This window comes from Heteronotia binoei, chromosome 20 (assembly GCF_032191835.1).
Source record: "Heteronotia binoei isolate CCM8104 ecotype False Entrance Well chromosome 20, APGP_CSIRO_Hbin_v1, whole genome shotgun sequence".
NCBI classification, from domain to species: domain Eukaryota; kingdom Metazoa; phylum Chordata; class Lepidosauria; order Squamata; family Gekkonidae; genus Heteronotia; species Heteronotia binoei.
The window spans coordinates 8,640,588-8,756,851 of record NC_083242.1 but is presented as its reverse complement, the minus strand read 5'-3'; the positions used below and the strand labels follow the sequence as shown (position 1 = coordinate 8,756,851).

At 46.3% G+C, this 116,264-nt stretch overlaps 3 protein-coding genes across 3 annotated transcripts; all 3 read left to right on the top strand.

Moving 5' to 3' along the window:
- Positions 1-2,832: 2,832 nt before the first annotated feature.
- Positions 2,833-23,731, top strand: LOC132588188 (cytochrome P450 3A40-like). The gene is made up of 13 exons (XM_060260533.1): positions 2,833-3,058; positions 6,043-6,136; positions 7,438-7,490; positions 8,812-8,911; positions 9,077-9,190; positions 10,168-10,256; positions 14,183-14,331; positions 16,450-16,577; positions 16,762-16,840; positions 17,577-17,737; positions 18,904-19,130; positions 21,560-21,722; positions 22,909-23,731. Exons 1-13 carry the CDS (start codon positions 3,012-3,014, stop codon positions 23,002-23,004), a joined length of 1,500 nt encoding a protein of 499 aa, XP_060116516.1. The 5' UTR covers positions 2,833-3,011; the 3' UTR covers positions 23,005-23,731.
- A 5,702-nt stretch (positions 23,732-29,433) lies between these two features.
- On the top strand, positions 29,434-35,999 carry LOC132588587 (cytochrome P450 3A19-like). The gene is made up of 6 exons (XM_060261019.1): positions 29,434-29,532; positions 29,692-29,770; positions 30,500-30,660; positions 31,623-31,849; positions 33,467-33,629; positions 35,904-35,999. The coding sequence occupies exons 1-6, from the start codon at positions 29,434-29,436 to the stop codon at positions 35,997-35,999; spliced, it is 825 nt and encodes a 274-aa protein (XP_060117002.1).
- A 4,506-nt stretch (positions 36,000-40,505) lies between these two features.
- On the top strand, positions 40,506-70,784 carry LOC132588187 (cytochrome P450 3A24-like). The gene is made up of 13 exons (XM_060260532.1): positions 40,506-40,755; positions 41,862-41,955; positions 49,500-49,552; positions 51,177-51,276; positions 52,779-52,892; positions 54,608-54,696; positions 59,460-59,608; positions 60,978-61,105; positions 61,669-61,747; positions 62,452-62,612; positions 65,456-65,682; positions 68,341-68,503; positions 70,183-70,784. The coding sequence occupies exons 1-13, from the start codon at positions 40,685-40,687 to the stop codon at positions 70,276-70,278; spliced, it is 1,524 nt and encodes a 507-aa protein (XP_060116515.1). The 5' UTR covers positions 40,506-40,684; the 3' UTR covers positions 70,279-70,784.
- Positions 70,785-116,264: the final 45,480 nt, after the last annotated feature.

Sequence of the window (116,264 nt, the reverse complement as noted above, 5' to 3'; positions counted from 1 at the left end):
AAAGCCCAGCCAAATAGGTTTTTACTCTCATGTCTGTAGTTGGCCATCAGAATCAGCCTTGGCTTCAGTTCTGGAGAGATTTAGGCTGGTCTTCCTCCCCCCCCCGACCCTGCACCTTTCCCTTTATACCTTTTGTGGCATTTCCAGCCTCTTTGGGGGGGAAAGATGCTTTTTTTTGTCTTTGGTTTGTCCTTCAAGGTTCTTTGAATATTCATTTTACAGGTTCACAAACACCAAATAATCGCTTTTAATACCATTTGCTGTAAAGAGCGCTGTGGTGCAGAGTGGTAAGCTTTAGTCCTGCAGTCCAAGCTCTGCTCACGACCTGAGTTTGATCCCAGCAGAAGCTGGGTTCAGGTAGCCGGCTCCAGGTTGACTCAGCCTTCCATCCTTCTGAGATCGGTAAAATGAGTCCCCAGCTTGCTGGGGGGGGAAAGTGTAGATGACTGGGAGAGGCAATGGCAAACCACCCTGTAAAAAGTCTGCCAAGAAAGCATCACGATGCAACGTCACCGCAGAGTTGAAAACGACTGGTGCTTGCACAGGGGACTGCCTTTATTAGATTTTACAATGTTAAATGGAAAAATCCACTTGCAAACAGTCATAGTGTGAAGGCACCTTTAGTGGCATCAAACAAGCACCACCAGGAAGACAGGTGAACTACAACAGCTCGGCTTCCTTCACCTCACCAGTGGAATGAAGCTGCTAAGGAGGAAGGCAAAGCTCCACATGTTTAACTTCTATGCATCAGGCTGTTGTGAAAAGTCAAAAAAGATATTACAGCATTGGGAAAAGTCCAGAAAAGGGCAACTAGAAGGATTAAAGAGTTGGAACACTTTTCCTATGAAGACAGGTTAAAATGTCTGGGGCTCTTTAGCTTGGAGAAACATCGACTGAGGGGTGACATGCCAGAGGTTTACAAGATTGTTCATGGGATAGAGAAGGCAGAGAAAGAAGTACTTTTCTCCCTTTCTCACAATACAAGAACTCATGGGGCACTCCATGAAATTGCTGAGCAGGCGGGTTAGAACAGATAAAAGGAAGTCCTTCTTCACCCAAAGGGTGATTAACACGTGGAATTCACTGCCACAGGAGGTGGTGGCAGCTGCAAGCATAGACAGCTTCAAAAGGGGATTGGAGAAACATCTGGAGCAGAGGTCCATCAGTGATTGTTAGCCACAGTGTATTGTTAGAACACTCTGTCTGGGGCAATGATGTTCTGTATTCTTGGTGCTTGGGGGGGCAACAGTGGGGGGGGGCTTCTAGTGTCCTGGCCCCACTGATGGACCTCCTGATGGCACCTGGTTTTGTTTTGTTTTTATCACTGTGTGACACAGAGTGTTGGACTGGATGGGCCATTGGCCTGATCCAACATGGCTTCTCTTATGTTCTTATGTCAAGGCGGGAAGAGGCCTCCCAGAAGAGGCCAAAAATGGCCCCCTTTTGTGAGGATGTTCTCAGAGCGGGGGTGGGGGGATGGATTTTAACCAGTTGGCTCTTCCAATATAAACACATGCCAAGTCAGACCATGAGTTCAATGTCATTCTTCTTCCAGCTGTCGAGCTTTTAGCATTCACTCTTTCTTGCTCCCATGGTGAACTTTTTAAAAAGCAATCCAACAGTCCCATAAGAACCAATAATGTTCATTCAACAGGGCGAGTGGATGCAAAAAGCTCCAACATGGAGAAGAAGGGACTGTCTCTCTTTTCATTTTTGTCAAGAAGAGGAAGTGAGGATTTCTTATGGGGCTGTGTTCTAGCATTGCATGGACGTGTATAACGGTCAAATTGTTACTATATCTGTTTTGTGTAGTTTGGTGTAGTGTTTGGCGTAGTGGTTAAGTGTGCAGACTCTTGTCTGGGATAAGTGGGTTTGATTCCCCACTCCTCTGCTTGCACCTGCTGGAATGGCCTTGGGTCAGTCATAGCTTTCACAAGAGTTGTCCTTGAAAGGGCAACTTCTGGGAGAGCCTCTCAGCCCCACCCACCTCACAGGGTATCTGTTGTGGGGGGAGAAGATATAGGAGATTGTAAGCCGCTCTGAGTCTCTGATTCAGAGAGAAGGGCAGGGTATAAACAGGCCTGAAGCCAGAAAATTTTATGTGTGTGGGGGGGCCCACGGGAGAAAATTGTAGGTGGATGGCCGCAGGGGACAAAACGACATGTGTCTTAGCGGGCTATGAGCAGAACTTCACAATGCTCACTGCCTAGCTCACGAACCATATTGGGAAGGTGCCCAAGTTGTGGGGGTGGAGGTAACTCACAAAAGAAATGGCAGAGCTTGTCTCCCTCTCGAGTGTGCACTTGTTCAGTGGTGGTGAGCAAAGGGGCAGATTAGTAAGCCTCCAATGGAGGAGCCATACAGATGGAGGGGGGGTTGAATGGAGACGCCCTGGACCCCCCTATAGCTATGGGGCCTGGGTATAAATCCCATGTCTTCTACCACCTATGTTCTAGATTTAAAAGTAAGATGTTGATATAATATTTGGGGACCTGGTTGTGCTCTCGTGATTTCAGGGGTTCTTGTTTATCAGTCTCCTTTGATGCTGAAACCCTATTTTGCATCGTTTTCTCCAGGGGGAGGAGGAGGTCTTGATCGTCTGGAGGATCAGCTGTCATAGCCGGAGAACTCCAGGTGCCACGTGGAGGTTGGCAACCCCTATTTGCAAACAGAATGACGTTTTTAAAAAACAACCGAGGCGCTTCCTAGTTAACAACGGAGGCTCTCTCCAGCTACTCTCCTTCTTTTATTTGCTCTCTTCCCTCCCCTTCCTCCCCCGCCCAAGATGGACTTTCTTGTTGGCTTTAAAGGAAAGGAAACAAAAGGGCAGGCGAGAGCCGAAGGACGCGTGCGCCAAGGGCTCCCCTCCCTCTTTCCCTGTGTTATGTATCTGCTGTTGAACAAACAGCTGGGAGTGGAGCCGAAAGTAAAACTGCCGGTTTAGGAAGGCGGGGAGGGAGAGGGAGAGGGCATTTCTCGCACGCCAAGTCGGCTCCCGGCTCCGCTTGGCCATGGAAACGTGGCTCCTGGTGCTTGCCTTTCTGGCCCTCCTTCTGGTGTAAGTGGCTACGGGGAGGTCCGGCTCTGGGATCGGGACGGGGGTGGGGGCTGCAATGTTGCTTTGCAGGGAAAAGCCTCCCGGGAAAGGGGACAAGGAGAGGCATTTCGCGCAAGGAAGTTCGAGGCGCGGCGTCGCTGATCTTAAAGTGGCGCTTAGAGAATCTCCGCGCCCTGGGACAGAGGTCTCTTCCCCTGGGGGAAATGGGTTGCTTTGGAGGGCGGACTTTTTGGCATTAGACCTTGCTGAGGTGCCTCCCCCGCCCCAAACGCAGCCTTCACCCCCAAATCTCCAAGCCACAGCAGTGGCACCCCCCCTTATCTAGTTGCCAAGAAGAAGCAAGATCCTGCAAAGCTGGGCCAGTTCCACGCTAGACCTTTAATCCAGGTTCCGCCCTTGTCCCCAAACTGATTTTCTACGCTACTGTCATAGAATCCTAAATAGGCAGTGTTCCCTCCAAGCTGAGCGAGTGTGAGCTAGCTTACCGTTTTGGGGTTTTTTTTTAAGCTTTCGACTCACACCTTTTTGTCTTAGCTCAGGAAAAAAGTGCCCCGGAGCAAACTAACTTGCACAGTAGCTCACAACTTTAATGCCAATAGCTCACAAAGTAGAAGTTTTGCTCAGGAGACTCCACAGATTAGAGGGAGCGTTGGTAATAGGAGGGGGGGGGAGTTTAAGTTTTAATAATTCCACTGGGAGAGCTTTGCTAGTCTCCTGCAGCAGAATTAGACGGAAGTCCGGGGGTGCCTTGACCACAAATAACTCGGATTGCTGGCTTCCAGGTGCGATCAAACGTGGTGTTGGAAGTCCAGCAATGCAGAGAAACCACTGTGTAGTTTAAAGACAACTCTTACACAGTATTGTACTCTTTTGTGTGTGTGTGATCATAAAATCTATGTGTTTGGAAAAACAACCATGTGTGGCAATGCTTAATAGCCTGGAGGTTATAATAACAATACTAACCAGTCTGAAGATGGCTTCAAAAGAGTAATTATAAATTGATACACATCAACCACATGTTACAAGTCCAATGTACACAGAAGTCCAAGACACAATTGCTTGAATACAGGCACCCAATTGCCTCCTTCCTGTTTCGAGACAAAACTTCCTCGGATCTCAAAACAAGTGGGTGTATTGTCAGTGCCTAGGTCCTCAAAGACAACAGCCAGCCATAACAATTTGGGGAATACGTGCACAATTTTCAAGGTCAATAAATAGATCCAAATTTGAAAAGAGAATCACCGCTCTTAACAGTATAACAGCGGAACGAAGCCTGCAGCCTCTTCTAAAAGCATGGGTAAAGGAAATGTATTTTCCAAAGCAATTGATTTTATTATCACCCCAAAAAGTACAATACTGTATAAAGAGATGACTTTAAACTACAATTTCTCTGTATTGCTGAACCGACAGGTTCGGCTTGGGAATCTAGAGAGATAATTGATTTCCAGAAGGCAGAGATGAGTTCCCCTTGAGAAAATGGCTCCTTTGGAGGGGGCAGGGGGGTCTGTACTCTGCTGCGGTCCTTTCTCAAACCTCACCCTCTCTAAGCTTCATCCTGAAATCTCCAGGAATTTCCCCACCCAGAGCTGGCAACGTATGCGAATAACCAGGCGTGGAATTCTAGTAGGAGCTCCTTTGCCTATTAGGCCACACACCCCTGATGTAGCCAATCCTCCAAGAGCTTACAAAAAAGAGCCTTGAAAGCTTTTGGAGGATTGGCTACATCAGGGGTGTGTGGCCTAATATGCAAAGGAGGTCCTGCTAGAATTCCTTACAGGGCTCTTCTTACAGGGCCTACTGAGAGCTCCAGGAGGATTGGCTACATCAGGGGTGTGTGGCCTAATATGCAAAGGAGGTCCTGCTAGAATTCCTTACAGGGCTCTTCTTACAGGGCCTGCTGTCAGCTCCAGGAGGATTGGCTACATCAGGGGGGAGTGGCCTAATAGGCAAAGGAGGTCCTGTCAGAATTCCACCCCTGCTAATAACATTTATTCTGGCTTAAGCTTTCTAGAGTCCCACGGATGCCCCTCTCCGTTTTCTCTCTTCTGTGTTGCCACTGAACATCTCTCAAGATTTCAGGCAAAGGTTTTTTTGCATGACCTGCAACTGAATGCTTTTCACTGGAGATGTCAGGAACTGAAACGTCTCTGTGCCAAGCAGAGACGTGGCCCCTGAGTGATTATTATTCCGCTGTGTGCCTACTTTTATGATTTGGCAGTTGCCTTGACTCACAAAAGGGTGTCTGGCAGGCAGACGCCGAATAAGTATAGGGCTCTTTTTGTAGCAGGAGCTCCTTTGTGTATTTTGCCACACCCCCCGATGTAGCCAATCCTCCTGGAGCTTACAATAGTCCTGCACTAAGAGCCCTGTAAGCTCTTGGAGGATTGGCTACATAAAAGAGGTGCGGCCTAATTACCAAGGAGCTCCTGCTACAAAAAAAAGCCCTGGATAAGTACAATCAAATCCCCTTCCGCGTAACACCTTCCTCCTTGGAAAAGTGACTTCTGCTGAGCCGTTCCCAGCAAATATCTTTACAGCAGGGGGTTTCACCATGGGACCCATGGATGCCAGGATGCCCACAGACACGTTTCCTGACTCCCACAAAGTGGGTTTTTTTAGAAAATGGGTGTGGCTAGGTGGTGTTCTTGCCTAACAAGACTTCTGATTGGTCTTTGGAGATTTGATTGGTTGTGCAGATTTTTTTTTTTTATTGCTATGGGAGTAGCTACCACCACAGCGCAAGAATCTTCACTGTGTGGCTGAAAGTGAGCTCTGGCAGCCATTTTTGGCCTGGCCCCGCCTCCTGCAGCAGCCATTTTGGGGCTGCATGCCCATCATGCTGTATGAGAATTCCGCAGGTGCCCAGACGGAAAAAAGTCTGTTCCATTGGTCTAAATTAATAATAGTATTGAAGCTTGATGCTCTCTGCAGTCCCTCTCAAGAAACTCTCTCTTATCGATCACTTATGCATGTCACCTTCCTAGATACGGGATCTGGCCGTACCGGTTCTTTAAGAAGTTGGGGATTCCTGGGCCGCAACCTTTGCCCTTCATTGGGACGTTTCTGCATTACCGGAAAGTGAGTATGTTGGAAGCTAACTAGTGCTGACTTGCTCAATTTTTGTTAAAAGGTTTTATCTTTGCAACGAGGTAGGTGAGTCAAAGAAGCAATAGCCTGTTCCCAGTCTCTCAATAAGCTTTGTCAACCCATGCCAGACAGCCTATTTCTTGCTTGATTTTGTCATCCATGCTTATTTATAAATATTTTAAAAATAAGATACTTGACTGTAGATCTTTTAAATAAAATATATGCCCCTCTTTCTCCCAAGTAAGTATCTCGGAATATAATATAAAAACAATCCCATATAAAAACAATCTGAGAATCCAAGACACATAAAAAGTGATAGAGAAAGTCTGATTGTCCCACTAAGCAACATATTTCCATTTTTGCCCAAGTTCAGGCCACCCTCCAAAGCTCTTCAGAATATCTTACAGCCTTGCTGGATATGGGAGCTTAGTCCAGCTGTTTCTTATATTTATTCTAGTGATGATGTGGTCTTGTGCTGGGACTGTACCACATCTTTGGTCAGGGTTGCCTGGCAACCAGCAGAAAGGTCGTTGAGGTAGGCAGCATTCAAAGGGAAAAAATTAAAAAAAAAGGCCTAGACTAATTACTGGAAATTCTGACCATAGAGTTCCTGGCAATCCCTAGAGCTACGTTTGTCGCTTCCAGGTCTCTCTAGGAATCGTCAGGAACTCTATGGTCAGAATTTCTATTCAGTAGCTGAAGTCATATTTTTCTCTTTAATTTTTCTCCCCAAGATAGTCATGCTACTTCTTTGGACCCAGTTTCTACCTGTCAGTCAGCTGAGCATTAGCAGACGGGGGCTCGCGGCAACTGGGTGGAGGTCTCCCCCCTTAAGTGGGCAAATGGGGGACCCTGATGCCAGGGTGCTTGAATTGGTTTTGAAACAAAGAGGAGCCAACTGGAGAAGCTCATCATTTCTCTGAGCACAAGTTTAGATGTGTCATAAGCAATGTTCCCTCTAAGCTGTGGACTCTTGTGAGCAAAAATTCTACTTCGTGAGCTACTGGCATTACAGTTGTGAGTGAACGATTTGGCTCCTGAACAAATTTGTTTGCTACGGGGCCATTTTTCCTGAGCTAAGACAAAAATGTGTGAGCTGGAGGCTAAAAAACTATGAGCTAGCTCACACTAACTCAGCCTAGAGGTGGTATTTTCAGTACCTGGGACGTGAGGCAGGGCGGCATAAAGAATCAAAGACCGGCAATGTATTTTAAAAACAGAACATCTTTTCACTTGCTGGATCTCTCTTTCATTGCCATTTGCTGCTCTGACCTCTCTCTCTTCCTTGGCAGGGGGTTCTAAATTTCGACCAGAGGTGTTATCAAAAGTATGGCAAAATCTGGGGGTGAGTATTTCTTCATTTTTTTAGTGTTCTTTATTTGAAGCATTTCTACAGAATCACATCCTAGAGAGGGGAAGGTTGTCTGGAGGCTGCTAAAATATTTCCTAGTGGTTAATTTCTAAAATGAACCTTTTAAAAAAAGAGTTAACATTTACTTGGACATCACATGCTCTGACTACAGAGTAGGGTTACCAGCCCTGTCCCCCTGGTAGAGGCAGAATCCCCCACAGCAGGTCAGCTGACTGTTGGGGAGACTTAACAGGAGGCTCTTTAAAACAGCCTTCACATAAAACCGAGCTAAGAAAGTCTTGTTGGAGGTGTTCTATGTTTTATATTTTAATCACTGGATTTTATGAAAGATCTTGATTATAGCACCATAATCTTAAGTCTAATGTAATTTAAAATTTTAAGGATGATTTTATAACTGAAATGTATATGAATTTATAATGGATTGCACATGGTTTTATCGTATATTGTACTTACATGTTGTGAGCCGCCCTGAGCCTGCTTGCGGGGAGGGCGGGATACAAATAAAAAGATATTATTATTAAAGAGGAAGGCCCAGGCAATATTGCTGGAGATACGGTGCTGTCACTTCCAGTGGAGACAGGAAGTGATGTCATCATGCCAGAGATGTCCGGGCAAGGCAGTGGAAGTGATTTTTTTAAGCATAGAGTTTTTGCCCAGTTACCAGAGCATTGCTTCAACATCACCAGTGTGATGGCATCACTTTCGGTGAGTGCTTTGGCAATGTTACCAGGGCCTCCTTCCCACTCATGGTAAGTCCCCACCCATCCCCACTCCCGGCAACCCTACTTCAGAGACCCCATGCTGTTAAGGGATGGGCTTGGTTTGAGGACGCTTTGGGAATCTGTTGTCTTCATCTCGTTCCCTGGTGGCAGTAAGGTCCCTAGATCAACTTGTTGCCCCTCGGTTTCTTGTCTCTCAGGATGGTCAATCAATGACCCTTCTGTCTGATTTTTCTACAACTCTATGGTACTTGAATTTTCTTATTTACCGCATTCATAATTCTCCCTGGTAGGTTAAAAGGACGTTTTGGCAGGGATTTGTCCATTGTATTATTTGTGTATCTAAAGCATGAGTTCCCAACCCTTTTGATCTTGCGGGGACCTTTGGAGTCCTGACATAGCATAACGAGTGTAGCCACAAAATGGCTGCCTGAAAGAGTTGCTACCAGAGGCGGAGCCAGCCACAGAACAGCTGCCACAGCGTACCTACAGACACACTGTGACAGTCCTTGCACTGGGGTGGCAACTATTGCCAAAGATTTATCTTCTTTCTCCTCTTTATTTTGGCAACTTAGAATATACGATGGCCGACAGCCAGTGATGGTCATTCTGGATCCCAACATTATCAAAGCCATCCTGGTGAAGGAATGTTACACCTATTTCACCAACCGCCGGGTGCGTATCCTGCACGGAGCTTTTTCTAGTAAGACGCCCTAGGTTGTTAGTGCTTCTGAAGAGACTGAACAGCCAGTCTCTGGGCACGTGCAGAAAGACTGGCTTGGCAATTACGGTTGCCCCTCGCACCCAGTTTCATTTTCATTTGCGTCTCTTTCTTCTCAGAACTTCCGTTTGAATGGAGACTTGGAAAGTGCCATATCAATAGCTGCGGACGAGCAGTGGAAGAGGATCCGCACCGTCCTCTCTCCCACGTTTACCAGCGGGAGGCTAAAAGAGGTAAGAAGTGAGGCCTAGTGTTGTCATTCCTCAGGTCTGGGCAGGGAATCCCCTGATTTGGGGGGCTTCTGCCTGCTGCCAGCCAATGGGATAAACCCCACCTCAAACAGCAATGTCATGTGGTGATGCTCTGGTTTTGGGGCAAAACTCTATGGTTTGAGAGTGGCTTTACCACAGTAGTGCCCAAAAACCAAAGCATTGCCCCCAACATCACCAGGCTGTTCCTATTACATCATTATTCTTATATCTATCCGTATGAACTTTTTAATGTACTTTATTTCTAGCTCTAAAATTAAAAAGGTAAAGGTAGTCCCCTGTGCAAGCACCAGTCGTTTCCGACTCTGGGGTGACATCACATCACAACGTTTTCATGGCAAACTTTTTACGGAGTGGTTTGCCATTGCCTTCCCCAGTCATCTACGCTTTCCCTCCAGCAAGCTGGGGACTCATTTTACCGACCTCGGAAGGATGGAAGGCTGAGTCAACCTCAAGCTGGCTACCTGAACCCAGCTTCCGCTGGGATTGAACTCAGGTCGTGAGCAGAGAGTTTGAACCGCAGTACTGCAGCTTTACCACTCTGCGCCAGATTTCTCAGATCTAAAATTAGCCCTTTGTAATTACTATTCCTAAGTTTCTTAGCCCCATCGTTAAAAGCACATCTTTTCCTTCAACGTAATCACTCCCAAGAAGAATTTAGCCATGACTAAAGTAAACCTTTGATCTATCTTCGATGGTACTATCTTTGTTCTGTCAACAGATATTAAGGCTGCAAATGGACAGTTCAGGAGGTATTTGTGAATTTCCTGCTTTGTACAGGGGGATTGGACTAGATGACCCTGCAGGCACCTTCCAACTCTATGATTCTAATCCAAGATCGTATGATCCAGTCTTTCAAGCTCCCTCCATCCGCAGCCACAATATCTGCCCTGGAATGCGATCCTCATGTAAATTCCCTTGGGATTTGTTTTGTGTTACAGATGTTTCCCATCATCAGCAACAATGGGGAGAAATTGTGGAAGAACGTCCAAAAGAAAGTGGATAATGATGAACCTATTGCTATGAAAGAGTGAGTGATTCTTACAACCAAATTGCTTTTACGATGGAAAACCAAATCGCGTTCGGTTGGAATAAGATGTGCCTTCCGTTTTGCACAGTATCTACGGCATCAGAAAAAATTCTCTTTGAGTTCCGCACGGCACGTATCCTTAAAACTCTGCTCAGCTAAGTCAGAGTAATTCCATCCAGTTTAAGCAGACGAGCCACTTCAGTTCACGAAAGATTCCTTAGACTGTAGGAAGGTGTCAGGCTTTGCTTAGCGGAATGGTAGGATACGTCCATGTCAGTTTGGTGCTGGACCTGCATGGTATTTCAGACTGCTGGCTGGGAACACAGGACTGAACCCGCCCCCATTTAGGGGGGAGGGAATTCCTTTGTGTATAAAACTGAGAACCAAGAACAAAGCTACGTCAGCGACACCCACACATGTGACGTGTTTAAAGTGCTGTCAAACTGTAGCCAATTTATGGTGGTCCCAGAAAGGGGCTTTTAAGACAAGGGAAAAGGAGAGGCGTTTTGCTATTGCCTTCCTCAGCAGAGCCTTCCTTGGTGGTTTCCTAAGATTTATGGTGATCCTGGCAAGCGGCTTTCAAAGTAAGTGAGAAGCAGACATGGTTGGCCATTGTTTCCCTCTGCAAAGTCTTGCTTGGTGGTCTCCAATACAAGACTTATGGGGACCTCAGCAAAGAGCTTTCAAGGCAAGTGAGAAGCAGAGGTAGTTTGCCATTGCCTTCCTCTGCAGAGTCTTCCTTGGTGGTCTTCCTTCCACTTCCCAATCCTGCTCAGCTTCCAGAGATCTGAAAAGATGGGGCTGTGTCATGCTACCTTCCCTCCTGTGCTTCTGTGTACCATAGTTCAATGCAATTATAACTTTTTAAAGATCCTACTTTAATGGAATAATAACTTTTTAAAAGATCATTTGTTGTTGTTGCTCAGTTGCACAGTCGAGTCCGACCCTTTGCGACCCCCTGGAAAAAGTCACGCCAGGCCCTCCTGTCTTCCATCATCCTCCGAAGTCTGCTCAAATTCGTGTTAGTTACATCAGTAACACTGTCCAGTCATCTCCTCTTTTGCCGTCCCCTTCTTCTTTTGCCTTCTGTCTTTCCCAGCATCAGGGTCTTCTCCAGTGAGTGCTCCCTTCTCATTTGGTGGCCAAAGAATTTGAGCTTCAGCTTCAGCATCTGGCCTTCCAGGGAACAGTCTGGGTTGATTTCCCTTAGGACTGACTGATTTGATCTTCTTGCAGTCCAAGGGACTCTCAAGATTCTTCTCCAGCACCACAGCTTGAAAGCATCTATTCTTCTGCGCTTGACCTTCCTTATGGTCCAACTCTCACAGCCATACATCACTACTAGGAATACCATCAATTTGACTATACGGACTTTGGTTGGCAGGGTGATGTATCTCCTTTTTATTATACTGCCCAGGTTCGCCATAGCTGTCCTCCCAAGGAGCAAACATCTTTTAATTTCATGGCTACAGTCACCATCTGCAGTGATCGTGGCTCCCAGAAATGTGAAGTCTGTCACTACTTCCATGTCTTCTCCTTCTACTTGCCAAGGTGTGATGGGGCCGGATGCCATGATCTTAGTTTTTTTGATGTTGAGTTTCAAGCCTACTTTTGTGCTCCTCTCTTTCACTCTCAACAAGAGGTTCTTTAGGTCCTCCTCACTTTCTGCCATTAGAGTGGATATCTGAGGTTGTTGATGTTTTTCCCAGCAATCTTAATTCTGGCTTGTGCTTCATGCAGGCCGGCATTTCACATGATGTACTCTGCATATAAATTAAATAAGCAGGGTGACAAGATACATCCTTGTCGAACTCCTTTTCCTATTCTAAACCAATCAGTTGTTCCATATCTTGTTCTGACAGTTGCTTCTTGACCCTTATACAGGTTTCTCAGGAGACAGGTGAGGTGGTCTGGTACTCCCATCTCTTTAAGGACTTCCCACAGTTTGTTGAGATCCACACAATCGAAGGCTTTATCATAGTCAATGAAGCAGAAATAGACGTTTTTCTGACACTCCCATGCTTTCTCCATGATCCAGCGAATGTTGGCAATTTGATCTCTAGTTCCTCTACCTCTCCCAGCTTGAACTTCCGTTAGTTCCCAATCTACATACTGCTGAAGCCTAGCTTGTGGGATCTTTAACATATCCCTGCTGGCATGTGAAATGAATGCAATGGTATGATAGTTTGAACATTCCTTGGCATTACGCTTCTTTGGGTTTGGAATATAAACCAACCTTTTCCAATCCTGTGGCCACTGTTTCCAAATTTGCTGACATAATGTGTGCATCACTTTAACAGCATCTTTTAGAACTTTGAATAGCTCAACTGCGATACCGTCATCTCCGCTCGCTTTGTTGTCAGTAATACTTTCTAAGGACTATTTGATTTCACACTCCAGAATGTCAGGCTCGAGGTCAGCGATTTCACTGCCATGGTTGTCAAGGACATTGAGATCCTTCTTGTATAATTCTTCTGTGTATTCTTGCCACCTCTTCCTTATCTCTTCTGCTTCTGTTAGGTTCCTACCGTTTTTGTCCTTTATCATGGCCATCTTTACACAAAACGTTCCCTTGATTTCTCCAATTTTCTTGAAGAGATCTCTTGTCCTTCACCATCAGACACATCCACAGCTGAACGTCCTTTCGGCTTTGGCCCAGCCGCTTCACTCTTTCTGTGGCTACTTGTATTTGCCCTTCGCTCTTTCCCAGTAGCATATTGGGCACCTTCTAACCTGAGGGGCTCATCTTCCAGCGCCATATCTTTTAGACTTTTGTAACTGTCCACGGGGTTTTCTTGGCAAGGATACTGGAGTGGGTTGCCAGTTTGGTGTAGTGGTTAAGTGTGCGGACTCTTATCTGGGAGAACCGGGTTTGATTCCCCATTCCTCCACTTGCAGCTGCTGGAATGGCCTTGGGTCAGCCATAGCTCTGGCAGAGGTTGTCCTTGAAAGGGCAGCTGCTGTGAGAGCCCTCTCAGCCCCACCCACCTCACAGGGTGCCTGTTGTGGGGGAGGAAGGTAAAGGAGATTGTGAGCCGCTCTGAGACTCTTCAGAGTGGAGGGCGGGGTATAAATCCAATATCTTCTTCTTTTTCTCCTCCAGTGGATTGCATTTTGACTGCGTTCTCAGCTGCAGCCTGTCCATCTTGGGTGGCTCTGCGTGGTATAGCCTCACTGAACTGCGCAAGCCTCTCGCTACATCAAGGCAGCAATCCATGAAGTGGGGAGGGTTAAAAGATCATATCTGTGATTAATACAGATGTGTATAGATATTGTTTATTTATTGTACGGCAAATAAATAATATCTGCATGTGTATGTATTAATTGCAGGTATAATTGTTAAAAGAATTTAATTCCATTAAAGTATGGATCTTTAAAAGTTATACAGAAGTAGTACAATGAAGAACGATCATTATTTTGAGTTTTTGGGTTCTTTAATGTGGGGAGGAGGAAAAAAATAATTAGAAGAACTGGGAATCAAGAGCCATGCACATCTGAAAACAAGTCAGGTAACCATGGAGGGTTCCATCAAGGATTATTTTTATCGCACCTGTAAATGAGTCCCATCGCCTACAGTCTATAAAAGGCTCCCTCACATTATTCCACTAAATGTCTCGCTTGGTTTGGTGTTCCCAGGGCTTTTTGGGTAGCAGGAATTCCTTTGCATATTGGGCCACACACCCTTGCTGTAGCCAATCCTCCAGAGCTTACAGGGCTCTTAGTACAGGGCCTACCATTAAGCTCTTGGAGAACTGGCTACATCAGGGGTGTGTGGTCTAAAATGCAAAGGAGTTCCTGCTACAAAAAAAAAGCCCTGCGTGTTTCCGAGGGAATTGTAAAACAGTCTTGTTTTTGCTGAATGAGTTTTTCACAGATGGATTTTGTGTGTCATGTTTACGTGTCTTCCACCTCCCTCCCTTCCACAGTTTATTTGGGGCCTACAGCATGGACGTCATCACCAGCACTTCGTTTAGCATTGACGTTGATTCCATGAACAACCCCAATGATCCTTTCATCGCACAGATCAAGACATTTCTCAAGTTCAACTTCTTCAGTCCGCTCTTGCTTCTCCTTGGTATGGGACCTCTGTGTGCTTTATAATCACAGGCGTTTCAGTTTTGCTTTGCAGCTTCATTGCTGTGATTTTTCCTTTGTATTTGTTTTTGTATTCCAAGCACAAAACCTAAGGCTGCCAAGCCCCCGGGCCAGGTGGGGTTTTCCCCATCCTGGAGGTTCCCAACCTGCTGGCTCACATTGGGCCGATGGGGGGAACCTTCCCTGACGCCACCTGGAAGTGACATCATCGTGCAGGTGACCCTTTATGCTGGCCTCTCTAGGCGTTTCCAGGAAAACTCTATGGTTTTCCCAGACGCTCTAGCAATTTGGGAGGGAAAACTCTATGGTACAATAGGTACCATACCTCCCAAATTGCTAGAGCTTAATCTAGCTAGGTGTTTTGCACTCCCTTCTGCAGTTATTGAGGGTAGGTGTGATAAAATCCCCTACCTAGAAAACTTATGCTCTTGTCCCCTAGGGGAGGTTGAGTCTGTACAGCACATATTCTTTACTTGCACGCTCTACAGGAAGATCTGTCATGGAATTCATTTATTTATTTTTTCCAATTTTTAGCCCGCTCTTCACGTGGAATGGGCTCAGGGCGGGTTACATCACAAAAACAATCAACAGTAATATATATATATATATATGAAGAAGAAGAAGATGATATTGGATTTATATCTCGCCCTCCACTCCAAGGGTCTCAGAGAGGCTCACAACCTCCTTTACCTTCCCCACCCCCCCCCCACAACAGAAACCCTGTGAGGTAGATGAAGATATTGGATTTATATCCTGCCCTCCACTCCGAAGAGTCTCAGAGCAGCTCACAATCTCCCCCCCCCCACAACAGAAACCCTGTGAGGTAGATGAAGATATTGGGTTTATATCCTGCCCTCCACTCCGAAGAGTCTCAGAGCAGCTCACAATCTCCCCCCCCCCCCCACAACAGAAACCCTGTGAGGTAGATTAAGATATTGGATTTATATCCCGCCCTCCACTCCGAAGAGTCTCAGAGTGGCTCACAATCTCCTTTACCTTCCTCCCCCACAACAAACACCCTGTGAGGTAGATGAAGATATTGGATTTATATCCCGCCCTCCACTCCAAGAGTCTCAGAGCGGCTCACAATCTCCTTTCCCTTCCTCCCCCACAACAGACACCCTGTGAGGTAGATGAAGATATTGGATTTCTATCCCTTCCTCCACTCCGAAGAGTCTCAGAGCGGTTCACAATCTCCTTTCCCTTCCTCCCCCACAACAGACACCCTGTGAGGTGGGTGGGGCTGGAGAGGGCTCTCCCAGCAGCTGCCCTTTCGAGGACAACCTCTGCCAGAGCTACGGCTGACCCAAGGCCATGCTAGCAGGTGCAGGTGGAGGAGTGGGGAATCAAACCCGGATCTCCCAGATAAGAGTCCGCACACTTAACCACTACACCAAACCGGCTCTTTATATAAAAAAAATCTAAAATTGCAGAGTAACAATAGGTACTAAAATGGCAAATTCTGCCTCACAGACATGGCTGATTGTCCAGGTCCAGCAGATCTTAGAGCAGTGGAATGGAATGAAGGGGGGAGGCCAGTAACAAGTGACGTCCACTTCCTCAGCTGAAAGCCACGCAAAAGAGCTCTGTTTTACAGGCCCTGTGGAGCTGAAGCAGATCCCAGAGGGCCCGGATCTCCAGGGGGAGCTCATTCCTCCAGGCAGGGTCCAGAGTCAGATGGATGTTTCTGGGGCTGGGTATCACCAGAGGTTGTTGGGTTGCTGATTGTAAAAACCTATGGGGCTCATACAGGGAGAGGTGGTCCCGTATGTATGCTGGCCCCTAGCCATATAATAACCCCCCAAATACTTAACACGATTCCTGGTTACATAAACACAGACAAAGCAAGGCTTCGCTGGTTTTTATCAGATAATAATGCTAAGATCACATGTGAAGTTGCTATGTTTCTGTGCATTGATTATCAAATTATAGGAACTCCACCTTAAAAGTTCTTAAATTTGAATGTTTACTATCGTATTTTATGTCCGATTGAATTGTAACCTGGTCTGGAGACCGTAATAAATAAGTACTACTGCTGCTACTACTGCTTCTTGAACTGATGCATCTTCTTGAACCACCACTTGACTCTTCTCCTCAGTCATGTTCCCGTTCGTCGCCCCAGTGCTGGAGAAACTAAACTTCACCATGGCCCCTGCCTCCTTCATGAACTTCTTCGTCAGCGCAGTCAAGAAAATCAAGAGCGACCGGCAGAAGAATAATCACACGGTCAGTCTAGCCCATTTGAGCATGTGGTCAGGGAGGTATGTGTGCTTGATTCTTTTAAAAAAGGATAGTTCTCTACCAAGATAACCCGTCCTATACTCGGCATAGTTGATTCCCGGATGCCTTGTCCTGTAAGATACATAGCACTGCCTCTTGCTTGATTTTTCCTTCTCTGTTTTTCCCGTAGAACCGAGTTGACTTTCTGCAGTTAATGATAGACTCCCAAGTTTCAGGAGAGAAAGCTGAAGAGGCACATTCCTATAAAGGCAAATATTTCAGACCTTCCCCCACTATTGACTGTTCGAGGTGATACTGCGGGAGAGGGGGCGGAACTACTTTGAGCATTAGTGGGACCACGGAGAAATAGCGCAACTAGGAGAGAGGGCCCTGTTATATGGCAAAACCATTTCAAATTTTATTGCCGTGAGGGGAGGACAGCACACTCGCATATTTTCAACATGGTAACGGCACGACAAACGCACACGAAGCTGCCATTATTGATGCAGAGCCTCATTCCATCAAGGTCAGTCTTGTCTACTCAGATTGGCAGCTCAGACTACTCCAACTGTCGGGCCCGAAATAAAGGTCTTTTGCATCACTTGCTGCTGAGTTCTTTTCAACTGTAGATGCCAGGGATTGAACTGGGGATCTTCTGCATGCAAAGCAGAAACTCTTCCACTGAGCCAGAGCCTTCCTCCTTATATGCATCTTGAAAGCATTTCTTGTGGCTGCTTCTTATATTTCATAACAACTGCAGCAAAGTTATCAACAGGACCTGTCTTTGTTTCCCCTCTGTAGCTAACAGGATTCTAGCATATGCAGGGGGATTGATATTGAGAAAACAACACAGGAGGGTGGAGAATCCCCCTTCGTTCTTGGCCCAGCCTTCACCCTGCCCATGTTTATCCTATATGGGTGCTTTTCTAAAGTTCACGCAAGGGGAACCAGTGGCTATTTCACGGACATATTTTCCTTACTTGTTTCCCCCCTGTTCTTTTCTAGTTCTAACTGACAAGGAAATCATTGCACAAGCCATTATATTTATTTTTGCTGGGTATGAAACCACTAGCTCCTCCCTTACCTTCCTGTCTTACTGCCTGGCCACCCACCCAGATGTCCAGCAGAGACTCCAAGACGAAATTGATGAAGCTCTCCCTGACCAGGTAAATGTTCTCAGTGTCTCGTGTTAACTGGGATTGGCCCCCAAACGGTTTGCTCTACTGGGACGGGAATTTACCAAAGGAAACAGCTGTGTGTTTTAAGGGCCTGTCTTATTTTGAGTGGTTGAAAACAGCTTGTAGAGGTAGTTCCAATAACATTAAACTTTTCTTGCTGAGTTTGCAAGCTAACTGAGAGTTCAGCTGCCTTTAACAACTGTCAGTGGACTCTCTTTGCTTCAAGTTACTTTCATCATGAACAGTTAGTTGAAACTGTTACAGAAAAATTAGATCAATTTCTTTTTAATAGAGGTTGAGATTGGCCTTACGCTATATCAGATGTATTTCATATACACCTGCTGATTGGCTTATTAGAACTTATGTTGGCTGTTTCTTATTTAGTTATGAAGCAATCAGCTTTTAAGATATTAATCACTACGATAGAACAGATTTAGAGGAAATATAAAAGTTTTATTTTTCTGTAAATAAGCATTGTTGAGACAAGCAAATCAGATTTCTTTGGATGGAAGTCTAGGATAGGTGAGATTTCTTGTTCAGTAACTTGGTTTTTTTTTTTCAGTCTTTAAAAGCAGTGAAATAGAAAACTGAAACCTAACTTGCTTTTAAAACTATTACTTCTTATAATATGATTAGACAGTGCTTGGCACTTTGATAATTTTAATATTTATCTTCCCAGTAATCGCAGGGTTAACTTTTTCATGCCTGTAATTTTTTTCCCACTCACCCAATAAAAATTCCTCCTTACAGGCTGAATACAAATATGGTGTATACTGATGAACCTTGGGGTATCTATGGTAAGATTGTGAGAAGTATGAAGATTTTTTAGCAGGAACTCCTTTCATATTAGGCTACACCCCCAGTGTAGCCAGTCCTCTGTGAGCTCACAGTAGGCCCTGTAAGAAGAGCCCTGGAAGCTCTTGGAAGTTGGCTACATCAGGGGTGTGTAGCCTAACAGGCAAAGGAGTTCCTGCTACAAAAAAAGCCCTGATTCTAAGTATAAAATGAGGTGGCGGGATTGACATCAAATTCTTGGAGCGTTTTATTTGTTGACCCCATTTCACAACCAGCAATCCAGTGGAATGGCGTTCAGTTATTTGTACCCTGCTGTTGAATGTCTCCCCCGCACTAGAAGATATTTTCCCCCTTCACAGGCCTCGCCCACTTACGACGCCATCCTGCAGATGGAGTATCTGGACATGGTGGTGAATGAAACCCTCCGCCTGTACCCCCCCGCAGGACGGATTGAGAGGGTTTGCAAAAGCACCGTGGAGATTAATGGAGTGACTATCCCGGAAGGAACTGTGGTCATGATCCCAGCGTTCGTCTCGCACCGTGACCCAGAATATTGGCCGGAACCAGAAGAGTTCAGACCCGAGAGGTGTGTAGCCAGAGAATGTGTTCAGAAACCAACACAAAAGTAGCAGCAGCAGGAAGTAAACCGGCTAGTTGTGATTATGGCAACACTTAAATAATGCATTTATCATTGCTTGACATACGATCTCTCTGTAACGCCACACAGGACCTTTTCGAGGCGCACGTCCATAAACCGTGCATGGAATTTAATTAACTCAGTCGAAGGAAATGACAACTCAGCTGGCTTTCGCGGCTGTTAACTCTGGCCTGGTTTTATGGCCAGCTGTTAAAAAGAAAGCCACAGGGCAACCACGTAAAAGACTTGCGGATTCATAACAGAAGGGGTAAAGATGTGAGCAGAAAGTTAATGTGCCAGTTGCCGAGTTAGAAGAGAGCTCCTGTTCCAAAGTTGGTAGTGGTGTCAGAGCCCAAATAAAAACAGGGCAGAACAGATGGAGATTTGCTCTCAGTCACGAAGGTATCTCGACTCCATTGACTGTTCGGCAACATATCTGGACTCTATTTGCTATAATCCAGTAAAAGATTGTACTGCGCTTCTCCCCCATTTAAAAGGATGGGACTGTTTTCCTGGCTTGTGTCTTCCTGTTGCTTGGGGGGGGGGGAGGGTCTGTTGCACACATGGTTTGCTGCCTCTAGTGGCCAATTCAATATTACATCGCTTTACACCCAGCATAAAAACCTGTAGTTTAAATCTGCAGGGACAGGGGGATTTTTTGAGCAGGAATGCACAGGAGCGCAGTTCTGGCTGGTTTGGGGTCAAGGGTTGTGGCCTAATATACAAATGAGTTCCTGCTGGGCTTTTTGTGCAAAAAAAAGCCCTTTGCAGGGAAGATATGCCAGACATAAAGTCATGTAATATCCAATTGACCACTGGAAGGGAGCAAAGCAAAGGTGGAACTGGGGAAAAAAATCCTTGAAGCAATAGGAATGCAGAAGCAAGGAAAACAAGAATGCCAAAAAACTCATGGGGTCAGCCATCAGAAGTTGTTTTTTTCTGAGGGGAAAGAAACAGAAGTATGTTTTCATCATTAGATGAGCATCAGTGACTATTAGATACATGAGCTTCATTAGACCTCTTAGTTCAAAGGTGGTATATCTCTGGGGGAGGGGTAAAGGTAAAAGTAGTCCCCTGTGCAAGCACCAGTCGTTTCCAACTCTGGGGTAATGTTGCTTTCACAACATTTTCACGGCAGACTTTTTACGGGGTGGTTTGCCATTCCCTTCCCCAGTCATCTACCCTTTTTCCCCCAGCAAGCTGGGTACTCATTTTACCGACCTCGGAAGGATGGAAGGCTGAGTCGACCTGGAGCCGACTACCTGAACCCAGCTTCCACCGGGATCAAACTCAGGTCATGAGCAGAGAGTTTGACTGCAGTACTGCAGCTTTACCACTCTGCGCCACGAGGCTCTCTGGGATGGGTACGTGGGACAAATACAAAAGTGCTATCTAGTCGCACCAAGCACAGGAATTCCAAGACAACAGAGAAGTGGAGGCAGTTTGCCATTGCCTTCCTTTGCAGAGCCTTCCTTGGTGGTCTCCCTTCCAAGTACTGACCATGCTTCGCTTACAACTTAAGGCAACCCCAGGAATGGGCTTCCAAGGCAAGGGAGAAGCAGAGATGGTTTATTTATTTATTTAGTAGGCTTCTATTCCGCCCTTTCCCATAACGGGCTCAGGGCAGATTACAACATAACCGTTGTAATCTGTTGCTTTCTTCCGTTGCAGTTGCTTTCTTCTGGAGAGTCTTCCTTGGTGGTCTCCCATCCATGTACTGACCCTGCTTCGCTTATAACTTAAGCTGGCCCCAACTGGGAGCTTTCAAGATGAGTGAGAAACAGAGGTGGCTGGCCATTGCCTTTCTCTGCAGAGGCTTCCCCGGTGGTCTCCCATCCAAATACTTCCCTGATCTGGTGAGATCAGGCTATACTGCACCATTCCACACCCCATGAATATCAAATGGGAGATGAATAAAGCAATTCTGTTCTATCTAATTGCCTTCTCTCTGAGAGAAAAAACTGATGAGCCTTTGATCAGATCTGATGATCCAGTTCTATTATCTTTCCACCTTGTTCAGCCTCTCAGTTCAATGAGCCAAATGATCAAAAGAGCCCCTTGAAGTTACATTAATGGTTTGCATGTTTATCTTTTGCCTGCATATTTCTCAACAAAGATAAGGTACTTCAACTGGTAGAACTAACCAGAGCCTATCGCTGTGGTTTTCTTACGATAGGCCATAGACTTGCATATTCCTGCAATGAGCATATCCTTTACTTATACTTCCATGGTTGCAACAAAAAATGAATTTCCACCACAAATACTGGTTTTTCTGAAGCACCAACCTCCATCAGTGGCCTCCCCCAGAAGAAGGAACGAAGGTGGGTTTTGATGCCTCCTTACCTGTGGGACTTTCTCTCCTGTGGGTTTGGTCGCAGGTTCAGCAAAGAGAACAAGGAAGCCATCGACCCCTACATCTTCCTGCCCTTCGGAGCCGGTCCAAGGAACTGCATCGGGATGCGCTTTGCTCTGCTGCTCTTGAAAGTGGCCTTGGTTGTTCTCCTGCAAAGGTATTCCTTCCGAACCTGCAAAGAGACTCAGGTAAGCAACAGGACTTTTGAATGCAGGGTGTGTCGGAACACATGAAGCTGCCTTGCACTAAATCAAACTCTTGGTCTGTCAAAGTCAGTATTGTCCGCAGGGCCACCAAGCCCCCGGTCCGGGCAGCGGTTCCCCCACCCGGGAGGTTCCCAACCCACCGGCCCACATTGGCACAATAGGTACCATAGAGTTTTTTCCCTCCCAAATGGCTAGAGCGTCTGGGAAACCATAGAGTTCTCCCGAAAACGCCTAGAGCAGCCATGTGTGGTGTTGCTGGAGTGATGACATCATCACTCACATCAAAGTCCCCCGCTCTGGGATGAAGAGGACTTGGCAACCCTAATTGTCCGTCTGCTCAGATGAACCTGCGGACTTCTGCCAGATGAACCTGGGACTTCTGCATGCCCAGCAGATGCTCTGCTAGTGAGCCACAGCTCACCCCCTCTCTAGCAGGCATTGGTTCTCTGATAACAGGTGGCCGGGGCTATTGTGATACCTCTGTCCCTCTGCCTGAGGCCCTGGAGAGCCACTGCCAGTCTAAGTATTCAATGCTGAACTTGAGGGGCCAGCGTTCTGATTCAGTAGAAGACAGCTTTGTGTGTTCATCTGTAGGGAACCAGGTGCGTGATGCGGTAGCAGAAGCGCTTCTGAAACTTTAGCAAGACAGACCCCTGTGGGATCTGGCAGGTGTAATTTCTCTGGAATTCAGCAAGTCTCATAGCACAGACTTCACATGTTCACCCTGGATAAATGACCTCAAAGTACACAACCCTCCTGTCCGTATGCTGTACTCCAGGGTTTTTTTAATAGCAGGAACTCCTTTGCATATTAGGTCACACCTCCCTGATGTAGCCAATCCTCCTGGAGCTTACAGTAGGCCCTGCAAGAAGAGCTCTGTAAGCTCTTGGAGGATTGGCTACATCAAGAGGGTGCAGCCTAATATGCAAAGGAGTTCCTGCTACCAAAAAAGCCCTGCTGTGCTCGTGTAACTTGCTGGCACCAGGGCAAGGTGCAGGGGTGAACAGGTGCTTAGACCTCTTTTTGATGCTTTTGATAATCCGCATCCGTACATGTGAAAAGAGAGGCAGATGCAGCAAGTAAAGATAGACACAGGCATGATTCCATTCTTGATATCACTAACTGGCTTTTCTGGGTTTTCCCCCCTCCCTCCCTGTGAATGTCAAAGGTCCCCCTGGAGCTGGACACCAAAGGCTTCATGCAACCCAAAAAACCCATCATGCTGAAGATGGTCCCCAGAGTTCGTGCCGAACATGAGAAATAGATAGATCAGAGGCACCTTTGATGATGCTGACAGCTCTCCACTCCACAACTTTTTGCTTTTGCGGGGGACTCGTATCAGAGCTGAAACAGAAGCTGATGATTTCCCCTCCCCAAGACCAGCACTGCTTACTGCGACGGACTTTTTATACCTTTATTTTTGCCGGGATTGTCTCTTTCAGCACCCAGGCCAGTGCGGTGTAGTGATTAAGAGTGGCGGACTCTAATCCGGAGAACTGGGTTTGATTCCCCACTCCTCCACCTGAAGCCTGCTGGGTGACCATGGGCCAGTCACAATTTTCTCATGATTTTCTCAGCCCCACCGACCTCACAAGGGTGCCTGTTGTGGGGAGAGGAAGGGAAGCAGATTGTAAGAGCCCCGTGAGCCCTTCATTCAAAGTCGCAGAGCAGCTTACAATCTCCTTTTCCTTCCTCTCCCCTGTGAGCTAGATGGGGCTGAGAGAGCTCTTGAGAGAAGAAGCTCTGCTGAGAGCTTCCAGCAGCTGCATGTGTTGGAGCGGGGAATCAAACCCAGTTCTCCCAGATTAGAGTCTTTACTTCTAAACACTATGCCAAACTCAGGCCTCATTTTGGGCAAGAGCTCACAGGAGTGGAGCTCCAGAATCTCGAAATTTTATTGTGCTCTTTCTTTCTTTGCAACCTTCCATCAATACTTGCTTCTGACCGCCGTTGTATAAATAAATAAATAAAAAATTATTACATTGTTCAAACCCCCTGTGAGAATTTTGCTGAGCTCTTAAGATCTGACAAACTTTCTAATAGTTTTCCCCACAAAAAAAAAAAAAAAAGGAAAGTAACCAAAACATATCTAGCAGACAGATGGAATCTTCCTCATGCCCCTGCGGCCGCATAGGAGAAAGTAATTTTAAAAGTATGATGAGAGTAAGGTTTGAGTATGACCATTATAATTCAAGAAGCATTTTAAGGTAGATGCTGAGCTGATACGACTTAGTATACCTGCCGGTGATGTCGGGGGTGTGCGGTATATGCAAATGAGTTGTGCCAATGAGCTCCAGCACCTCTTTTTCTGCAAAATGACCCCTGACCAAACTGGCTCTGAAATACGTAACAGGGTGTGCTGTTTAAACAGTAGCCTGTACAGGCTTAAAAGTCACGCAGGAGAGTGCAATAATCAGGCAGAAGTCTGTTTGTACGTGCCATGTATCAAGGAAAGTCAAACCTCCCCTTTCCTCTCCCTTTTGGGAAAAAAAATGTGGCACTTTCTGCTATTAAAAAGAGACAGCGAGAACAAAGATTGTGTTGCCACCTGTTGTGTGCAATTCTCATACTTTGAAATAAACACTCCACCCTTTATTACTCTGAGGTTACATCATTCTTCATGGGTTTTTCTCCCTAACAAGGCGCCACTCAGAAGGTGCCATGGAAAAAAACCCCAGCCAGATAGGATTTCTCTCTCATGTCTGTAGCTGGCCATCAGGATGAGCCTGGGCTTCAGTTCCCCGCAGGAGCTCAAAAGGATTTAGGCTGGTCTTTCCCCCCTCCCCCCGCCTTTCCCTTTATACCTTTTGTGACATTTCCAGCCTCTTTTTCCGCTTGCAAGCAGTCGTAGTATGAACGCTCCTTGAGTGGCGTCAAACAAGGGCCGGCGGGAAGACCGGTGAACCACAATGGCTCTGCTCCTTTCACCTCACAAACGGTGAGGGCACACAGATCGTGTTCCTTCTAACCTGTCGGTGTGAGCCGGCTCACAGATTTTTAACCTCTGGCTCATGCATTTTTGTCTTCACTCAAGGGAAATGGTTCCAGAGCAACCTAATGTATGCAGTAGCTCACAAATTTAATGCCCGTAACTCACAAAGTAAAAGTTTTGCTCACAAGACGCCACAGCTTAGAGGGAACATTGCACACAGGTGAAGCTGGTAACGAGAGAGGCAAAGAAGTTCTGTGTATCATCAGGCTGTTGTGAAAAGTCAAGGTGGGAAGGGGCCTCCCAGAAGAGGCCAAAAAATGGCCCCCTCTTGTAAAAATGTTCTCTGAAGGGGGGGTTGTGTGTGGTTAACCTGTTGCCTCTTCCAATGTGAATGCATTATACTGAGTCAGACCATGAGCTCAAAGTCATTCTTCTTCCTGCTGTTGAGTTTTTAGCATACACTTTTTCTTGGTCTCACAGTGAACTTTATAAAGGAATCCAGTGGTCCCATTAAGGCTGCCAATCCCCAGGTGGGGGCAGGAGATCCCCCAGTTTGGAGGCACTCCCCCCGCTTCAGGGTCATCAGAAAGTGGGGAGGGAGGGAAATGTCTGCTGGGCACTCCATTATTCCTTATAGAAGAAGAAGAAGAAGATACTGGATTTATATCCTGCCCTCCACTCCGAAGAGTCTCAGAGCGGCTCACAGTCTCCTTTCTCTTCCTCCCCCACAACAGACACCCTGTGAGGTGGGTGGGGCTGGAGAGGGCTCTCACAGCAGCTGCCCTTTCAAGGACAACCTCTGCCAGAGCTATGGCTGACCTAAGGCCATGCTAGCAGGTGTAAGTGGAGGAGTGGGGAGTCAACCCCGGTTCTCCCAAATAAGAGTCCACACACTTAACCACTACACCAAACTGGTATAATGAAGAATTGATCTGTGGTTATCTGGGGCCCTGGGGGGGGGGGGGAGGGCTGTTTAATGCCCGTAACTCACAAAATAAAATTTTTGCTCACAAGACGCCACAGCTTAGAGGGAACATTGCACACAGGTGAAGCTGCTAACGCGAGAGGCAAATAGGGTTGCCAAGTCCAATTCAAGAAATATCTGGGGACTTTGGGGGTGGAGCCAGGAGACATTAGGGGTGGAGCCAAGATCAAGGCTGCGACAAGCATCATTGAACTCCAAAGGGAGTTCGGGCCATCACATTTAAAGGGACGGCACACCTTTTCAATTCCTTCCTTCCATAGGAAATAATGAAGCATAGGGGCACCTTATTTTGGGGCTCATAGAACTGGACCCCCTGGTCCAAACTTTTTTAAACTTGGGGGGTATTTTGGGGAGAGGGACTAGATGCTGTACTGAAAATTTGGTGCCTCTACCTCAAAAAATAGCCCCCCCCAGAGCCCCAGATACCTGCAGGTCAATTCTCCATTATTTTCCTATGGGAATAAATCTCCATAGGGAATAACAGAGTTCCCTTCCCAGAAGACATTTCCCTCCCCTCCCCCTGCTTTCTGATGACCCTGAAGCGGGAAGAGGGCCTCCAAACCGGGGGATCCCCTGCCCCCACCTGGGGATTGGCAACCCTAGAGGCAAATAAATTTAAGTTCTGCATATCAGGCTGTTGTGAAAAGCCCCTCTCCTCAAAATACACTCTTAAGTTTCAAAAAGATTGGACCAGGGTCAGATATCTTGATGCTAAAATCCAAGAGAGATTTTATTTCCCGGACATACCATTGCCTCCTGCTGGAAAGATTCAGCTAAACTTACACTTGAAACACAGTATGATTGAATTTGGGAAATTTTCATTATGTCTCATAACTTTCATTATGTCTTTCATTATGTCTCAGTGTCTCATGAGAGTCAGTTTGGTGTAGTGGTTAAGTCTGCAGACTCTTATCTGGGAGAACCGGATTTGATTCCCTACTCCTTCACTTGCACCTGTTGGAATAGCCTTGGGTCAGCCGTAGCTGTCACAGAGCTTGTCCTTGAAAGGGCAGCTTCTGGGAGAGCTCTCTCAGCCCCACCCACCTCACGGGGTGTTTGTTGTGGGGGAAGAAGATAGAGGAGATTGTGAATTGCTCTGAGACTCTTGAGTGGAGGGCGGAATATAAATCCAATGTCGTCAAATTACTCAAAATGTATTCTTTTTAGGAGACTATTATTAAAAACTAACTATATGCAATACTATTGAGATCCAGTTATTGCTTATCTTAAATCCAACAGTGTTATACCAAATCGATCAGATTATAATATATGGTTGTTTACATAAATTTGTTTATTCTATCCCTTATCAGTATTTTAAAATACTGATATTAGACTAAGGATCATTAGCTTTTCATTAACTATTCAGGAAACCTAAAATGTAAATTTGATAAAGATGGAATCATCAATATATTAATATGTAACTTCCTTTGTAACTTTGGTCGTTTTCGCACTGACCATATTCCGGTGCGACGTCCCTCTTCACCGCGCAGCGTCTGCGTGGATTTCGCACTAATTGCTCCGCAGAAGCCAGAAGAGCCGCAACTTCTGCATCGCAAATGTAAACCGCCAAAAACCAGTTTACATTTGCGAAGCAGAAGCCGCAGCTCTTCCGGCTTCTGCGGAGCAATTAGTGCGAAATCCGCGCAGATGCTGCGCGGTGAAGAGGGACGTCGCTCCGGAATAAGGTCAGTGTGAAAACGACCAGAGTTTGAATATTGGTTTACGGATACATATGTTGATCTCACACACTAATTTTTGTCATGCTTGGAATGAGGCCCCTTATGTTTGTTATGTCAGTTAAGTTTTAAAAATTCAATGAAGTTTAAATTGGGAAGAGAAAACAAAAATTGGACCAGGGGATCCAATTCTATGAGCCCCAAAAGAACATGCCCCTAGCCTTCATTATTTCCAGCGGAGGGAAGGCATTTAACAGGTGTGCTGTTATGTACTGAATTTAATGCTTCACGGCAGTTTTCACGTGCTTCCAGGCAAACACAGGAAATGCTAGAGACCCTTGTTAGATTTCAACTCAAGCAGTAACCAATCAGCAGGCTTGGCGCAAAACTTGACCGCTGTGATTTGGTATGGGATGTATGGTGGGGAGGGGTTTCGTTTGCATGTATATAAGCAGGGTTGTTGTCCCGCCCTGTTGTCTTGTGTATTTTTATTTTATCAAATTTATATCCCGCCCTCCCCTAGCCGGCTCGGCGGCTATTTAGTTACAAATGTAGTTACGAATAAAGCATGTTCCTTGGTTGAACTCCTACACGTCGAACCCAGTATTTAACGTGTGTGGTCCCTTTCAATGAACTCCCTTTGGAGTTCAGTTATGCTTGTCACAACCTTGCTACTGGCTCCACCCCAGTGTTTACTGGCTCCACTCCCAAAGGCCCCAGATATTTCTTGAATTGGACCTGGCAACCCTAGGTCCCATAGAAACCAATAATGCTCATTCAACAGGGAGAGTGGATGCTAAAAGCTCCAACAAGGAGAAGAAGGGAGGGACTGTTAATCTTTTCGCTTTTTTTCAAGAAGGGGATGTGAGGCTTTTTTTGTAATTTTTTTGGCCACTGTGTGACACAGAGAGTTGGACTGGATGGGCCATTGACCTGATCCAACATGGCTTCTCTTATGTTCTTATATAAGGTTTGTGAGTCTTTTCTAAGAGCCAAGCAATCAGAATGCTTCTGAAGACTAAAACACTAGGCTCTGGTTTCTCAACTTCTTCAGGTCAGGCAGGCAGCAGCGAATGAGTCTGGCAGATGTCATTAAAACAGGTTATTGAAACAGCCAGCCCCTCCTCTGTGGATGTCTGAATGTGTGAGGGGCATTGCTGGTGTGGTTGAAATTGTCCAAGCTTCATGATGCAGGAAAATCACCCTGTGGAGCAGTGCTGTTGCACGGCCTCATTCCAAGCAGGCAATCAAATTGTCATTTGTAAGAACGTCTGTGCTGGGCAGAGTCAAACCATCGCATTCATGGTATTTAAGGGCTGCCTAAAGATGGAAGAAGGCGTCATGCTTTTCTACATGGTGTGCTGAGATACACGCCACTCTTGGGTGATTCAGATCTTGCTGCATGAAAGCCATTATGTTAGGGTCAACTCCCGCCTGAAGATGGAGGATTTTCTTCTTGAACCGTTACTGAGTCAGCATCGTAACTGGCCCCTGAGGAAGTAAATAGTTTTAAAGGGTGCCTACTCTAACTAGGTGTTTTGCTCTCCCTTCTGCGGTTATTGAGGGTAGGTACAATAACATCCCCTACCCAGAAAGGTCAGGGTGATTTTAGCCATGCCTTCACAATTTATGGAAAAATTGTAAGGTTATGTGCGTCCTTTCTTGTCTCCTAGGGGAGGTTGAGTCTGTAAAGCACATGTTCCTTAGCTGTCCACTCTACAGGGAGGTTTGTCATGGAATTATCACCCCATTACTTAATACGATTCCTGGTGACATCAACATAGACAAAGAAAGGCTTCGCTGGTTTTTATTGGATAATAATGCTAAGATCACGTGTCAAGTTGCTAAATTTTGTGCACTGATTATCAAATTAGGGGAATTCCACCTTAAAAGTTCTGAAATTTGCATTTTTCTATTGTATTTTATGCCTGACTGAATTGTAACCTGGTCTGAAGACCGTAATAAATAAGTACTGCTACTACTACTTCTTGAACTGTTGCATCCTCTTGAACTGTCACTTGACTCTTCTCCTCAGCCATGTTCCCGTTCCTCACACCAGTGTTGGAGAAACTAAACTTCTCCATGGCCCCTGCCGCCTCCATGAATTTCTTCATCAGCGTGGCCAAGAAAATCAAGAGCGACCGGCAGAAGAATAATCACATGGTCAGTCTAGCCTATTTGAGCATGTGGTTAGGGGAGGTATGTGTGCTTGATTCTTTTAAAAAAGGATAGTTCTCTACCAAGATAACCCGTCCTATACTCGGCATAGTTGATTCCCGGATACCTTCTCCTGTAAGAAAGGCAATTGACCATAGCACTGCATCTTGCTTGATTTTTCCTTCTCTGTTTTTCCCGTAGAACCGAGTTGACTTTCTGCAGTTAATGATAGACTCCCAAGTTTCAGGAGAGAAAGCTGAAGAGGCACATTCCTATAAAGGCAAATATTTCAGATCTTCCCCTACTATTGACTGTTTGATACTATGGGAGAGGGGATGGAACTACTTTGAGCATTAGTGGGACCACGGAGAAATAGCGCAACTAAGAGAGAGGGCCCTGTTATATGGCAAAGCCATTTCAAATTTTATTGTCGTGGGGAGAGGGCAGCGCACTCGAATATTTTCAACATGGTAACGGCACAACGAACGCCCACAAATCTGCCATTACTAATGCAAAGCCTTGGTCCATCGAGGTGGGTCTTGTCTACTCAGATTGGCAGCTCAGACTACTCAAAGTGTTGGGCCTTAAACAAAAGTCTTTTGCATCACTTGCAGCTGAGTCCTTTTCGACTGGAGATGCCGGGGATTGAACTGGGGATCTTCTGCATGCAAAGCAGAAACTCTTCCACTGAGCCAGAGCCCTTCCCCTTATATGTGTCTTAAAAGCATTTCTTGTGACTGCTTCTTATATTTCATAACAACTGCAGCAAAGTTATCGACGACCTGTCTTTGTTTCCCCTCTATGGCCAATAGGATTTTTGTATGTGTAGGGGGATTTATATTAGGGAAACAACACAGGAGGGGGGAGAATCCCCCTTTGTTGTTGCCCCAGCCTTCACTCTGCCCATGTTTATCCTATATGGGTGCTTTTCTAAAGTTCACGCAAGGGGATCCAGTGGCTATTTCACGGACATATTTTCCTTACTTGTTTCCCCCCTGTTCTTTTCTAGTTCTAACTGACAAGGAAATCATTGCACAAGCCATTATATTTATTTTTGCTGGGTACGAAACCACTAGCTCCTCCCTTACCTACCTGTCTTACTGCCTGGCCACCCACCCAGATGTCCAGCAGAGACTCCAAGATGAAATTGATGAAGCTCTCCCTGACCAGGTAAACGTTCCCAGTGTCTCGTGTTAATTGGGATTGGCCCCCAAACGGTTTCCTCTACTGGGACGGGAATTTACCGAAGGAAGGAGTTGTGTGTTTTAAGAGCCTGTTTTGTTTTGAGTGGTAGAAAGCAGCTCATAGAGGTAGCTCTGATAACATTAAACTTCTCTTGCTGAGTTTGCAAGCTAACCAAGAGTTCAAGCACTTTTACAACTGTCAGTGGACTCTCTTTGCTTCAAGTTACTTTCATCTTGGACAGTTAGTTGAAATGGTTATAGAAAAGTTAGATTAATTTATTTTTATTGGTGGTTGAGATTGGCCTTATGCTATTTCATATGCACCTGCTGATTGGTTTATTTGAGCGTATGTTGGTTATTTCATATTGACTTATGAACTGATCAGTTTTCAAGATATTAATCACATGATTAGGACTGAACAGATTTAGAGGAAAGATAAGAGTGATATTCGTCTGTAAATGAGCACTGCTGTGACAAGCAAATCAGATTTATCTGGGTGAAAGTCTAGGATAGGTGTGATTTCTTGGTCAGTAACTTTAAAAGCAGTGAGGCAGAAAACTGAAACTTGGTTTGCTTTTAAAACTATTACGTCTTATAATATGATTAGACAATGCTTGGCACTTTGATAATGTTAGCATTTATCTTCCCAGTAATTGCAGAGTTAACTTTTTCATGCCTGTATTTTTCTCCCCACCTCACTCAATAAAAATCTCTCCTTACGAATACAAATATAGTGTATAGTGATGAACTACAGGGCATCTTCAGTAAGACTGTGAGAAGTATGAAGATTCTAAGTACAAAATGTGGCAGGATTGGCCTCAAATCCTTGGAGCATTTTATTTGTTGACCCCATTTCACAACCTGCAATCCAGTGGAATGGTGTTCAGTTATTCGTAGCCCTCTGTTGAATGCCTCCCCCACACTAGGAGGTATTTTCCCTCTTCACAGGCCACGCCCACCTATGATGCAGTCCTTCAGCTGGAGTATCTGGACATGGTGGTGAGTGAAACCCTCCGGTTGTACCCCCCATCAGGACGGATTGAGAGGGTTTGCAAAAGAACCGTGGAGATTAATGGAGTGACTATCCCAGAAGGAACCGTGGCCATGATCCCAGTGTACACCTTGCACCATGACCCGGAATATTGGCCGGAACCAGAAGAATTCAGACCCGAGAGGTGTGTAGCCAGGAGAATGTGTTCTGAAACCGACACATAAAAATAGCAGCAGCAAGAAGTAAACTGGCTAGTTGTGATTATGGCAACACTTAAATAATGCATTTATCATTGTTTGACATACAATCTCTCTATAATGCCACCCAGGACCTTTTCAAGGCGCACGTCCATAAACCGTGCATGGAATTTAATTAACTCAGTCGAAGGAAATGACAACTCAGCTGGCTTTTGTGGCTGTTAACACTGGCCTGGTTTCATGGCCAGCTGTTAAAAGGAAAGCCACAGGGCAACCGCATAAAAGACTAGCGGATCCATGACAGAAGAGGTGAAGATGTGAGCAGAAAGTTAATGTGCCGGTTGCCGAGTTAGAAGAGGGCTCCTGTTCCAAAGTTGATAGTATTGCCAGAGCCCAAATAAAAACAGGGCAGAACAGATGGAGATCTGCTCTTGGTCACGAAGGTATCTGGACTCCATTTGCTATAATCCAGTAAAAGATTTTACTGCACGCCAATTAAATGGATGGGACTGTTTTCCTGGTTTGTTTCTTCCTATTGCTGGAGGGGGGTGGTTGCTCCCTCTAGTGGTCAATTCAATATTACATTGCTTTACATCCAGCATAAAAACCTGCAGTTTAAATCTGCAGGGTTGGGAAGATATGCCAGACATAAAGTCACTTAATATCCAGTTGACCACCGGAAGGGAGCAAAGCATGGGTGGAACTGGGGAAAAAAATCCCTGAAGCAACAGGAACGCAGAAGCAAGGAAAACGAGAATGCAGAAAAACCCATGGGGTCTGCCATCGGCAGTTCGTTTCTGAGGGGTCTCACGGAAAGAAACAGAAGTATGTTTTCATCATTAGATGTGGATCAGATGCATGAGCTTCTTTTGACTTCTTAGTTCAGAGGTGGTATATCTCTGGGGGAGGGGTACATGGGACAAATACATAAAAGTGCCGTCCAGTTGCAGCCAGCAAGGGGCTTCCAATACAAGTGAGAAACAGAGGTGGTTTGCCACTTCCTTCCTCTAGAGAGCCTTCCCTGGTGGTTTCCCATTCAAGTACTTCCCAAATCTGGTGAGGTCAGGCTGTACTGTACCATTCCACATCCCATAAAAATCAAATGGGAGGTGGAGATGAATAAAGCCATTCTGTTCCATCTAATTGCTTTCTCTCTGAGAGGGAATCTTAATGTTGATAAGCCTTTGATCAGATCCGATAAGCCTGTTCTATTCTTATCTTTCCACTTTGTTCAGCTTCTCAGTTCAATGAACAAATGATCAAAAGCGCCCCTTGAAGTTACATTAACAGTTTGCATGTTTATCTTTTTCCTACATATTTCTCAACAAAGGTAAGGTACTTCAGCGGGTAGAACTACTCAGAACCTTTCGCTGTAGTTTTCCTACAATTGGCTGTAGACTTGCATATTCCCGCAATGAGTGAGAAACAGAGCTTTGAATTTACTTACAGATCCATGGTTGTGACAAAAATGAATTTCCACCACAAATACTGTTTTTTTCTAAAGCACCAACCTCTGTCAGTGGCCTCCCCCAGAAGAAAGAACGAAGGTGGGTTTTGATGCCTCCTTACCTGTGGGACTTTCTCACCTGTGGGTTTGGTCGCAGGTTCAGCAAAGAGAACAAGGAAGCCATCGACCCCTACATCTTCCTGCCCTTCGGAGCCGGTCCGAGGAACTGCATCGGGATGCGCTTTGCCCTGCTGACCTTGAAAGTGGCCTTGGTCATTCTCCTGCAAAGGTATTCCTTCCGAACCTGCAAAGAGACTCAGGTAAGCGACAGGACTTCATGAAGCTTGCACTGAATCAAACCCTTAGTCCATCAAAGTCAGTATTGTCTGTCTACTCAGCATGCCAAGCAGGTGCTCTGCCAGACGAACCGAGGGATTTCTGCCTGCCAAGCTGGTAGTGCCCACGGCTTCCCTGAACCACCTCCTCGCTCCCTGGAAGGAGGCCAGCCTGAGGTTAATTGCCAGGGCACATTATCTTCTTGCTGCCACCAGGCTAGGTTTATGTATAGGGCCCAGCTCACCCTAATTTTCCCCCTAAAGGGCTCAACAATTTCCAGCTCCCCAAAGCTAGCACTGATTTTTACCTTCTCTTATAGTAGGGCCGATTAGGCACTGATGCTGGGCAAGCCACTGGCCCAGAGACAAGTTACAAAAGTTAAAGAGAAGTTTATTTAACAGGGCAGGTAGACCCCAACACTGTGTAAAAGAAAATAACAAAGCTCTCACTAGCTATTGCCTCACCCTGAGGTCAATAGCAAAAGATGAAACAAACCAGAGTCTTCAGGAACTCCCTCCGGGGATGGTTCGACCACCTTCCAGGGTTTCAAGAGCTTCAGGAGCTGATAGGAGAAAAAGACTCTCCTTTTCTAACCACCAGCCTTCATTAGCATCAGGGTCTAATCACCTGCAAGAGCCCCGTGGTGCAGAGTGTTAAAGCTGCAGTACTGCAGTCCTAAGCTCTGCTCACGACCTGAGTTCGATCCCTGGTTCAGGTAGCCAGCTCCAGGTTGACTCAGCCTTCCATCCTTTCAAGGTTGGTAAAAGGAGTACCCAGCTTGCTGTGGGGGTGGAGTGAAGATGACTGGGGAAGGCAATGGCAAACCACCCCGTAAAAAGTCTGCCGTGAAGACATTGTGAAAGCAACGTCACCGCAGAGTCAGAAACGACTGGTGCATGCACAGGTGACCTTTCCTTTTTCCTTTCCTAATCACCTGCAGCTGGCGGCTCCACCCTGTGGCTATAACGGCAAGGGAGGCATCCTGAAAGACTTAAATCCATTTTAAAACGTGCCCTTGGCACTACACACGCAGATGCTCTGCCAGTAAACCACGACTCCTCCCTTCCCTAGCAGGCATTGGTTCTCTGATAACAGGTGGCTGGGGCTATTGTGATACCTCTGTCCCTCTGCCTGAGGCCCTGGAGAGCCACTGTCAAGCATGGTTGAATACTATTGATAATTGATTGTTTTAAGGTCCTGCCTAAACCTGTTCTGTGAATTGTCACGGAGGATCCATTCCTGTTAGTTTGTTATTCTTTCCCTTTCCCCTGTCCCACTTTATGGCTGTTAATTAAGAATAGTGAGAAGGGAACCAAGTAATCAGCACCTTCACATATATCCTCCTAAGGGAGGAGGAGACATCTGGAAAAGGCAAGGACAAAGTCCTGATAATGCCCTGGGAACGTAGACAGTTTTGATAGTTTATGTGTGAATGCTACCCCGCAGCCCCATCCCTTGGAATCCTTTTGAAGTAAGCCTTAAAAGTATTGTATCAATGTATCAGTTTCATTACTCTCAAGAAATGGCTTTGCCTAAAGTATCGGTCTATCAATAAACGTAGTCTTTGTATCAACTTCGACTCGTCATTGAACCCGCATGCTTGACAGCCACTGCCAGTCTAAATAGACAATGTTGAACTTGAGGGACCAGAGTTCTGATTCAGTAGAAGGAAGATGTACGTGTTCATCTGTAGGGAACCAGGTACGTAATGCAGTAGCAGAAGTGCTTCTGAAACTTTAGCAGGATAGACCCCTGTGGGATCTGGCAGGTGTAATTTCTCTGGAATTCAGCAAGTCTCATAGGACAGACTTCACATGTTCACCCTGGATAAATGACCTCAAAGTACACAGCCCTCCTGTCCGTATGCTGTGCTCCAGAGCTTTTTTTGTAGCAGGAACTCCTTTGTGTATTAGGCCACACACCCCTGATGTAGCCAGTTCTCCTGGAGCTTACAGTAGGCCCTGTACAAAGAGCCCTGTAAGCTCTTGCAGGATTGGCTATACCAGGAGTGTGTGGCCTAATATGCAAAGGAGTTCCTGCTACAAAAGTGTGCTCACATAACTTGCTGGCATCAGGGCAAGGTGCAGGGGTGAACAGATGCTTAGGCCCCTTTTTGGTGCTTTTGATAATCCGCATCCGTACATGTGAAAAGAGAGGCAGATGTAGCAAGTAAAGATATACACAGGCATGATTCCATTCTTCATATCACTAACTGGTTTTTCCGGGTTTTTCCCCCTCCCTCCCTGTGAATGTCAAAGGTCCCCCTGGAACTGGACACCAAAGGCTTCATGCAACCCAAAAAACCCAAGATGGTCCCCAGAGTCTGTGCCGAACATGAGAAACAGATGAATTAGAAGCACCTTCGATGATGCTGACAGCTCTCCACAACTTTTTGCCGTTGTGTGGGACTAGTATCAGAGTTGAAGCAGACGTTGATGATTTCTCCCCTCAAGACCAGCACTGCTTACTGCGACATAAATTTTTTTGCCTGGATTGTCTCTTTCAGCACCCAAGAGCCAGCGTGGCGAAGTGGTTAAGAGCGGCAGACTTTAATCCAGAGAACCGGGTTTGATTCTCCCACTTCTCTGCCACATGAAGCCTGCTAGGTGACCTTGGGCCAGTCACAATTTTCTCATGACTTTCTCAGCCCCATCGACCTCACAAGGGTGCCTGTTGTGGGGAGAGGAAGGGAAGGGGATTGTAAACCACTTTGAGACACTCTTGAGGATAGAGAAAAGCGGGGTATAAAAACCAACTCTCCTCCTCCCCCCTTTCCAGATATGACACAATTCTATGAGTCCCAAAAGAAGGTGCCCCTATCCATTATTTGTCAAGTCCCCAACAGTTCAATGATCAATGACAGTCCATTGAAAGAACAGCTGTTCATTGATACATAACAGGTCAGAGTAAGATGGTCCTTGCGAAAACTGGCTATGGCAGGCAAATGCCCTCTACTTATAGTTCAGGATCAGACCATTACACATTCAAATTTTAAGGCACAAAGTGGGCAACCCCTCCCCCAATAATCCTTTTCTAGGCCCTTTGCAGGTGCGAACATAATCTGACAGAGATGACCTTGGCCATCCCCAAGACCAGGCAGAAAGAATGCTTCACTTGTTACACAGAGGTAGGAGCGGCGCAAAGCAGAGACAGTGGAAAGTGAAAGTACTCCCAGACTAATGGCAAGAGTCTCCGCTGACATTATTTCTAGTGGAGGGAAGGCATTTAAAAGGTCTGTGGTCCCTTTAAATGTGATGGCCAGAACTCCCTTTGGAGTTCAATTATGCTTGTCACAACCTTGCTCCTGGCTCCACCCCCAATGCCTTCTGGCTCCACCCCCAAAGTCCCCAGATATTTCTGAACTGGACCTGGCAACTGTAGTCTGATTACCCCACATGGTGATCCCCCCAATGAAATCCACTATCCCTTTTCCCCCATCCACCTTCTGTCTTCCATCCCTTGAATGGAAATTCCACACACCTTAAAAGGTATGGCTACTGGCAAATTTTAAATAAATTAGAAAAACACTCTTGCTCTATATATCTTTTAAATTTCTTCCACTCATTTTTAAACACGTCTAAATCATAGTCTCTTAAAGTTCTTGTTAATTTGTCCATCTCACTCCACAATAAAACTTTCACAATCCAGTCCTATTTCTCTGGTATTTTTTTCTTGCTTCCACAACTGCGCATACAATGTCCTAGCAGCTGAGAGCAAATACCAAATTAAAGTCCTGTCTTCTTTTGGAAATTTTTCTAATTGTAATCCTAGCAGAAAAGTCTCTGCAACTTTCTTGAAGTCATAACCCAAAATTTTAGAGATTTCTTGTTGTATCATCCACCAAAACTTTTTCGCTTTTTCACAAGTCCACCACATATGGAAAAAAGAACCCTCATGATTCTTACATTTCCAACATCTATCCGACATCTTTTTACTCATCTTTGCCAATTTTTTCGGAGTCATATACCACCTATACATCATCTTAAAACAATTCTCCTTAATATTCTGACATGTTGATATCTTCATCGAGTTCTTCCAAGTATCCATTTGGATTTCTCTGTTCACATTGATTGCCCATTTAACCATTTGAGATTTCACTACTTCCTCTTCTGTAGACCATTTCAATAATAGTTTATATACTTTCGATATTAATTTTTCATTGTTTCCAAGCAGAACCCTTTCCAATTCTGTTTGCTCACGTCTAATTCCATCAGACTTAATATCGTTTTCCATCAAACTTTTTATTTGTTGCATTTGAAACCAGTCATATTTGTTACTTAGCTCTTCTGCAGACTTTAATTCAACTTTCTCACCTTGAATCTTTAGCAATTGATTGTATGACATCACTCTTTCTTCATCAGATTCAGCTGTTATTTTTATTACTTCTGCTGGCACTATCCAAAGTGGCTTCCTCTCATCACCATATTTATTATATTTAATCCAAGTATTTAATAAACTGTTTCTAATGTAGTGGTGAGAGAAAAAACCATCCATCTTATTTTTCCCATAATACAGATATGCGTGCCAGCCGAATTTATTCCCATGAGCTTCTAACCATAAAGGTTTTTTATCTAACAGCATTATCCAATCTTTAATCCATGTCAGGCAAACTGCATCATGATACAATCTTAAGTCTGGAAGCTGAAAACCACCTCTTTCTTTGGCATCTGTTAGAATCTTCATCTTAATCCTTGGTTTCTTTCCGGCCCATACAAAATCAGAGATCTTCCTTTGCCATTTATTAAATTGTTTGCTATCTTTCACAATCGGGATAGTTTGGAACAAGTACATTATTCTTGGCAAGATATTCATCTTAATTGCAGCAATCCTACCCAGCAAAGACAAGTTAAGTCTATTCCATTTCATCAAATCTTTGTCCATCTTGCACCATAGCTTTTCATAATTATTTTTAAACAAGTCAATATTCTTGATTTTTTTTCTATTATTGACTGCCCCCCCCTATTTTTCTTTCCGCCTTTTAACTTTTTTTCTTTTTAATGTATGGAAAGCTTTCAATAAAATAATATTTTAAGAAATGAAATGTTGCTTAGCACAGAAGGGTTTAGGAAAGGCATTTGCTTCTACTCAACACAATCTTTCAGTTCAGTGTAGTGGTTAAGTGCATGGACTCTTATCTGGGAGAACCGGGTTTGATTCCCCCCTCATCCACTTACACCTGCTAGCATGGCCTTGTCTCCAGCCCCACCCACCTCACAGGGTGTCTGTTGTGGGGGGAGAAGATAAAGGAGATTGTAAGCCACTCTGAGTCTCTGATTCAGAGAGAAGGGCAGGGTATAAATCTGCAATTCTTCTTCCCAGTTTCAAAACCAGCTCAACATTAGGAAGACCTTCCTGACTGTTAGGGCAGTTACTCAGTGGAATAGGCTTCCTCAGGAGGTGGCGGGTTCCCCTTCCTTGGAGTTTTTTAAACAGAGGCTAGATGGCCATCTGACAGCAATGAGGATCCTGTGAATTTAGGGGAAGGTATTTGTGAGTTTCCTGCATCGTGCAGGGGGTTGGACTAGATGACCTTGGAAATCCCTTCCAACTCTTATGATTCTATAAAACCAATAGATTCTATGGCCATATTGGAAGTTTAAATGGATGCCCACATCCATAGAAAAAAATGTGTTCTGTTAACACTACCAGTACAGAAAAAGGATGCTTCCTGGTTAAAAGATTTTCGTAAAACTCATGAATGTTCTTCTAAAGTACTGTAACTCTCTGTTGTGACAGTATACAAAGAACTGATGATCCTTTTTCTTAACACCCGAAAAGTCTGACTCAACTGTATTGACAAATGTATCCAATTGCATCTATCAAAATGATGGCGTTTTGGCACTTGGAGAGCTGCAGATTTTTTGAGATCTAAAGGCATATTTTGTGTTGCAGGAATGCTCTCTGAGATATTACTTATTTCTAGATTTTTTTGTTTCTGGTTGTTGAACATGCACCTTGTAGTGAGATAAGACGGCGGAGGGAGGGGGAGGAGAAAGATAAAAGATGCCTTGACAGTTATAGTGATGGAAAGACGTTCATACATCTTCATGGCAAGGAAGAAGAGGAAAAGATGCTGTTTGCCGGAACAAGGAATCTTTTCCCGATGGGAAAGATAACAAGACAGCCCTTTGATGTTTGAGCACCTCTTGATTGAAGGGTGAAGAAGAAGAAGAGTTGCAGATTTATACCCCGCCCTTCTCTCTGAATCAGAGACTCAGAGCGGCTTACAATCTCCTATATCTTCTCCCCCCACAACAGACACCCTGTGAGGTGGGTGGGGCTGAGAGGGCTCTCACAGCAGCTGCCTTTTCAAGGACAACTCCTGCGAGAGCTATGGCTGACCCAAGGCCATTCCAGCAGGTGCAAGTGGAGGAGAGGGGAATCAAACCCAGTTCTCCCAGATAAGAGTCTGCACACTTAACCACTACTCCAAACTGGCTCTCAAGAGAGTCAAGTTGCACCTTTAAGACCAACAAAGTTTTATTCAGAATGTAAGCTTTTGTGTGCTAGAAGAATACTTCATCAGACAATAGTATGGAACGGCAAGCAGTTCTAAATACAGAGAAAGTGGGCAGTGGGTTATTATGCAGAGTCTAGGAAATGTTTTTTTAGCAGATTAAAAGAGTCACGTTTGGGCCTGGTGTTTTTTTTAATGTTCTTACATTCTGAATAAAATTTTGTTGGTCTTAAAGGTGAAACTTGACTCTTGCTTTGTTCTTCCTCTTCCTTGTTGTTCTCTCTTCTTCAGAGTCTTTAAGGACGGCAGAACCGCTAAGCTTCCTCCGCCTTTTATGGCAAATTCACCTCCCACAGACCGATGTTGTGAAACTAAAGTTCCCGGAACTAACTTGGCTGAACTTAAGCAAAGGGTGAAGCCAGCAAAAGAGTGGTGAAATGTAAAGAGGAGGGGTGGATTGTCAAGAGAAGGAGGGGTGGATTGTCAAGAGTGCCTGCCTGGGTGACGTGATATGCCTTGAAGGAACACAGCTTTCTCTCCAGTCACGGGAGACCCAAGAATTTGCAAAAGACACGATAGAAAATGGGATTCTTTCCCAGCTTTTCGCTAGAAACATGGGTGTTGAGCCTTGTCTTTCTGGGCGTGTTTCTCCTGTAAGTATAATTCTGTAAGCTGCATTCTAGGACTTGTGGAAACTTCTGCGTTGAGGAAAAAAGGCAGGATTGGGGAAATGGGTTTGCCTGGGAAATGATCACTGGTAGGCAGATAGATAGGGGGGGTTTTGCCTGAGCTAACTACCACTGAAAGGATCCTAGATGGCATAACCAGATACAAAGAGGCGAAAGAGGCTGTACTTTTACTCGGGTTTGGTTGGCTGCACTGGTTGATCTTCCCTTTTCCCACAGTTACTGAAAGCTGCTGGGTTCCGCTCTGTGTTTGCATCCACTCCCTTACCTTAGTTACAGCAACGCAGCAAAACAGTGCCTTTGCAAAGGGCTTTTTGATGGCATAAAAGGCAGAAATCCCTTAGGCATAGCTTTCCTCAGCTTGATACCTTCATGCCTGGGGGGAAAAGAACAAGCCTCATATTCAATTTCTACTTGCTATGTAGCCAGTAAAGACACAGGTCTTTGGATTTAAATGCTATTCCAGGGCTAGTCTTAGCCACTGTTATTCCATGTCCAGTTTGCAAATCCAGAACTGATAACAGATTGATTTGTCATCTTCTGGGTGTGCAGCAGGTGCCACTGGGTGTGTGGGGGAGGTATTTGTGAGTTCCCTGCATTGTGCAGGGGGCTGGACTAGATGACCCTGGAGGTCCCTTCCAATTCTATGATTCTATGCCCTGCTTTTGCCAACTTCCACTTTCTATAGGCATCATTGTGACGTTCTTAAAAATTAGCAGTATGCCCATTTTTGAACTTTCCATTCCCCCCCCCTTTTTTTATATGAGCCATGAACAGCTGTTGGCAACTAAGGCCAGTATGCTAAAACAGCATCTGCTTTGGACTTGGGAGGCTCCGTGGCTGATATATGAAGAAGAGATTGGATTTATACCCTGCCCTTCACTACCCAAAAGAGTCTCAGAGGGCTTACAATCTCCTTTCCCTTCCCCTCCCCACCACAGTCACCCTGGGAGGTAGTCGGGGCTGAAAGAGCCCTGACAGAAACTGCTCTGGAGAGGAACAGCTCTGTGAGAACTTGTGACTGACTCAAGGTCACATCAGCAGCTTATCTCTTGCACTGGATGTCTTCCTAGATACGGGATCTGGCCATACAATTTCTTTAAGAAGCTGGGGATTCCTGGGCCGCAGCCTCTGCCTTTCTTTGGGACGTTTCACAAATACCGGAAAGTGAGTGTCAGTCGGCTTTCGGACAGCCAGTTTGTGTAACCTTGTGCAAATAGCACTGTTGCATGTACTTCAATGAATGTCGTATTAAGACAGAAGCCTGGACTACCATGTTGCTGGATTTCACAAAAGTGCAAAGATTAAAGGGCTGGTTGAATTGGCTTTAGTACAAAGGAGCGGAGGTATTTTATTATGCTGGAGGGGGGGGGGGGAGCTGATGAACTGTAGACTTTCAAGGTATGAAAGTCATGTGCACATTACCCTCATAGATAGTGAAAATGTGCTGTATTTATACATTCATTTTCTGCTTGTACTTGGGGGGGGCGGGGTTTGCCTCCCATCTACCAACCCAGGCAGTAAGCATTTCAAGGCAGGAGAGGAAAGCACATAGCATTGATAGACCTACAGGTAGGGTTGCCAATCCCCAGGTGAAGGCAGGGGATCCCCCAGTTTGGAGGCCCTCCCCCCGCTTCAGGGTCATCAGAAAGCGGGGGGAGGGGAGGGAAATGTCTGCTGGGAACTCTGTTATTCCCTATGGAGATTTATTCCCATAGAAAATCATGGAGAATTGATCTGCGAGTATCTGGGGCTCTGGGGGGGGGCTATTTTTTGGGATAGAGGCACCAGATTTTCAGTATAGCATCTAGTGCCTCTCCCCAAAATATTTGCCAAGTTTAAAAAAGATTGGACCAGAGGGTCCAATTCTATGAGCCCCAAAAGAAGGTGCCCCTATCCTTCATTATTTCCTATGGAAGGAAGGAATTGAAAAGGTGTGCCGTCCCTTTAAATGTGATGGCCAGAACTCCCTTTGGAGTTCAATTATGCTTGTCACAGCCTTGATCTTGGCTCCGCCCCTAATGTCTCCTGGCTCCACCCCGAAAGTGCCCAGATATTTCTTGAATTGGATTTGGCAACCCTACCTACAGGCCTTCACAATCTCATCCAGTTGTGCTGCTGGGCTCTCTGTTCCATTCCTTAGTCCAGTGCAGGGGTGGCCAAACTTGCTTAAACTAAGAGCCAAATAGAATAAATGTCAGCTATCCGAGAGCCGCAAGACATAAATGTCAGATGTCTGAGAGCCACAAGATATGAACGTCAGAAGTTCGAGAACCGCAAGACAGGAAGGAAGGAAGGAAAACAGATGGAAGGAGGGAGAGAGAGGTGAAAAGAAAGCAACTTTAAATGCAAGCTGCCAGCTGATGGCTTGGAGAAGCGATTTAAAGAGAGAAATGCCTTCTTCAAGCTGGCTGATGGGGCAGTGGGGGCTTCAAGAGCCACACAACATGTGTGAAAGAGCAACATGTGGCTCTTGAGCCACAGTTTGGCCACCCCTGGTCGTGTGGTTCTCAGCCAGTGGTACATGTACTGCCTGTAGGATGTGGAAGTAGTTCAGGTGAGATGCAGCCAGGGTTTCCAGAGCAACTACTAAGCACTGCAAAGAGAGAATAACTGTGCATTCCCACACACTGAATAGATTCGGGTGGGCAGCCATGTTGGTCTGGAGAAGCAGAATGAAGTCTGAGTTCAGGGGCATCTTTTGGACCAACCAAGTTTTATACTGGAGATAAGCTTTTTTGTGCACGCACACTTCCTCAGATACAGATACAGTGAAACTAGACTTCCTCAACCATTACATATAGGCAGAGAGAGGGTGGAGAGTTAGTTGCCAAGAAGGGCTATTTATTTGGATCATTATTATTATTTATTACACTTATATCCCACCCTCCCCTATCGGGCTCAGGGCGGCTAACAATAGTTAAAACAATTAAAGAACAAGTTTAAATAATTACAATAAAACATTATTAAAATGTCAAAATATATTAAATACAGTTTTTGATTCCCAGACGGCATTCTGTCTGGTTCAAGTTAATTATTAATGCTGTGGGATGGTGGGTACTAAGCGCCGCCATTGATGTTAAAAGCACCTCCAGTTAGATATTAAAAGCCTGCCTAAACAGGCAGTCTTACAGGCCCTGCGGAATTATATCGCACCTTCCCCACCAAAGCAGGCTCAGGGCGGCTTAGAGTCCATTAAAAAAACATCTAAAACCCAGTATCAATATAAACCTTAATTATAAAATATAAAGATGTAGAATATATCAAAACAAAACATAAACAACATTGGGTGCTATTCGATCTCAGAAAATAGTATGTTGGTATGTCAATGTCCCAGGTCCCAGGGCAGATCCTTGAGACACTCCACTTGTCACTCCAAGAGGATGAGGAACCATTCACAAGCACTTTTTGGGTGCAATCTGTCAACCAGTTACAGATCCACCTATTGGTAATAGGATCCAAACCACATTTTACCAACAAGGATAGTATGTGGAACCCTATCAAAAGCCTTACTGAAATCAAGATAAACGATGTCTACAGCACATTCCCCTGATCCAGCAAGGTAGTCACTTTCTCAAAAATGGAGATCAGGTTAGTTTGACATGACTTGTTCTTGAGAAACCCATGCTGGCTCTTAGTAATCACAGCCATCCTTTCTAAATGTTGCAGGACTGACTGTTTGATTATTTGTTCTAAAACTTTTCCAGGTATAGATGTCACGTTGACAGATCGGTAGTTACCTGGATCTTCCTTTTTCCCCTTCTTGAAGATGGGGACAACATTAGCCTGCCTCCAATCTTCCAGCACCTCTCCTGTTCTCCAAGAATTCTCAAAAATAATAGCCAGAGACTCAGAAATTACATCCGCAAGCTCTTTTAGAACCCTTGGATGCAGTTCATCTGACCCTGAGGACTTAGTTTCATTAAATGAAACTAGTGTTTATGTACTACCCCTATGCTGATCCTAGGGGGGTAAGGGGGGGTGTGGGCTCCCTCTGGGTATCCTACCCCCCCAGGGAAAGTGTATGCGCAATACACAGCCTCTCCTCTCCCGGTGTAGTGAACGCCGCGTGGTCACTGTCTGACTATGCCTGGCAGATAGTCACTGCAATGGCCTCTCCTGCATTACTGCATCCGTAGCAACACCTTCTCGCCGGTCCCCCCCGTTTTTCACAGAGTTTGCTACGTCATGGTGCGACCGAATTGTCCGGCGGTATAACCGGATGGGCAGGCTGGGCCCACCAACCTCGCCAGCCTAAGAGAAGGAAAACTCTAACATCAAACCCGGGCAGATAGAGCTCGTTAACGTAACACCTACCACCTGGAGGACTCGCTGCCGGCGTCCCGGCTTACTGGGCCATGGCAGATGACCCCCAGGTGAAAGGGTGGAGCCAGTACCGCGCACACTGGGCTTCACCTAAAAAATTCCTCTGCGCAGGCCTGAAGGGCATATCCACATACCTAACCCACAACACATCAAGTCCTGCAGCGATGGGCTAGGGGCGAAACGGCAGGTGGAAGGTGCCACTGGAAGCCGCAGTCCCGATCCTGCATGTAGGCGGTTCAGGGTATTGGTCGCCTGATGCTAACCCGGAGACGAAAGCATTTTTCGGCAGCACCCTGAACGACCAAGCAGCCTTATCTAGGGACAGCACTGCTTGCTCCACACGGAGAGGGGCCTAGAAAAGGTGGCCTAAACAAAGCTCGTCTCCCCCACCCCAGTTGGCTAGCCGCGGTCAACGGGCATCCTTACCTGCGGTCAAAAAATAACAACAAAGAAAAGGCATGCACCTGCCTCACAAAGTGTGCAAAGACTAAAGCTTGCGTGTTGGAACATCAGAACCATGCTTGACACAGTAGACAGTGGTCGCCCTGAACGACGCTCTGCTCTAGTTGCCCACGAACTTCTCAGGTTGAATATTGACATAGCAGCTCTCAGTGAGGTCCGTTTCCCTGAGGAAGGTAGTCTTCAAGAACACGGTGCTGGCTATACCCTCTACTGGTCGGGTAAGTCAAAGGCTGAGAGCCGCCTTTCTGGCGTTGGCTTCATGGTCAGGAACTCCATTGCCTCCAAACTCGAAAACCTGCCAACAGGTCACTCAGATCGCATCATGTCCATGCGCCTCCCACTTCAAAACAAGCAGCATGCAACACTCTTCAGTGTGTATGCCCCAACCCTTCAAGCAGATCCTGCAGAAAAGAACAAGTTCTATGCTGATCTACGCAACCTTGTACGGAAGACCCCTACAGAGGACAAGGTGATCATCCTTGGCGACTTCAATGCCAGAGTAGGTAAAGACTCGGAAGCCTGGAAAGGAGTACTTGGCAAACACGGCATTGGCAACTGCAATGACAACGGGCGCCTCCTGCTAGAATTCTGCATGGAGCACCAGCTCACCATCACCAACACTATCTTCCAGCAGAAGAACAGTCTGAAGACAACCTGGATGCACCCACGGTCCAAGCACTGGCACCTTATCGACTACATTCTGGTGCGCCAGAGAGACCTTCGAGATGTCTTACACACCCGAGTAATGCCCAGTGCAGAATGTCATACGGATCATCGTCTTGTACGCTGCAATCTCCGTCTTCACTTTAAACCCACACCCAGGAGAGGAGGTATCCCTCGGAGGAAGTTTCAGGTTGGCAGTCTCCAGTCAGCCGAAGTTAAAGCTGCCTTCCAGGCAAAACTCCAGTCAAGAATTGAGGACCCCAGTTGCCCCACAGACCCTTCTCCAGAAGCACTCTGGGAACACCTAAAAACTACCGTCCTGCAGATCTCTGAAGAAGTCCTCGGGTTCTCCACAAGGAAGAACAAGGACTGGTTTGATGAGAACAATCAAGAGATCCAAGGTTTACTGGCGAAAAAGAGATCTGCCTACCAAGCACATCTTGCTCAGCCCTCCTGTCCTGGGAAAAAAGCAACCTTTCGCGCTGCATGTAGCAACCTCCAGCGCAAGCTTCGAGACATTCAGAATGATTGGTGGACCAAGCTTGCAGAGAGAACCCAGCTGTGTGCAGACACTGGTGATTTAAGAGGGTTCTACGAAGCCCTGAAGGCAGTATATGGTCCATCATATCAGGTTCAGAGTCCCTTGCGTAGTGCAGACGGCCAAGTGCTCCTCACAGACAAGGCATCCATACTGAACCGGTGGTCGGAGTATTTTCAGGTTCTCTTCAGTGCCAACCGCGTAGTTCAAGATTCAGCAATCCACCTCACCCCACTTCAACCAGTGAAAACAGAGTTGGATGAGATCCCCACCCTAGAAGAGACTGTTAAAGCCATTAAGCAACTGAAAAGTGGCAAGGCAGCAGGAGTTGATGGAATTCCACCAGAGATCTGGAAGCATGGGGGCACAGTACTACATAGCTCACTTCACAAAGTACTTGTCACCTGCTGGGAACAAGGCAAATTACCACAGGACTTTCGCGATGCAATCATCATCACCCTATACAAGAACAAAGGGGAAAAGTCAGACTGCTCCAACTACCGGGGGATAACCCTGCTCTCCATCGCAGGCAAAATCCTTGCCAGAATACTCCTGAACAGACTGGTGCCCACCATTGCAGAAGAACTCCTCCCAGAGAGCCAGTGCGGCTTCAGAGCTAACAGGAGCACCACTGACATGGTATTTGTTCTCAGGCAGCTCCAAGAGAAATGCAGGGAACAGAACAAGGCTCTGTATGTGACTTTTGTCGACCTTACCAAAGCTTTCGATACCGTTAGCAGGAAAGGCCTGTGGCAAATCTTGGAACGTTTAGGATGTCCCCCAAGGTTCCTCAGCATGATCATCCAGCTACACGAAGACCAGCAAGGCCAAGTCAGACACTGCAACGACCTCTCGGAGCCCTTCCCAATAGGCACAGGCGTAAAGCAAGGCTGCGTTCTCGCGCCAACTCTCTTTATGATCTTCTTTAGCATGATGCTTCAAAGAGCCGCAGTAGATCTAGATGATGACGATGGTGTCTACATCCGCTATCGCACCGATGGCAGCCTGTTCAACCTGAGGCGACTAAAGGCCCACTCCAAGACAATGGAAAAACTCATCCGAGAGCTACTGTTTGCTGATGATGCTGCACTCATCTCCCACTCGGTATCAGCTCTGCAGCATATGACGTCCTGCTTTTCAGAGGCTGCCAAACTATTCGGCCTAGAAGTTAGTCTGAAGAAGACAGAAGTTCTCCACCAGCCTGCGCCCCAGGAAGATTATTACCCTCCCTGCATCACTGTGGGTGAATCAGTTCTGAAGACAGTCCAGCAGTTCAGCTACCTGGGGTGCATCATCTCCTCAGATGCCAAGATCGACAAGGAGATTGACAACAGGCTGGCAAAGGCAAACCGTGCATTTGGCCGACTGCACAAAAGAGTGTGGAGCAACAAGCATCTGAAAAAAGGCACAAAGATCAATGTTTACAAAGCGGTTGTGATGACAACCCTCATCTACGGCTCCGAATCGTGGGTTTTATACCGCCATCACCTGCGACTCCTCGAGCGCTTTCATCAGCGCTGCCTTCGCACCATCCTCAACATCCACTGGAGTGACTTTGTGACCAACACTGAAGTCCTCAAGCGGGCGGAGGTTACCAGCATCGAGGCACTGCTGCTGAAGACGCAGCTGCGCTGGGCAGGGCATATTTCTAGGATGGAAAACCACCGCCTTCCCAAGATTGCCCTGTATGGCGAACTCTCCACCGGCCATCGAAATAGAGGGGCACCAAAGAAGAGGTACAAGGACTCCTTGAAGAAATCCCTTGGCACCTGTCGCATCAACCATCACCAGTGGTCTGACCTAGCCTCAGATCGCAAAGCATGGAGGCACACCATCCACCAGGCTGTCTCTTCCTTTGAGAACGCACGCATAGCTGGTCTTGAGGACAAAAGGAGATTGAGGAAGAATCGCACTGCTACAGCACCAACCCTAAATCAGACTTTTCCCTGCAGCCACTGTGGCCGGACCTGCCTGTCCCGCATTGGTCTTGTCAGCCACCAGCGAGCCTGCAGCAGACGTGGACTATTTCACCCTTCTTAAATCTTCGTTCGCGAAGCCAAGCCGAGAGAGAGAGAGAGATGTCAATGTCAATTAGGCAGATAGGTCCTAAGGATGCGATTAAGATGCGTGCCAGATAGTTCTATGGTTATGGGCTGGATGGTTCAATTGTCCGTTGTCATTGATCTTCGATGTCAAAGGTGTGGTGGAAGGGCACTGTTTTAGAGTCGAGATGCGTAAGTAACTGGGCGATTATAGCTGAGATTGTATTAAAACCGCTTCGTTCCAATCTCAGCTATAATTATCCAGTTAACTTAGACCTTCTTGGCAACTAACCCCACCCCCCTCACCCCACCCTCTCTCTACCTATATGTGATGGTTGAGAGGTTGTCTTGTTTCGCTGTGTCCGAGGAAATGGGTGTGCACACAAAAGTGTTACCTTGAATAAAACCTTGTGAGTCTAAAAGGTGCCCCTGGACAAGTTAAATCGCACAACTTCAATCCACTTTCAATGCATTTTGCAAGTGGGTTTCACAGTGTAAAATCCACTTGCAAATGGTCACTGAAGTGGATTATTATTTAGGAATTATTGTGCTCACTTTGGCAGCACGTATACTAAAATGCTAAATCTAGGCATTATTTAGCAGGTGTGAAAGAGCCCTGAAAGCCTTGCCAGCTATTCCCTTTGCTTGCTGTACCTCTGATATCTCTTTTACCTTGGCAGGGGGTGTTTCAGTTTGATCAGGAATGCTATCTGAAGTATGGTAAGATTTGGGGGTAAGTATCTCACCAAATTATACTCTGGTGGGGCGGTGGGGAGCTGGACATTAAAGGGAAAAGGTAGTTAATAATAATAGGCGGTCTTTTAAGGTATAGATGACTGTGTTTTTAATTTCTAAAAACAAACACACAAACCCATGTCATACTTAACTTATAAAACCATATTCTCTGTCTTCAGATTGCCGCACCATTAGTGGCTTGGTTTGTGAATTAGTGGGTGGGTTTGGATTGTGCTGTGAGTCTGGGGATTCTTTGCTATCAAGTGGATGAGCAATACTAGACTTGCCAATTCTGAACTGGAAAATCCCTGGAGATTTGGAGATAGAACCTGGGACAGGTGGATTTTGGGCAGAGGATATACCTCAGTGAAGAAGAAGAAGAAGATATTGGATTTATATCCCGCCCTCCACTCCGAAGAGTCTCAGAGCGGCTCACATTCTCCTTTACCTTCCTCCCCCACAACAGACACCCTGTGAGGTAGATGAAGATATTGGATTTATATCCCGCCCTCCACTCCGAAGAGTCTCAGAGTGGCTCACAATCTCCTTTACCTTCCTCCCCCACAACAGACACCCTGTGAGGTGGGTGGGGCTGGAGAGGGCTCTCACAGCAGCTGCCCTTTCAAGGACAACCTCTGCCAGAGCTATGGCTGACCCAAGGCCATGCTAGCAGGTGCAAGTGGAGGAGTGGGGAAGGAGGAGGAGTGGGGAATCAAACCCGGTTCTCCCAGATAAGAGTCCGCACACTTAACCACTACACCAAACCGGCTCTCCGGTTTGAAGTATAATGCCGTAGAGCCCACCAACTTTAAGTGGATTTTAAAGCAACAATTTCCTCGAGGGGAACTTGATCTCTGTGGTCTGGAGATTAGTAGTAATTCCAGGAATCTCCAGTTCACACCTGGAGGATGGCAACTCTACAGTGCCCCTGTTTGCCTGACCTGGCTGCAATTAATTGTCATCTAGCCTTTTCCACCTGGTCATTGCATGTACCTCAGTCTACTGAGTTTCTCCTCTTGCCGTTCTTCCTTTTTTTGTGGTTTTTGTTGTTATAAGGCGTTCTGCTGGCGAACTCTCTGTCTTTCTGTTTCTTCCACATTCAGTAGCACTCTAATCACTAAAAAAAGAGAAAAAAAATAAGTCCAAATAAATATCCAATCTATCAGTTCTCTTCTCTGGTCATCCTAAGTCTCCAAGGTTTGTATATCCCCTTCTGGAAAAACATAAAAATAAAAAAAGACATTCCATCCAATTGATCAAATTCTGCGCCGAGCAAAGCTTCATTCTGCAACGCTCATATTTATGCCTGCTTTCACTTTGTTTTGCAAACCTTTTGGTGTCCCTGGCTTTTGAAAATCTCAGTGGATGTTGCCCACACACTCCTAAGCATATTTATGCAAATCTAAGGGAACATTAAATTCTCCCCTTCCCACCCCCCTGCTGTGTCTGTGTGGCATCCACATGGTCTTAGCAATTCCTGTATGTCTTTGGGCAGCGAAGCCTACCTGAGCCAACTTGTCATCATTTGCAACTGAGAGGAGAAAACCTCAACATTATAGTTCCATGTCAGGCAAAAAAATCCCAGTTTAACTTCTTCCTTTCTCCTCCTTCTTGGCAACAAGGATATTTGATGGGCGGCAGCCGGTGATGGCCATTTTGGATCCCACCATCATCAAAATCATCCTGGTCAAAGAATGCTACACCTATTTCACCAACCGCCGGGTAGGTATCCTTTCAGCAGGGGTGGGATTCTAATAGGAGCTCCTTTGCATATTAAGCCACACCACCTCATGTAGCCAATCCTCCAAGAGCTTACAAGGCTCTTTTTCGTGAGCTCTTGGAGGATTGGCTACATCAGGGTTGTGTGGTCTAATATGCAAAGGAGCTCCTGCTAAAATTCCACCCCTGCCTTTCAGGAACTTTCTTTGTATGTTTTTTTAAAGTATATTTCCTAATTATGTATTATCTTTTTATTCTATCTTTTGTATGAAATAACATGAATAACTTCATAGAAATTGTATATAATTTTCACACAACAATTGGCTATAAAAGAAATCACATAATAACAATACCTTTGTTATTTCATATTAAAACTGTCATATAGTATTATCACATAATATTAAACCATTCAAATGTATGGCTACAAAGATTGATTATAATAGTCATAGAAAACTCACGAGTTTTCAAATTCATCTTTCATTCTTTGATGAATATATTTATTTATATAAATTTATATATATATATATATATATATATATATATACACACACACACACACACATATATATATACACACACACACACGCACACACACACAGAGAGCTTTTTAAAAAAAGCTCAGCAGGAACTCATTTGCATATTAGGCCACACCCCTGACATCACCATTGTTCCACATAGGGTTTTTGTAGAAAAAGCTCAGCAGGAACTCATTTGCATATTAAGCCACACCCCCTGACACCAAGCCAGCCGAAACTGCGTTCCTGTGCATTCCTGCTCAAAAAAGCCCTATTTATAGATAATAATAAATAAATAGCTTGTCAATTTTGCCATAATTGCATATTCTTTGCCATAATCGCATGATTGCAACTTTTGTCTATCCAATTGGACAACCCTCAGCTTTTCAGTTAGCTGCAAATACTACTCTTGCTGTAGTTAACATGTATCAGCACAGTTCATACATCATAGTTGTTCTTTCCATATTCACTGGTAGGATTCCTAATACCATTGTTTCTGGTGGGATAGCAAATTTAATATTCAAGTTTTAAAATTTCAGTATGTATTTCCTTCCAATATTTGCTAATTTTTTTTTTTTGCAAGACCACCACATATGGTAGAAGGTACACTCTGTACACTTCCAACACAATTCTTTATAGTTTTCTATCCATCCTCAATGTCTTTTGGGTTAATGTACCAGCGGTAAAACATTTTGTACCATTTTCCCCTAGGTGCTTGACTCACCGAAAATTGCGTAATTTTTGCCCATAACTTTCCCCAGTGCTGAAATGAAATCTCCTTCCTTAAATGTTGCAACCGTTTCACCACGTATGTCTTGACTTGTTTTGTTTCTGTGTCGTATTGCAGCAGAAGTTTGTAGATTTGTATGTTGAAGGGTAATGGTTGAAGAAGAGAGGCTGCTTAGACTGTAGCTACACCTGGATAAAAAGACTGGACTGAGACTGAAACCATGTGTGAATCCAGCTGTGTTTGTATCTCGGACTCCTTAGGACTTTGGTTTGAATGGAGACCTGGATAGTTCCATAGTCATAGCCGCTGATGAGAAATGGAAGAGGATTCGTTCTGTCCTCTCTCCCGCCTTTACTAGTGGAAGGCTAAAGGAGGTAAGACACGAGGGCTGTCTATCAATCACATTTTTATTCTGTCCATCTCTTCCAAACAGCTACATGATTCTCCCATCTTTGCCTTATCCTGGCAGCAATCAGCTACGTTAGGCCGACCGAGAATGGCAGACATGGGGCTAACCCAGTGAAATCCATGACCGACCTGGTCCTAACCTGATGTTCTTGACTTATTCATTATTTCTGTATATTCCAGTCCTTTGCAGCTTAGTGGGGTTTTATCCCAGGCTAACTTAACTGGGCTGTGTTTGCCTCATGGAAATCAGACTGAGTTTTGCCACTTTGTCCTTGTGAATTTTAGCCTAGTCTATCTCAGCCATCATAGCCTGCAGTTTGATGTAGTGGTTCAGTGCACGGACTCTAATCTGGAGAACCAGGTTTGATTTCCCCACTCCTCCACATGCAGCTGTTGGTGTGACGTTGGACCAGTCACAAGTTCTCTCAGAGCTGTTGTCTCAAGAGTGGTTCTTGAAAGAGCTCTCTCAGCCCCATGTACCTCACAGAGTGTCTGTTGTGGGGAAGGGAAGGAGATTGTAAGCTGCTCTAGGACTCTGAGTGAAAGGTGGGGTATAAATCCAGTCTCCTCCTCTTCTTCCTCCTGCTCCTCCTCCTCGGCATAGTTTAGGTAAAATTTGAGGGTAAACAAATTCATTTTAACTGAGCTTGGGAAGGCTCCCGTGGAAAAAGTCACTCTTGTCACATATGGCTGAAGTGATGTGGTTGGGCTCTCTTCATGAAAGATCATCAAACTTTTTAAAAAGATGCCTTGCAGATGGTCATTCTCAGGGGTGAAATTCTAGCAGGAGCTCCTTTAATAATAATAATAATAATAGATTTTATTTATATCTCGCCCTCCCCACCTAGGCAGGCTCAGGGCGGCTAACAACATGTCCATACAACAATTATACAAACTTTTAAAATCGACATTAGTCTTAAAATCATTCAAGTTTAAAATTGACAATAAATTAACAATAGGCATATCTGGTGCTATTCTGTCAGTTGGTATGATGGCGAAAGTCACTGAGGCGAATCCATCAATCATTCAATCAGCAATCCGCAAAGGCCATCCTGAAAAGGATGGTCTTGCAGGCCCTGCGGAATTGGTCAAGACTCTGCAGGGCCCGCACCTCTTCCGGGAGCTGGTTCCATAGGTGTGGAGCTACGATAGAGAAGGCCCGTGTGCGGGTGTTCTGCAGTTTTGCCTCCTTTGGCCCGGGGATAGCCAGCTTGTTCTTCCCCGCTGACCTCAGTGCTGTCTGGGGCTCCTATGGGGAAAGACGGTCCCTCAGGTAGGCAGGTCCTCGACCATATAGGGCTTTAAAGGTAATAGCCAGCACTTTGTAATGGACCCGGTATGTAACTGGCAGCCAGTGCAGTCCGCGCAGCCCCAGCTGTATGTGCTCCCACTTCGGGAGCCCTAATAACAGCCTAGCCGACGCGTTCTGCACGAGTTGCAGCTTCCGGGTTCGGCACAGAGGCAGCCCCATGTAGAGGGCATTACAGTAATCCAATGCATATTAAGGCCACACCCCCTGATGTAGCCAATCCTCCAAGAGCTTACAAGGTTCTTTTTTGTAAGCTCTTGGAGGACTGGCTACATCGGGGGGGAGTGGCCTAATATGCAAAGTAGCTCCTGCTAGAATTTCACCCCTGGTCATTCCAAACGCTTGCGACTCATGGTTTGGTTTGTATTTCAGATGTTTCCCATCATGAACCATTATGGAGAGGTGCTGGTGAAAAATGTTGAAAAGAAGGTGGACAGTGAAGAATCCATAGACATGAAAGAGTAAGTCATTCCCGCAGGGCTGATGGGCCACTAATCCATTTTGCAATGGAAATGGCAGAAGATGTGCCGCCATTTTGTATTTCTAGAGCATGGCATCAGGATTGGAGGGTCCATCTTTTGAATAAACCAGATTATGTGCTGGATTCTTTTCTGAAGAATACCATTTAGGATTACAAGACAAGACAACAAGACAACTGTAGATTTATACCCCGCCCTTCTCTCTGAATCAGAGACTCAGAGCGGCTTACAATCTCCTATATCTTCTCCCCCCACAATTATCTTCTTCCCCCACAACAGACACCCTGTGAGGTGGGTGGGACTGAGAGGGCTCTCACAGCAACTGCCCTTTCAAGGACAACCTCTGCCAGAGCTATGGCTGACCCAAGGCCATTCCAGCAGGTGCAAGTGGAGGAGTGGGGAATCAAACCTGGTTCTCCCAGATAAGAGCCCACGCACTTAACCAGTACACCAAACTGGCTCGCCAAACTTACAGACTAGATGCCCTTCACCCTGCCATTGAAAAATTCAGCTATCTGGGAAACTAGAGAACACAGGTTTAAAATTGTTATCCCACTGCACAATATATATTTTGTAATGTGTCGTCTCCACACGAGAGTGCGATCCCATTAAAAACAATAAGAGCAGCAACTAAACAACACTGCCACAGATAACAAAACCTACAATTTTCTCCGGTAAGTACAATTACGCATAAACAAATAAAACAAAGAACTGCAATCAGGGGCCCATGGGTCTCCTACAGTCTTAAAAAAGCTCAGCTAGATGAGATTCAGCTGACAAAGTAGTGAGAGAGAGAGAGAGAGAAAGCTTTCTTTTCTGTAGAGCTGCAAACGGGTTCTGCAGCATGTTCTAGCTCAAGGTAGCCAAACTGGGGCTCGGGAGCCACATGTGGTTCTTTCCAGGGGTTGCTTTGTAGAAAAATAGGTGGTGGAGCTCATCCAGGGATTGTTATGCAGCTGCACTACTATTCAGTGGACAAGGTGGGGAGGAGGAGGGGGAACCCTCAGAAAGGTTCGGGAGCTGCGCTCCTGTGAGCTCCTGTTGAATCTGAGGCCTGGCTCTTTCACACATATTGTGTGGCTCTCAAAGCCCCCACTGCCCTGTCAGCCAGCTTGGAGAAGGCATTTTTCTCTTTAAATTGCTTCTCCAAGCCAAGGCAGCGGGCGGCTTGGAGAACGCATTTGAAGTAAAAGTTGTTTCCTTTCCCCCTCTCCCTCCAGCTATTTACTTTCCTTCCTTCCTGGCTTGCGGCTCTCAAACATCTGACATTCCTGTCTTCCGGCTCTCAAACCTCTGATGTTTATTCTACGTGGCTCTTAAGTTAAACAAATTTGGCCATCCCCGAACTAGCTGATTGAACCTTTCATCGGGATGCCCTAGCTGTCTCCCAGATGGATAACCCAACATCTTGGTGAACCAGGAGTCCAGAGATCTATGAAACCCAGAGAGAAGGTACTAGAGAGTGATTCTCTGTACTTCCTCGTACAGTCCAGCATTCTTTGCTGTTACTTGGGTTACGACTGAGTTACCACTGAGAATGTCCCCAAATCCCCAATCAGTTGGGGGGGGGGGTGGAACTTTCCAACTGATCCATCATTCTCATAGAACAGGAAAGCTAACACCAAATAAGTGTTAGGCTGATATGATGATGGTCTTAATTCTATCTCCGAATCATCAGTTTTAAGATCAGCATTGTGTGCATTATAGAAACAGTATAAGCAAGGATATCAGCATTTTTGAGCTTTCCCTTTTGGTTTTTGTTGTTGTTGTTGAATTTTTGATTCACTGAAGTATTCTGTGGAGGTGATCAGAAGTGCTATAATATTATAATAATAATAATAATAATAATAATAATAATAATAATAATAATAATAATAATAAATTTTATTTCTATCCCGCCCTCCCCACCTCAGCAGGCTCAGGGCGGCTAACAACATTTTATAAAAACATACAATAATAATAATAAAACCTTTAAGTTTAACAATATAAAACATCAACAATAAACTTAATAACATTAAAAACCAGTTCAATAAATACAGTTATTCTGCGGTATAGTTCTTCAACCGCGTTGGCGGCTCCTTAATTTCTGATCTTCCTAACAGTCCGGGTGTGCAAATTTGAAAAGGACGGTCTTGCAGGCCCTGCGGAACTGCTCAAGGTTCCGCAGGGCCCGCACCTCCTCGGGGAGTCGGTTCCACAGAGTAGGAGCCGCAATCGAGAATGCCCGTGCTCTGGTGCTCTGATATTTTATCTCCTTCGGCCCGGGGATGGTCATTAGATTTTTCCCGACTGACCTCAGTGCTCTCTGGGGTTCGTATGGGGAAAGACGGTCCCTCAGGTAGGCAGGTCCTCGGCCATATAAGGCTTTAAAGGTAACGACCAACACTTTGTACTGGACTCGGTATACAATCGGCAGCCAGTGCAGTTCACGCACTATGATGGTGTGGAGTTGTTTTCTGTTACCCCAGAAGGTAGGACCAGAACCAATGGGTTGACCCCTTGCCAATTGTGCTGTTATGCCAATAAAGGTTGTTGTTGTTGTTGGGTTAAAATTAAATCAAAAGAGTTTCTGGCTCAGCCTTAGGAAGAACTTCCTGACAGAGCAGTTCCTCAATGGAACAGGCTTCTTCAGGAGGTGGTGGGCTCTCTTTCCATGGAGGATCTTAAACAGAGGCTAGATGGCTATCTGACAGCAATGAAGATCCTGTGAATTTGTTGTTGTTCAGTCTTTGCGACCCCCATGGACAAAGTCACGCCTGTCTTCCACCATCCTCCAAAGACTGCTCAAATTCGTGTTAGTTACATCAGTAACGCTGTCCAGTCATCTCATCTTTTGCCATCCCCTTCTTCTTTTGCCTTCTGTCTTTCCCTTTCTTCTCCAGGGAGTGCTCCCTTCTCATTTGATGGCCAAAGTATTTGAGCTTCAGCTTCTGACCTTCTAGGGAACAGTCTGGGTTGATGTCCCTTAGGACTGACTGATTGGATCTTCTTGCAGTTTAAGGGATTCTCAAGATTTTTCTCCAGCACCACAGCTCAAAAGCATCTATTCTTAGGTATTTGTGAGTTTCCTGCATTGTGCAGAGGGCTGGACTTGAAGACCCTGGAGATCCCTTCCAACTCTGTGATTCCATGAAGTCACAGAAGTTATGGTGACTTCATATGGTTTCGAGGCAAGAGAGGTTCAGTGGTAGTTTTCCATCGCCTTCCTCTGCGCAGCATTTCTTGGCGGCCTCCCGTCCAAATACTAATCCAGGGCTGACCCTGCTTAGCTTTTGAGATCTGACAAGGTCAGGGTGTGAGATCTGAAACTGGCTTGAAACACACATTGGGTAACTGTGGTGGATCCACTAATGACATCTGCAGACCTTCGGGCAAGTAGTGCCTTTTTTTCAGGGCTGGACCCAGGGGGGGGGCAGAGGGGGGTGCTTTCCCCGGGCGCACCAAATTGGGTATGGAGTCCATTGTATTCTATGAAACCATAAGACAGAATGGCCCATAAAGGGACATCATTCTTTAATTTTGCCCCTCCCCTCAAAAATCATGTCGATCCGGTCCTGCTTTTTGTTCTCTACAATCTAGGGAGGTCTCTGCCACATGATTTCACTGAACGTGTTGCTCAGTTTGCAGGCGATGTGAATCACAACACGCACTTGTTTGAGGGGATTCTCTGGGAAGGACGCCGCGTATTAAAGGACCTGTCAAAGGCGGCAATAGAAAACCCTCCTCCAGAGTAGCTGGATCCAACACCATCTTGAAAGCTCCCTCCTGGCTACTGCCTGCTGGATTTGCATTTATTAACTTATTCACATTCCGCTTTTCTCCCCCCGTTAGGATTCGAAGCGGCTCAAAACATTGTTCTCTCTTTCATTTCCTAACAATGACCGCCCCATGAAAGACCGTGATGGTTAGAGTTTGGTTAGAGTTGGTTAGAGTTTGTGATGGACCCAAGGTCACCCAGGAAGCTCCCATGGTTGAAGTAAAGATTCGAACCCAGGTCTCCCTGGATCCTAGGCCGCAATTTTATCCACTACATCACATCCAGCTCTCTTTGAGAGCCAGCTTGGTGTAGTGGTTAAATGTGCGGACTCTTATCTGGGAGAACCAGGTTTGATTCCCCACTCCTCCACTTGCACCTGCTAGCATGGCCTTGGGTCAGCCATAGCTCTGGCAGAGGTTGTCCTTGAAAGGGCAGCTGCTGTGAGAGCCCTCTCCAGCTCCTCCCACCTCACAGGGTGTCTGTTGTGGGGGAGGAAGGTAAAGGAGATTGTGAGCCGCTCTGAGACTCTTCAGAGTGGAGGGTGGGATATAAATCCAATATCTTCATCTACCTCACAGGGTGTCTGTTGTGGGGGAGGAAGGTAAAGGAGATTGTGAGCCTCTCTGAGACTCTTCGGGGTGGAGGGCAGGATATAAATCCAATATCTTCATCTACCTCACAGGGTGTCTGTTGTGGGGGAGGAAGATAAAGGAGATTGTGAGCCGCTCTGAGTCTCTTTGGAGTGGAGGGCGGGATATAAATCCAATATCTTCTTCTTCATCATCATCTTTGATGCCTGATGGAGGGAGAATTTTCGACTCCCAGTTGTGCCAGGAGGGAAGAATCCCCTTCCTGGAGATTTTGAAATAATATTTTAATGTTACTATCATTTTAATTGCCTTAAGCCTCTTTATAAAACAAGATGGGTCAACCACATGACAAGCAACTGTGTGTTCTTTGTCTTTCCCTCCCCTCCACCACACCCCAGCATCTTCGGGGCCTACAGTCTGGACGTCATCACCAGCACTTCCTTCAGCATCAATGTAGATTCCATGAACAACCCCAACGATCCTTTCATCATGCACATCAAGAAGCTGCTCAAATTTAGCTTCTTAAGTCCGCTGATCATCCTGATAGGTACAGGGTCTTTATGGATGTATATATATATATTATTTTGACAAACATATAAACAATACCAACATGGAAGAAAAATGAGACAGAAATACTGCATTACTGCATTGCCTGCTTCTGCGTCACAACCCTGGTATTCCTTGGAAGTTGCCCTTCCAAATACAACCCAATACTGCCCCTGCTCAGCTTCCAAGATCTGATGAGATCGGGCTAGCCTGGGCTATCCAGATCAGGGTTCAATAAGCTATACATACTAGGACCAATTTTCCACTAGCCTTATGCCAGTTTGGTGTAGTGGTGAAGTGTGCGGACTCTTATCTGGGAGAACCGGGTTTGATTCCCCACTCCTCCACTTGCACCTGCTGGCATGGCCTTGGGTCAGCCATAGCTCTGGCAGAGGTTGTCCTTGAAAGGGCAGCTGCTGTGAGAGCCCTCTCCAGCCCCACCCACCTCACAGGGTGTCTGTTGTGGGGGAGGGAGATAAAGGAGATTGTGAGCAGCTCTGAGACTCTTCGGAGTGGAGGGCGGGATACAAATCCAATATCTTCACTACAGTCTCCCTGCCCTATTGAATGTCTGTTTGGGTAGTTGATGTTAATTCGAATGAAGGTGCAGTTATTATGGGGCAAAACATCAACTACCCAAACACACATTCAATCTGTCCTTCTTAAAGAGCTATTTCGGTCTTCCTGGTTAGCTGTAACTACTACCAAACGGAGAGCCAATTTGGTGTAGTGGTTAAGTGTGCGGACTCTTATCTGGGAGAACCGGGTTTGATTCCCCACTCCTCCACTTGCACCTGCTGGAATGGCCTTAGGTCAGCCATAGCTCTCACAGAGTTGTCCTTGAAAGGGAAGCTGCTGTGAGAGCCCTCTCAGCCCCACCCACCTCACAGGGTGTCTGTTGTGGAGGAGGAAGGTAAAGGAGATTGTGAGCCGCTCTGAGACTCTTCGGAGTGGAGGGCGGGATATAAATCCAATATCTTCATCTACCTCATAGGGTGTCTGTTGTGGGGGGGGGGAGGGAAAGGAGATTGTGAGCCGCTCTGAGACTCTTCAGAGTGGAGGGCGGGATATAAATTCAATATCTTCATCTACCTCACAGGGTGTCTGTTGTTGGGGAGGAAGGGAAAGGAGATTGTGAGCCGCTCTGAGACTCTTCGGAGTGGAGGGCGGGATATAAATCCAATATCTTCATCTACCTCACAGGGTGTCTGTTGTGGGGGAGGAAGGGAAAGGAGATTGTGAGCCACTCTGAGACTCTTCGGAGTGGAGGGCAGGATATAAATCCAATATCTTCATCTTCTATATCTTCTACTGGACTGTTCCTTTAACCAAATCTTCAAAAATACCACTTTGCCTTTTCTTTTTGGCAGTTCTCTTTCCGTTCCTTACACCATTGCTGGAAAAGATAAGAGTCACTCTGATGCCAGAATCCTTCATAAACTTCTTCAGAGATGTTGTCAAGAAAATCAAGAAGGACCGGCAGAAGAATGATCACAAGGTTAGTCTGTGTGGCTCTTTCACACAGATTGTGTGGCTCTCAAACCCCCCACCCCCATCAGCCAGTTTGGAGAAGGCATGTATCTCTTTAAATCATTTCTCCAAGCAAAAGCCAGCCAACGGCTTGGAAAATGCATTTAAAGTTGCTTTATTTCCACCTCCTCCTCTCCTCTCCTCTCCTCTCCTCTCCTCTCCTCTCCTCTCCTCTCCCTTCCTTCCTTCCTTCCTTCCTTCCTTCCTTCCTTCCTTCCTTCCTTCCTTCCTTCCTTCCTTCCTTCCTTCCTTCCTTCCTTCCCTTTTGGCTCTCAAACATCTGAGGTTTATTCTATGTGGCTCTTACATTAAGCAAGTTTGGCCACCACTGGTCTAGCTGATGGGGTCTCCTTGCTTCCATTTTGGAAATTTTATGGTCAGTGCTCCCCGCTTTTGCTAAAAAAATAATAAGGTTCTTCACCAAGATTAATTCTGCAAGAGTTATCTTGCGATCCTTGGGTCACCTCCTGGCATTGCTGGGCATACAACGGACTTGTGAGCTACAGCTTCTCCGTCTCTGTTTTTCCACAGAACAGGGTTGACTTTCTGCAGTTAATGATGGACTCCCAGGTTTCCAATGATGCCTCTGAAGAGGCCCCGGCCTATAAAGGTAAGACTGCAGAACTGAGAGGGGCTGTGTTTTCTGTAAAGATGCCCCTTCACTATGTGAGAAGTTCTTAGTAAACCATAAGCCTCACTCTTGGTTCAATTAATGATATCAAGTTCAAAAAAGGCACATTTTGGGAGCATATGCTGGTGCAAATCTCATAACTATAGCAATATAATTCTGTATGTAAGTGCCATTATGTTGCAATCAATTTATGGCGACCCCAGCAAGGGGCTTCCAAGGAAAGTGAGAAGCAGAGAAGGCTGGCCACTGCCTTCCTCTGCAGAGTTCTTTGGAGGTCTGCCTTCCAAGTACCGAACCTGCTTAGCTTACAACTCAAGGCAACCCCTTGCAAGAGCCACATAGAATAAACGCCAGACGTTTGAGAGCCACAAGACATGAATGTCAGATGTCTGAGAGCCATAAGACAGGGAGGGAGGGAAGAAGGCAAATATATGGGGGAAGGAGGGAGAGGTGGAAAGAAAGCAACTTTAACTTTGAATGCATTTTCTAAGCTGCAGGCTGGCTTGGCTTGGAGAAGTGATTTAAAGAGATACATGCCTTATCCAAGCTGGCTTTAACTTCGAATGCATTGGGGGCTTTGAGAACCACACAATAGGTGTGAAAGAGCCACATGTGGCTCCCAAACTGCAGTTTGGCTACCTTTGGTATAGATTATCAAGTATGTTTTCCTTGTCCTTTTCCAGCCCTGACGGACAAGGAGATAATAACGCAGGCCACTGTCTTCATTTTTGCTGGTTATGAGACCACCAGCTCCTCCCTTAACTTCCTATCGTACTGCCTGGCTACCCACCCAGATGTTCAGCAGAGGCTGCAAGAAGAGATCGATGAAGCTCTCCCAGGCCAGGTAAGCGTATCCTGGGGATGCCAGCCTCCAGGTGAGACCTGGGAATCCCCTGGAATTACTGCTCATCTCCAGACTACAGAGATCAGTTCCCCTGGAGAAAGTAGATGTTTTGGAGGGTGAGCATTGTGGCATTGTACCCCACGGAGGTCCCTGTCCTCCCCAGACTCCATCTCCAAATCTCCAGGAGTTTCCCAACTTGGATTTGAAACCCTCCCGCCAACACTGCTGGCTGGGCCCAGCAATCTTAGTGTATCAATTTATAGTCTCAGTTTCAGTTTATTTCAATTTATATCCCGCCCTTCCCGCCGAAGGGCTCAGGGCGGCTCACAACATTTATTTTATTTATTTAAGATTTATATCCCGCCCTTCCCACGAGTGGCTCAGGGCGGCTTCCAGTAGTAGATCCAGCAAAATTACAATATTTAAACATATAAAGGGATCAGCATTTAAACAGATAAAAACAGATAAAACCATAGTTATCAATAAACATTAATAAATATTTCAACTGTATATAAAAGAAATCCGGCAACATATAAAGTCTAACATAAAGTATGGCTTTAAAATACATCAATTTACAACAATGGCTTTAAAAATACATCAATTTAGGCAATTTAAAACAGTGAAATAATAAAACATATAGAACAAGCAATCTGCCAAAATGATACACTACAACCTTCCATAAAGTTTCCAATGTCAGTTAGTTATAGGCCAGCCGGAAGAGGGCTGTCTTGCAGGCCCTGCGGAACTGCCCAAGGTCCCGCAGGGCCCTCACCTCTTCCGGCAGCTGGTTCCACCAGCAAGGCGCCATTACCGAAAAGGCCCTGTCCCTGGTGGATTTCAGACGGGCCTCCTTTGGCCCGGGGATTACAAGCAGGTTTTGAGAGCACGATCTCAGTACTCTCAGTAGTCTCAGGCTGTGATCACACATACTAAATAATGCATTTTCAATCCACTTTCAATGCACTTTCCAACTGGATTTTACTGTGCGAACTGGCAAAATCCCGTGGAAAATTGCATTGGAAGTGGATTGAAAGTGCATTATTTAGTGTGTGTCCTCAGTGTCTCAGATGAATTAATGATTGAATAAATGGGTATGTACCACTAAGGAAGAAACAGGAAGAGGAAGTCATATGCTTTTAAGAATTGCAGTTGCAGGAAACTGTGGGGACTGTGGACATATCATGGTGAGAAAGTATGGGATGTCAGTTCTAAGGGCTTGAGAAATAACTCAATGACACATAGAGCAATCACAGAGTCTCGTGTGAGCTCTGACGTCCATAACAGCTATTCTTAATTATGTATGTTGAACAACGACAGCGACAAAAAAAGATGCAAGTTGCAAAGAGGCTGTCTGGTTGCACCCAAAAACTATAGGTGGAAATCCAACAGTTCTACCTTTTAGTGAACGTGAAAACCAGCAGTTACCAGCAGTTTGTAACACTGATCAAAACAGACAATTGCTTTTTTTAAAAAAGCTGAGAATCCTAGGATCCTGACAGGCGCCCCCATTTCATGTTTCACGATTGAGCCACATGTGGCTCTTTCACACGTATTGTGTGGCTCTCAAATCCCCACGGTCCCATCGGCCAGCTTGGAGAAGGCATTTTCTCTCTTTAAATCACTTATCCAAGCCAAGCCAGCTGGCAGCTTGGAAAATGCATTTAAAGTTGAAGTTACTTTCTTTCCACCTCTTCCTCCCCATCTATTTCCTTCATTCCTCCCTCCCTCCCTTCCTGTCTTGTGGCTCTCAAACGTCTGACGTTCATATCTTGCAGCTCTCAAACATGTGACATTTAATTCTGTGTGGCTCTTCCATTAAGCAAGTTTGGCCTCTCCTGGTCAAAAGGAATGTGTTCACTGCATTCTTGCTCTGCCCTCCCTGCCAGGAATGTGGTTTGGCAAACCTAGTTCTTCTCCCCTACATTTTATCTCCACAACAACCCTTTGAGGTAGGATAGGCTAAGAGGGGAAATTCCCCAACGAGCTTCATGGCTACATGATGCTTTGAGTCGAAGTCTCTCTGGTTCTAACATCCTCACCTCTATGCCACATTGGCTATCAATATTATTCAGTAATTCATAGCCCAATTGTGAAACCTACGTATCTTGGCTGTCCCGCCCAGCCCGGGCGAGGACTACGCAAGGGGGACCCCCCCGGTGCCTGCCAGCCGCTCCCGGCCCCCGCCGCCGCCCCAAGAGCCTCCCACACCTTCCCAAGCCCCCGCGGCGGCCCCACCCCTCACCTGGGCTGACAGGGTGCCAACAGCCGCCCGAACAACGCCTCTCAGCCAACGAGCCCATCTCCGGGTCCGAGGAGCCTGGCCAGAGCGAGACGTTGGGGAGCAGGAGGGAAAAGCTGAGCCCAGTGCTGGGCAGAGAGGAGGAGAGCCGCTTGACCCGTGGCGGCGAGAGACGCCACACCCCAGCACGCTGTAGAGGTCCAGGACACCCGAGGCACGCCTGGGCAGCCCAGCCCCGGCTCGCCTCTCCCGGGCGTCTGGGGCTTTGAAGGGGGGGAGGAGCCAGAGAGGGGCAGAACCCAGGAAGGGGGAGGACTGGGACAGGGGGATAAAGGAAGGGAAGGAGGAGGCCGGGGAGGAAGCTGGCCGGTGCTTATTGAGGCTGCCTCGTGAGAGAGAGGGACAGGAGCCGCAGCACAGCCAGGAGGGGAACGGGGGCCTGTGGTGAAGTAACCCGGCTCCCACCCCTGTTTCTGAGACCTCCGGGGAACGCCCCAGAGTGCCCAGGAGGGGCGCCGGCGGCGCCGGGAGACCGGGAGGGGTGCCCAGGGCGCGACATTGGCATTGTCTGTCACACACTTTGAAATATTTTATCCCTTCACAGGCTACTCCCACCTACGACGCGGTTCTCCAGATGGAGTATCTGGACATGGTGGTGAACGAAACCCTCCGGCTGTACCCGCCAGGTGGACGGATTGAGAGGGTTTGCAAAAAAACTGTAGAGATTAATGGAGTGACTATCCCAGAAGGAACCGTGATCGTGATCCCAGCGTATGTCTTGCACCGTGACCCGGAATATTGGCTGGAACCAGATGAGTTCCGACCGGAGAGGTATGAATGGGATCATCAGGACAACGAAATAATGAGTTTAGGGTTGTTCACCATCTCCTCTCTAGGACACTAGGCAGAGCCTTTTTTTTATGGCATGCATCCATAAACGGCTCATGGAATTTAATTAACTGTACTGAAGAAAGTGACACCTAAACTCCATTTTGCTGTTTGTCACGCTGGCCTGGTTTTATGGTCAGTTTTAAGAGGAGAGCCGCAGGGCAACAGGTGCTGAGACATAAGAATCCGCAGTGGAAGGATAAAGATGCATGTAAGGAGATAAATTTAATGGTCAAGGTTTTTAGTTAGAAAATAACCCTTGCTGGGTTAGAGGCTGAAGAAGTGGGGAAAGAATTGATGGTGCAGAGAACTGATGGTGTGAATTCCAATGGAATATATCTTTTTAATAAATGATGCTCATGCACAAATATTTTAAGCGAGAGCCAGTTTGGTGTAGTGGTTAAGTGCACGGACTCTTATCTGGGAGAACCGGGTTTGATTCCCCACTCCTCCACTTGCACCTGCTGGAATGGCCTTGGGTCAGCCATAGCCCTGGCAGAGGTTGGCCTTGAAAGGGCAGCAGCTGTGAGAACCCCCTCAGCCCCACCCACCTCACAGGGTGTCCGTTGTCGGGGGAGGAAGATAGAGGAGATTGTGAGCCACTCTGAATTCGGAGTGGGGGGCGGGATATAAATCGAATATCTTCTTCATCTTCTTTAACCCACCTGGAAAGGCAGTATATAAAGATTTGAATAAATAAGTAAACATGGCTTGTGGTTATGTTGAGGGCATTTAAGATGGTTCTGACCAGTGTTCCTTCTAGGCTGAGTTAGTGTGAGCTAGCTCACAGTTTTTTAGCCTCCAGCTCACACATTTTTGTCTTAGCTCGGGAAAAATGGCTCACAAAGTAGAACTTTTTGCTCACAAGACTCCACTGCTTAGAGGGAGCATTGGTTCTGACCCTGAGAAGTAGATGCAAAGGAAACAAGATAAATTACATGAAGAAAGGTTGAAACGCTTGGGGCTCTTTAGCTTGGAGAAACGTCGACTGCGGGGTGACATGATAGAGGTTTACAAGATTATGCATGGGATGGAGAAAGTAGAGAAAGAAGTACTTTTCTCCTTTTCTCACAATACAAGAACTCATGGGCATTCGATGAAATTTCTGAGCAGTCGGATTAGAACGGATAAAAGGAAGTCCTTCTTCACCCAAAGGGTGATTAACACATGGAATTCACTGCCACAGGAGGTGGTGGCGGCTACAAGCATAGACAGCTTCAAGAGGGGAATGGATAAGCCTATGGAGCAAATGTTCATCAGTGGCTATTAGCCACAGCGTATTGTCAGAACTCTCTGTCTGGGGCAGTGATGCTCTGTATTCTTGGTGCTTGGGGAGTGGCAAAATGGAAGGGCTTCTAGCCACACTTGTGAACCTCCTGATGGCACTTGGGTTTTGTTTTGTTTTTGGCCACTGTGTGACACAGAGTGTTGGACTGGATGGGCCAATGCCTGATCCAACATGGGTTCTCTTATGTTCTTAAGTTCTTTAAATGTTCAAAGGTCTTGTTTTGAACACTGAGTATTATAATAAGCTTATTGTGAAATGTTATTTACAATTAGCTTTACCTGTTTTGGACCTGCCCGTATAAAAGACCATCTTCTTCTATATGAACCTGCCTGTCCCTTAAGCTCCCCACCGTCAGAAGTTAGATGCATAGTTATTACCAGAGACATGGCCTTCTCAGCAGTGGCACCACATCCTTGGAATGGTGGTGTCTATTGCTGATAGCTAGCATCATTGATTTTGCTATTTTGATTGCTTTTTTTTAACTTTTCAAAGATTTTATTGATCAACTATATTGACAATACGGAATAATATATGAAGAAGCATTTTAGCAACCTCCAATAGAAATTACTGAGCATATAAGCACAACAAATCCTGTACAATACGGCTAGGATATTCAACATAATGACATCATCAAGAGTAAAAGACTACTTTGTATAAACAAAATAATACACAAAACATTTTCCAAAAACTGATTCTGAGGTACTTTCTGACTACGCCCCATATCGGATGATAATATGAAATAAGTAAGAAAGTGAACTAAGAATAACATAAAAATCATTAAAAAGTAAGATATAAATAAAATTAATAATAAATCCTATTCAAGGATTCAGAGAGACAGAATTGTGTATAAATTGAGTTCCCTGGTAGGATATCATGAGTTGAAATATACTCCATAAATGGAAACAATTGTTCTTCAAAAGAAGTAGATTTAGGATAAATGTCCGACTGGGCTATTTGGTCTGTGATTTTTTTCCATAATTAATTGGTCCCATATTTTTGTGATTTTGATTGCTTTTAGCCCCAAGCACTTGGCTTTTTCAATGATGGTTTTTAAAACCAGGTCTGGCACCTATTTTTCCAGAAAAAAAGCCCTGTTTAAAACTGATTCTTTTCATTACTACTGATTCATTCTTATGTAAACCACGTCAGAAACTTAGAGCAAGGAATACATAACCTGGTTTTTTTAAAAAAAGTAAAGAATTATTATCTTCCCAGAATGACAGGGAAATGGTATCTGTTAGTCCTAAATCCCAGGACATGCTTTTTGGAACAAAACCTACATTTGACATCTCTCTTTTCTGATTTGGAAACAGGTTCAGCAAAGAAAACAAGGAATTTATGGATCCCTACACTTTCCTGCCTTTTGGTGCAGGTCCCAGAAACTGCATTGGGATGCGGTTTGCCCTCCTGTCTTTGAAAGTAGCTGTGGTTGTTCTATTACAAAAATTTTCCTTCAGAACCTGCAAAGAGACACCGGTAAGCAACGGGGTGGGCTTTCAACATGAAGCAAATGTTTTAGCTAGCTTGGGTCATGCTGACAAACCAGCCTAAGAATGAAAAAGTGGATGACCAGCAGCCAATCGTGTCATAACCCAAAACCAACGCTGCCGAAAGCCATCCCACACAAGTAGATAGATTCAGCCAGTTTCTCTTCATCTAGTTGTGCTTCATGGTAGAAGCACAACAAAGCAAATTTCCACTTCTGTAGTCTCTAGGAAGTACAGAAGAAACAAAACTTGAATACTCTGAGGCGTCAAGAAAGGATGGAGTTTGAGGGGCTTCATGATTCTGTCGGGCATCCTGACCACCAGTGTGCCCTCTAAGCTGAGTTAGAGCGAGTAAGCTCTCCATTTTTTAGCCTCTGACTCACACATTTTTGTTTCAGCTTAGGAAAAATGGCTCCAGAGCAAAGTAATCTATGCAGTAGCTCACAACGTTAATATAGGGTTGCCAATCCCCAGGTGGGGGCAGGAGATCCCCCGGTTTGGAGGCCCTCCTCCTGCTTCAGGGTCATCAGAAAGTGGGGGGGAGGGAAATGTCTACTGGGCACTCCATTATTCCCTATGGCGAATGATTCTCATAGGGTATAATGGAGAATTGATCCGGGGTTATCTGGGGCTCTGGGGTGTGCGTGTTTTTTGAGATAGAGGCACCAAATTTGCAGCATAGCATTTGATGCCTTTCCTCAAAACTCCCTCCAAGTTTCAAAAGCATTTAAAAGGCATGCTGTCCCTTTCAACGTGATGGCCAGAACTCCCCTTGGAGTTCAATTATGCTTGTCCCAGCCTTGCTCTTGGCCCCATCCCCTAAGTCTCCTGGCTCTACCCCCAAAGTCCTCAGATATTTCTTGGCAACCCAACTTTAATGCCAGTAGCTCACAAAGTAGAACTTTTGCTCACAAGATTCCACAGCTTAGAGGGAGACTTGCTGGCCCCCATAAATATAGAATAATGTTGGTCAGAGGAGGCAGGAGAGGATGGTGGGTGAATAGAACAACAGAGGGAATGTGGTCCTATGACCATTTAAGAATACAGTAGTAGACCATTCCAGCCCTGGGATCATCACAAACAGCAAAACACACAAATACTGGTAGGTAAGATTCTGCTGCCTGCCAATAGGGAAACCATCAATTTTTGTGGAAAATCTAACAGTATAATGGTTACAACATTGGTGCCATTGGAGTAAAAAGAAGCTGGAGCATGATCGGAGCATGAAAAATGAAATTGTGAGTCATGAATCCACAAATGGCGAGTGTCAAGTTCTGTCTAAGCACTGTGAGACTGGCAACTCTGGCTTCCATGAAACTCAGCAAGAGTTGATAACAAAGGCTCCTGTGTGTCCCCTTGTTAAATGACTCCAGCCGTCACCTCAGTATGGTGTTGTGCTAACATTTCCTATGACAGTAATTTGCTGGCTCTGTGGTAAAGCACACATGTAGAATAAGCACATAGATGTGTTTTGGTGCTTCTGATAATGCACAACTGGTTGTGAGGGGGGATAGCCACTGTCGAATGAAATACAGAGATAAGGGATGAACATGGGCATACTCTCCTGTTGTTTCCAATGCTGCTTCTATCTGCTGAATATCCTCCCTGCTTCATTCAGGTCATAAGTTTGTTTTTCTTAATTTTTCTCCCCTCCTGCTTATGTCAAAGATTCCCCTGGAAATAGACAGCGTGGGCTTCTTACAACCCAAAAAGCCCAACAAGCTGAAGATGGTCCCCAGAGCCTGCACTGAACTTGATGGATAAAGGAATCAGCAGCTACAAAAAGAGGGCCGCCAACTCTTTCCTGCCGCACCATTTGCAAAAACGCATTTATTCCACATCCAGGTGGAATTTATAAATTGGCTCCCACGGACGCAAAAGAAACTGCACTGATACACAGTGCTGAATGTTCTGTAGGAGATGCTGTGAACGAAGGGTGCACGAACCACTTAAGAGATTTGGTGAAGTTCTCAGATGCTCTACTCCAAGCATAATGTGTTTTGCTGAGGCAATGCGTTACTAGCCGTTACTTCTCTCACTCCTGAAACATTCAACTGAATATAAATGACACATGTGGGACAAGATTTATTCTATTAAACCGACAATGTGCTTGGTATAGGGCCTTGGAAAGGCCTAATGAGCGCTTCAGTGATACTCTCCAAAATATGTCACAGTCTTGCTTTGGTACTCTATTTTTCCTGTTTCTGGTAAACACATATTTCTTTTTTTTTGTTGCTCCCTTTTCCACAATAAATTTGGTTCTATGTGTACTTTGGTTTTAAAATCTGTGCACGCATACATAATACCCCTTCTTCTTTGCCATTAGCATTTTCCCGCCTTTTTCATAGTTCTGCTTGCTAATATCTGGAACCCCAAATACCTCAGTTAGCTATCTATTATATTCCTGTATGATTATCTGTCACAACAGTGCTTGCCAGTTAAGAGGTTTTGTAAAAGTCTTGGATATTTTACACAGTTTCAGTGTTGTTCTTAATCTACGTTTTTAAAATGCCCTCTACTCCTACCAAGTTTTTTATTTTCCACACCTTCTCCTATCACCCTGCCAGGGATTGTGTCTTGAAGAGTATCCAAAGGTTTTTGTACCCTTCTGTTTTGGATTATGAAAGCAACTATATTTATAGATTTTTTCCTGCCTTTTTGTGGTATATTTTTATAATACTTCCCTCTGTTTCCTTTTACTTACATTATATGAACCTTCTGTGTTACTCTTGGCCCTTTTGAGACATATTCCCAAATATCTCTCTCAAACTCAGACACATTTATGAAGAGATTCCTCCCCCCCTTTCCATACCCATTTTTATATCAAGAGCCAGTGTGGTGTGGTAGTTAAGAGTATTGGACTAATACCTGGGAAACATGGTTTTGAATCCCTACTCATGCCATAGAAGCTGAGTGGTGACCTTGGGCCTGCCACTCTCTCTCAACCTGACTCAACTCACAGTAGGGTTGCCAAGTCCAATTCAAGAAATAATGGCAGACTTTAGGGGTGGAGCCAGGAGACTTTGGGGGTGGAGCCAGGAGCAAAGTTGTGACAAGCATAATTGAACTCCAAAGGGAGTTCTGACCATCACTTTTAAATGGGACCACTCTCCTTTTAAATGCCTTCCCTCCACTGGAAATAATGAAGGACAGGGGCACCTTCTTTGGGGGCTCATAGCATTTTACCTCCTGGTCCAATCCTTTTGAAACGTGGAGGGTATTTTGAGGAGAGGCACTGGATGCTATACTGAAAATTTGGTGCCTCTACCTCAAAAAACAGCCCCCTCAGAGCCCCAGATACCCATAGATCAATTTTCCATTATGCCCTATGGGAACTGATCTACATAGGGAATAACTGAGTACCCAGTAGGTATTTCCCTCCCCTCCCCCTGCTTTCTGATGACCCTGAAGTGAGGGGAGGACCTCCAAGCCAGGGGATCCCCTGCCCCCACCTGGGGATTAGCAACCCTACCTCTCAGGGTTGTTGTGAGGATAAAATGGGTGAGAGGAGAATGATGTAAACTGCTTTGGGACTCCATTGGGGACAACAGCAGGATATAGAAATGAATTAAATGTTCTAAAAAGTCTTTCTTTGACTTTCAGTATCTGGTACTCAGCTTCAATTGAACAATTCCCCTTCCCCTCCTGGGTTTGTTTTATGTTATTCTGGGGAAGAAATGCAAAAAAAAAAAATCCCTTCCCCTTTCACTGAATTTGTGCTATGAATTTTCTGTTTCACTTTTTCAACATGAGCACTGCCGCCCACAATCTGTCCTCTCACAGAATTAATATTCTTGCACTCTAATTCGTATCTTTCATAGGACATCTTATCTGTGGCTTTCTCCACCGTCTTATTTTTCATTTTTTATCCTAATTGTGCTTCCTTGCCACCCTTTTTCTTTTGCGATAGCTCATATCACTTTGGGGGAATGATTTTTCTCCTCAGAAATTGGCCTCTGGTTCAGTCTGTATCCTCCGTTCTCTCACACCATCGACAAACAGGTTGGAAGAAGTTGCTGTTTTGCAGACCAGCTGTCAACGTTCAAATGTTAACTAAAGACTCTTTCCCAACTGCCAATTTCTTCCCTCTTAGCTCTTGAGAGGCTGAAATCACACAGACTAAATAATGCACTTTCAATCCACTTTCAGTGAACTTTCCAGCTGGATTTGACTGTGTGAGCTGGCAAAATCCAGTTGAAAAGTGCATTTGCAGCGGGTTGAAAGTACATTATTTAGTGTGTGTGACCGCAGAGGTTTTAACTGTTTGTGACAGTCTGCTTCTACACAATTGCTTTGTTCTTATGCAGTATGCTATCAAGAGCTGTAGTAGAAACAAAAAAAAAGGAATCCTTCCTCACCTCTTTTGTGTTCAGGTTTGGTGGGTTTTAAATAGGGTTGCCAAGTCCAATTTAAGAAATAGATAGATAGATAGATAGATAGATAGATAGATAGATAGATAGATAGATAGATAGATAGATAGATAGATAGATAGATAGATAGATAGATAGATAGATGAATTTATTGTCATTGTTCTCAACAAAAAGAGAGCAACGAAATGAGGTGCTCTTCCACAAACATACCAACACATCAAACACACATATTCATAAACCATTTAAATACATCTGAAACCATTAAACCATTTAAACCATTAAAACCATTTAAATACATCTAAAACGGATAAACATTCATAAAACCATTAAAACCATTTAAACCATTAAATAAACATTCATAAAACCATTAAACATTCATAAAACCATTAAAACCATTTAAACCATTAAATACATCTAAAACAGATAATCCTTCATAACCCTGCATTTAACCTAACCACAGCACTTGGATAGAAACTGTCCTTAAATCTGTTTGTCCTAGCCTTCAACACTCTATATCGTCTACCTGACGGTAAGATCTCAAAAAGCAAAATATCTGGGGACTTTGGGGGTGGAGCCAGGAGACATTGGGGCGGAGCCAAGAGCAAGGGTGTGACAAGCATAATTGAACTTCAAGGAAGTTCTGGCCATCACATTTAAAGGGACTGCACAAATTTTTAAATGCATTCCTTCCATAGGAAATAAAGGATAGGGGCACCTTCTTTTGGGCTCATAGGATTGGACCCCCTGGTCCAATCTTTTTGAAACTTGGTAGGTATTTTGGGGAGAGGCACTAGATGCTATACTGAAAATTTGGTGCCTCTATCTCAAAAAACAGCCCCCCCAGGGCCCCCGATACCCGTGGTTCAATTCCCCATAATTCTCTACGGGAATCATTCATGGAGGTGCAAGATGGCTCTGGGGGCGGGGCTTCCCCCGCCGGCCAGCTGGCTGGGGGCGGGGGGAAGCCTGTAAAACCGGGGGATTCCCCTCTGGGACCTGGGGATTGGGAAGCCTAGTTTTAAATAGGGCTTTTTTTTGAGCAGGAATGCACAGGAACACAGTTCTGGCTGGCTTGGTGTCGGGGGTGTGGCCTAATATGCAAATGAGTCCCTGCTGAGCTTTTTGTACAAAAAAACCTCCTGGTTTTAACTGTCCTGAAGGTCGTGTCATTCGACTCACTACGACCTGGTGAGAAGAAAGTTGACACTGGAGGGGTGAGATGGATCACAATTTCTGACGTGCAATAAACTGAGATGGCTGGCTGAGTCAATTGCACACATTTGGTTTCAGCAGATCCTCCGGGGCTCAAATAGGTCTACAAAATGTCCTGTTCCCAAGGGCTCTATCAGTAGTGGCACATGGGGCTTTTTGGAGACACGCTGAAGAAATGAGAAAGTTTCATTTGTAAGGCTAGGTTTGGATTAGGGTTGCCAACTTCCAGGCGATGACTAGAGATCTCCTGGGGTTACAACTGATCTCCAGGTGACAGAGATCAATCAATTCACCTGGAGAAAATGGCCACGTTGGAGACTGGACTCTATGATATTGTACCCTATTGAAGTCCCTCCCCCAACCCTGGCATCCTCAGGATCTTCCCCTTCCCCAATCTCCAGGTATTTCCAACCTAGACTGCTAAAATATATCATTTACTCTGGTGCTTGTCTTTTTTCTTGCTTTTAAAAAATCTTTAAATCTTAATACTGCAGCACAGAGAGAGAGAGAGTAGTAAATTAGTAAACTAACATTAACATGCAGTTCTATTATTGCCCAATTGTTGCAACATTTATAGCGCAACAATTTTAATTATAATGTGCATTAGACATGCATAAAATGTTAATGCTTACAAAATAGTTGGAAGGTATCGAAGATGCACATAAAACACAAGTATTAATCTGTGAACCGTTCTACAATCTCAAGGGTTTAATTTTTAAAGCAGGCAAGCAACAGAATGCAAATTTCCCAGGAAGTACCACTTCCTGACTTGAAGTTCCCTTCTCTTAATCTGTGGGCATAATTAGTGGGTTACCTGGCAGTTCATTGACACCAGATGGACAGACATGTCCCCTCCATCAGTCTCTCCTGGCTTGAAACAGGTGCAAGTTGGCTCTAACCCTTCTAGAATTTTCTTCTGCCTGACCATTGCATAACTTTGAAAGGATCTGAGTTTTGCTTGTTGGTTTCCCTCTCTGTCTCTTGTTTATTTCGTTTGATAGAAATTTGTAAAATTATGTCTGGGGTAAGGAGAGTAGAGAATTTTTTCTCCCTTTCCCAAAATACTAGAACATAAGAACATAAGAGAAGCCATGTTAGATCAGGCCAATGGCCCATCCAGTCCAACACTCTGTGTCACACAGTGGCAAAATTTATATATATATATATATATATATATATATATATATATATATATATATATATATATATATATATATACACACACACACACACTGTGGCTAATAGCCACTGATGGACCTCTGCTCCATATTTTTATCTAAACCCCTCTTGAAGGTGGCTATGCTTGTGGCCGCCACCACCTCCTGTGGCAGTGAATTCCACATGTTAATCACCCTTTGGGTGAAGAAGTACCTCCTTTTATCCGTTTTAACCTGTCTGCTCAGCAATTTCATCGAATGCCCACGAGTTCTTGTGAGAAAGGGAGAAAAGTACTTCTTTCTCTACTTTCTCCATCCCATGCATTATCTTGTAAACCTCTATCACATCACCCCAATGAAGCTAATGGGTGGTAGAATTCAGGACAGGCAAAAGGAAGTACCTCTTTACACAGAGAGTGCTTAAAATGTGGAATTTGCTGCCAGAGGATGCAATGGTGACCACAGGCATAGACAGCTTTAAAAGGGGATTGGTTAGATTCATGAAGGAGAGGTCTATCAGCGACTACGAGCCATGGTGACTGAGGGGAACCTCCATGTTCAGAAGCAGCCAGCCCCTGAATCCCAGTGCCAGGAGGTAACATCTCTGTACCACAAGAAAATATTGCATTAAAGACTAGGGCACCCCATTATTCCCTATGGAGATCAATTCCCACAGGGTATAATGAAGAATTGATCCATAGTTTTTTGAGATAGAGGCACCAGATTTGCAGCATAGCATCTGGTGCCTCCCCCTAAAATACCCTCCGTTTCAAAAGGATTCCAATTGTATGAGCCCCAACGGAAGCTGCCCTTATCCCTCATTATTTCCAATGAAGGGAAGGCATTTAAAAGGTGTGCTGCCCCTTTAAATGTGATGGCCAGAACTCCCTTTGGAGTTCAGTTATGCTTGTCACACTTTGCTCCTGGCTCCACCCCAAAGTCCCCAGATATTTCTTGAATTAGACTTGGCAACCCTATCTGAATCCAAAATCTCTTATCTCTGTGAGACCCCCTTTATGTCCTCTGGTTCGGGGAAAATAAACAACACGTTTGGTATTGGGAAATGGTGTAGAATGTCTAAACTATGCAAAGCTGGCTTTTAATAACTCTCTCCATTTGCATGGATTTGTTTTGCAGAGCTTGCCCTTTTGCTAGGCTTCCCAACCCCCCCGCCCTGGCGGGGGACTCCAGAATTTATAGCCTCCTCCCCCGCTCTTCAAAAGTCCAGAAGCGGGAGGGGGGGAGGGGAACGGCTCCAATTTCATGCCACTCTCCTGGAGAGACCCTGCCTGATTCCCTGCACCCACCGAAGGCTCGGCACTGGAGTCCAGTCATCACCCAGGCATGCTAAGAAAGAGCCTAAAAAGAAGGGAAGGGAGGGGGGGGTGTCTGTCCTGTCCTGTTAGTAAGGAAGATTTGTAGAGCCTGCGTGATTTGTAGATCTCATTGCTCAAACGGTGGTTGGTGTGTAAATAAACATTCCTTCCAGGCACCGAGAGAGGGGAGATCTAGCAAACATTTTCTCCTCACACAAACCTGCCCTGTGCCTTCACTACAGAACAGAAAGGCATGAGGTGTTCTTGATGAGATTTTGAATGATGCATGAACTGATAAACTGCCTTGCCCTCAACCTGTCAGCAGCAACTTCTGCAGAACTTTGCAGTAGAATACTTATTGAGAACTTTTGGGGTTGCTTTGCTTTTAAGACGAAAAGCCTCTCTTCCAGAACAGGAATTGCAGTGGGTGGGTGTACAGGCAAGGAGTAATCTTCTGACGCTGTTTTGCTCTGCTACTAAGGTGCTTTCTACAATGATTTAAGGTATTGGTTTAGAGTGCTTAAGTTTTCGTTTTATGTGCTTTTCAGCCGGGCTGGGCTAAGCGCAGTCCCAGCCTTGTGTTCTTGTGGAGACTGTTTATTTTTTCATTGTCTTATCTGATTTATTGCCTCCTCTGCTTTTATTGCCTTTGGCTACCCCATGTTCAGCTTAACTTTAGTATATGCTGGCCCGGGTGTCTGGAACATTCTGAAGAAATTTGTCTTAATTTTTAAAACCTTGCTAAAACTTTAAACCCAGTGGCACCTTTAAGACCAACAACGTTTAATTCAAGGTATATTTTTTCATGTGCAAGCATACTTATTCAACTCATTTCCAGATTACAGAAGTCATTTTCACTTGAGAAAATGGGTGTTAAACTAACCTATTTTTATTTGCTAGCATTGTTTAGCTGAGTTAATTATCTTGCTCTCCTTCCCCCCCCCCTTAAGATATAGCAGGTTTTTTTTTTTATCACAACAAACACACCAAACAAACCAATCCTATAACAACTGGGGGGAGGGATTTTCCAGGTAAAGATCAGATAGTTTGACAGGAATTGTATTTTTTGTGAAAAAGAAGCAATATAGTTTATTGCATTATGAATATGTTGGTTCTAGATGACATTTAAACATATTTTTGAGCAATGTTTCCTCTAAGCTGAGTTAGTGTGAGCTAGTTCAGTTTTTAGTCTCCAGCTCACACATTTTTGTCTTAGCTCAGGAAAAATGGCCCCACATGAAACTAATTTATGCAGGAGCTCATGACTTCAATGCCAGTAGCTCACAAAGTAGATTTTTTGCTCACATGACCCCACAGCTTAGAGGGAACATTGCTTCTGAGTCTCAGGTGTTCTAAATGCAGTACTGCAGATATTGCTTTGATATTGTGTTCTTTTCTAATCCCACTAAATGGAAAGACGAATAACTGATACTTGAAAGTATTTCCTGGAATTATGGCATATCTCCAGATTACAAAGTCAATTTCTACTGGAGAAAATGGATGCTTTGGAGGGTGGCCTTTGGGAGCATTGTAATCCCCTGAGTTCTGTGTCCTCCCCAGGCTCCACCTCCAAGTCTCCAGGAATACCCCAACCTGGAGCTGGCAACCCTACTCCTGCCTCTGGTCAGTGACAGGTCCTGGCAACCCTAGAGCTATTCTATTACATGATGGTAACCAGAGCTGCTTATTAGGATTTTTGGTAGGGGTGATATATGCAAACCTCCACTCCCAATTGCTAGACATAGAGGAGGACATAATATGCTCTAGTGTGCATATAAGAATTTTCTCTGGTGTGAATTATCTTAAGCTTCCAAATTGCCAAGTTCCTGAAGCATAAAGAGCTACAAATTCTTTTTTGTGGCAAAGGGAATGCAACTGAGAAATACCTGACCACAGAATTACCAGAGGTATGATAGAGCTACTTAGGCTTGTAATTGTGTTTGACCTGAGAAGACAGCAGTAACTAAGTCTTACTAGGTTGGGAATGGCTTCCACTGTTTAAGAGGGAAGCCCATATCTGTTTTGAATTAAGTGACATTATTTAGCAAGCTTTCATCCAAATTTGTCAATTAGAATCTTATCATTTGAACTGAGTCTAGCACTAAAGTCTCTCCCCCCCCCCCTTTAGAATCAGGTGTGCTGGAGTATCTAATAAAAGTTCTTCAATAAAAAATTCAGATTAATTACAGCACCTTGCTATATCTGATCATTTTTGCTGGGGAGGGATATATACATTTAGTATTAGAAGAGACCCCATTTTGAAGTGTAGGAGGATAGCCATTGCCCATGGGTTTGAATTTTTTAGATGGACACATTCAATTTAAGTGATGTAGAAATTAGGATTCCTAAACCCCCGTGAAGGGTTTTAGAGGTGGGGTTTGATGCAGTGTGCTGGAAGTGATATAGAGGAGTGAAGCTCAGGAAGTGACATCACTTGACCTTTGACTTGGAAGTGATGTCACTTCCTTGCTCCTGGCTCCACCCCCAAAGTCTCCTGGCTCCACCCCCAAAGTCCCCAGATATTTCTTAAATTGGACTTGGCAACCCTACCTTTTGCGTAACATATTCTGGTTCTGCTAGTTGCAGGGAGAGCCAAGAGCACAGAAACCCCACCCTGGGGTGTTAAAGGTCTTATTAAACCATCTCTCTGGCTTCTGCGGATTTGGCAGGCATGCTTCGAAGACTAATTTTGCAGCCGTAAAGGATCTCCTGGAAATTACAACTGTTTTTCTTCTATTTTTCATGCACCCATTCAGAGCTGAAGTACAGACACCAGCTGTAAGTTCTTGGCCCCTGTTCTTCCTCTCTACAGGCTATCTGGTAAACAGCAGGAAAAGCCCCAGGGTTACAAAAGACTTAAATACTTAACAACACTCTAAAGCGTGTGACATCTGTAATTGAGAACAATATGTAAAATAACAAAGCCCACTCAAACAAGGAAAAGTGCATCTTTGCTTCTTTAAGATGGTCAAGTCTGAGAGAAGAATACTGTTGGCGGAGCCACACTTTTGGACTGGCTTGATATTTATCTATTTGTTAAGAGCAACCTGCTTTTGTACTGATTACTGCGCTGTGTTACATTGTTTGTAGTATTACTTGTTAGTAGAATTTTTCCTTGTTTGAGTGGGCTTTGTCATTTTACATATTGTTCTCAATTACAGATGTCATATTCCTGATCCCCTAGTCTGATGAAGTGTGCTCAGAGAGCACACGAAAGCTTATGTTCTAAATAAAACTCGGTCGATCTTAAAAGTGAAACTTGTCTCCTGCTTTGTTCAGATGTCATATACTTTAGAGTATTGTTAAGTATTTAAGTCTTTTGTTACCCTGGGGCTTTTTTTTTGTATTTTACCATCACATAATTACCCCAGGTCTCCTTTGTTTGTTGATTATCTGGTAAACAGGGCTGCCAACCTCCAGGGGAGGACTGAAGAACTGCTATTACAATTAATCTCCGGACAACAGAGATCCGTTTCCCTGGAGAAAACGGCTGCTTTGGAGGATTGACTCTACAGCATTATACCCTGCTGAAGTCCCTCCCCTCCCCAAACCTTGCCCTCCCAGGCTTTGCCCCCCCACTGCAAATCTCCAGGAATTTCCCTACCCAGAGTTAGTAATTCTGCTGGGAGCTGCAAACTTGGAGCAGAAAACTCTAGCCGTACCTCTTTTCACAAAACGCTATTGCAGTCAGTGGATGCACAGCTACGATTTATCGCCCACCCTTTCTTTCTCAATTTTTTTACGGCTAGCAGCCGGTGGCGGTTATTCTGGATCCCACTATCATCAAAACCATCCTGGTGAAAGAATGCCAGTTCTCATTTTGGGCAGGAGTTCACAGCAGTGGAGCTTTGGAATCTCTAGATTTTTATTGTGCTTTCTTTCTTTCTTTACACACGTATAACTTACTAGCCTTTTTCCTACTTGAGATCCCATGAACCCAAGGAAGTACAAAATGTTTTCAGCAAAATGTATTTGGACTGTCTGTCCTTGATTTATAATTAATAGAAGTCCTGATTCAAGACTGCAGCTCTGCTATATTGGTAATTGGCTGTCCTGTAGGCATTCCAGACTTCCAGTATTCTGTCTCCTATAAACAGCTGCTTCCCGAGTACATTTTCTTAATGGGTGCAATTTTTGCTGAATCTTTCCAAAAAGCCAATTGATTTTTTTTCTTCCCCATTTGCAGTCAGCATCTCGTTTCTCACGCCAGCGCTCGGAGAAGCTAAAATCTGGCGTGATGATGTGATCCCTGCATCCCTTCGTAAACTAATTCACTGATGATGTCCAAGAATCAAGAAGAGCCGGCGAAAGAATAATCACACAGTCAGAGCCAGTTTGGTGTAGTGGTTAAGTGCGTGGACTTGTGTCTGGAAGAACCGAGTTTGATTCCCCCACTACTCCACATGCAATTGCTGGAGTGACCTTGGGCCAGTCATAACTCTCAGAGTTGTTCTGCTCAAGAGCGGTTCTGGGAGAGCTCTCTCAGCCCCACCTGCCTCACAGGGTGTCTGTTGTGGGGAGAGGAAGGAAAAGGAGATTGTAAGCTGCTCTGCGACTTTGAATGAAGGGCTCACAGGGCTCTTACAATCTCCTTCCCTTCCTCTCCCCACAACAGGCACCCTTGTGAGGTCGGTGGGGCTGAGAAAGTCGTGAGAAAATTGTGCCTGGCCCAAGGGAAGGAGATTGTAAGCCACTCTGACACTGTGGGATATAAAGTGAAGGGTGGGGTATAAATCCAGTCTTCTCCTCTGCCTCCTCTTCCTCCTCCATCTCCTCCTTTTTAATCTCCTGCTGCTGTCTGGTTCCTTTCCTGTATTCACACAACAAAGTTGTGGTTTTGGCTCTGGGTGCATCAAGATAATCGTTGTGTCCTAGGTTCAAATGGAGAACTGTTACTTTTGGAGGGAACTGTTACTTTTGGAGGGAAGCTGAACAAGCCAAGCTTGTACTCCACACCAGGGTTCCAGAGAAGGCCTAAGCGTGCCCAATCAGGGGAAGGATTGAAACATAAGTAGCCAATCAACATCTAGGCTCATACTGTACCCTGATAGGCCCTTAGGCCTCTGTAAATAGCCAACCCATGTACATAGTTAAGGTCCAATCAGAAGGGGGCAAGAATTGTATAAAGGAGCGGGAGGTTTGAATAGAGCTCAGTCTGTGTTGTGTTCCTGAAGTAAAGCTTGCTGAAATCACTCTCCGACTCTGTTCTCTTACTGCACCAACCCCAGTACTTTACAATAATCCAACCGACCAGAGATGTTTCTTGATTCTTGGGCACCGTATTAGACTGGCAAAGCAGTTTGAGTTTACTGTTGTCTGTTCTGTCAAGATAACCACACATTTCTGTCCTTCCCCAGATCTGGGTTGACTTTCTGCAGTTAATTGTGGATGTCCAGAGTTCAGGAGAAACCTCCAAAGAGGCATGGTCACATAAAGGTAAACAGGCAGAGGCCTCACCTTCAGTGTCAGCTATCATCGGTGCTACGGTGGTGGTGGAAACAGGGTGGAAATTTGGGAGGCGGCCATGGTTCAGTGGTAGAGCATCGGCAGAAGGTCCTAGGTTCAATCCCCGGTGACTCCAATTTGAAGGACCAGGCAGTATGTGATGTGACAGACCTCTACCTGAGACCCTGGAGAGCAGCTGCCGGTCTGAGTAGACAAGATTGACCTTGATGAACTGGGGGTCTGATTCAGTAGAAGGCAGCTTCGTGTGTTTGTGTGGAAGTGCTATCAAGTGGCAGCCAAATTATGGGGACCCCATAGGGTTTTCAATGCAAGAGACATTCAGAGGTAGTTTGCCATTGCCTGATATTGTAGTTGCTTGGCAGGACTTCAGTAGTGTCTCTACGTGTGACTGATTGCCTTCAGCCTCTTCCCCCCAAGGCAGGGCCAGCCCTAGGCAAACCAGGTGATTGCCAAGGGCGCTGGTCTTCTGGGGGCACCAAGTTGGGCGCCCCCATGTGACTTGGTGACATTATCAGTGCAAAGGTGGAGGTGACAGAAGTTAGCCTTGCTGAGGGTGTCAGACAGTCTAGGTCCGGGCCCGGGAGGATGGATTGAAAGAGTCTGCAAAAGCACCTTAGAAATTAACACAGTGACTATCCCAGAAGCAATTGTAACCATGATTTCAGCTGCACCGGGATCCAGGATACTGGCCGGCCCAGAACCAAGAGTACTGACCCAAGAGGTGCGTTGCAAGTTAGAAGGTTTCTTTGTCCCAATGCCAATGAATAAAAATCACAGCAACAGAAAGGAGAAACAGGGAGTGGATGTGATTCTTACAATGCCATAGTAATATATTTATCATTGTTTGGCATCTCTGTAACGCCACTCGGGGACTTTTTAATGATCCACCATAAACTTTGCATGGAATTTAATTCACTGTATTGAAGAGAGCGATACCTCCTTTGGCTTTGTCGTAGTGGCCTGGTTTTATGGTTGGCTATTAAAAGAAGAGCTGTAGGGCAACTGGCACTGAAATACACAAATCCGCAGCAAAAGGGTAGAGATGCATGCAAGGAATTTGATAAAATGACCCAGGTTGTTTGTGGGTTTTTTTGCGGGGGGGTGGGGGGATGCCACATTTGAAAGGCATTTGTTTCTGACTTCAGGTGGGAACCTGCAACACAGAATGGTTGCGCCAGTTTGGCGTAGTGGCTAAGTTGCGGACTCTTATCTGGGAGAACCATGTTTGATTCCCCACTCCTCCACTTGCAGCTGCTGGAATAGCCTTGGGTCAGCCATAGCTCTCACGGAGTTGTCCTTGAAAGGACAGCTTCTGGGAGAGCTCTCTCAGCACCACCCACCTCACAGGGTGTCTGTTGTGGGGGGGAAAGATAAAAGGAGGTTGTGAGCCGTTCTGAGACTCTGATTCAGAGAGAAGGGTGGGGTATAAATCTGCCTCCTCCTCCTCCTTCTATGTTGTAGAAGGGTCGAGAATAACTGGGAACGAGCCAGCAGAAATTTCTTTGGCATAAGCCCTTCTCAAGATGGATGCAACCTGAGCAAGCTTATTGCTCTTGTCCACAGCTGAAAGCACTTGAGACGGCCCTAGCTGCACGTTTTGTCACTATCCAAGCTCTACAGCAACTGGCCACAGATGGAATTTTCATGTTCACAGATGGCATTCCTCAGAGTACCGGTTTCTTAGTACAAACCATGTTTGTCCACTACTGTTGAATTTTGCCTATGAGGTATCTGGTTTGGTGCTGCTAGGGAAAGAACAATAAGGCCATTCAAGGGCCATATGAATTTGCAGTTAGCGATTTATCTCATCTCTGCATATGTCTCAGTCTGATAAAACCACCCTGAGCTGCGACAGCGTTTCCTTATAATTTCAAACTGCATTTCCCCCCTCTCTGGATCTGCCCTGAGACCAATAATTTGAGCAATATGAATTCCTGCCGCAAATATTGATTTCTCGAGCCCCTTGTCTGTTTGCACTGAAAGGCTGAAAGCAGTTTTTTGCCTCTGGTGTGTTCAGGGACAGAGGATTCATCTCTTCCCTCTCTCTTTGTGATTTTGATCATGGGTGCAGTAAAGAGAACACGGAAGCTCTGGATCTTCCAGCCCTTTCAAGCTGGTCCAAGGGACTGCATCAAGATGCCATGAAAGTGGTTTTCCTGTTACAAATATTATTCTTTCCAAGCATGTGAAGAGACACCAGTAAGTGACAGGACATTGAATTAAGGCAATGATGCTCTGTATTTTTGGTACTTGGGAGGTAAGAGTGGGAGGGCTTTTGGAGTTCTGGCCCTGCTGGTGGACCTCCTGATGGCACCTGGGTTTTGGCCACAGTGTGACACAGAGTATTGGACTAGATGGGCCACTGGCCTGATCCAACATGGCTTCTCTTATGTTCTTATGTCTGGGGCAGTGATGCTCTGTATTCTTGGTGCTTGGGGGGGCCACAGTGGGAGGGCTTCTGAAGTTCTGGCCCTGCTGGTGGACCTCCTGATGGCCCCTCAGTTTTGGCCCCTGTGTGACACAGAATGTTGGACTGGATGGGTCATTGGCTTGATCCAAGATGGCTTCTCTTATGTTCAGTAAAAGGCTGGGGGCCTTTTACTGATTAGTTGCTTGCTATAGACACCACTGCCTATCCAACTTGGCCTCTGGCAATTGACTGTGAGAGCAGGGCTATGACCTAATGAGCTAATGATTTAATTATCTGAGAGTGCCTCTTGTGAAAAAGTCTACTGTGCTTCTAATGTTGAGTTCCTTTAACATTAAAGAGTTCAGCTTTTCCCTTGTTGTTTGATTCATCTCAGAGAATTGCCAGGAAGATGAAATCCTTCTGTCCCCCAGCGGCTTTGAGTTCCTTAGAGAAAGGATGGGATTAGGGTTGCTAAGGCCCCGGGTCGGGCAGGGATTCTCCCACCTGAACAACAACAACAAATTCACAGGATCTTCATTGCAGTCAGATAGCCATCTAGCCTCTGTTTAAGATCCTCCATGGAAAGAGAGCCCACCACCTCCTGAAGAAGCCTGTTCCATTGAGGAACCGCTCTGTCAGGAAGTTCTTCCTAAGGTTGAGCCAGAAACTCTTTTGATTTAATTTCAACCCAACATAGGGTTGCCAAGTCCATTCCCCGAAATATCTGGGGACTTTGGGGGTGGAGCCAGGAGACTTTGGGGGTGGAACCAGGAGACACTGGGGTGGAGCTAGGGGGAGGGGGGGAAACAGCTCCAAGGAGCGCGGCGAGCCGCCCCGTCCACCGCCGCCCCCCCTCCACTGCCGTCCCCCCAGCCGTTCCTCCAAGATGGGCCCAGCCTGAGCCCATCTCAGAGGAGCAGCCACGGTGAGCCGAGAAGAGGCGGCAGCGGCGGCGCCCGCCCCGAGATGGGGCGGCCGGCGCCGCCTCCCCCTCTTCCCCCGCTTCCGTTTTGTTGAGGAGCGGGGGAAGAGGGTGGAAATCCTGGGGGCCCCTGCCAGGGCAGGAGGGTTGGGAAGCCTAACCCAACAACAACAACCTTTATTGGCATAACAGCACAATTAGCAAGGGATCAACCCATTGGTTCTGGTCCTACCTTCTGGGGTAACAGAAAACAACTCCACCCCATCATAGCACTTCTGATCACCACCACAGAATACTTCAGTGAATCAAAGAGAGACATGTGTCAAGTGCAGAGACGTGTGTCTCCACGGAAGGCCATGTGCAGTGAGAGAGAGGACAAAAGGAGAGCGGAGGGGTCAGAGGGCAGCTCCCAGGTGAAGACAAAGAGAGGCATCCCATTCAAGGAAATAACATCTATACACACTTAGAGCAATGTAGCACACACACATGCACCCTCCCCCCCCCCCCCAATGTCTAGGCATACCGAGTAGCTCTATTCCAAAACCTGGAGCCTTCCATAAAGCTTATTAACAGCATAGTCACGTCGTGGTAGTAACAGTTCAAGTTGGATCTATGCATTGCCAAAGACACAAAGCTGCCCCTGAAAACAGCCTGTGCCAAGGTCATCCTTCTCTTTTGTAATAACACTTCACACAAATTGTCAAGAGTTTGTTCCTTTGTGTATTTGTTTGTCGTCATTACTGACTGTGGCTTGGCGGGGACAAGAGCATCAATGTGAGAGTTTGCAAGGTGAATGTCAATGCGAGTTATAAAGAGGGTGGCGAAAACTTGGCCAGGCCCTCTTCAGCACAATCCCTGAGTCTTTCATAACAGGCAGTTCTGCTCTTGGTTTCAAATGATATCTGTCGTATGCGGATGAACTTTTAAACCTTGGGAACGTGAAAACCTCAGAGGCGAGAGAGAAACAAAAGAAAAATGCAGAAACTTCAAGGTGATTCAGCTAGAATTGTTTGGTGTAGTGGTGCACGGACTCTTATCTGGGAGAGCCAGGTTTGATTCCCCACTCCTCCGCTTGCAGCTGCTGGAATGGCCTTGGGTCAGCCATAGCTCTCACAGAGCTGCCATTGAAAGGGCAGCTTCTGGGAGTACTCTCTCAGCCCCACTTACCTCACAGGGTGTTTGTTGTGGGGGAGGAAAGTAAAAGAGATTATGAGCCGCTCTGAGATTTTGAGATTCAGAGTGGAGGGCAGGATATAAATCCAATATCATCATCATCACCATCTTCTTCTTCTGTGCAGTTTTGTGGATACATCCAAACAAGAAAACAATGGTTGGCGTTCCTTCATGAGTCCCTGAGATGCATTTGCATTGTAGTGTGGATGAAGCAGCCACTGAAGAAATGTTTCTAGCAAAGGGTGGACCTTCAAGGATGGTATTAGCATCAATGTTTTCCATGGGATATGCCCCCCAAAAAATCTGGTGCAAGTTTACAGTAATTTTGGAATTGCTGGTTGGATACTCTAGGGTTTGGCTGTGGGACAGTGAGGTCATCTGGTTCCTTGCTAGACCATGGCTTGGTGTTTGTGCATCAGTTTTGCACATAGAAGGCCGCAGATTCAACCCCTGGCATCTCTAGTTTAAAAGAATTGGGTAGAAGGTAGTAGCTATGAAATTAAAACACATTTGCTCCTTGGGAGGACAGCTATGACAAGCCCAGGTAGTATCATAAAAAGCAGAGACATCACCCTGCCAACGAAAGTCCCTATAGTCAAAGCAATGGTATTCCCAGTAGTAATCTAAGGCTGTGAGAGTTGGATCATGAGGAAGGCCGAGCACAGAAGAAGAGATGCTTTCGAACTGTGGTGCTGGAGAAGACTCTTGAGAGTCCCTTGGACTGCAAGAAGATCAAATCAGTCAGTCCTGAGGGAAATCAACCCAGACTGTTCCCTGGAAGGCCACATACTGAAGCTGAAGCTCAAATACTTTGACCACCAAATTAGAAGGGAGCACTCACTGTACAAAGACCCTGATGCTGGGAAAAACAGAAGGCAAAAGAAGAAGGGGATGGCAAAAGATGCGATGGCTGGACAGCATTACTGATATAGCCAACATGCATTTGAGCGGACTTCGGATGATGATGAAAGACAGAAGGGCCTGGCATGAATTGGTCCATGGGGTCGCAAAGAGTCAGGCTCGACTGGGCGGCTGAACAACAAAAAGTAGATGTGAAAGATCTCTGCTAGGAGCCTAGAGAGCCACCGATGGTCAATATTGTCCTTGACAGACCTGTGGTCTGCATTTCTAGAAGGCAGCTTCAGGTGTACTTGGGAGCTGAGGCTCAGTCGCACAGGAGCTGTTTCATGCTCAGAAGATCCCAGGTTCAATTTGGCACCGTCAGTTCAAGGATCTCACGTTTGTAGATGAGCGCCTCAGAGAAGACAGCACTGGATCTAGCTAGCTCAACGGTCTGGTATTATGTCACCTTCATATGTTCTGCTGTATGACACAGAAGGGAAAATCAGCTCCTCTGCTCATAAAGAATCCCTGCTGCCTGCCATATCACTGTATGAAGCATTCTCCAAATTGAATGCCAGGTAAAGTTATTTTATTGTCCAGGAGAGGGTCTTGTTTTCTTTATATTTGCAAGGGATTAGTCCTAGGTAAATTTCAGAGCTCTTGGTTAAAGACAGCTTTATTACTTCAAGCTATTTTATCTGGCACCTGTCTCTGCCATTGACTTCATATAAAAGATTACAGTGTTATAAAGAAAAGATTCCATAGACCCAATTATCTGACGGGGAAGGCAAGGGACAAACAACCCGCTAGATAAGGTCAGCAATAACTTGAGCTAGCAGTTCTTGGCGTTGAAATGCAGAAGTTTCTGTTTATGATGAATGTGGAGTTTTATCTTAGGTTTGAGGGGGCAGGGGGGGTTGGGGGGGAGGGGAACAAGTAGGGCGTATTTGTGCTAGGGCTTTTTTTTGTAGCAGGAACTCCTTTGCCTATTAGGCCACACATCCCTGATGTAGCCAATCTTTCTGGAGCTTACAGTAGGCCCTGTACGAAGAGCCCAGTCCTCAGAGATAAAGAGCTACAAATAATTATCTATTTATTACGTGGAAGTTCCAGGGGAGCTCCTTTGCATATTAGGCCACACACCCCAGATGTAGCCAGTCCTCCAAGAGCTTACAGTAGGCCCTGCAAGAAGAGCCCTGTAAGGAATTCTATCAGGACCTCCTTTGCATATTAGGCCACACACCCCTGATGTAGCCAATCCTCCAAGAGCTTACAGAAAGAAGAGCCCTGTAAGGAATTCTATCAGGACCTCCTTTGCATATTAGGCCACACACCCCTGATGTAGCCAATCCTCCTGGAGCTTACAGTAGGCCCTGTACTGAGAGCCCTGGAAGGAATTCTAGCAGGACCTCCTTTGCTTATTAGGCCACACACCCCTGATGTAGCCAGTCCTCCTGGAGCTTACAGTAGGCCCTGCAAGAAGAGCCCTGTAAGGAATTCTATCAGGACCTCCTTTGCATATTAGGCCACACACCCCTGATGTAGCCAATCCTCCAAGAGCTTACAGTAGGCCCTGCAAGAAGAGCCCTGTAAGGAATTCTATCAGGACCTCCTTTGCATATTAGGCCACACACCCCTGATGTAGCCAATCCTCCAAGAGCTTACAGAAAGAAGAGCCCTGTAAGGAATTCTATCAGGACCTCCTTTGCATATTAGGCCACACACCCCTGATGTAGCCAATCCTCCTGGAGCTTACAGTAGGCCCTGTACTGAGAGCCCTGGAAGGAATTCTAGCAGGACCTCCTTTGCTTATTAGGCCACACACCCCTGATGTAGCCAGTCCTCCTGGAGCTTACAGTAGGCCCTGCAAGAAGAGCCCTGTAAGGAATTCTATCAGGACCTCCTTTGCATATTAGGCCACACACCCCTGATGTAGCCAATCCTCCAAGAGCTTACAGTAGGCCCTGCAAGAAGAGCCCTGTAAGGAATTCTATCAGGACCTCCTTTGCATATTAGGCCACACACCCCTGATGTAGCCAATCCTCCAAGAGCTTACAGAAAGAAGAGCCCTGTAAGGAATTCTATCAGGACCTCCTTTGCATATTAGGCCACACACCCCTGATGTAGCCAATCCTCCTGGAGCTTACAGTAGGCCCTGCAAGAAGAGCCCTGTAAGGAATTCTATCAGGACCTCCTTTGCTTATTAGGCCACACACCCCTGATGTAGCCAGTCCTCCTGGAGCTTACAGTAGGCCCTGCAATAAGAGCCCTGTAAGTTCTTTGAGGATTGGCTATATCAGGGGTGTGTGGCCTAATAGGCAAAGGAGTTCCTGCTACAAAAAAAAAAAAAAAGCCCTGGTTTGTGCAAAGTCACAAGGGATCTGAAACCTTTGGGTAGTGGTCCTACGTCAAGAACAAACAAGAAATTAATTCATTGCTACCTTTCTGAAGCAAGAAGCAAATTTTCTGGACCTGATCTATACGACTGGGGAGGAACAAATTGGAGAAGGCACTCCAACTATCCAAGGCCAAAGCTATAATGAACTTTCAACATAACCAGAAATTTGACTTTATCTCAGGCAAACTTCCCGCAGAACATGTATAAGAGCAGGCAAATGATGACCCCTGCGGATAACACCGGAAATCGAACTGAATGCTACATTCTGCACTGACAATCTTTAAGTGGCAGTCTGATGTCCCCATTATAGCAAGAAGTGCACCGTGGCACGCATCACAGTCAGGGTGAGAAATTTGGTAGAAAAAGAGGTGCCGGAGCACATGAGCACAACCCATTTGTATCTGCCACACACCCCTGACAGCACCAGAAGGTGTACTAAATTATACCAGCTCAGCATCTGCCTTAAAACGCTTCTTGAATTATAATGGTCAGAATAAAACCTTACTCCCATTATACATTTTAAATAACTTTCTCCTATGTGGCCTCAGTGGCATGATGAAGATTGCTATCTGTCTGCTTTATATGTTTTGGTTATTTCCCCATTTTTTTTGCGGGGGGGGGGGGCGGAAATATTAGAAAGTTTGTCAAATTTTAGAGTTCAGCAAAATTCCCACAGGGTGCTTGAAGAATGGAGCCCAGAAGCAAGTATTTGGGGAGCGGGATAAGAAAGAAAGAGCACAATGAAATTTAGAGGTTCCGGAGCTCCATTCCTTTGAGCTCCTGCCCAAAATGAGGCCTGAGTGGACATTTCCAAACCCCATGATGATCATCACACAAATCTGATTACTCAGATTAATTAGTATTTAATGACTTTACTAAGGTTCAGGCATCGGTAAGAAAAAACAATTTTTTTTAGCAGAACAGCTCTGCAAGAACTGTGGTGAGCCCAAGGTCACCCAGCTGGCTGCATGTGGAGGCGGAGTGGGGAATCAAGCCCAATTCTGCCAGATTAGAGTTCTCACACTTAACCACTATACCAAACTGGCTCTCATTATGTGGCCTGGCTAGAGAACTGGCACCAAGTAAGCTTGTAACAATCTCCAGGGCTTTTTTGGTAGGAAAAAGTCCAGCAGGAACTAATTTACATCTTATGCCACACCTCTGATGCTACCATTGTTCCACACAAGGTTTTTTGTGGGAAAAGCCCTGCAGGAATGCATTTGCATATTAGGCCACACCCCCTGATGCCAAGCCAGCCAGAACTGCATTCCCGTGCGTTCCTGCTCAAAAAAAACCCCTGACAATCTCTAAATAAGGAACCAGGCAAGGACAATGAACATTTGCTTTCGTGGAGAGGGTGTTACCTGGAACATAGGGACATCAGTGAGCACACATTCTCTCCTGCAAGGCTTCCTTTTCTTGACTTGAATGTTATCTTGGGCACCCAGCAACTGAAATATTGCTGTTTGCCTACCCTTATCCACCCGCATGCCTGACCGAAGTCCAAACACAATACCAATTTCAATCCACAACTTATGAATACCACAGGCAAACAAAAACAACCGTGTCAAGCAACAGGCCAAGGCCTGCACTTTCCTCTGATTGTACCGACGTCATGCACTATATCAGAGGTGGGGAACCTTTTTTCTGCCAAGGGTTATTTATAACATCATTCACGGGCCATAAAAAAGTATCAACTTAAAAAACACTGCTCCACAGAGAGAGAATGATTCAGGCCAGCAAAATTAATGCAAATAATTGTTTTTCTATTTGAAGTCATGTGGGGAGAGCCTAATCCGGTGCGCACACACACACCGGGCCCATCGCCCTAGGCAAATACATAGGTCCAGGACTTTTTTTGTAGAAAAAGCCCAGCAGGAACTCAGTAGCATACTAGACCACATCCCCTAATATTAGCATATTAGGTCACACACTCATTAGCATATTAGGCCATACCATCTGGGATAATCAAGTGCAAACTGAACTGTGACAGTAATAGGGTTGCCAAGTCCCCCGCTTCCCACAGTGGGGGACTCTCACACGTGGAGCACGTGTGTGATGCAATGATGTCACCATCAAAATGGTGGCGCCCATGTGGGGCTGCTCTAGGCATGGTACCTATGCACCATAGAGTTTTTACCTCCCAAATAGCTAGAGCATCCAGGAAAACCATAGAGTTTTCTTGGAAACGCCTAGAGCGGCGCCGCCATTTTCATGATGTCACTTCCGGGTGACGTCATTGCGCCAGCGACATTGGGGGAGGTTCCTCCCGGGCAGGAGAACCCCCGTCTAGACCTGGGGATTGGCATCCCTAGACAGTAACTTTTCCAGGCCCTGCAGTAATTCTGGCCAGCCAGTCAGGCCCCAGGGAAGCTGCCACACAGTACATCTGGGCCCTGTGATCTCTGCCTGGCCCTGGGGAGGCTGCTTCACAGCATGGCTGGGCCCACGATTCTCACTGGCCAGCCAGCCCCCGGGGAGGCTGCCACATGGCTCGGTTCGACCCAGCAATCCCCGAGGGCCACACCAAATGACTTCGAGGGCTGCATACGGCCCTTGGGACGGAGGTTCCCCACCCCTGCACTAAATCCTGTGCATGGCGTCAACTGGCCATACTTTCAAAGGACCTCCTCCTACACTTACATGGGTTCCTACTTCCAACCTGGATATAGGTTTCATAAAATGCCTTCCTGCTGGAACAGACCAGTCACTAGTCCCACTGCTTACATAAGCAATGTCAATGAACTTCTTAGGCAAGTCTTTTGAAGAGGACAGCTGTCTCGTATTGATGGTCCCTTGGGTTACACTGTTACTAAATGTGGAGTTTTCAGTTGGGAAACCTAGCCCCAGCATAGCTTTTTTTTGTAATCAAAATTTGTACTGATTGGCTTTTACCAGGGCTTCTTTTTTTTTTTTAAACAGGAACGCACAGGAACACAGTTCCGGCTGCCTTGGCACGAGGGGGTGTGGCCTAATATGCAAATGATTTTCAGGACCAGATCGACATGTTTTTTTGAGGGGGGGTGTCAAAATTAAAAAATGACGCCCCCTTATGGGCCATTCTATCTTACGGTCCCATAGAATACAATGGACCCAATTTGGCGCACCCCCCCCTCTGCCCCCCTCCCAGATCCAACCCTTATGATTCATGCTGGGCTTTTTTACAAAAAAAAAAAAGCGCCCTGGCTTTAACTGCCTACAGGACAGAAGCTGGAAATATCTGGACGTAATGTCTGTAATTTGCGGTGCAATCCTATGAAGGTTTATTCAGATGAAAATGCCATTTTATTTTGTGGTGTTTATCCCCCAGAAAGTGGCTTTAAAAAAAAAGGTTGGGGGGGGTCTGCAGAAAATAGACCCTCTAGCCACCTCCCAGCTCCCTGTGAGCAGGTCAGTCTAGGAACTTATTACCAGAGCCCTTTAAGTCTAATAGCAAGAGGGAGGTAAAGCTCTTCCAATAAAGGGATCCACCAATATGGTTCTGTTTAAGGACCCTCGTTATCATGTAAACTGACAGAAATAGCGCCAGGAACACCATTTTTACTGTCAGATTAAGTTAAGCTAATTGTGCACTGACTGGCTTTTAAATAATGCTAATTTTAAAGTTTGTATACTTATTTTATTGTATATTTATGAATGTTGTTAGCCGCCCTGAGCCTGCTCCGGCGGGGAGGACAGGACATAAATAAAATTTTATTATTTTTATTATTATTCCACCTCCCCCCAAGGTTGCTGCCACCAGACTGGTATTTTAGCAGGGCCCAATCCCCGTCCCCCCAAGGATTGCCAATCCCCAGGTGGGGGCAGGGGATCCGCCGGTTTTGAGGCCCTTTCCCAGCTTCAGGGTCATCAGAAAGCAAGGGGAGAGGAGGGAAATGTCTGCTGGGCACTCCATTATTCCCTATGGAGACTTATTCCCATAGAAAATAATAGAGAATTGATCCGCGGGTATCTGGGGCTCAGGGAGGGCTGTTTTTTGAGGTAGAGGCACCAGATTTTTAGAATAGCATCTAGTACCTCTCCCCAAAGTACACCCCCCCCCAAGTTTAAAAAAAATTCGACCAGGGAGTCCAATTCTATGAGTTCCAAAAGAAAGTGCCCCTGTCCTTCATTATTTCCAATGGAGGGAAGGCATTGAAAAGGTGTGCGGTCCCATTAAATGTGATGGCCAGAACTCCCTTGGGAGTTCTATCCTGCTTGTCACACCCTTGCTCCTGGCTCCACCCCCAATGTCTCCTGGCTCCACCCCACTTATGGCATTCGCATCTTCTTCTGAGGAGGGCCGAAAGGCACTGGTCCCTTTGCAAGCCACTGACACCAAACAAAAGGTCAAACAAAATTTATTCAAATAGTACAGGTATGTCCTCAACACCATGTAACAAAATAACAAAAAGCTTTAAAAAGCTGTCTAATTACCTTGACCCTCAAGCCGATTGTAGAGAGCAAAAAGGTTCAGAGTTCCACAGGCACGCCCTTCTGGGACGGTCCGGCCAAATCCACAAGGGAGGGACGGTGGCTCAGTGGTAGAGCATCTGCTTGGTAAGCAGAAGGTCCCAGGTTCAATCCCCGGCAGGTTCAATCTCCAACTAAAAGGGTCCCAGGTTCAATCTCCAACTAAAAGGGTCCAGGCAAATAGGTGTGAAAAACCTCAGCTTGAGACCCTGGAGAGCCGCTGCCAGTCTGAGTAGACAATACTGACTTTGATGGACCGAGGGTCTGATTCAGTATAAGGCAGCTTCATATGTTCATATGTTCACAAGGATTCCCAAGAATATCTTACTGGCCTTCAGGTCACCACAGCTCCTTACTTAAGCAAGCAGCCCAGAAGACTCAAACTAGGAGGAGAAATCTCCGCTTTTACTAGCCCAGCAGCCTCTCATTGGCAATCAAAACCTGATGCCTTGCAGCTGGGTGGCTCCAGCCTGGGACTTACAACAGAAGGTGAGAAATCCTGTAGAACTTGAAAAAGAAAAAGAAAAGGTAGAGGCAGCCCCCCTGTACAAGCACCAGTCGTTTTCGACTCTGGGGTGACGTTGCTTTCACGTTTTCATGGCAGACTTTTTACGGGGTGCATGTCACGACTCAGGGGGGTCTTACCAATTGCTGCCATCACTCTGGGTTAAGGGTCTCCCTTGAGAAGGCCCAGAATACCCTCCCAAGCCTTTCTAAGCCTCCCTTAGCTTAGGCCAAATAATGGGCGTGAGGACCAGGCAGAGTTAACAACAAGGGGGGGGGAGGCTTATTTTAGAAGGTCAGTGCAATGTTTATTTATTTGTTTGTTTATTTCTATTTCGATTTATATCCCGCCCTTCCCACCGAAGTGGCTCAGGGCGGCTCACAACACGTAAAAATTTAACATAGGGTTTAGCTTTTAAAACATCAATTAACATCATTTTAAAACAATAAGTTAATAAAACATAAACATAAAACCAGCAGTCTATCAGAATGCCCCTACCACCATCCGAAATTCCCAGTGTCGGTTAGTTGTAAGCCAGCCGGAAGAGGGCCGTCTTGCAGGCCCTGCGGAACTGCCCAAGGTCCCGCAGGGCCCTCACCTCCTCCGGCAGCTGGTTCCACCAGTAAGGTTCCGTTACTGAGAAGGCTCGATCCCTGGTAGATTTCAACCAGGCCTCCTTTGGCCCGGGGATTACGAGCAGGTTTTGAGAGCCCGATCTCAGTACTCTCTGGGGAACATGTGGGGAGAGACGGTCCCTAAGGTAGGCAGGTCCTAGGCCATATAGGGCTTTAAAGGTAATAACCAGCACCTTGTACCGGACTCGGTATATTATCGGCAGCCAGTGCAGACCCTGAAGCCCCGGGCGAATGTGCTCCCATCTTGGAAGCCCCAATAACAACCGGGCAGCGGCATTCTGCACTAACTGCAACTTCCGGGTTCGGCACAAGGGCAGCCCCGTGTAGAGGGCATTACAGTAGTCCAGCCTCGAGGTGACCGTGGCATGAATCACCGTTGCTAGATCGTCGTGCTCCAGAAAAGGAGCCAACTGCCTCGCCCACCTAAGATGAAAAAATGCAGACTATATAGCAAACAAGGTGCATAAAACAGTAAAAGGGTGAAGGGGAAATAAACAAATGCCCTAACACATCTATCTCTGCAGTCCCTACTCTAATACTACACTTACCCCCCTTGGGTAAGGGTCTTCCCCTGCTTCAAGCTCTTTAGGCACAGCCTGCCTCCAGCTCAGCCTTCCAGGGAAAGAAATAATTTTGCAGGGTGGTTTGCCATTGCCTTCCCCAATCGTCTACACTTCCCCCCCCAGCAAGCTGGGTACTCATTTTACCGACCTCGGAAGGATGGAAGGCTGAGTCAACCTGGAGCCGGCTACCTGAACCAGCTTCCGCTGGGATCGAACTCAGGTCGTGAGCAGAGGGCTCCAACTGCAGAACTGCAGCTTTACCACTCTGCGAAATGGGGCTCTTCCTGTAGAACTTAGGTCAACTTAAAACTTAGCCCTGGCACTACAATAGGGGTAGTGGTTTAAAACACCCCTGAAAGATGAAGACCGACCTCTGCGTCTCTGCAACAAAAGTTGCAGAATGTGGCTATCATTTTGTGCATCGCGGTGGCTGATGTCACTGGACCCCAGGCCTCATTTTTGGGCAGGAATTCACTGGACTGGACCTCTGGGAACTCTAAACTTTCTTACCCTCCTCAAAGAGAAAATACTTGCTTCTGGGCTCCATTGTTCAACGCCCCTGTGAGAATTTTGCAGAACTCTTAAGATCTGACAAACTTTCTAATATTTTTCCCCACAAAAAATGGGGAAATAACCAAAACATAGAAAGCAAACAGATGGAAATCTTCCTCAAGCCACTGTGGCCACACTTGAGAAAGTAATTTTAAAAGTATGATGGGAGTAAGGTTTTATTAGGACAATTAGAATTCAAGAAGGGTTTTAATTTAGATGCTGAACTGAACTGTAATGGGCACATCCACAAACCTATTGCCCTTTCACCACACCCCCTCCAGCCTAGAAATAGCAGCTCTCCAGCAGCCCTGGCCTCACTCAATGCACAGCAGCCAAGAAGGTCAGAGCGCCTGCTCTGGCTGTAACGCCACTGAGGATGTTCTCCGCAGCTGAGAACGAAACGTCTGGAAGAAAAACTTTCTCCAGTAGAACACGGCACTTGAGCCAGAAAGATTCTACAAACCCTAATGAACTGATATAATTTAGTACAACTTCTGGTGATGTCCGAGGTATGTGGCATATGCAAATGAGTTGTGTTAATGAGCTCTGGCACCTCTTTTTTCTATTAAATGACCCCTGCTGGACACCTTTTAAAATTTTGCTTCAACAAAATTCGCCCACCATGATTCTTTAATGGCCATTAGCAGTGATGGAACCTCCATGTTTAGGGGCAATGTACCTCTAGAAGTGTAACATTTTAAATATTTCCCCTCCAAGCTGTTCCTCCACTGAATAATTTGCAGGCTGTGTTCTAAGGCTACCTGTACCCAGTTGCTGAAACTGAGAAATTAATTACTTACAAAATGTGTTCATTCTTACCGTATTGTATCACAAAATTTCTTAGAATTTGTATTTCCAGATCTTGCATGTGCAGAAATTAAGAGTGTGAGAGCACAAAATTCACAGGCCAGAATATCAGGGGATTCCCCCCCCCTCCCCAAAAAATAACAGCTTATCTCCAGATTGCAGAGATCAGTTCCCCTGGAGAAAATGGATACTTTGCCAGCAATGTTTCTTCTAAGCTGCAGAGTCTTGTGAGCAAAAATTCTACTTTGTGAGCTACTGGCCTTAAAGTTGTGAGCTACTGGCATTAAAGTTGTGAGGTACTGCTTAGATGACTGTGCTCTGGGGTCATCCTTCCTGAGCTAAGACAAAAATGTGTGAGCTGGAGGCCAAAGATCTGTGAGCTAGCTCACACTAACTCAGCTTGGAGGAAACACTCTTTGCAGGGTGGATTCTGGCATTGTACCCAGTGAAAGTTCCTGTCCTCCCCGGGCTCTATCCCCAGATCTCTGGGAATATCCCAGGCTGGATTTGGCAGCGCTACCCTCCCATCCCCTTCTGGTAGCAGGGGTGGGGTGGGGTGGAGGGTTGACATCTCTAGTTGTCAGGTCTTTTTGTAGCAGGAACTCCTTTGAAGAAGAAGATTTTGGATTTATATCCTGCTCTACACTCTGAATCTCAGAGCGGTCACAATCTCCTCTACCTTCCCCCCCACAACAAACATCCTGTGAGGTAGGTGGGGCTGAGAGTGCTTTTTATAGCAGCTGCCCTTTCAAGGACAGCTTCTATGAAAGCTCTGGCTGACCCAAGGCCATCTCAGCTGGTGCAAATGGAGGAGTGGGGAATCAAACCCGGTTCTCCCAGATAAGAGTCCACGTACTTAACCACTACGCCAAACTGGCTCTTTGCATATTAGGCCACACATCCCTATTGTAGCCAATCCTCCTCCTATTATTATTATTATTATTATTATTATTATTATTATTATTATTATTATTATTATTATTATTATTATCATCATCATCATCATCATCATCATCATCATCATCTGTTTACTTATATTCCGCCCGTTCCCCATAGGGGCTCAGGGCGGAGTACAACATGAATAGTAAAATCACAATAAAATCAACATAACAATAAAACAGCATTACAGTAAAACCAGTTTCAATATACCGTCCAGCAGAATAGTTCAGCAGGACCAGACGGCATAACAACACGATGCAGCAAAACAGCGCAGTAGGACAGTACAGCAGGGGAGGCCAACTGGTCTAATGAATAAATTCCCGCCGGCTCACCCCAAAACAGCTCCGTTTTGCAGGCCCTACAAAAGGCTAGCAAGCCAGGTAGGGCCCGGATCTCCATAGGGAGATGATTCCACCAGGTTGGGGCCAGGACTGAGAAAGACTTGAGGCAAGATGGGCATCTCTTGGGCCGGGGACAGTCAGAAGACCTTGGGAGGCCGAACGAAGTGACCTCCGGGGGATATACGGGAAGAGACGGTCCCGCAGGTATGTTGGTTCCAGGCTGCATAAGGCTTTAAAAGTCAGGACTAATATCTTGAAGCAAATCCGGCACTCTATAGGCAGCCAGTGCAGGCTGCAGAGCACCAGCCGCATGCCCACCTGTACAAGTAATGCAGTCAGCAGGTGAGCAGCCGCATTCTGTACTCGCTGTAGTTTCCGGATCAGCTTCAAGGGCAAGCCAGCGTAGAGCGAGTTACAGTAATCTCGTCTGGAAGTGACCATTGCATGGGTCACTGTAGCCAGGTCTTGGGGGGGTGGAGATATGGTACTCGCTGTACAGCTTCAAGGGCAAGCCAGCGTAGAGCGAGTTACAGTAATCTAGTCTGGAAGTGACCATTGCATGGGTCACTGTAGCCAGGTCTTGGGGGGGGGGGGAGATATGGTGCTAGCTGCCTGATCTGTCGTAGATGGAAAAAGGCAGACCCAGCAGTCATCAGGATACTGATGACAACCCAGTCCAAAACCTCGGGCAATCTGGGCAAGGGGGCACATATAGATGTTGAATAATATCGGCAAGAGAATAGCTCCCTGCGGCACCCCACATATAAGTGGGTGTCGCAGGGAGGTCTGCTCGCCCAACATCACCCGTTGTCCCCGTCCCTGGAGGAAGGAGGAAAACCATTGCAAGGCTCTCTCCACCCCACCCCCACCCCCGGTATTCCAGGCGGCGAGGCGGTGAGTCAATAGATCATAGTTGACCATATCAAATGCTGCTGACAGGTCGAGAAGAATCAGCAGCGCCGACCTGCCTTGGTTCAGATGTCTTCTTAGGTCGTCTGTGAGGGCAACTAGTACCGTCTCCGACCCATGGCCCGGGCAGAAACCAGATTGGAAAGAGTCCAGAGCGGATGTTTCATCCAGGAAAACCTGTAGCTGCTCTGCCACAATTTCCTATATTTATACTTCTTAATCCTAGAATCATAGAGTTGGAAGGGACCTCTAGGGTCATCTAGTCCAACCCCCTGCACAATGCAGGAAACTCACAAATGCCTCCCCCTAAATTCACAGGATCTTCATTGCTGTCAGATGGCCATCTAGCCTCTGTTTAAAAACCTCCAAGGAAGGAGAGCCCACCACCTCCCGAGGAAGCCTGTTCCACTGAGGAACCGCTCTAATGGTCAGGAAGTTCTTCCTGATGTTGAGCCGGAAACTCTTTTGATTTAATTTCAACCCCTTGGTTCTGGTCCTACCTCCCGGGGCCACAGAAAAGAATAAAATGCCTGCCTCTAACTTGTCCTACTTCTAGCCTAATCTAAAGAAAGAAAAAATAAATAAAAAATAGAAATAGAAATCTAATTTGGTCCCTACTACCAATTAATTAATAGTTAGTCAATTTGGATGCTCAGATCTCCCCCCCCCCCACAGCCTGTTCTGCCCTTCCAATTAAGTTCTTTCAATTTAATAAGCAGCTATTACAAGGTCCCAGTTGATATTTATAATACAGTTTAGGCTCCAATACATTAGTCCAGTTCTCCCAGCTAAAAAGATAACCCCCCCACCCTTCACCTTCAATTTATTAATTATATCGTTTAGTAATTATCAATTTAGCAAAGTTAATTAATCTAATTAGAAGCAGTTCATATAAGTGGAAAACTAAGGAGGAGGAGAGTTCCATCAGCAGAATGGCAGAATTACCAAACAAACAACAAACAGAAAAAAACACCCAAATACTGATGAAGATTACAAAGGGCAGCTTGCAGTTTTGAAAGTGAGAGCAGCGGCAATAGCTGCCTTGGCTCTCAGCTGGAAGCTTCAAGCCCAGATGATCCTCTGGTGAAGCCTCGGAGACCCACTCAGTCCAGTCTTTGTCTATTGTGGACAATGGTGCTTTATGCTCCCAGCGGCTTAGCTGCATTCTCCCGGGGCTTCTTACAGTAGGCCCTGTAAGATCTTGGAGGATTGGCTACATCATGGGGTGTGGCCTCATATGCAAAGGAGTTCCTGCTACAAAAAAACCTCCCTGCTAGTTGTGATGCAAAGTATGACAAACCACCTCTCAAGGTCTCTCGCCTTGAAAACCCGTAAGTCAGTTATGACTTGATGGCCGGAAAAAAAAAAGGCATTTGTAGGTTTTGGCAGGAGGTGCTGGACAAGAACAGGAAAGGAGGGTCACACCACGGCACGACCGTGACTTTAATGTGTTAATTAAACCTTGTTGCAATGAAACATGCACCTCAGCTACCTGGCACTGCAGTAGATAAATTCTGATGTCTTCCTAATTGCTTCTAAATTGATGGTGTGGTAATAAGAATGGAAACCCGGAGCAGCGTTGATTTGATGTTATTGGCCTGGATCCCACGGTTCTGTTCAGAAAGGGCCGAAGCCTTCCTCTAGTCCGGGGGTGGCCAAACTGCGGCTTGGGAGACACATGCGGCTCTTTCACACATATTGTGTGGCTCTGGAAGCCCCCACCGCCCCATCAGCCAGCTTGGAAAAGGTATCCCTCTCCTTAAATCACTTCTCCAAGCCAAGTAAGTAAGTAAGTAAGTAAAATTTTATTTGTATCCCGCCCTCCCCCGCCGAAGCAGGCTCAGGGCGGCTAACAACATAATGACCAATGGTACATTAATAAATGAAACAATAATAAACAACACAATGACCAATGGTACATTAATAAAACAATTACAGTAAGAAACATTAAAATTGGGCATTAATTTAACCTTAAAAACCAGTTAGAGCATTAATTAAAACAAACCATTAATTAAAACAAACAAGCCAGCTGACAGCTTGGAGAAAGCATTTAAAGTTGCTTTCTTTCTACCTCCCTCTCCCTCCCCATCTATTTTCCTTCCTTCCTTGCAGCTCTCAAACTCCTGACCAGTGTCCCCTCTAAGGTGAGTGAGTGTGAGCTAGCTCACAGTTTTCTAGCCTCCAGCTCACACGTTTTTTTGTCTCAGCTCATGAAAAATGGCCCCAGAGCAAACTAATTGATGCAGGAGCTCCCGACTTTAATGCCAGTCGCTCACAAAGTAGAATTTTTGCTCACAAGGCTCCACAGCTTAGAGGGAACATTGCTCCTGACATTCATGTCTTGCAGCTCTCAAACATCTGACATTTATTCTGTGTGGCTCTTAGTTTAAGCAAGTTTGACCACTTTTGCTGTAGTCTAAGGAGCCTTTCTCTGACTGAGGCTTTCCCACTAGAAGGAAGGCTTCGCCTGTACTAAACAGAATAGCAGTATTCAGCCTATTATTTTTACCCAATCGAAGCAACATTCTTTTCTAGCACATTCCAGTGAATAGTTCTCAGGAGCAAACACAACTAGCCAGTAGAGTGTTTTCAACAGTGTTCTTTTTAAACTGAGTCAGTTCCCAAAACTGTAGTACAGGCAGGGCAGAAAAACTACTTTCAGACTCCTGAAAATCTGTTGTTAAAGCTCATGCTCCCCCCGCCCCCCCGCTGAGATCACGGGAACTTCAAGACACTTCCCCTTTGCTAGACGGGCATTCTGAAGTTTAACATAGATGAAAGACCTCTCTGAAGTTTAACATAAATGAAAGACCCCCTGGGTGTCCAGATGAAAAGAAAGAGTGTGTATATGCTTTACAGGACCAGCAAAGTTAGAAGTAGAACCAGAATAAGCCAGGTTTCTACAGATGAACTGGAAAGAAATAACCATTTGACTCGGACTGATTCCCCACCAGCCTCGCCCCGCTTTCACTCTCCTCTTCTCCGCGGGGCTTCCATCGGCGTTCACACAAGCTGCCCCGAAGCTCCAACTCGTTTTGCCTCTTTCACGCGGCAAGCAGGTTTTTAGAGGATCTTGCTTGCTGCAGCGTGAAAGAGGTGGAGGGAGTTGTAGCTTCGGGGCAGCTTTTGCGAAATCCGATGGAAGCCCCGTTGAGAAAAGGAGAGTGAGAGCAGGGTAAGGGTAGTGGGAAATCGGTCTCAGTCTGTCTTGAGCGTCCTGTCCTGATCTCATCTGAATGTGTTAAATACCTTCAGACCATTTGTGCATGGCCTCTACTCAGCAATGTATTGAAGGTTATAACCAGCTTAACCCATTGGTCTGTATGTTTATTGAACCATTCTTTATTTCTGTTTGACCACTTTTTATGATAGTGTGTTTAATCTTGTATTGTGACGGCCAATAGCTACATACAATAAACCTGCTTCTGTTTCTCTTTTATGTTTTAGGTATTCTTGGGCAATCCCTTTAAACTAGGGATTGCACCAGAAAGCCCCAAAACAGCTGAGCAGTGGGGAGCAGAAAGCAGGGATTTAGAGTCCCTTTAAATCCCTGCTTTCTGCTCCCCACTGCTCAGCTGTTTTGGGGCTTTCTGGTGCAATCCCTAGTTTAAAGGGATTGCACAAGAATCAGGCCACAAGCAGGGCAAAATTTTTGACGAATTTTGCTTCACGGTTTGGTTCATGCCCATCCTAGTATGGAGTCCTAAAGGTGTTGGACAATGGAGTCCTATAGGAGTCCTATTGGAAAATGGGTTGGGCTTCAGTGTTGTTCCTCTCAAAGGTACCTATAGACTTCCTACCAATGCTCCCTCTAAGCTGTGGAGTCTTGTGAGCAAAAATTCTACATTGTGAGCTACTGGTATTAAAGTTGTGAGCTGCTGCATCCATTAGTTTGCTCTGGAGCCCTTTTTCCTGAGCGAAGACAAAAGTGTGTGAGCCGGAGGTTAAAAAAACTGTGAGCTAGCTCACACTCACTCAGCCCAGAGGGAACACTAATTCCCACTTCCACAACTTGCCACTATCAATAGCTGTTGATCGTTCCCTTGCATGCATCTCCCTTTTCAGTGCTGCAGTTCCAAGATTCCTTGACACAAATCCAACCAGACTTTTGTAAACATTTCATATAAACCAGCATTGCCTTTCAGAACTCAAACAAAAGAAGGTGGAATGAAGGTGAGAGAAATTCTGGAAAATATTTGGCGTATGCAGAAAAGCGTCTCTGTTGTCTATTGCCAGCCATTGCGGATATCATTTTCAAATGAGATGTTAGGCTGCCAAGCCATTATTGATCTAATTTTCTCTGCAGAATACTTATTAATGTTATCTTGTTACTCCCTTGATGCATATGGCCTTGCGTTGCCGGAATGGCAGGCCGTAATTGTCCCCTGGCAGGGCATTACTCATCTTTCCCTATCTTGGAAAAGAATGAACGGCGTCCGCAGCGACGCTAATGACTTCGCTTCTGAAGACTTCCTGCGCCTCATCCATGACGTTCTTAACGTATTATGGCTAGATTAACAATCATTCATTTTAAATATCCTATTTAGAAGTGCATGTTTTGCTTACTAAATGCCTAGACTTAAATTGGGTTTTTATTTTTTTTGTTTTTTTCCATTTGAGGTTGCTAAGAAAGCCTTGTGTGCTTTATAAAAAAAAAAAACTGCAGCAAATAGTGCCGTTTTGGGGGTTGGTTGCCTTTTTTCCCTCTACTGTTTCGAAAGCACTCCTTGTGGTCCGAGCTGCCTTGTTTAAAAGCTTGAATGAAGACGATAGTGGAGAAAGTGCAACAGAAAAACACATGCACCGTCTTTTCTGCATGAAAAAGGTAATGGTAGTCCCCTGTGCGAGCACCAGGGATGGAATTCTAGCAGGAGCAACTTTGCATATCAGGCCACACCCCCTGATGTAGCCAATCTTCCAAGAGCTTACAAGGCTCTTTTTTGTAAGCTCTTGGAATATTGGCTACATCAGGGGGTGTGACCTAATATGCAAAGGAGCTCCTGCTAGAATTCCACCCCTGGCAAGCACGGAGTTGTTCCCGACCCATGGGGTGACGTCACATCATGACGTTTCCTTGGCAGGCTTTTTACAGGGTGGTTTGCCATTGCCTTCCCCAATCAGCTACACTTTCTGCATTACAGCTTGCTTAAAGCAGACATTCATGGTGAAATAGTTGAATTGTGTGTGCCGGGTGGATTATCTAGAATCCAGCCTTAAGACTGGAGGCTGACCATAGTTTGCCGGAGAGTTAAAAGAGGTTTGAGGGCAGTTTCCCTTCTCAGGGTGTGTACACATTGCTTTGACCCTCTGATCAAACAGTTTTCAGAGATCTTCTCTTAAAACAATGCAGAACTCTAGCCAAGCCGAATCAGTATTCCCTCTAAGCTGAGGTAATGTGAGCGAGCTCACATTTTTTTAGGTTCTCGCTCACACATTTTTGCCTTAGCTCAGGAAAAATGGCCCCAGAGCAAACTAATTCATGCAGTATCTCACAGCTGTAATGCCTGTAGCTCACAAAGTAGAATTTTTGCTCACAAGACTTCACAGCTTAGAGGGAGTATTGAAGCTGAGCAACCAGCGTGAATCGGGGCTGCCAACTCCTCATTGGGAAGTACCTGGAGATTGGGAGGATGGAGCTTGGGAAGAGCTAGGTAAGGGGAAGAGCTAAGTTTACCCCTCTGTGGGTTAAAACCTGATTGGAATGCCAGTGGGGATTGGTAGCCTTCCATTCTTTTTCTCCTTAGTCATAGGAGAAGTCATATCCTGCCTGATTCATTTTCAGTCCCTTTCATACAGCTGCCAACCTCCAGGTGATACCTGGATATCTCCCACTACTATAGGGTTGCCAAGTCCAATTCAAGAAATATCTGGGGACTTTGGGGGTGGAGCCAGGAGACTCCAAAGGGAGTTCTGGCCATCACATTAAAAGGGACCGCATACCTTTTTAAATGCCTTCCTTCCATAGGAAATAATGAAGGATAGGGACACCTTCTTTTGGGGCTCATAGAACTGGACCCCCTGGTCCAATCTTTTTGAAACTTGGGGGGGGGGTGGATTTTGGGGAGAGGCACTGGCTGCTATGCTGCAATTCTGGTGCCTCTGCCTCAAAATACAGTCCCTCCAGAGCCCCAGATACCCGCAGATCAATTCTCCATAGGGAATAATAGAGTTCCCAGCAGACAGTTCCTTCCCCTCCCCCTGCTTTCCGATGACCCTGAAGTGGGGGAGGGCCTCCAAACCCGGGGGATCCCCTGCCCTCACCTGGGGATTGGTACCCTACACTACTACAATTGATTTCCAGACAATAAGGATCAGTTCCCTTGGAGAAAAGAAGAAGATGAAGAAGATATTTGATTTATATCCCACCCTCCACTCCAAAGAGTCTCAGAGCAGCTCACAATCTCCTTTCCCTTCCTCCCCCACAACAGACACCCTGTGAGGTGGGTGGGGCTGAGAGGGCTCTCACAGCATCTGCCCTTTCATGGACAATCTCTGCCAGAGCTATAGCTGACCCAAGGCTATGCTAGCAGGTGCAAGTGGAGGAGTGGGGAATCAAACCCGGTCCTCCCAGATAAGAGCCCGCTCACTTAACCACTACACCAAACTGGCTCTCCAGAAAATGGCTGCTTTGGAAGGTGGACTCTATGGCATTGTACCATGCTGAGGTGCCTCCCCAAATCTCGCCCTCCCCAGGCTGCACCCTCAAAATCTCCAAGTTTTTCCCAACTCCAAGCAAACAAGCATTTTCCTGCAAACAACCTTTAGACATGGTCGTGCCAGAAATGCAAACAAGAAGCTATAGGCAAACAGTGGATCTGGTGGTGCAGTGGCTGAGATAATATTCCCTCCGTGGCGCTATTCAGGCCAGACTTGAGGTGGAAGTCCAGGGCCCTGGAGCCTCGACTGAGCTGAAGAGCGCCCCCCTCCCCCAAGCCTGAAGCATTGCATTCCTTAAAGAGTTGTTAATTCTGCATTCCTTAAAGAGTCGTGACAAGGTGACTTTTAAGTCCAGATCTTAAAATTACCAAATTGTATCATTGCATTAAGAGCCCCGTGGCACAGAGTGGTAAAGCTGCAGTACTGCAGTCGGAGCCCTCTGCTCACGACCTGAGTTCAATCGCAGCGAAAGCTGGTTCAGGTAGCCGGCTCCAGGTTGACTCAGCCTTCCATCCTTCCGAGGTCAGTAAAATGAGGACCCAGCTTGCTGGGGGGGGGGGGAGTGTAGATGACTGGGGAAGGCAATGGCAAACCACCCCGTAAAAAGTCTGCTGTGAAAACGTTGTGAAAGCAACATCACCCTAGAGTCGAAAACGACTGGTGCTTGCACAGGGGATTACCTTTACCTTTATCATTGCACTCCTTAAAGAGTTAGACAGAAACTCCACTACTGTGTGGGGCTGACTCTGGGAACGAATTTCAGGATGATCGGTTTGGCAGGTCTTGCGAAGCCTTCTGTAGACAGCTCCTAAGGGATCTAGGAAATCAAACAGAAAAAAGATCATGGTGAGAAGCCAGGCAATCAGTGTTCTGGGGGACTTAAAACACCAGACTTCATTGACTAAGGAAGATTATTTTTCTGGGGGACTTAAAACACCAGACATCATTGACCAAGGAAGATTATTTTTCTAGATCAAGCACAAGATCTGTGCCTAAAGGTGACTCCGACTGTGAGAACATAAGAACATAAAAGAAGTCATGGCCCATCCCAGGGGCCATCAGGAGATCCACTGGAAGGGCCAGAACTCCAGAAGCCTTCTTACTGTTGCCCCCCAAGCACCAAGAATACATACCATCACTGCTTCAGATGTAAGAACATAAGAGAATCAAACACTCTGTCACACAGTGGCCAAAACCCAGGTGCCCTCAGGAGGTCCACCAGTGGGGCCAGAACTCCAGAAGCCCTCCCGCTGTCACCACCCATCACTACGCCAGACAGAAAGTTCCATCCATACCATGTGGCTAAAAGCCACTCATGGATCTCTGCTCCAGATGTTTATCTAGTCCTTTCTTGAAACTGTGAGTGCTCATAGCTGCCATCACCTCCTGTGGCAGTGAATCCTCATAAACAAGATCTAACTCATAAGCCCTGCTGGGGAGTCAAGCCTTACTCATCAGACAAGCAAAGGAGGGATAATACAGAAGAAGCAGAGACAAGAGAAGGAGCAAAACCCCAAGAGAAAAACGAAGGGGATAGAAATAAACTTTTGGGTGAGGTGTTATGGCTTGCCTCCCCCCACTCCTCACAAATCTGGATAAGGGAGGAGCCAAAGCAATTAGGACTGCTTAACAACTCCTCTCCCAAGACAGATGTCTGTTCCAGAATGCCTCAAAAGGTGCATGTAGTGGGTCCATTGAGGAGCCAAATTGAGTGGCACCTCTGGGGTGTCAAACTCATTTGTTATGGGGGCCAGATCTGACATAAACGAGACCTTGTTGGGCCAGGCCGTATTGGGTCGGGCCATGTGTGTACCTATTTAAGATTAGGTAGCAGAGAAATAAGCTTTATAAAGGATTCAGACAAACATAATTAAAGATTTGGTGTTTTTTTTTTAAAAAACCCCTTAAAATAAAGCATGCTTAAAAAATCAACTCCCGTTGGTCTTAAAGGTGCTTTCCTTGTATTTATCCCATGGGAATCGGGGAACTGGGCAAAGGAAGCTCTGGCTCTTTCCTTCCTTCCCCAGGGGGACCAGGAGGAGGAAGAGCCTCAGTCATAGAAGGAAGAGAGGCTTGGCTCAGTAGCTCTGCTGTGTGATTGAGAGAGCCTGGCAAAGTAAGCTCTCCCTACCCTCCCCACTTCCTCCCCAAGAGAGGAGCCTCAGCCAATGAAGAAAATAGAGGCTTTGCTCTGTAGCTCCTGTGTGATTGAGCAAGCCTGACAAAGCAAGCTGTAATGCAGAAGGAGGCAAGAGAAAGGGAGAAGTAAGCAGATGACAGCCAGTTGTTCAGGGGCCTGATAGGAGCCCTCTGGGGACCTAATCCGGCCCCCAGGCTGCATGATACCCCTGCCTTAGAAGATACACATCTGCTTGGGAGTAATCGTGTAAAGCTCATTCTGTATGTAGCCATCTCCAGTCAGAAGGGATCAAGAAGCACTAGCATGTGATTGCATCAACTTTGTCTCAAGCGGAGGGTGAGGTTCAAACAACGGTTGTATTCAACGTCACACATGTTAATATAATGTGGCGTTCCCTCTAGGGGTTAAATTCGCCACACACCCTCTTCGGCAGAAGACGTTCCTTGCCTTGTCTCTGCCGTGGCAGAAAAGCATGATTTAATTCCAACGGGCTGTCTTCTGTCTAGATAAGCACAAATCGATGCAGGTCTCTCTCACCAGGGTTTCCTTTCAGGGCTTGAAGCTGTAATGCTGCAGCAGACTGACGATAACCGTCTTCATTATAAGGACAGCAAACCTCATTCCGATGCAATTCCTGGGACCGGCTCCAAAAGGCAAGAAGACGTCGGGATCTCTTGTCTCTTTCATCTCCTTGCTGAACTGTAATGTACTGGGAGACGAGTCGTGGTGGAAGCTTATTCTTTATTCGCTGGTACATTACAGAACTGCACAGACGCGGCCGGGTCCGCTAATTTATACATGCATCCCGGAACATCCCCTTCGCTGGCCAGCCCAATCCTGGCCAGTTAAACTTCCCGCCCTTGGTCTGGATTGGCGGGGCTTTCCCGCGCAGCGCACGGCGACCTGAGTGCGCCCTCAGGTCGCGCGGCGCTTGCGCTGAGTCCGATACTCTACACTCCTCCCCTCCTAGTTTAAACGACATAGTCCTTTAGGTACCCTGGTGTTCGGCGCTCCCGTGTTGATCTCCTCGGGGTTGCCGTCGGTGGGGGGCCCGATCCCGATGTGGGAGGCGCCGTTTCTGGCTGTTGCCCGCCCGCGTCGGGTACTGGCTCCGGTTCTGGTTCCGCGGCTCCGGGGGCATCATACGTTGGTAGCTCCTGTATTGGCGGCGCCTCTTCTGGCGGTACCGTGACCGGCGGTTCCCTGCTTTCTCCCTCTGCTGACTCCTCGGGTGGGGTGCGGCGGCGCAGCTGGTCGATGTGCCGTCTCAGCACCTGGCCTCCGGCGGTGGTTACCTCGTAGGACCGGGAGCCTGTCACCCTCAAAACCCTTCCCGCTAACCACTCGGGGCCGCTTGAAAAGTTTTTCGCATACACTGGATCGCCCGGGAAGAACCCTCTCACTGCCTCCCTGACCTCGGGGGTCCCGCGGACCTCTGGCGCCCTGTCCGGGTGTAGCCTATCTAAACGAGTGGTCAGTTTCCTCCCCATGAGCAGTTCTGCGGGGCTGAAACCGGTTATGGGGTTTGGGGTGATCCTGTTGTGGAACAGGAAGGCTGAGAGGCGGTAGTCCCATTCCCCTTGTACTATACGTCCCAGGGCTTCCTTGGTGGTCCGCACCATCCTCTCCGCCTGGCCGTTGGTGGCTGGATGGAATGGGGCGGACCTTATGTGCCTTATAAGGTATCTGTCGGTGAACTCCCGGAATTCCCGGGAGGTGAATGCCGTGCCATTGTCCGTTACTAGTGTGTCGGGGATCCCGTGTGTGCAGAGGACCCTTCTGAGCGCCCGGACTGCTGCTGCGGTGGAGGTCGAGGCCACCGGGATTACCTCCAACCATTTCGTGTATGCGTCCACCAGTATAAAGAAGATCTGGCCCTGATGCGGCCCCGCGAAATCCACATGGAGGCGGGACCATGGCCGCCCGTTCGATTCCCACCTGTGGGTCGGGGCGGACGGCGGGTTGGGTCTGGACTCCTGGCATGGTTGGCACCTTCTTACCCACCCTTCTATTTCCTCATCCATGCCTGGCCACCACACGTAGCTCCGTGCCAGGGCTTTCATTCTCACGATGCCCGGGTGGGTCTCGTGGAGATCCTCTAATACCTGCCTGCGCAAGGGGGGGGGGACCACCACCCTGCTACCCCAGAGTATGCACCCCTTGTGTGTCGATAGCTCGTCCTTCCTGGCCGCGAACAGCCGGAAGGCTTCTTCCGCTTTGCCCGAGGGCCACCCCCTTCCCACCCAGTCCCTGACCCGTGCGAGGACGCGGTCTCTCCCGGTTGCCCGAGCCACCTCGCTCGCGTGCAGGGGGCGCTCGGGGAGCGACTCTATGAGCATCACTCCGTGTGCCGGGGCGGGATCTGGGTCCGTCGCGGGTAGCGGGAGGCGGCTGAGGGCGTCAGCGTGACCCATCGCTTTACCGGGGCGGTGTATCAGCGTATACGTGTAAGAATTCAGGAACAGGTTCCACCTTAAAACCCTTTGAGACAGAATTTGGGGGGTCTGACGATCGGGGGCTAGGAGGCCGAGGAGCGGCTTGTGGTCAGTAGCGATGGTGAAGCGCCTACCGTAGAGGTAGTCGTTGAACTTATGCACCCCCGCCACGATCGCCAGGGCCTCCTTATCGATCTGGGCGTAGTTCCTCTCTGCCGGGGACAGAGTCCTGGAGTAGTAAGCGATTGGCACCTCCCCCCCGCCCGGGAGTTGGTGCCCTAAGACCGCTCCCACACCGTAGGGAGAGGCGTCGCAAGCCAGGATCAGGGGTAAGTTTTCATCGTAGTGATGAAGTACCGCGTTAGAGACCAGGAGGTCTTTCACCGCCTGGAACGCCGCTGCTTGGTGTTTACCCCAGACCCACGGGGCTTGTTTATCTAACAAACGGTGTAACGGCTCCGCCACAGCGGCCTTGTGGGGCAAGAATGCGTGGTAAAAGTTCAATAAACCTAAAAAACTCTGTAGTTCTGCTTTGCATTTGGGGGCAGGGGCTTGAACTATGGCCCTGGTCTTGTCTGCCGTTGGGTGAATTCCAGCCGCGTCCACGGCGAACCCCAGGAACTCCACCCGCAGAACTCCCAACAAACATTTCTCCTTTTTGACTTTCAGCCCCGCCGCTTGGAACCGTCTGAGGACCTCTCGCAGGCGGCAGCCGAACTCTCCATCGGTGGGGGCGGCGATTAAAACGTCGTCAAAGAAGGGTTGAACTCCGGGGATCCCTTTGAGAAGAGAGTCCATTATGCTCTGGAATATCCCCGGAGCTACGCTAACCCCGAACTGCAGCCGTTTAACCCTGAACGCACCCCTGTGGGTCACTATCGTCTGTGCCTCCGCTGTCTTAGCGTCGACCGGCAGTTGCTGGTATGCTTGTGCTAAGTCCAGCTTCCCAAAAACCCTCGCCCCGGCTAGTGCTGCCAGGACATGGCTGACTACCGGGACTGGATAGGGGTTGTCTTGCAGTGCCTTATTTATCGTGCACTTGTAGTCAGCGCAGATCCTTACTTCCCCGTTGGGCTTGACCGGCGTTACTATGGGGGTCTCCCATTCTGCATACGTTACCGGCTCTAGGACGCCCTGGGCTGTGAGGCGGTCCAGCTCTGCCTCTATTTTTTGTTTGAGGGCGAACGGAACGCGCCTCGCTTTGAGCCTTATGGGCCTGACCATAGGGTCGATCGGTAGGGTGATGGGCGGGCCCTTGTAGCTCCCCAAGGACCCGTCGAAAACCTCTGGGAACTCCCGGCAGACCCCGTCGAAATGGCTGGTCTGCACGTGGTCCACTCCCACCAGCTGGATCCCCAGTGGTTTGAACCAAGCCAACCCGAGGAGTGTGGTCAGTTGGCGCTTGACCACTAGGATGTCTAGGGGCCCCTTAAAACCCCCTCTTTCTACATGCACCCGGGCCCACCCCACGATGTGTACTGGGTTCTTCTGAAAATCCCTCAGTACGAAGTCCACTGGCCTCGTTTGGAGGCGGCGGCTGGGACATAGTCTCTTGAGGGTTTCCTCCGAAATGATAGAGATGGAGGACCCCGAGTCTATTTCCATGATGCAGGGGGCGCCCTCGATTAGGACTGACATTTTGACCTTGTCTGGGGCCGAGAGGGGCAAGCTCAATACCTGCAGACTGGTGGATGCCGTCGTGTGTGTGTCCATGGAGTCGTGATGCGCTGACGGTTGGCGGCGGCTGTTCTTGGCCCGGCAAGCCCGGGCGATGTGGCCTGTCTTTCCGCAGCTGCGGCAGTCCAGGTTTCGGTACGGGCAGTCCCTCCGCTCGTGGGGGTCGCCGCAGCTGGCGCACCGGGAACCGGTGGTGGCGGTGGCCCTCTCCGTCGCTCGTTGTCTCGCGGGGGCCCGTGTGTCCGCTCTTTGAGGCCGCCGGAGCTGGAACGCTTCTTCCTCTACTCGGTCCTCCGGCTCCGTTTCTCCCTGGTGGACTGCCTCCCCACGTGGCTGGCCGTACGCCTTGGTGGCCCTTTCGAACGCCGTCGCCTCGTTGAAGGCTTGTTGTAGGGTGAGCTCCTCTTTTGCGAAGAGCTTCTGCTGCAGTCGCTCGTCCCGGAGGCCCCAGACAAATCGGTCCCTCAGGGCTTCGTCCCTCTTGTCGAAACTGCAGTTTCCGGCGATCTGCCGAAGGGCCGCCAGGTAGACCGCCGCTGCCTCCCCCGCCTTCTGGTCCCTCTTGTGGAAGAGGAACCGGCGGGCGACGATGGACGGTTGGGGCGAAAAGTGGCCCGTGAGGAGCCTCACGACCTCTCCGTAGGTCCTCTCGGTCAGCTTCGCCGGAGCGGAGAGACCGCGTGCGATCTCGAAAGTTTCTTCTCCACAGACGCTCAGCAGGACGTCTCTCTTTCGGTCGTCGTCGTCGATCAGGTTCGCCCGCAGGTAGCACGCGACTCGTTCCGTATAGGTCTCCCATCTCTCGGGGTGCTCCGGGTTGAATTCCGCAAGATGGCCCGTCGTTACACTCGGGTTCGCCATGGTGGCGGCGGGCTGTGCGGTCCTGCGGTCCCCACCTTCCTCGTCTCCGGCCAGGTCTGGTTCCCCTCGGGCGGCCGGACCTAGCTAGATCCCACCTTCGTCGCCAGTGTAATGTACTGGGAGACGAGTCGTGGTGGAAGCTTATTCTTTATTCGCTGGTACATTACAGAACTGCACAGACGCGGCCGGGTCCGCTAATTTATACATGCATCCCGGAACATCCCCTTCGCTGGCCAGCCCAATCCTGGCCAGTTAAACTTCCCGCCCTTGGTCTGGATTGGCGGGGCTTTCCCGCGCAGCGCACGGCGACCTGAGTGCGCCCTCAGGTCGCGCGGCGCTTGCGCTGAGTCCGATACTCTACATGAACCTTTTTTCCAGACAAAGGAGCAGGGGGAGAAGGTTTTGTTATTTGCAACACGTGAAATGGCTAGTTGGCCTGATAATAATAGAAGGTACAAATTCACTATCAAATCTCACAGATCTGTATATCAGGCATGAGTTCTCAATACTCTGACCTGTCAAAACAGCCAGTCAAAGGAGAAAATTACAGGCATTTTGAGCCAATGCAATACAGATCTACCATATAGGGCTTTTTTTTTGTAGCAGGAACTCCTTCTTTGCATATTAGGCTATACCCCCCTGATGTAGCCAATCCTCCAAGAGCTAACAGGGCTCTTAGTACAAGGCCTACTGTAAGCTCCAGGAGGACTGGCTACATCAGAGGTGTGTGGCCTAATATGCAAAGGAGTTCCTGCCACAAAAAAGGCCTGGTTTGGGATATGTTCACATGCTGTGGGCTGACATACAAGGTGACAGAATAGCAACTCTCTGGGGGCATTTTAGGCTAAGAAAGCCATAGTGGGGAAGGCATGTTCCTGTTCTCCAGGCACAACACAGTCATAATTCAAAGATGCCCGAGAGCTGATTTTGAAACATGGAAAGGTGTGAAAATGTCCAAGTCTGCTTTGACCCCAGGGCCATTTTTTTTTTACTCCGTTTCATTTTTTTCTTCCACAGTGGTTAGGGCTCTTCAATCAATTTATATGACAACTGCATGAACAAGGACTCAAGACGTCAGAAAAAAGAGGCTTGATTCCTAAGTCCATGCAAAAAACAAATAGGAGATAGAGAAGAATATCTCAAAGACAAGTGTATACATTGCATAATAGCAGAATATCACCACTTAAGTTGTACATAATTGACGTCCTGGATATAAATTGATTGAAGAGCCCTAACCACTGTGGAAGAAAAAAATTGAAACGGAGAAAAAAAATACCTAGGACCTTCATTTGGAACTGGGCTCTAAGACCACTGCGTTGGACTCAATGATTTAATAATTAATAATCATTATTAGAATATTTTTTTGCCTAAGTGTCGGGTTCTCCTAAATGAAATTATAGATCAGCCAGGCCAGAAACTTAGTACCACTTACTTTTTCATTTCCAGTGGTTCTTCCCTCTCCAGTTTGGCTTGAATATTTTTCAAGAGGCTTTCTACATGGTGCACAATGATGGGAAATATCTGAAATCCGGAAGAGGGGGTGGGGGGAAGGAAGAGAAGTTGCAAAAAACACAGAGAGAGAGAGACAGAGCGCAAATATATTCATTTATATGCTCCTGCTCTTGAGGTATCTAATGAAGCTGCAACGCAGCATAAAAATACATTAAAAGACACAATGACATGACAGAACAAACTCATTTAAAACAATTTTCAAAGACAGTAAACTGAGATAATAACTAAATTAACACTTTTAAAAAGTAACAGAAGGCAGACAAAATTGTAATGCTAATGAAAACTGGCATTTGTTTATTGAGCACCAGCGCAACAAAGCAGAAACCATCAACTGATATTAAATACCTCTTTAATGTATTCCAGTTTATGTTTCTTGTAAGGGTACTAAGACACAACTTTTTGTATTGATTGCATTTTGAAGAAAAAAAATTTTAAAAATGGGGGGAGATGGTAAAACCAGCTGTTAGGGTCAAAATAACAGCAGAGTTTGAACTCTGTTTTTAAAAAAATGTGTTTTAATCCCTCTAGGGATTCAAGAAGAATGGCATTGGTGTGTTTCTTTGGGACACTCCTTCTAGAACCTACGGGGCCATCCCAGAAAAGTCCCTGCATCAGTGCTGAGACATAGAAATGGACAGTCAGGGTGCTGAAGGTGGCTATTCCAGTGGGGTAACCATGGAAGTCTGCAATGAATCAGCCAAAAAAAAAACAAAGAGACTTTTGGCATTTTAAAATTAGCATATTTACTGTACCATAAACTCAATAGCCAGAGCTCCCTCTCTGTCAAATGTGCCAAGGAAGCTGCTTTTATTTCTTTCCAGCCCCCCAAATTAGCTCTAGCTGTTAGGTCATGGTCAGTGGTGAATTTGTTAGCATTCTCCTGTTGTAAGGTATTGTTATTTTAACATGGTCCTTTAAATTAAAAAGCCTCTGCCTTAGTTTCACTTTTCACTTGCACTGTTGGTTGCTGGCATAGCAGGGCCCGAAGGAACCAGACTTGTTTGTGTGTGTGTGTGTATAAGGGTTGCCAATCCCCAGGTGGGGACAGGGGATCCCCCAGTTTGGAAGCCCTCCCCCCACTTCGGGGTCATCAGAAAGCGGAGGGAGGCAAGCGAACTCTATTATTCCCTATGGGGACTTATTCCCATAGGAAATAACAGAGAATTGATCCCCAGGGGGTTGTTTTTTGAGGTAGAGGCACCAAATTTTCTGTGTAGCATTCAGTGCTTCTCCCCAAAATACCCCCCAAGTTTCAAAAAGATTGGACCAGGGGTCCAATTCTATGAGCCCCCAAAGGTGCCCCTATCCATTATTTCCAATGGAGGAAAGGCATTTAAAAGGTGTGTGGTCCCTTGCTCCTGGCTCCACCCCTAAAGTCTCCTGGCCCCACCCCCAAAGCCCCCAGGTATTTCTTGAATTGGACTTGGCAACCCTAATATATACATACACACATATAATTTTAATAAAACAATAATATTTTGCATATTATAAAAACAAG

Excerpts from the sequence above, each read along its gene's own strand:
- LOC132588188 (XM_060260533.1), top strand. The coding sequence starts at position 3,012 with ATGGAAACGTGGCTCCTGGTGCTTGCCTTTCTGGCCCTCCTTCTGGT. Across the intron at positions 6,137-7,437 it reads CGTTTCTGCATTACCGGAAA|GGGGTTCTAAATTTCGACCA; the intron begins GTGAGTATGTTG and ends CTTCCTTGGCAG. Across the intron at positions 16,841-17,576 it reads AGAGGCACATTCCTATAAAG|TTCTAACTGACAAGGAAATC; the intron begins GCAAATATTTCA and ends GTTCTTTTCTAG.
- LOC132588587 (XM_060261019.1), top strand. The coding sequence starts at position 29,434 with ATGAATTTCTTCATCAGCGTGGCCAAGAAAATCAAGAGCGACCGGCAG. Across the intron at positions 30,661-31,622 it reads ATGAAGCTCTCCCTGACCAG|GCCACGCCCACCTATGATGC; the intron begins GTAAACGTTCCC and ends CCCTCTTCACAG. Across the intron at positions 31,850-33,466 it reads GAAGAATTCAGACCCGAGAG|GTTCAGCAAAGAGAACAAGG; the intron begins GTGTGTAGCCAG and ends GTTTGGTCGCAG.
- LOC132588187 (XM_060260532.1), top strand. The coding sequence starts at position 40,685 with ATGGGATTCTTTCCCAGCTTTTCGCTAGAAACATGGGTGTTGAGCCTT. Across the intron at positions 61,748-62,451 it reads AGAGGCCCCGGCCTATAAAG|CCCTGACGGACAAGGAGATA; the intron begins GTAAGACTGCAG and ends GTCCTTTTCCAG. Across the intron at positions 62,613-65,455 it reads ATGAAGCTCTCCCAGGCCAG|GCTACTCCCACCTACGACGC; the intron begins GTAAGCGTATCC and ends ATCCCTTCACAG.